At 33.4% G+C, this 144,179-nt stretch overlaps 1 protein-coding gene and 1 long non-coding RNA gene across 2 annotated transcripts; both read left to right on the forward strand.

Annotated features, from left to right (window-relative positions):
- Nucleotides 1–9,525: 9,525 nt before the first annotated feature.
- LOC145271250 (uncharacterized) lies at nucleotides 9,526–84,803 on the forward strand. The gene is made up of 2 exons (XR_013865777.1): nucleotides 9,526–9,639; nucleotides 79,398–84,803. It is a non-coding gene; the product is annotated as an uncharacterized LOC145271250 (long non-coding RNA).
- A 5,165-nt stretch (nucleotides 84,804–89,968) lies between these two features.
- LOC145270156 (uncharacterized) lies at nucleotides 89,969–90,487 on the forward strand. The gene has a single exon (XM_080125769.1). The coding sequence runs from the start codon at nucleotides 89,969–89,971 to the stop codon at nucleotides 90,485–90,487; it is 519 nt and encodes a 172-aa protein (XP_079981895.1).
- The last annotated feature ends 53,692 nt before the right edge of the window (nucleotides 90,488–144,179 follow it).

Consider the following 144,179-nt stretch of genomic DNA (forward strand, 5'->3'; position numbering starts at 1 on the left):
TAACTTTCTGTACATAGTAACAAATGAGAAAAAAGAAAGAGTTGCAAATCTGAAGAGTCATTGGCACAAGAAGTCTGATAATATATTCCATTAAGATTGATCCTTAATTCTATTGACGGGGGTAGCAGTGTCACTGCACGGGACTTCTCGATATAGGGCAGTGTATCGTGTACTTTTCTATGCACGACACTGCCACCCTCATTTTTTTAATAGTTTTCGCTGACAACATATATCAAGATCGAACTTGGGGCAAATACTTGGACAGCTCCAGCCATTATAAGATGGGGTGTCTTCTGCAACCACCACCATTACCAACAACAACAACCGTAGTTTAATTTTTTATGGGAGGGGGAATGCTTCCACTGAACAACGCCGGTTTACGGGTCCTGCTAGTTTTAAATAAAGGCTACACCACCCAACATATTTTTCAATATAATAATTTGAAAAAAAGTAAAACAAGAACGTCTTCTCAAACACTTAACTTACAATAAGTAATAAAGTTATATTTAAATTAGTATTTTCCGCAACATGGTCACCAGCAATTGAAACATTAAAAACCCAATCACATTTTCAAAACTTTTCGAGCCTTTCTGACACCATTTCTGCTCATCAGGGAAAACACTAATACTCACAAGATGTCCACAGTTTTTTTTTCCACAAAGATTCTAGTTAACAGTTTTCACATTAGTGGTAGAAATGTAATTGGTCTATAATTGCTGGCATCTTTTCCCTTTGCAGGATCTTTCCAAATTAGTGTCGTCGTTATAATAATAATAATAGTAGTAGTAATAATAACAATAATAATGCTGATAATAATGCCAATAATAAGAAGAAAAAGAAAATTATATCATAACATAATGATAATAATAAAAATGTTAATAATAAAAGTAATAATAAAAATAATTACAATAATAATAATGACAGTAATAATAATAATAATGATACACTGTAAATGGGATGACATCAAGCAATTACAGGCCAATAACATGCTTACCGACAATGTGGAAAATTTAAACAGCATAACTGAGTGAACAGATATACTCCTCTCTTAGCACTTGTTGACTACTGCCTGAAGAATAAAAACAGACCAAAAAGAAACAGAGGGACATGCGACTTATTATACATAGAACAAAAAATCTTGAAAGCTGCTAAAAGCAGGGAAAAGAACATAGCCATGGCATGGATCGATTATAAGAAATCCTATGACAGAATCCCACAAACATGGATAATTGAATGCCTAAAATGTACAAAATATTTGACAAAATTATTAATGTTATTAAGAAAGCAATGGAAATTGGAATTGATAGCTGCAGGACAACAACTGAATGAAATAAGAATACAAACAGCCATTTTCCAAGGAGACTCGCTATCAAAATTTCTGTTTGGCATATGATACCACTCGACTATGCACTTAGAAAATATAATGCCGGTTATACGGTTACAGTCACAGAAACAAAGAATAAACTACCTCATGTATATGGATGACCTGAAGCTGTTTGCAAAATAAAAACCAAAAAAGATCAATAAACACTGATAAACACAGCCAGAATATTTCGCCGGGATATTGGAATGAAATTTAGGAGGAAATATGTGTGCACTACTGGAGATGAAAAAGGGAAAACTAGAGACATCAGAGGTATTACCTCCCTTACTAAAAGGAGACAGGGGGTACTTGGAAGAAATGACACTTACACATATTTGGCAGTCCTGGAAACAACCACTATCGAATCTACAGGAATGAAAGAGAAAATTTGAAAAGAGTACTTGAGAAGAACAAGAAAAGGGTAAGAGGATTAATAGACGTAGAAGATTGTGTAGAAAGCACACATACATACACATACACACATACATACACATACACACACGCGTACATAAAAGACTTGGAAAATTACTTGAGTGATTACTGGAGATCTGAAGAGACTTGTTGTCATGTAGGTTCCAGGGAAAACCACCGTTCTTTCTCAGTGAGCAATCACTCGTGATACCTTCTAGTGAGTGAAATAATAAAAGGAAAATGTTCTCTCTAAATTTTAAATAAGGACTGTGTTGTATATAAGACTGTGAATGACACAGAAAAAGAACTAGAAAAATATATAATGCAAAATACTGAACAGATAATTTTGGCTGCCAGAGACACTGAAAAAAATCAACAAAACAGAAAACAGACAGACAAAGGATAAAACGAGAAAAGAAAAATGGGAAGAAAAACAACTACACGGAAGTTTCATAAGAATGAGAATAATGGAAAAATCTGGACATGGCTGCAAAAAGGACACATAAATCAAGAAACTGAATCCGTAATAACTGCAGCACAAGATATGTCGATAAGAACAAATCATATCAAAGCAAAGATCGACAAAACACAAGAAAACAGCAAATGCAGACTCTGTAGACAAGGAGACGGAATGATAAACCATATAGTAAGCGGGTGCAGCAAACTGACCCGAAAGAAATACAAGAAAAGACATGACCAAGTGAGGAAGGCAGCACACTGAGAATTATGCAAACAACTGCATCTCAAACATACAGAGAAATGGTACAATCATAAGCTGGCAACAGTACTTGAAAACGAGAATCACAAAATCCTATGGGACATGGACATACAAACGGATAAACCCATGCAAGCAAGAAGACTGGATGTCGTAATAATTAACAAAAAACAAAAGTCCTATCAAATCGTAGACTTTGCTGTACCAACTGACAACAGGGTGAATATCAAAGAAAAGGAGAAACGGTGAAAATGCACAGAGATAGCCAGAGAGCTGTAATGGATATGGATGGTGAAACAAAGCAAGATAATAACTATAATATTAGGAGCACTAGGAACAATTACTTTTTCGAAAAGTGAGTGATTACTTTTTCATGTAAATTTGACTTAAAATGAGCACCCACTCTCTTGCCACCTGAGAGATGGGGCAATTTCTTGAATGTTTATTAGCTAAAATGTTTCGATTTCTTTTTCTGTTTTCATCTTTTAATAAAGACACGTGGAAATTTAAAAATAAAGAAAAATCGGTATTATTTTACTTTAATGCTCGTCTCACATTCGTATAGAAAAAAGTTCTAGTTTTCGGTGTACTTTATAATAATATGGTAACCGTTTCCGTCGCAAATTTACCGTTTGTATGGTATTAACCCCTGTAAGAAATTTCTTCCCTACACACCCAATTTCCTCCCTCCAGAAAGCAAATGAAACTCCACAAACAAAAGCCATACCTTTAAAACTCAAATTTTGTTCAAGATGTATCAGTAAATGGAAGTTCTTTGGTTCACGGTAAGTCTCTTGCAAAAACAGTGGCTGAATTTGCTATCCATACGCAATGGAGCCTTTAGTTATGATTCCTCTGTGGGAATGTTAGTTCGTGGTTTCCTTAGAAGGATCTCCATTTTGTACATGGTGAACACGGCGTGAATGTTGTCGCTCAATATGGCATATTTTAGGACCTGGTGGTCTCTGGAAGAAATAGGAATAATTTCCTATAATAAATATATCATGCGGAACACTGTAGAATATTCTCATTGGGTAAAATAAGTTCAGCAATTTTGTTGTCTGTATTGTGAAAAATAAAAGGGGCGGGTAATGATTGCTCAAGAGAGTGAGAGCGGTGTGCACTTACGTTGCTTACTAACAAAAATAGATTGTCTTGCCTTCTCTGCCTTTTTAAAGCTTTTTTTCACGGGTCAGGAGACAATCACATGACCTTTTGTTTATTTAAAGGGAGATTCTTCCCAGTGGTCAGGTTTTTTTAAGATGCATTTGTGGCTGGTGCCGGAAGCTATTCTTTGATTACCTAGGCTTTGCTGGCTAGCAATTGTTAACTGACTGTCGCGGAAGGGGGCAATTCTTTCGCAACTTAAGGTAGGTGCACATTGCTTCCTTTCCTCGACTGAGCAGTCATTGGCTTTTAAGGGAAAATTAATTTTTTTCACATTTTGCGAAAGAATCCTTTACTTACATGGATAGAAGCAAGGCAGATTTACAGAAAAGAATTTCTCTTCTATGGACCAAAATCAGAACTATTCTGGAGATGGCTCACTTGGAAGATAAACTTTCTAGTAAATCATTTGCTGCACTGCAGAAATCTGTTACCGAATATTTGACTGAAGTTGACATATGTGTTAGCAAGATTCAGCTGTTATCTTAGGGGGAGTAGGACTGGGTTCAAATTGAGAAATAATCTCTGGCACGTACCCTGAGATTCAGAAGGGAACTTGAGCAGCTCGAATTAAAGTTTCTCCCTACTACGTCTGAGTCCATAAGTTCTGCTCCATGTTCCTCTGGAATTGAAAGAGGTGCGTCTTCTTTTATCGTGAAGCCGCCTCAGCTTCAGATTACTGGGCCTACCTTTGATGGGTTGGAGATGCAATCCAACCCCATGAGTTTCAGGAATTTCCTATCCAGATTTGAAAATTGTGTGGCCAGCATGTCTAATGATGCCGAAAGACTGAATTTCCTGAAATGTTCGTTGTCCGGTCAACCTTTGTTGCTCATCAATCATATAACTATTTGCAATAGAAATTATGAGGTGGCCCTTTCTGTCCTGAAGAGCGAATACCTCGATGAGGATGAAATTCCAAAACATTTTGGACTTCACCTATAAACGAGATAGAGGTCATACCACTCTGACAAACTTCATTACCAAAGCAGCCTCTCTTCTGGCGGAGCAGGAAGGTTAATTTGGCTGTTTTTTCTCTAAGGACCATTCTTGGGGGGATCGACCTATGGCGAAGATTCTCGTTTTCAAATTCCCCAGAGAGGTCCGAGGGAAGCTGATTCAAATTTCTGTAAAGAGAATCCCCACCTTGTCGCCCATTTTGCAGGATACTAGGGAAGCGATTAAACGTCTTCTCATCAAGAGAGACGAGCTCCCTGGCTCCACCCTTAATGTTGGGGGTCATTGGGGGATGTTTCAAGGCCAAGACCTGGTCCCTCTCGAAGGGATTCTTCACTTCAGGCTAACTCCACTTATCGCACTCCAGGTGGAAACTTCTCATGCATCCCCCTGTTTTGTGTGTTACCTTTGGCAAGGATAGCAACCAGGTTTCCGCCAGCTGTTTGTAGGACACTGGCAGTGGTCAGGCTTATCTGTCGGGTAAGGTGTTAGAACCCCTGGGTCTCTTAGCGTCCATTAGACTGGATTGCGAATTTAAATTGACTACCATACTCGGAAACTGTAATAGGCACTTTAGGGAAGTAAAATTGGAGGTGAGCGTTGGATCTCATTCTCCATATTCTCTTCCTGTACTAGTACAGAAGGATCTGGATATATCTGTGCACATTGAGGAGTTAAATACTCTTTTAGACGGGTTCCAATGTCAAAGTTGCCCCCTAACGGGTAGATTTGTGAGAGGCACAAACTTCCTTCCCATTCATGGAACAATTGGATTGGATTTTATTCAAAGCTTTGGAACTCTCCAACTGGTTCTTGTTTGTATGGGCAAACCTTTATTATTCCAACAGGACTGGTTCCCTTTGGTGAAGCAGTTCCTTGATTTGGACCATTCTCTGGATTCGCATCCAGAGAGCCTTACATTCAATTCTGTTCTAGCATCAACGGCTGAAGTCAACTCCTCTCACCTTTGTTTCGTGCTGGAGTTACAGAGCAAGTATGAGGATTTTAGTGATTTTTCCCCCGACAGTGACGTGCAAAGGGGGTTAGAGAAAATGTTTGGGGTGGAGTCACTGGGAATAACAGAACACGGATTAACAGATTATGATGAGCAGAAGATTGCGCTCTTCCAACAATCCATCCTGTTTAAAGATAACAAGGATTATGTCCAGTTGCCCTGGGAGGAAGATAAAATATTGCGTGTCCCATCCAACCATGCTGTCGCCTTGCGCATATTAGAGCATGTAGCATGAAACCTGGAGAGGAAACAGTTTTACCATGAATATCTGCAGCTTTTTCAGCAGCAAGAACGGGAGGGTATAATAGAGGAGATTTTTGTGCCTCCTCAGAGATTTAACGAATTTATTTGGATTCCGCATAGACCGGTTGTGAAATCGAACCCAACTACGACCATCAAAATTCGGCCAGTATTCAACTGTAGCCTCAAGGTTGGGAACTCTCCATCTTTGAATGAAGCTACTTACCAGGGAGTAAACTTAACAAGTGAACTGTTGGATTTGCTACTCACTTTCCGCTCCAATAATCATGTGTTGGCAGACATCAAGAAGGCCTTTTTGATGATCCGCCTGAAGCTGGAATCAGATAAGAACAGGTTCAGCTTTTTTTGAAGGACGGTGAACGACTACATTGTTTTAGGTACAACACAATCATTTTTAGGTTTGTTTCCAGTCCTTTTATTTTAAAGTATGTTCTCCGGTATCATGCTGCACAGTTTCCTATGGATAACTGCAGATTTATGATGGAAAATCGTTTTTATGTGGATAATCTCATCATGTCTAGTGATAGTCCAGAGGAGCTGTGTGCATTGTACACTCTCTCTCTCTCGGGAGCAGTTACATCAAGGAGGCTTCGAACTACAGTCATGCAATTCTGACCATGCAGGAATTCGAAGCAAGATGGAGGAGCATGGTACACTGAGTGTCCATGGCAGTGGTTGGGAAAAGGTACTTGGTTATCGGTACTGTCCTCTCTCCGACACCCTTCGATTGGCTGCGGTTAAGTGCAACCCTGATGCTTCTACTAAGGGAGAGGGAGAGTGGTGTGCACTTACCTTGCTTATTAACAAAAAGAGATTGTCTTGCCTCCTCTGCCTTTTTAAAGCTTTTTTTCACAGATCAGGTGACAGTTAATCACATGACCTTTTGGTTATTTAAAGGGAGATTCTTCCCAGTGATCAAGTTTTTTTTCAGATGCATTTGTGGCTGGTGCCAGAAGCTATTCTTTGATTACCTAGGCTTTGCTGGCTAGCAATTGTTAACTGACTGTCACGTCGCGGAAGGGGGCAATTCTTCCGCAATTTAAGGTAGGTGCCCATTGCTTCCTTTCCTTGACTGAGCAGTCGTTAGATTTTAAGGTAAAATTAATTTTTTTCACGGTATTTAGAGAAATGTCCTTCGTCCACCCACTGTATGGTGTCCAATGAAGGTAAAATCCTGGCACTCTATAACAGAGCACCTTAAATGGATGTCCATGTTATACATGATGAACATTGTTAGACTGAAATATAAACGCACATGCAAAATTAGAGCCAAACTGGCGCATTCAAATTGAACCAATGAAAGACCGTCTAGCAAATCATGTTAGGCGGGTAAACAAAATGGCGTTGTTATGGAATTTCTCACACCCCTTAACTCTGGGACTATTTTCTATTTCAATGCCCAGCCTTCGTTGAGGCCACGCTCGAGCATAAAAAAGGCTGTTAAATGTGCACTCACATACCAAACTGCCTTGTCATGGTGTAGTATTGGCGAAAAATAAAAATTAGACGAAAAACAAGTAGCTTTCCAAATATTAAACCATGTACTTCTATGATATAGGCACCGCCAAAAATGGCCGCAAAATCAAGTTGTTGTTGTTTTTTAAAACTAAATTACATTTATTAAAATCCATTATTTCTGAGTAACTTTTTTTTTTCCAGAAAGATAAAACCCTGAATTTTATCATATAGAAAACAGAATAATGTAAAACTTTTTCTACTATTTTTAATTCAATTTTAAATGTTAAATTTTCCCAAAAAGTTAACAATTGTTATTTTTTGTCTTGCACAAAAAACGTACTTAAATATTAAAAAAAAAGGGTTTTTGAAATAATTTATTTATTCATTTATTGTCTAACTAAGATTTAGGATGATTTTCTAAGAGAATATGCAAAAATATTATAATATAAGTACCTGAATTTCAAATAATTCCACTTATTCATATATGTAACCAGATATTTCGCGTCGCCGAAGAGTTCAGATCGACTCTGTTTACGTTTTCTTTCGATGAGACGAAAACTATGGAAGACTAAACAGGCCAAAAAAACTTATTTTTCAGTGACGAAAATTTCAATGTATTATTAAGCTGAGGCTGGCCAGTACCAGATGGGTGACCATTTGTATGAGTTTGGTTTTTAATGTGTATGTGTGTGGGGGCCAGGCTCCCCAAAATGGGGGGAGGGGGCAATTTAAAGCAGAATAAAAAAAAATTATTTCAGCGCTTTTGGTCCACCGTAGTCGAAAGGCGGCAAACGTTTTCAAACGAGATCGAAAAAAATGATGCTATTTTTAACACAAAGGGCACAATATTTATCGAATTTTTTTTTTTTGGATCGATTATTCAAAGCATGCTCTGTTTAATAATGGTCATGCATTATTCGGCTCGCTAAAAAAAAATTGTTAATTTATTTATCAAAAATTTTAAAATGGCTTTTTTCGTATAAATATAAAAAAAATTTTTTTTTTGTTTTGCTTAACTTAAATTAATTATTTTACTTAACATATTCACCGAATTTCACACTTCAAAACTCAAAAGCGGGATAATTAAACACAATCGAAGTTCTGATATTCAGACGTCAAAATAAGGTATGCAAACAATTTTTTTTTTTTTTTTTTTTTTTAATCTATAATTCTGTCCCTTACAACAACACAATATGTTTTGTTCAGTTTCAGATGATTATTTTAAGCATATTTGTTCCCACTTCAAAACAAGGGGGGGTTTTGTAAGCAAAAAAATATATATATATATAAATATCGTTTATGAAAAATAAGTACACTGTTATAAAGTTCATTCTTCTCCTAATAATCGCTGAAAATTTCGTATTGATCGGATAATTACCTGATTTTTGGTAGATTTTTAAAAAGACGGTCCGTCAAAAAGTACTGACCTGCCCCCCCAGTTTTGGCGGTGCATGTTATCACGGGTGACTATTTTGTACGCGCAACGCAAGCGCAAGCGCGTGAAATATAAAATAGTCCCAAAGTTGAGGGGGTAATACCATGCAAAAGAAATCCAAAAAATTTTAGCCAATGAACACACCGGAAATGCCCTCGCTATCAGATGGCCAGAAAGTGGGCGCTCATTATAAGTTAAATTTTCATGGAAAAGTAATCACCCACTTTTCACAAAAGTAATGTTTTCATATCATGAAAACATTTTTTTTGCAACGGAAACGGTTTGCCGATTCGACTGAAATCTACAAAAAATACTTTGTTATATACGAATGTGAGACGGGCCTTAAATTAAAATAATACCAAAACGAACAAATTAATTTCATTGTTTTGTTCATTTCATTTCTATACACATCTTATTCACATTAGATTTTCCAACACAATTGATTTTTTTTAATATAAATTATCATTTATTGATTTTTCAATTTGATTCTCGGATAAATCGTCTTCTCATCCAAACTCACAGTAAACCATTTCTTTTTATCCTCACTCATATTAAAATGGTTTTATTTTTGTTACATTAAAAATTAGGAGCTTTCTTTTTATCATTTTTTTAAAAATTATATACATTAATGAATTTTTAACAATAAAAAAATATTCTTTTTTATTTAATAAATTTGTTATTTACAAAAAAAAAAAAAAAGACTTGAAATTACAATAAATGAAATTATTTGAATTTTCTGCGAACTTGCTTTTCCGGTCGTCATCTGAAATATCAACTTCCATCCATCAAACTCGTCTCGTTTTAATTAACAAATCTTATAATTATTTCTTTGTTGAAGGCAGATTGCCAAACAGAAAGTAAGTATTACTTGAAGTTAATTGTTGTTTTAGGTCTTTTTTATAACAGGGCCGCGGACCGCGCCCCAACGATTATAAGATATGTATGGACAAAATGGACAAAGAAAATGATTTTTTAATGATGCTTATGATATATTTATTTAGTTTACGCCTGAATTTTTTAGGTGCTGATGGCTTATTTTTTAGGTGCTGATGGCTTATTTTTTAGGTGCTGATGGCTTATTTTTTAGGGGTCCCGGCATGATGGCTTATTTTGTAGTTTACATCTACATTTTTCAAAAATAGTTTATGTTAAAAAAAAAAAAAAAAAAAAAAAAAAAACAGACCGAAATAAAGAAAATGCATCTTTTGTTGGCACTTATGAACTTACCGTGCTGAAATTATTATTTAGAAAGCCATTCTTAACATAGGGATAAGAGGGTGTTTTGTAATTATTCTACACTTTCACCTTACAATTACATTTTAAAAAATGTAAAAATTGAATTTAGATTGAAAATTCCATTTTTTTTTAAATGGTGCGATAACATAATTGCTTAAGCATCATTTTTTTTTTTAACTAAAAATTCCATTTAAAAAATGCTAACAATAATTTATAAATACAAATATCGCTAATTTTACCCAAAGTACGGATCATGGGAAGTGTAATAATTACATTTAATTTGTTGTAATAAAACAGGAAATGTTTCTTTAATTAAAATATTCTTGAATGTACACAAGTAAATATTTGTTTGTTTTTCTCTAAAAATGTTTCATATTTTGCTTGGTATAAAATTATTGATGACGTTTATTTACCAATGTTTTCCGTAGATTTTGTTTGTAAAATGTTCAAATATTCATTTTTAGCAATTACATTACTCGATTTTTTTAATTACATTATTCGATTTATTTAAATTTTTATTATTCATTAAAAATAAGCTTATTAGTGATCAGATATAATTCAAATTTTAAATAAAATGATTATTTAATAATAAAAGTTTAACATTTTCTTTTTTGTCCTTCTGTCCACCCAAACTTCATTTTTTAAAATAATTTTTTAAACTGACCCGAGACTGGATCTCAATTTTTTAAATTTATTTTTATTTTCAAATTATTCATAATTAAAAAAAAATGCAGAAACTATCACCATTAAAATAACATGAAATAGTTTTTTGTGATTTTATTATATTTTTGGTGTAAATATTGAATAAACAATGGGGGATTCAATGATAATATCATTAGTTCCAGACATATTTTTCGGTTTATATTAATTTCACTAACACAGATTTAAGGTTTTTTATGTTTCTGAAATGTGTATATATTGAAAATTTTATTATTAGCACTATGATGCTTTATTTTTATAAAAAAGAAAAATGAATTCATTCGCTTTTTTTTGTATTTAAAACTAAAAAAAAAATTAATTAAGTCATTTTTGTTTGCATAATATAATACATTTTCATTAGGGTTATAACAATATTGGGTTCATTATATTCTATGATAATTAATAAATACTATGAATTTAATTAAAATCAGTTGATTTCCAGAATTTTGGTGTATTTTTAACTGAAGGGAGGGGTTTATAGATTTTAGGGTATTTGCCATTTATTCTGCACGTACCTAATTATAGAACTCTTTTTAATCAAGTATTTTTGTTTGTTTTAAATTTTTTTTTGTAAATGTTTTGAAAACGATTTTAATATTAAAAACATTGTAAATTTGTTGTTTAGTTATTAATGTTCACTAACAATAATTACCCATGAATACATAAAAAAGAAAAGTTTAGATACGTTAGTGATTCAGTTAAAATATTCCCGTTCACAACACGTGCTACTTAAAACATCACACACAAGAATAAATAAGTGTAAATATTTATAGAAAATATTTATTTATTCAAGTCCTTCCTACAATTAAAAATTAATACATAGATACGTGCAAATGAATGGCTTTATTCTAAAATGTAAAAGTTTTGAGTCCTTCCTACAATTAAATATTCGCTAAAATTCATCAAATAAATAAATTATAATAAATTTTCAATATTCTCTTTTTATTATTTACGTATTTTTAACTATATCTTATTCATATATTTATTATTTACGCATTTTTAACTATATCTTATTCATATATTTATTATTTACGTATTTTTAACTATATCTTATTCATATATTTATTATTTACGCATTTTTAACTATATCTTATTCATATATTTATTATTTACGTATTTTTAACTATATCTTATTCATATATTTATTATTTACGCATTTTTAACTATATCTTATTCATATATTTATTATTTACGCATTTTTAACTATATCTTATTCATATATTTATTATTTACGCATTTTTAACCATATCTTATTATTTAAAATGTAAAAGTTTTAAAAAGAAATAAATTTCTAAAAAACAAATTGTTTTTCTCACCATACTTTATAGTTACATCATTTCCAATTATTATTAGACCTATCTTTATATTCATGTTATTTTTATTCTTTTAAAAAGAAATTTAGTTTTTTTATTACACGGGGGCTTCCAAAAGTAATGCCTTCTATTTTTTCTTTTCAATTGATTTTATTATGCGGATTGAACTTATGCATTCATGAGATGGAAGTTTCATCTCTCTGTAGCAGATGTTGACAGTGTGAGATTCTAAGAAACAATTATTATGTAGATTGAACTTATGCATTCATGACATGAAAGTTTCATCTCTCTGTAGCAGATATTGACAGTGTGAAATTCTAAGAAACAATTATTATGTAGATTGAACTTATGCATTCATGACATGAAAGTTTCATCTCTCTGTAGCAGATATTGACAGTGTGAAATTCTAAGAAACAATTATTATGTAGATTGAACTCATGCATTCATGACATGAAAGTTTCATCTCTCTGTAGCAGATGTTGACAGTGTGAGATTCTAAGAAACAATTATTATGTAGATTGAACTTATGCATTCATGACATGAAAGTTTCATCTCTCTGTAGCAGATGTTGACAGTGTGAGATTCTAAGAAACAATTATGTGGATTGAACTTATGCATTCATGACATGAAAGTTTCATCTCTCTGTAGCAGATGTTGACAGTGTGAGATTCTAAGAAACAATTATGTAGATTGAACTTATGCATTAATGACATGAAAGTTTCATCTCTCTGTAGCAGATATTGACAGTGTGAGATTCTAAGAAACAATTATTATGTAGATTGAACTCATGCATTCATGACATGAAAGTTTCATCTCTCTGTAGCAGATATTGACAGTGTGAGATTCTAAGAAACAATTATTATGTAGATTGAACTTATGCATTCATGACATGAAAGTCTCATCTCTCTGTAGCAGATATTGACAGTGTGAGATTCTAAGAAAAAATTATTATGTAGATTGAACTTATGCATTCATGACATGAAAGTTGTATCTCTCTGTAGCAGATATTGACAGTGTTAGATTCTAAGAAACAATTATTATGTAGATTGAACTTATGCATTCATGACATGAAAGTTTCATCTCTCTGTAGCAGATATTGACAGTGTGAGATTCTAAGAAACAATTATGTGGATTGAACTTATGCATTCATGACATGAAAGTTGTATCTCTCTGTAGCAGATATTGACAGTGTGAGATTCTAAGAAACAATTATTATGTAGATTGAACTTATGCATTCATGACATGAAAGTTTCATCTCTCTGTAGCAGATGTTGACAGTGTGAGATTCTAAGAAACAATTATTATGTAGATTGAACTTATGCATTCATGACATGAAAGTTTCATCTCTCTGTAGCAGATATTGACAGTGTGAGATTCTAAGAAACAATTATTATGTAGATTGAACTCATGCATTCATGACATGAAAGTTTCATCTCTCTGTAGCAGGTATTGACAGTGTGAGATTCTAAGAAAAAATTATTATGTAGATTGAACTTATGCATTCATGACATGAAAGTTGTATCTCTCTGTAGCAGATATTGACAGTGTGAGATTCTAAGAAACAATTATTATGTAGATTGAACTCATGCATTCATGACATGAAAGTTTCATCTCTCTGTAGCAGATATTGACAGTGTGAGATTCTAAGAAACAATTATTATGTAGATTGAACTTATGCATTCATGACATGAAAGTCTCATCTCTCTGTAGCAGATATTGACAGTGTGAGATTCTAAGAAAAAATTATTATGTAGATTGAACTTATGCATTCATGACATGAAAGTTGTATCTCTCTGTAGCAGATATTGACAGTGTTAGATTCTAAGAAACAATTATTATGTAGATTGAACTTATGCATTCATGACATGAAAGTTTCATCTCTCTGTAGCAGATATTGACAGTGTGAGATTCTAAGAAACAATTATGTGGATTGAACTTATGCATTCATGACATGAAAGTTGTATCTCTCTGTAGCAGATATTGACAGTGTGAGATTCTAAGAAACAATTATTATGTAGATTGAACTTATGCATTCATGACATGAAAGTTTCATCTCTCTGTAGCAGATATTGACAGTGTGAGATTCTAAGAAACAATTATTATGTAGATTGAACTCATGCATTCATGACATGAAAGTTGTATCTCTCTGTAGCAGATATTGACAGTGTGAGATTCTAAGAAACAATTATTATGTGGATTGAACTTATGCATTCATGACATGAAAGTTTCATCTCTCTGTAGCAGATATTGACAGTGTAAGATTCTAAGAAACAATTATTATGTAGATTGAACTCATGCATTCATGACATGAAAGTTGTATCTCTCTGTAGCAGATGTTGACAGTGTGAGATTCTAAGAAACAATTATTATGTAGATTGAACTTATGCATTCATGACATGAAAGTTTCATCTCTCTGTAGCAGATATTGACAGTGTGAGATTCTAAGAAACAATTATTATGTAGATTGAACTCATGCATTCATGACATGAAAGTTTCATCTCTCTGTAGCAGATATTGACAGTGTGAGATTCTAAGAAACAATTATTATGTAGATTGAACTTATGCATTCATGACATGAAAGTTTCATCCCTCTGTAGCAGATATTGACAGTGTGAGATTCTAAGAAACAATTATTATGTAGATTGAACTTATGCATTCATGACATGAAAGTTGTATCTCTCTGTAGCAGATATTGACAGTGTGAGATTCTAAGAAACAATTATTATGTAGATTGAACTCATGCATTCATGACATGAAAGTTTCATCTCTCTGTAGCAGATATTGACAGTGTGAAATTCTAAAAAACAATTATTATGTAGATTGAACTTATGCATTCATGACATGAAAGTTGTATCTCTCTGTAGCAGATATTGACAGTGTGAGATTCTAAGAAACAATTATTATGTGGATTGAACTTATGCATTCATGACATGAAAGTTTCATCTCTCTGTAGCAGATATTGACAGTGTAAGATTCTAAGAAACAATTATTATGTAGATTGAACTTATGCATTCATGACATGAAAGTTGTATCTCTCTGTAGCAGATATTGACAGTGTGAGATTCTAAGAAACAATTATGCAGATTGAACTTATGCATTCATGACATGAAAGTTTCATCTCTCTGTAGCAGATATTGACAGTGTGAGATTCTAAGAAACAATTATTATGTAGATTGAACTCATGCATTCATGACATGAAAGTTGTATCTCTCTGTAGCAGATATTGACAGTGTGAAATTCTAAGAAACAATTATTATGTAGATTGAACTTATGCATTCATGACATGAAAGTTGTATCTCTCTGTAGCAGATATTGACAGTGTGAGATTCTAAGAAACAATTATTATGTAGATTGAACTTATGCATTCATGACATGAAAGTTGTATCTCTCTGTAGCAGATATTGACAGTGTGAGATTCTAAGAAACAATTATTATGTAGATTGAACTTATGCATTCATGACATGAAAGTTGTATCTCTCTGTAGCAGATATTGACAGTGTGAGATTCTAAGAAACAATTATTATGTAGATTGAACTTATGCATTCATGACATGAAAGTTGTATCTCTCTGTAGCAGATATTGACAGTGTGAGATTCTAAGAAACAATTATTATGTAGATTGAACTTATGCATTCATGACATGAAAGTTGTATCTCTCTGTAGCAGATATTGACAGTGTGAGATTCTAAGAAACAATTATTATGTAGATTGAACTTATGCATTCATGACATGAAAGTTGTATCTCTCTGTAGCAGATATTGACAGTGTGAGATTCTAAGAAACAATTATTATGTAGATTGAACTTATGCATTCATGACATGAAAGTTGTATCTCTCTGTAGCAGATATTGACAGTGTGAGATTCTAAGAAACAATTATTATGTAGATTGAACTTATGCATTCATGACATGAAAGTTGTATCTCTCTGTAGCAGATATTGACAGTGTGAGATTCTAAGAAACAATTATTATGTAGATTGAACTCATGCATTCATGACATGAAAGTTTCATCTCTCTGTAGCAGATATTGACAGTGTGAGATTCTAAGAAACAATTATTATGTAGATTGAACTTATGCATTCATGACATGAAAGTTGTATCTCTCTGTAGCAGATATTGACAGTGTGAAATTCTAAGAAACAATTATTATGTAGATTGAACTTATGCATTCATGACATGAAAGTTGTATCTCTCTGTAGCAGATATTGACAGTGTGAGATTCTAAGAAACAATTATTATGTAGATTGAACTTATGCATTCATGACATGAAAGTTGTATCTCTCTGTAGCAGATATTGACAGTGTGAGATTCTAAGAAACAATTATTATGTGGATTGAACTCATGCATTCATGACATGAAAGTTTCATCTCTCTGTAGCAGATATTGACAGTGTGAGATTCTAAGAAACAATTATTATGTAGATTGAACTTATGCATTCATGACATGAAAGTTTCATCTCTCTGTAGCAGATATTGACAGTGTGAGATTCTAAGAAACAATTATTATGTAGATTGAACTCATGCATTCATGACATGAAAGTTGTATCTCTCTGTAGCAGATATTGACAGTGTAAGATTCTAAGAAACAATTATTATGTAGATTGAACTTATGCATTCATGACATGAAAGTTGTATCTCTCTGTAGCAGATATTGACAGTGTAAGATTCTAAGAAACAATTATTATGTAGATTGAACTTATGCATTCATGACATGAAAGTTTCATCTCTCTGTAGCAGATATTGACAGTGTGAGATTCTAAGAAACAATTATTATGTAGATTGAACTCATGCATTCATGACATGAAAGTTGTATCTCTCTGTAGCAGATATTGACAGTGTAAGATTCTAAGAAACAATTATTATGTAGATTGAACTTATGCATTCATGACATGAAAGTTTCATCTCTCTGTAGTAGATATTGACAGTGTGAGATTCTAAGAAACAATTATTATGTAGATTGAACTTATGCATTCATGACATGAAAGTTGTATCTCTCTGTAGCAGATATTGACAGTGTGAGATTCTAAGAAACAATTATTATGTAGATTGAACTTATGCATTCATGACATGAAAGTTTCATCTCTCTGTAGTAGATATTGACAGTGTGAGATTCTAAGAAACAATTATTATGTAGATTGAACTCATGCATTCATGACATGAAAGTTTCATCTCTCTGTAGCAGATATTGACAGTGTGAGATTCTAAGAAACAATTATGTGGATTGAACATATGCATTCATGACATGAAAGTTTCATCTCTCTGTAGCAGATATTGACAGTGTGAGATTCGAAGAAACAATTATTATGTAGATTGAACTAATGCATTCATGACATGAAAGTTTCATCTCTCTGTAGCAGATATTGACAGTGTGAGATTCTAAGAAACAATTATGTGGATTGAACTTATGCATTCATGACATGAAAGTTGTATCTCTCTGTAGCAGATATTGACAGTGTGAGATTCTAAGAAACAATTATTATGTAGATTGAACTTATGCATTCATGACATGAAAGTTTCATCTCTCTGTAGCAGATATTGACAGTGTGAGATTCGAAGAAACAATTATTATGTAGATTTAACTTATGCATTCATGACATGAAAGTTTCATCTCTCTGTAGCAGATATTGAAAGTGTGAGATTCGAAGAAACAATTATTATGTAGATTGAACTAATGCATTCATGACATGAAAGTTTCATCTCTCTGTAGCAGATGTTGACAGTGTGAGATTCTAAGAAACAATTATTATGTAGATTGAACTTATGCATTCATGACATGAAAGTTTCATCTCTCTGTAGCAGATATTGACAGTGTGAGATTCGAAGAAACAATTATTATGTAGATTGAACTAATGCATTCATGACATGAAAGTTTCATCTCTCTGTAGCAGATATTGACAGTGTGAGATTCTAAGAAACAATTATTATGTAGATTGAACTAATGCATTCATGACATGAAAGTTTCATCTCTCTGTAGCAGATATTGACAGTGTGAGATTCTAAGAAACAATTATGTGGATTGAACTTATGCATTCATGACATGAAAGTTGTATCTCTCTGTAGCAGATATTGACAGTGTGAAATTCTAAGAAACAATTATTATGTAGATTGAACTTATGCATTCATGACATGAAAGTTTCATCTCTCTGTAGCAGATATTGACAGTGTGAGATTCTAAGAAACAATTATGTGGATTGAACTTATGCATTCATGACATGAAAGTTTCATCTCTCTGTAGCAGATATTGACAGTGTGAGATTCTAAGAAACAATTATGTGGATTGAACTTATGCATTCATGACATGAAAGTTGTATCTCTCTGTAGCAGATATTGAAAGTGTGAAATTCTAAGAAACAATTATTATGTAGATTGAACTTATGCATTCATGACATGAAAGTTGTATCTCTCTGTAGCAGATATTGACAGTGTGAGATTCTAAGAAACAATTATTATGTAGATTGAACTTATGCATTCATGACATGAAAGTTTCATCTCTCTGTAGCAGATATTGACAGTGTGAGATTCTAAGAAACAATTATTATGTAGATTGAACTTATGCATTCATGACATGAAAGTTGTATCTCTCTGTAGCAGATATTGACAGTGTGAGATTCTAAGAAACAATTATTATGTAGATTGAACTTATGCATTCATGACATGAAAGTTGTATCTCTCTGTAGCAGATATTGACAGTGTGAGATTCTAAGAAACAATTATTATGTAGATTGAACTTATGCATTCATGACATGAAAGTTGTATCTCTCTGTAGCAGATATTGACAGTGTGAGATTCTAAGAAACAATTATGCAGATTGAACTTATGCATTCATGACATGAAAGTTTCATCTCTCTGTAGCAGATATTGACAGTGTGAGATTCTAAGAAACAATTATTATGTAGATTGAACTCATGCATTCATGACATGAAAGTTGTATCTCTCTGTAGCAGATATTGACAGTGTGAAATTCTAAGAAACAATTATTATGTAGATTGAACTTATGCATTCATGACATGAAAGTTGTATCTCTCTGTAGCAGATATTGACAGTGTGAGATTCTAAGAAACAATTATTATGTAGATTGAACTTATGCATTCATGACATGAAAGTTGTATCTCTCTGTAGCAGATATTGACAGTGTGAGATTCTAAGAAACAATTATTATGTGGATTGAACTCATGCATTCATGACATGAAAGTTTCATCTCTCTGTAGCAGATATTGACAGTGTGAGATTCTAAGAAACAATTATTATGTAGATTGAACTTATGCATTCATGACATGAAAGTTGTATCTCTCTGTAGCAGATATTGACAGTGTGAGATTCTAAGAAACAATTATTATGTAGATTGAACTTATGCATTCATGACATGAAAGTTGTATCTCTCTGTAGCAGATATTGACAGTGTGAGATTCTAAGAAACAATTATTATGTAGATTGAACTTATGCATTCATGACATGAAAGTTGTATCTCTCTGTAGCAGATATTGACAGTGTGAGATTCTAAGAAACAATTATTATGTGGATTGAACTCATGCATTCATGACATGAAAGTTTCATCTCTCTGTAGCAGATATTGACAGTGTGAAATTCTAAGAAACAATTATTATGTAGATTGAACTTATGCATTCATGACATGAAAGTTTCATCTCTCTGTAGCAGATATTGACAGTGTGAGATTCTAAGAAACAATTATTATGTAGATTGAACTCATGCATTCATGACATGAAAGTTGTATCTCTCTGTAGCAGATATTGACAGTGTAAGATTCTAAGAAACAATTATTATGTAGATTGAACTTATGCATTCATGACATGAAAGTTGTATCTCTCTGTAGCAGATATTGACAGTGTAAGATTCTAAGAAACAATTATTATGTAGATTGAACTTATGCATTCATGACATGAAAGTTTCATCTCTCTGTAGCAGATATTGACAGTGTGAGATTCTAAGAAACAATTATTATGTAGATTGAACTCATGCATTCATGACATGAAAGTTGTATCTCTCTCTAGCAGATATTGACAGTGTGAGATTCTAAGAAACAATTATTATGTAGATTGAACTTATGCATTCATGACATGAAAGTTGTATCTCTCTGTAGCAGATATTGACAGTGTGAGATTCTAAGAAACAATTATTATGTAGATTGAACTTATGCATTCATGACATGAAAGTTTCATCTCTCTGTAGTAGATATTGACAGTGTGAGATTCTAAGAAACAATTATTATGTAGATTGAACTCATGCATTCATGACATGAAAGTTTCATCTCTCTGTAGCAGATATTGACAGTGTGAGATTCTAAGAAACAATTATGTGGATTGAACATATGCATTCATGACATGAAAGTTTCATCTCTCTGTAGCAGATATTGACAGTGTGAGATTCGAAGAAACAATTATTATGTAGATTGAACTAATGCATTCATGACATGAAAGTTTCATCTCTCTGTAGCAGATATTGACAGTGTGAGATTCTAAGAAACAATTATGTGGATTGAACTTATGCATTCATGACATGAAAGTTGTATCTCTCTGTAGCAGATATTGACAGTGTGAGATTCTAAGAAACAATTATTATGTAGATTGAACTTATGCATTCATGACATGAAAGTTTCATCTCTCTGTAGCAGATATTGACAGTGTGAGATTCGAAGAAACAATTATTATGTAGATTGAACTTATGCATTCATGACATGAAAGTTTCATCTCTCTGTAGCAGATATTGAAAGTGTGAGATTCGAAGAAACAATTATTATGTAGATTGAACTAATGCATTCATGACATGAAAGTTTCATCTCTCTGTAGCAGATGTTGACAGTGTGAGATTCTAAGAAACAATTATTATGTAGATTGAACTTATGCATTCATGACATGAAAGTTTCATCTCTCTGTAGCAGATATTGACAGTGTGAGATTCGAAGAAACAATTATTATGTAGATTGAACTAATGCATTCATGACATGAAAGTTTCATCTCTCTGTAGCAGATATTGACAGTGTGAGATTCTAAGAAACAATTATTATGTAGATTGAACTAATGCATTCATGACATGAAAGTTTCATCTCTCTGTAGCAGATATTGACAGTGTGAGATTCTAAGAAACAATTACGTGGATTGAACTTATGCATTCATGACATGAAAGTTGTATCTCTCTGTAGCAGATATTGACAGTGTGAAATTCTAAGAAACAATTATTATGTAGATTGAACTTATGCATTCATGACATGAAAGTTTCATCTCTCTGTAGCAGATATTGACAGTGTGAGATTCTAAGAAACAATTATGTGGATTGAACTTATGCATTCATGACATGAAAGTTTCATCTCTCTGTAGCAGATATTGACAGTGTGAGATTCTAAGAAACAATTATGTGGATTGAACTTATGCATTCATGACATGAAAGTTGTATCTCTCTGTAGCAGATATTGAAAGTGTGAAATTCTAAGAAACAATTATTATGTAGATTGAACTTATGCATTCATGACATGAAAGTTGTATCTCTCTGTAGCAGATATTGACAGTGTGAGATTCTAAGAAACAATTATTATGTAGATTGAACCTATGCATTCATGACATGAAAGTTTCATCTCTCTGTAGCAGATATTGACAGTGTAAGATTCTAAGAAACAATTATTATGTAGATTGAACTTATGCATTCATGACATGAAAGTTTCATCTCTCTGTAGCAGATATTGACAGTGTGAGATTCTAAGAAACAATTATTATGTAGATTGAACTTATGCATTCATGACATGAAAGTTTCATCTCTCTGTAGCAGATATTGACAGTGTGAGATTCTAAGAAACAATTATTATGTAGATTGAACTTATGCATTCATGACATGAAAGTTGTATCTCTCTGTAGCAGATATTGACAGTGTGAGATTCTAAGAAACAATTATTATGTAGATTGAACTTATGCATTCATGACATGAAAGTTGTATCTCTCTGTAGCAGATATTGACAGTGTGAGATTCTAAGAAACAATTATTATGTAGATTGAACTTATGCATTCATGACATGAAAGTTGTATCTCTCTGTAGCAGATATTGACAGTGTGAGATTCTAAGAAACAATTATGCAGATTGAACTTATGCATTCATGACATGAAAGTTTCATCTCTCTGTAGCAGATATTGACAGTGTGAGATTCTAAGAAACAATTATGTGGATTGAACTTATGCATTCATGACATGAAAGTTTCATCTCTCTGTAGCAGATATTGACAGTGTGAGATTCTAAGAAACAATTATGTGGATTGAACTTATGCATTCATGACATGAAAGTTGTATCTCTCTGTAGCAGATATTGAAAGTGTGAAATTCTAAGAAACAATTATTATGTAGATTGAACTTATGCATTCATGACATGAAAGTTGTATCTCTCTGTAGCAGATATTGACAGTGTGAGATTCTAAGAAACAATTATTATGTAGATTGAACCTATGCATTCATGACATGAAAGTTTCATCTCTCTGTAGCAGATATTGACAGTGTAAGATTCTAAGAAACAATTATTATGTAGATTGAACTTATGCATTCATGACATGAAAGTTTCATCTCTCTGTAGCAGATATTGACAGTGTGAGATTCTAAGAAACAATTATTATGTAGATTGAACTTATGCATTCATGACATGAAAGTTTCATCTCTCTGTAGCAGATATTGACAGTGTGAGATTCTAAGAAACAATTATTATGTAGATTGAACTTATGCATTCATGACATGAAAGTTGTATCTCTCTGTAGCAGATATTGACAGTGTGAGATTCTAAGAAACAATTATTATGTAGATTGAACTTATGCATTCATGACATGAAAGTTGTATCTCTCTGTAGCAGATATTGACAGTGTGAGATTCTAAGAAACAATTATTATGTAGATTGAACTTATGCATTCATGACATGAAAGTTGTATCTCTCTGTAGCAGATATTGACAGTGTGAGATTCTAAGAAACAATTATTATGTAGATTGAACTTATGCATTCATGACATGAAAGTTGTATCTCTCTGTAGCAGATATTGACAGTGTGAGATTCTAAGAAACAATTATTATGTAGATTGAACTTATGCATTCATGACATGAAAGTTGTATCTCTCTGTAGCAGATATTGACAGTGTGAGATTCTAAGAAACAATTATTATGTAGATTGAACTTATGCATTCATGACATGAAAGTTGTATCTCTCTGTAGCAGATATTGACAGTGTGAGATTCTAAGAAACAATTATTATGTAGATTGAACTTATGCATTCATGACATGAAAGTTGTATCTCTCTGTAGCAGATATTGACAGTGTGAAATTCTAAGAAACAATTATTATGTAGATTGAACTCATGCATTCATGACATGAAAGTTGTATCTCTCTGTAGCAGATATTGACAGTGTGAAATTCTAAGAAACAATTATTATGTAGATTGAACTTATGCATTCATGACATGAAAGTTGTATCTCTCTGTAGCAGATATTGACAGTGTGAGATTCTAAGAAACAATTATTATGTAGATTGAACTTATGCATTCATGACATGAAAGTTGTATCTCTCTGTAGCAGATATTGACAGTGTGAGATTCTAAGAAACAATTATTATGTAGATTGAACTTATGCATTCATGACATGAAAGTTGTATCTCTCTGTAGCAGATATTGACAGTGTGAGATTCTAAGAAACAATTATTATGTAGATTGAACTTATGCATTCATGACATGAAAGTTGTATCTCTCTGTAGCAGATATTGACAGTGTGAGATTCTAAGAAACAATTATTATGTAGATTGAACTTATGCATTCATGACATGAAAGTTGTATCTCTCTGTAGCAGATATTGACAGTGTGAGATTCTAAGAAACAATTATTATGTGGATTGAACTCATGCATTCATGACATGAAAGTTTCATCTCTCTGTAGCAGATATTGACAGTGTGAAATTCTAAGAAACAATTATTATGTAGATTGAACTTATGCATTCATGACATGAAAGTTTCATCTCTCTGTAGCAGATATTGACAGTGTGAGATTCTAAGAAACAATTATTATGTAGATTGAACTTATGCATTCATGACATGAAAGTTTCATCTCTCTGTAGCAGATATTGACAGTGTGAGATTCTAAGAAACAATTATTATGTAGATTGAACTCATGCATTCATGACATGAAAGTTTCATCTCTCTGTAGCAGATATTGACAGTGTGAGATTCTAAGAAACAATTATTATGTAGATTGAACTTATGCATTCATGACATGAAAGTTGTATCTCTCTGTAGCAGATATTGACAGTGTGAGATTCTAAGAAACAATTATTATGTGGATTGAACTCATGCATTCATGACATGAAAGTTTCATCTCTCTGTAGCAGATATTGACAGTGTGAAATTCTAAGAAACAATTATTATGTAGATTGAACTCATGCATTCATGACATGAAAGTTTCATCTCTCTGTAGCAGATATTGACAGTGTGAAATTCTAAGAAACAATTATTATGTAGATTGAACTTATGCATTCATGACATGAAAGTTTCATCTCTCTGTAGCAGATATTGACAGTGTGAGATTCTAAGAAACAATTATTATGTAGATTGAACTCATGCATTCATGACATGAAAGTTTCATCTCTCTGTAGCAGATATTGACAGTGTGAGATTCTAAGAAACAATTATTATGTAGATTGAACTTATGCATTCATGACATGAAAGTTGTATCTCTCTGTAGCAGATATTGACAGTGTAAGATTCTAAGAAACAATTATTATGTAGATTGAACTTATGCATTCATGACATGAAAGTTTCATCTCTCTGTAGCAGATATTGACAGTGTGAGATTCTAAGAAACAATTATTATGTAGATTGAACTCATGCATTCATGACATGAAAGTTTCATCTCTCTGTAGCAGATATTGACAGTGTGAGATTCTAAGAAACAATTATTATGTAGATTGAACTTATGCATTCATGACATGAAAGTTGTATCTCTCTGTAGCAGATATTGACAGTGTAAGATTCTAAGAAACAATTATTATGTAGATTGAACTTATGCATTCATGACATGAAAGTTTCATCTCTCTGTAGCAGATATTGACAGTGTGAGATTCTAAGAAACAATTATTATGTAGATTGAACTCATGCATTCATGACATGAAAGTTTCATCTCTCTGTAGCAGATATTGACAGTGTGAGATTCTAAGAAACAATTATTATGTAGATTGAACTTATGCATTCATGACATGAAAGTTGTATCTCTCTGTAGCAGATATTGACAGTGTAAGATTCTAAGAAACAATTATTATGTAGATTGAACTTATGCATTCATGACATGAAAGTTTCATCTCTCTGTAGCAGATATTGACAGTGTGAGATTCTAAGAAACAATTATTATGTAGATTGAACTCATGCATTCATGACATGAAAGTTTCATCTCTCTGTAGCAGATATTGACAGTGTGAGATTCTAAGAAACAATTATTATGTAGATTGAACTTATGCATTCATGACATGAAAGTTGTATCTCTCTGTAGCAGATATTGACAGTGTAAGATTCTAAGAAACAATTATTATGTAGATTGAACTTATGCATTCATGACATGAAAGTTTCATCTCTCTGTAGCAGATATTGACAGTGTGAGATTCTAAGAAACAATTATTATGTAGATTGAACTCATGCATTCATGACATGAAAGTTTCATCTCTCTGTAGCAGATATTGACAGTGTGAGATTCTAAGAAACAATTATTATGTAGATTGAACTTATGCATTCATGACATGAAAGTTGTATCTCTCTGTAGCAGATATTGACAGTGTAAGATTCTAAGAAACAATTATTATGTAGATTGAACTTATGCATTCATGACATGAAAGTTTCATCTCTCTGTAGCAGATATTGACAGTGTGAGATTCTAAGAAACAATTATTATGTAGATTGAACTCATGCATTCATGACATGAAAGTTTCATCTCTCTGTAGCAGATATTGACAGTGTGAGATTCTAAGAAACAATTATTATGTAGATTGAACTTATGCATTCATGACATGAAAGTTGTATCTCTCTGTAGCAGATATTGACAGTGTAAGATTCTAAGAAACAATTATTATGTAGATTGAACTTATGCATTCATGACATGAAAGTTGTATCTCTCTGTAGCAGATATTGACAGTGTAAGATTCTAAGAAACAATTATTATGTAGATTGAACTTATGCATTCATGACATGAAAGTTTCATCTCTCTGTAGCAGATATTGACAGTGTGAGATTCTAAGAAACAATTATTATGTAGATTGAACTCATGCATTCATGACATGAAAGTTGTATCTCTCTGTAGCAGATATTGACAGTGTAAGATTCTAAGAAACAATTATTATGTAGATTGAACTTATGCATTCATGACATGAAAGTTTCATCTCTCTGTAGCAGATATTGACAGTGTGAGATTCTAAGAAACAATTATTATGTAGATTGAACTTATGCATTCATGACATGAAAGTTGTATCTCTCTGTAGCAGATATTGACAGTGTGAGATTCTAAGAAACAATTATTATGTAGATTGAACTTATGCATTCATGACATGAAAGTTTCATCTCTCTGTAGTAGATATTGACAGTGTGAGATTCTAAGAAACAATTATTATGTAGATTGAACTCATGCATTCATGACATGAAAGTTTCATCTCTCTGTAGCAGATATTGACAGTGTGAGATTCTAAGAAACAATTATGTGGATTGAACATATGCATTCATGACATGAAAGTTTCATCTCTCTGTAGCAGATATTGACAGTGTGAGATTCGAAGAAACAATTATTATGTAGATTGAACTAATGCATTCATGACATGAAAGTTTCATCTCTCTGTAGCAGATATTGACAGTGTGAGATTCTAAGAAACAATTATGTGGATTGAACTTATGCATTCATGACATGAAAGTTGTATCTCTCTGTAGCAGATATTGACAGTGTGAGATTCTAAGAAACAATTATTATGTAGATTGAACTTATGCATTCATGACATGAAAGTTTCATCTCTCTGTAGCAGATATTGACAGTGTGAGATTCGAAGAAACAATTATTATGTAGATTGAACTTATGCATTCATGACATGAAAGTTTCATCTCTCTGTAGCAGATATTGAAAGTGTGAGATTCGAAGAAACAATTATTATGTAGATTGAACTAATGCATTCATGACATGAAAGTTTCATCTCTCTGTAGCAGATGTTGACAGTGTGAGATTCTAAGAAACAATTATTATGTAGATTGAACTTATGCATTCATGACATGAAAGTTTCATCTCTCTGTAGCAGATATTGACAGTGTGAGATTCGAAGAAACAATTATTATGTAGATTGAACTAATGCATTCATGACATGAAAGTTTCATCTCTCTGTAGCAGATATTGACAGTGTGAGATTCTAAGAAACAATTATTATGTAGATTGAACTAATGCATTCATGACATGAAAGTTTCATCTCTCTGTAGCAGATATTGACAGTGTGAGATTCTAAGAAACAATTATGTGGATTGAACTTATGCATTCATGACATGAAAGTTTCATCTCTCTGTAGCAGATATTGACAGTGTGAGATTCTAAGAAACAATTATGTGGATTGAACTTATGCATTCATGACATGAAAGTTGTATCTCTCTGTAGCAGATATTGACAGTGTGAAATTCTAAGAAACAATTATTATGTAGATTGAACTTATGCATTCATGACATGAAAGTTTCATCTCTCTGTAGCAGATATTGACAGTGTGAGATTCTAAGAAACAATTATGTGGATTGAACTTATGCATTCATGACATGAAAGTTTCATCTCTCTGTAGCAGATATTGACAGTGTGAGATTCTAAGAAACAATTATGTGGATTGAACTTATGCATTCATGACATGAAAGTTGTATCTCTCTGTAGCAGATATTGAAAGTGTTGTAGATTGAACTTATGCATTCATGACATGAAAGTTGTATCTCTCTGTAGCAGATATTGACAGTGTGAGATTCTAAGAAACAATTATTATGTGGATTGAACTTATGCATTCATGACATGAAAGTTTCATCTCTCTGTAGACTTTATTGACAGTGTAAGATTCTAAGAAACAATTATTATGTAGATTGAACTTATGCATTCATGACATGAAAGTTTCATCTCTCTGTAGCAGATATTGACAGTGTAAGATTCTAAGAAACAATTATTATGTAGATTGAACTTATGCATTCATGACATGAAAGTTTCATCTCTCTGTAGCAGATATTGACAGTGTGAGATTCTAAGAAACAATTATTATGTAGATTGAACTTATGCATTCATGACATGAAAGTTTCATCTCTCTGTAGCAGATATTGACAGTGTAAGATTCTAAGAAACAATTATTATGTAGATTGAACTTATGCATTCATGACATGAAAGTTTCATCTCTCTGTAGCAGATATTGACAGTGTGAGATTCTAAGAAACAATTATTATGTAGATTGAACTCATGCATTCATGACATGAAAGTTTCATCTCTCTGTAGCAGATATTGAAAGTGTGAGATTCGAAGAAACAATTATTATGTAGATTGAACTCATGCATTCATGACATGAAAGTTTCATCTCTCTGTAGCAGATATTGACAGTGTGAAATTCTAAGAAACAATTATTATGTAGATTGAACTTATGCATTCATGACATGAAAGTTTCATCTCTCTGTAGCAGATATTGACAGTGTGAGATTCTAAGAAACAATTATTATGTAGATTGAACTAATGCATTCATGACATGAAAGTTTCATCTCTCTGTAGCAGATATTGACAGTGTGAGATTCTAAGAAACAATTATGTGGATTGAACATATGCATTCATGACATGAAAGTTTCATCTCTCTGTAGCAGATATTGACAGTGTGAGATTCTAAGAAACAATTATTATGTAGATTGAACTAATGCATTCATGACATGAAAGTTTCATCTCTCTGTAGCAGATATTGACAGTGTGAGATTCTAAGAAACAATTATTATGTGGATTGAACTTATGCATTCATGACATGAAAGTTTCATCTCTCTGTAGCAGATATTGACAGTGTGAGATTCTAAGAAACAATTATTATGTGGATTGAACTTATGCATTCATGACATGAAAGTTTCATCTCTCTGTAGCAGATATTGACAGTGTGAAATTCTAAGAAACAATTATTATGTAGATTGAACTTATGCATTCATGACATGAAAGTTTCATCTCTCTGTAGCAGATATTGACAGTGTGAGATTCTAAGAAACAATTATTATGTAGATTGAACTTATGCATTCATGACATGAAAGTTTCATCTCTCTGTAGCAGATATTGAAAGTGTGAGATTCGAAGAAACAATTATTATGTAGATTGAACTAATGCATTCATGACATGAAAGTTTCATCTCTCTGTAGCAGATGTTGACAGTGTGAGATTCTAAGAAACAATTATTATGTAGATTGAACTTATGCATTCATGACATGAAAGTTTCATCTCTCTGTAGCAGATATTGACAGTGTGAGATTCGAAGAAACAATTATTATGTAGATTGAACTAATGCATTCATGACATGAAAGTTTCATCTCTCTGTAGCAGATATTGACAGTGTGAGATTCTAAGAAACAATTATTATGTAGATTGAACTAATGCATTCATGACATGAAAGTTTCATCTCTCTGTAGCAGATATTGACAGTGTGAGATTCTAAGAAACAATTATGTGGATTGAACTTATGCATTCATGACATGAAAGTTGTATCTCTCTGTAGCAGATATTGACAGTGTGAAATTCTAAGAAACAATTATTATGTAGATTGAACTTATGCATTCATGACATGAAAGTTTCATCTCTCTGTAGCAGATATTGACAGTGTGAGATTCTAAGAAACAATTATGTGGATTGAACTTATGCATTCATGACATGAAAGTTTCATCTCTCTGTAGCAGATATTGACAGTGTGAGATTCTAAGAAACAATTATGTGGATTGAACTTATGCATTCATGACATGAAAGTTGTATCTCTCTGTAGCAGATATTGAAAGTGTGAAATTCTAAGAAACAATTATTATGTAGATTGAACTTATGCATTCATGACATGAAAGTTTCATCTCTCTGTAGCAGATATTGACAGTGTGAGATTCGAAGAAACAATTATGTGGATTGAACTTATGCATTCATGACATGAAAGTTTCATCTCTCTGTAGCAGATATTGACAGTGTAAGATTCTAAGAAACAATTATGTGGATTGAACTTATGCATTCATGACATGAAAGTTTCATCTCTCTGTAGCAGATATTGACAGTGTGAGATTCTAAGAGACAATTATTATGTAGATTGAACTTATGCATTCATGACATGAAAGTTTCATCTCTCTGTAGCAGATATTGACAGTGTGAGATTCTAAGAAACAATTATTATGTAGATTGAACTTATGCATTCATGACATGAAAGTTTCATCTCTCTGTAGCAGATATTGATAGTGTGAGATTCTAAGAAACAATTATTATGTAGATTGAACTTATGCATTCATGATATGAAAGTTTCATCTCTCTGTAGCAGATATTGACAGTGTGAGATTCTAAGAAACAATTATTATGTAGATTGAACTCATGCATTCATGACATGAAAGTTTCATCTCTCTGTAGCAGATATTGACAGTGTGAGATTCTAAGAAACAATTATTATGTAGATTGAACTTATGCATTCATGATATGAAAGTTTCATCTCTCTGTAGCAGATATTGACAGTGTGAGATTCTAAGAAACAATTATTATGTAGATTGAACTTATGCATTCATGACATGAAAGTTTCATCTCTCTGTAGCAGATATTGACAGTGTGAGATTCTAAGAAACAATTATTATGTAGATTGAACTTATGCATTCATGACATGAAAGTTTCATCTCTCTGTAGCAGATGTTGACAGTGTGAGATTCTAAGAAACAATTATTATGTAGATTGAACTCATGCATTCATGACATGAAAGTTTCATCTCTCTGTAGCAGATATTGACAGTGTGAGATTCTAAGAAACAATTATTATGTAGATTGAACTTATGCATTCATGATATGAAAGTTTCATCTCTCTGTAGCAGATATTGACAGTGTGAGATTCTAAGAAACAATTATTATGTAGATTGAACTTATGCATTCATGACATGAAAGTTTCATCTCTCTGTAGCAGATATTGACAGTGTGAGATTCTAAGAAACAATTATTATGTAGATTGAACTCATGCATTCATGACATGAAAGTTTCATCTCTCTGTAGCAGATATTGACAGTGTGAGATTCTAAGAAACAATTATTATGTAGATTGAACTCATGCATTCATGACATGAAAGTTTCATCTCTCTGTAGCAGATGTTGACAGTGTGAGATTCTAAGAAACAATTATGCGGATTGAACTTATGCATTCATGACATGAAAGTTTCATCTCTCTGTAGCAGATATTGACAGTGTGAGATTCTAAGAAACAATTATGCAGATTGAATTTATGCATTCATGACATGAAAGTTTCATCTCTCTGTAGCAGATGTTGACAGTGTGAGATTCTAAGAAACAATTATGCGGATTGAACTTATGCATTCATGACATGAAAGTTTCATCTCTCTGTAGCAGATATTGACAGTGTGAGATTCTAAGAAACAATTATGCAGATTGAACTTATGCATTCATGACATGAAAGTTTCATCTCTCTGTAGCAGATATTGACAGTGTGAGATTCTAAGAAACAATTATGCGGATTGAACTTATGCATTCATGACATGAAGGTTTCATCTCTCTGTAGCAGATATTGACAGTGTGAGATTCTAAGAAACAATTATGCAGATTGAACTTATGCATTCATGAAATGAAAGTTTCATCTCTCTGTAGCAGATATTGACAGTGTGAGATTCTAAGAAACAATTATGCGGATTGAACTTATGCATTCATGACATGAAAGTTTCATCTCTCTGTAGCAGATATTGACAGTGTGAGAATCTAAGAAACAATTATGCAGATTGAACTTATGCATTCATGACATGAAAGTTTCATCTCTCTGTAGCAGATATTGACAGTGTGAGATTCTAAGAAACAATTATGCAGATTGAACTTATGCATTCATGACATGAAAGTTTCATCTCTCTGTAGCAGATATTGACAGTGTGAGATTCTAAGAAACAATTATGCAGATTGAACTTATGCATTCACGACATGAAAGTTTCATCTCTCTGTAGCAGATGTTGACAGTGTGAGATTCTAAGAAACAATTATGCGGATTGAACTTATGCATTCATGACATGAAAGTTTCATCTCTCTGTAGCAGATATTGACAGTGTGAGATTCTAAGAAACAATTATGCGGATTGAACTTATGCATTCATGACATGAAAGTTTCATCTCTCTGTAGCAGATATTGACAGTGTGAGATTCTAAGAAACAATTATTATGTAGATTGAACTCATGCATTCATGACATGAAAGTTTCATCTCTCTGTAGCAGATATTGACAGTGTGAGATTCTAAGAAACAATTATGCAGATTGAACTTATGCATTCATGACATGAAAGTTTCATCTCTCTGTAGCAGATGTTGACAGTGTGAGATTCTAAGAAACAATTATGCGGATTGAACCTATTCATTCATGACATGAAAGTTTCATCTCTCTGTAGCAGATATTGACAGTGTGAGATTCTAAGAAACAATTATGCAGATTGAACTTATGCATTCATGACATGAAAGTTTCATCTCTCTGTAGCAGATATTGTGGGTGTGAGATTCTAAGAAACAATTATTATGTAGATTGAACTCATGCATTCATGACATGAAAGTTTCATCTCTCTGTAGCAGATATTGACAGTGTGAGATTCTAAGAAAAAATTATGTGGATTGAACTTATGCATTCATGACATGAAAGTTTCATCTCTCTGTAGCAGATATTGACAGTGTGAGATTCTACAGTGTGAGATTCTAAGAAACAATTATTATGTAGATTGAACTCATGCATTCATGACATGAAAGTTTCATCTCTCTGTAGCAGATATTGACAGTGTGAGATTCTAAGAAACAATTATTATGTAGATTGAACTCATGCATTCATGACATGAAAGTTTCATCTCTCTGTAGCAGATGTTGACAGTGTGAGATTCTAAGAAACAATTATGCGGATTGAACTTATGCATTCATGACATGAAAGTTTCATCTCTCTGTAGCAGATATTGACAGTGTGAGATTCTAAGAAACAATTATGCAGATTGAATTTATGCATTCATGACATGAAAGTTTCATCTCTCTGTAGCAGATGTTGACAGTGTGAGATTCTAAGAAACAATTATGCGGATTGAACTTATGCATTCATGACATGAAAGTTTCATCTCTCTGTAGCAGATATTGACAGTGTGAGATTCTAAGAAACAATTATGCAGATTGAACTTATGCATTCATGACATGAAAGTTTCATCTCTCTGTAGCAGATATTGACAGTGTGAGATTCTAAGAAACAATTATGCGGATTGAACTTATGCATTCATGACATGAAGGTTTCATCTCTCTGTAGCAGATATTGACAGTGTGAGATTCTAAGAAACAATTATGCAGATTGAACTTATGCATTCATGAAATGAAAGTTTCATCTCTCTGTAGCAGATATTGACAGTGTGAGAATCTAAGAAACAATTATGCAGATTGAACTTATGCATTCATGACATGAAAGTTTCATCTCTCTGTAGCAGATATTGACAGTGTGAGATTCTAAGAAACAATTATGCAGATTGAACTTATGCATTCATGACATGAAAGTTTCATCTCTCTGTAGCAGATATTGACAGTGTGAGATTCTAAGAAACAATTATGCAGATTGAACTTATGCATTCACGACATGAAAGTTTCATCTCTCTGTAGCAGATGTTGACAGTGTGAGATTCTAAGAAACAATTATGCGGATTGAACTTATGCATTCATGACATGAAAGTTTCATCTCTCTGTAGCAGATATTGACAGTGTGAGATTCTAAGAAACAATTATGCGGATTGAACTTATGCATTCATGACATGAAAGTTTCATCTCTCTGTAGCAGATATTGACAGTGTGAGATTCTAAGAAACAATTATTATGTAGATTGAACTCATGCATTCATGACATGAAAGTTTCATCTCTCTGTAGCAGATATTGACAGTGTGAGATTCTAAGAAACAATTATGCAGATTGAACTTATGCATTCATGACATGAAAGTTTCATCTCTCTGTAGCAGATGTTGACAGTGTGAGATTCTAAGAAACAATTATGCGGATTGAACCTATTCATTCATGACATGAAAGTTTCATCTCTCTGTAGCAGATATTGACAGTGTGAGATTCTAAGAAACAATTATGCAGATTGAACTTATGCATTCATGACATGAAAGTTTCATCTCTCTGTAGCAGATATTGACAGTGTGAGATTCTAAGAAACAATTATTATGTAGATTGAACTCATGCATTCATGACATGAAAGTTTCATCTCTCTGTAGCAGATATTGACAGTGTGAGATTCTAAGAAAAAATTATGTGGATTGAACTTATGCATTCATGACATGAAAGTTTCATCTCTCTGTAGCAGATATTGACAGTGTGAGATTCTAAGAAACAATTATTATGTAGATTGAACTCATGCATTCATGACATGAAAGTTTCATCTCCCTGTAGCAGATATTGACAGTGTGAGATTCTAAGAAACAATTATTATGTAGATTGAACTCATGCATTCATGACATGAAAGTTTCATCTCTCTGTAGCAGATATTGACAGTGTGAGATTCTAAGAAACAATTATTATGTAGATTGAACTTATGCATTCATGACATGAAAGTTTCATCTCCCTGTAGCAGATATTGACAGTGTGAGATTCTAAGAAACAATTATTATGTAGATTGAACTCATGCATTCATGACATTAAAGTTTCATCTCTCTGTAGCAGATGTTGACAGTGTGAGATTCTAAGAAACAATTATTATGTAGATTGAACTTATGCATTCATGATATGAAAGTTTCATCTCTCTGTAGCAGATATTGACAGTGTGAGATTCTAAGAAACAATTATGTAGATTGAACTTATGCATTCATGACATGAAAGTTTCATCTCTCTGTAGCAGATATTGACAGTGTGAGATTCTAAGAAACAATTATGCAGATTGAACTTATGCATTCATGACATGAAAGTTTCATCTCTCTGTAGCAGATGTTGACAGTGTGAGATTCTAAGAAACAATTATGTAGATTGAACTTATGCATTCATGACATAAAAGTTTCATCTCTCTGTAGCAGATATTGACAGTGTGAGATTCTAAGAAACAATTATGCGGATTGAACTCATGCATTCATGACATGAAAGTTTCATCTCTCTGTAGCAGATATTGACAGTGTGAGATTCTAAGAAACAATTATGCAGATTGAACTTATGCATTCATGACATGAAAGTTTCATCTCTCTGTAGCAGATGTTGACAGTGTGAGATTCTAAGAAACAATTATGTAGATTGAACTTATGCATTCATGACATAAAAGTTTCATCTCTCTGTAGCAGATATTGACAGTGTGAGATTCTAAGAAACAATTATGCAGATTGAACTTATGCATTCATGACATGAAAGTTTCATCTCTCTGTAGCAGATATTGACAGTGTGAGATTCTAAGAAACAATTATTATGCAGATTGAACTTATGCATTCATGACATGAAAGTTTCATCTCTCTGTAGCAGATGTTGACAGTGTGAGATTCTAAGAAACAATTATGTAGATTGATATTATGCATTCATGACATAAAAGTTTCATCTCTCTGTAGCAGATATTGACAGTGTGAGATTCTAAGAAACAATTATGCGGATTGAACTCATGCATTCATGACATGAAAGTTTCATCTCTCTGTAGCAGATATTGACAGTGTGAGATTCTAAGAAACAATTATGCAGATTGAACTTATGCATTCATGACATGAAAGTTTCATCTCTCTGTAGCAGATATTGACAGTGTGAGATTCTAAGAAACAATTATGCAGATTGAACTTATGCATTCATGACATGAAAGTTTCATCTCTCTGTAGCAGATATTGACAGTGTGAGATTCTAAGAAACAATTATGCGGATTGAACTCATGCATTCATGACATGAAAGTTTCATCTCTCTGTAGCAGATATTGACAGTGTGAGATTCTAAGAAACAATTATGTAGATTGAACTTATGCATTCATGACATAAAAGTTTCATCTCTCTGTAGCAGATATTGACAGTGTGAGATTCTAAGAAACAATTATGCGGATTGAACTCATGCATTCATGACATGAAAGTTTCATCTCTCTGTAGCAGATATTGACAGTGTTAGATTCTAAGAAACAATTATGCAGATTGAACTTATGCATTCATGACATGAAAGTTTCATCTCTCTGTAGCAGATGTTGACAGTGTGAGATTCTAAGAAACAATTATTATGCAGATTGAACTTATGCATTCATGACATGAAAGTTTCATCTCTCTGTAGCAGATATTGACAGTGTGAGATTCTAAGAAACAATTATTATGCAGATTGAACTTATGCATTCATGACATGAAAGTTGTATCTCTCTGTAGCAGATATTGACAGTGTGAGATTCTAAGAAACAATTATGCAGATTGAACTTATGCATTCATGACATGAAAGTTTCATCTCTCTGTAGCAGATGTTGACAGTGTGAGATTCTAAGAAACAATTATGCAGATTGAACTTATGCATTCATGACATGAAAGTTTCATCTCTCTGTAGCAGATATTGACAGTGTGAGATTCTAAGAAACAATTATGCAGATTGAACTTATGCATTCATGACATGAAAGTTTCATCTCTCTGTAGCAGATGTTGACAGTGTGAGATTCTAAGAAACAATTATGTAGATTGAACTTATGCATTCATGACATAAAAGTTTCATCTCTCCGTAGCAGATATTGACAGTGTGAGATTCTAAGAAACAATTATGCGGATTGAACTCATGCATTCATGACATGAAAGTTTCATCTCTCTGTAGCAGATATTGACAGTGTGAGATTCTAAGAAACAATTATGCAGATTGAACTTATGCATTCATGACATGAAAGTTTCATCTCTCTGTAGCAGATATTGACAGTGTGAGATTCTAAGAAACAATTATGCAGATTGAACTGATGCATTCATGACATGAAAGTTTCATCTCTCTGTAGCAGATGTTGACAGTGTGAGATTCTAAGAAACAATTATGCAGATTGAACTTATGCATTCATGACATGAAAGTTTCATCTCTCTGTAGCAGATATTGACAGTGTGAGATTCTAAGAAACAATTATGCAGATTGAACTTATGCATTCATGACATGAAAGTTTCATCTCTCTGTAGCAGATGTTGACAGTGTGAGATTCTAAGAAACAATTATGTAGATTGAACTTATGCATTCATGACATAAAAGTTTCATCTCTCTGTAGCAGATATTGACAGTGTGAGATTCTAAGAAACAATTATGCGGATTGAACTCATGCATTCATGACATGAAAGTTTCATCTCTCTGTAGCAGATATTGACAGTGTGAGATTCTAAGAAACAATTATGCAGATTGAACTTATGCATTCATGACATGAAAGTTTCATCTCTCTGTAGCAGATATTGACAGTGTGAGATTCTAAGAAACAATTATGCAGATTGAACTTATGCATTCATGACATGAAAGTTTCATCTCTCTGTAGCAGATGTTGACAGTGTGAGATTCTAAGAAACAATTATGTAGATTGAACTTATGCATTCATGACATAAAAGTTTCATCTCTCTGTAGCAGATATTGACAGTGTGAGATTCTAAGAAACAATTATGCGGATTGAACTCATGCATTCATGACATGAAAGTTTCATCTCTCTGTAGCAGATATTGACAGTGTGAGATTCTAAGAAACAATTATGTAGATTGAACTTATGCATTCATGACATGAAAGTTTCATCTCTCTGTAGCAGATATTGACAGTGTGAGATTCTAAGAAACAATTATGTGGATTGAACTTATGCATTCATGACATAAAAGTTTCATCTCTCTGTAGCAGATATTGACAGTGTGAGATTCTAAGAAACAATTATGTAGATTGAACTTATGCATTCATGACATGAAAGTTTCATCTCTCTGTAGCAGATATTGACAGTGTGAGATTCTAAGAAACAATTATGCGGATTGAACTTATGCATTCATGACATGAAAGTTTCATCTCTCTGTAGCAGATATTGACAGTGTGAGATTCTAAGAAACAATTATGTAGATTGAACTCATGCATTCATGACATGAAAGTTTCATCTCTCTGTAGCAGATATTGACAGTGTGAGATTCTAAGAAACAATTATGCGGATTGAACTCATGCATTCATGACATGAAAGTTTCATCTCTCTGTAGCAGATATTGACAGTGTGAGATTCTAAGAAACAATTATGTAGATTGAACTTATGCATTCATGACATGAAAGTTTCATCTCTCTGTAGCAGATATTGACAGTGTGAGATTCTAAGAAACAATTATGCGGATTGAACTTATGCATTCATGACATGAAAGTTTCATCTCTCTGTAGCAGATATTGACAGTGTGAGATTCTTAGAAACAATTATGTAGATTGAACTCATGCATTCATGACATGAAAGTTTCATCTCTCTGTAGCAGATATTGACAGTGTGAGATTCTAAGAAACAATTATGCGGATTGAACTTATGCATTCATGACATGAAAGTTTCATCTCTCTGTAGCAGATGTTGACAGTGTGAGATTCTAAGAAACAATTATGTAGATTGAACTCATGCATTCATGACATGAAAGTTTCATCTCTCTGTAGCAGATATTGACAGTGTGAGATTCTAAGAAACAATTATGCAGATTGAACTTATGCATTCATGACATGAAAGTTTCATCTCTCTGTAGCAGATATTGACAGTGTGAGATTCTAAGAAACAATTATTATGTAGATTGAACTCATGCATTCATGACATGAAAGTTTCATCTCTCTGTAGCAGATATTGACAGTGTGAGATTCTAAGAAACAATTATTATGTAGATTGAACTTATGCATTCATGATATGAAAGTTTCATCTCTCTGTAGCAGATGTTGACAGTGTGAGATTCTAAGAAACAATTATTATGCAGATTGAACTTATGCATTCATGACATGAAAGTTTCATCTCTCTGTAGCAGATGTTGACAGTGTGAGATTCTAAGAAACAATTATTATGCAGATTGAACTTATGCATTCATGACATGAAAGTTGTATCTCTCTGTAGCAGATATTGACAGTGTGAGATTCTAAGAAACAATTATGCAGATTGAACTTATGCATTCATGACATGAAAGTTTCATCTCTCTGTAGCTGATGTTGACAGTGTGAGATTCTAAGAAACAATTATGCAGATTGAACTTATGCATTCATGACATGAAAGTTTCATCTCTCTGTAGCAGATATTGACAGTGTGAGATTCTAAGAAACAATTATGCAGATTGAACTTATGCATTCATGACATGAAAGTTTCATCTCTCTGTAGCAGATGTTGACAGTGTGAGATTCTAAGAAACAATTATGTAGATTGAACTTATGCATTCATGACATGAAAGTTTCATCTCTCTGTAGCAGATATTGACAGTGTGAGATTCTAAGAAACAATTATGCGGATTGAACTCATGCATTCATGACATGAAAGTTTCATCTCTCTGTAGCAGATATTGACAGTGTGAGATTCTAAGAAACAATTATTATGCGGATTGAACTTATGCATTCATGACATAAAAGTTTCATCTCTCTGTAGCAGATATTGACAGTGTGAGATTCTAAGAAACAATTATGCGGATTGAACTCATGCATTCATGACATGAAAGTTTCATCTCTCTGTAGCAGATATTGACAGTGTGAGATTCTAAGAAACAATTATGCAGATTGAACTTATGCATTCATGACATGAAAGTTTCATCTCTCTGTAGCAGATATTGACAGTGTGAGATTCTAAGAAACAATTATGCAGATTGAACTTATGCATTCATGACATGAAAGTTTCATCTCTCTGTAGCTGATGTTGACAGTGTGAGATTCTAAGAAACAATTATGTAGATTGAACTTATGCATTCATGACATAAAAGTTTCATCTCTCTGTAGCAGATATTGACAGTGTGAGATTCTAAGAAACAATTATGCGGATTGAACTCATGCATTCATGACATGAAAGTTTCATCTCTCTGTAGCAGATGTTGACAGTGTGAGATTCTAAGAAACAATTATGTAGATTGAACTCATGCATTCATGACATGAAAGTTTCATCTCTCTGTAGCAGATATTGACAGTGTGAGATTCTAAGAAACAATTATGCGGATTGAACTTATGCATTCATGACATGAAAGTTTCATCTCTCTGTAGCAGATATTGACAGTGTGAGATTCTAAGAAACAATTATGTAGATTGAACTTATGCATTCATGACATGAAAGTTTCATCTCTCTGTAGCAGATATTGACAGTGTGAGATTCTAAGAAACAATTATGTAGATTGAACTTATGCATTCATGACATGAAAGTTTCATCTCTCTGTAGCAGATATTGACAGTGTGAGATTCTAAGAAACAATTATGCGGATTGAACTTATGCATTCATGACATGAAAGTTTCATCTCTCTGTAGCAGATGTTGACAGTGTGAGATTCTAAGAAACAATTATGTAGATTGAACTCATGCATTCATGACATGAAAGTTTCATCTCTCTGTAGCAGATATTGACAGTGTGAGATTCTAAGAAACAATTATGCGGATTGAACTTATGCATTCATGACATGAAAGTTTCATCTCTCTGTAGCAGATATTGACAGTGTGAGATTCTAAGAAACAATTATGTAGATTGAACTTATGCATTCATGACATGAAAGTTTCATCTCTCTGTAGCAGATATTGACAGTGTGAGATTCTAAGAAACAATTATGTAGATTGAACTTATGCATTCATGACATGAAAGTTTCATCTCTCTGTAGCAGATATTGACAGTGTGAGATTCTAAGAAACAATTATGCGGATTGAACTTATGCATTCATGACATGAAAGTTTCATCTCTCTGTAGCAGATATTGACAGTGTGAGATTCTAAGAAACAATTATGTAGATTGAACTTATGCATTCATGACATGAAAGTTTCATCTCTCTGTAGCAGATATTGACAGTGTGAGATTCTAAGAAACAATTATGCGGATTGAACTTATGCATTCATGACATGAAAGTTTCATCTCTCTGTAGCAGATGTTGACAGTGTGAGATTCTAAGAAACAATTATGTAGATTGAACTCATGCATTCATGACATGAAAGTTTCATCTCTCTGTAGCAGATATTGACAGTGTGAGATTCTAAGAAACAATTATTATGCGGATTGAACTTATGCATTCATGACATGAAAGTTTCATCTCTCTGTAGCAGATATTGACAGTGTGAGATTCTAAGAAACAATTATGTAGATTGAACTTATGCATTCATGACATGAAAGTTTCATCTCTCTGTAGCAGATATTGACAGTGTGAGATTCTAAGAAACAATTATGCGGATTGAACTCATGCATTCATGACATGAAAGTTTCATCTCTCTGTAGCAGATATTGACAGTGTGAGATTCTAAGAAACAATTATGTAGATTGAACTTATGCATTCATGACATGAAAGTTTCATCTCTCTGTAGCAGATGTTGACAGTGTGAGATTCTAAGAAACAATTATGTAGATTGAACTCATGCATTCATGACATGAAAGTTTCATCTCTCTGTAGCAGATATTGACAGTGTGAGATTCTAAGAAACAATTATTATGCGGATTGAACTTATGCATTCATGACATGAAAGTTTCATCTCTCTGTAGCAGATATTGACAGTGTGAGATTCTAAGAAACAATTATTATGCGGATTGAACTTATGCATTCATGACATGAAAGTTTCATCTCTCTGTAGCAGATATTGACAGTGTGAGATTCTAAGAAACAATTATGCGGATTGAACTTATGCATTCATGACATGAAAGTTTCATCTCTCTGTAGCAGATGTTGACAGTGTGAGATTCTAAGAAACAATTATGTAGATTGAACTCATGCATTCATGACATGAAAGTTTCATCTCTCTGTAGCAGATATTGACAGTGTGAGATTCTAAGAAACAATTATGCGGATTGAACTTATGCATTCATGACATGAAAGTTTCATCTCTCTGTAGCAGATATTGACAGTGTGAGATTCTAAGAAACAATTATGTAGATTGAACTTATGCATTCATGACATGAAAGTTTCATCTCTCTGTAGCAGATATTGACAGTGTGAGATTCTAAGAAACAATTATGCGGATTGAACTTATGCATTCATGACATGAAAGTTTCATCTCTCTGTAGCAGATATTGACAGTGTGAGATTCTAAGAAACAATTATGTAGATTGAACTTATGCATTCATGACATGAAAGTTTCATCTCTCTGTAGCAGATATTGACAGTGTGAGATTCTAAGAAACAATTATGCGGATTGAACTTATGCATTCATGACATGAAAGTTTCATCTCTCTGTAGCAGATGTTGACAGTGTGAAATTCTAAGAAACAATTATGTAGATTGAACTCATGCATTCATGACATGAAAGTTTCATCTCTCTGTAGCAGATATTGACAGTGTGAGATTCTAAGAAACAATTATTATGTAGATTGAACTTATGCATTCATGACATGAAAGTTTCATCTCTCTGTAGCAGATATTGACAGTGTGAGATTCTAAGAAACAATTATTATGTAGATTGAACTTATGCATTCATGACATGAAAGTTTCATCTCTCTGTAGCAGATATTGACAGTGTGAGATTCTAAGAAACAATTATTATGTAGATTGAACTTATGCATTCATGACATGAAAGTTTCATCTCTCTGTAGCAGATATTGACAGTGTGAGATTCTAAGAAACAATTATGCGGATTGAACTTATGCATTCATGACATGAAAGTTTCATCTCTCTGTAGCAGATATTGACAGTGTGAGATTCTAAGAAACAATTATTATGTAGATTGAACTCATGCATTCATGACATGAAAGTTTCATCTCTCTGTAGCAGATATTGACAGTGTTAGATTCTAAGAAACAATTATTATGTAGATTGAACTCATGCATTCATGACATGAAAGTTTCATCTCTCTGTAGCAGATGTTGACAGTGTGAGATTCTAAGAAACAATTATGCGGATTGAACTTATGCATTCATGACATGAAAGTTTCATCTCTCTGTAGCAGATATTGACAGTGTGAGATTCTAAGAAACAATTATGCAGATTGAACTTATGCATTCATGACATGAAAGTTTCATCTCTCTGTAGCAGATATTGACAGTGTGAGATTCTAAGAAACAATTATGCAGATTGAACTTATGCATTCATGACATGAAAGTTTCATCTCTCTGTAGCAGATATTGACAGTGTGAGATTCTAAGAAACAATTATTATGTAGATTGAACTTATGCATTCATGACATGAAAGTTTCATCTCTCTGTAGCAGATATTGACAGTGTGAGATTCTAAGAAACAATTATTATGTAGATTGAACTTATGCATTCATGACATGAAAGTTTCATCTCTCTGTAGCAGATATTGACAGTGTGAGATTCTAAGAAACAATTATGCGGATTGAACTTATGCATTCATGACATGAAAGTTTCATCTCTCTGTAGCAGATATTGACAGTGTGAGATTCTAAGAAACAATTATGCAGATTGAACTTATGCATTCATGACATGAAAGTTTCATCTCTCTGTAGCAGATATTGACAGTGTGAGATTCTAAGAAACAATTATGCGGATTGAACTTATGCATTCATGACATGAAAGTTTCATCTCTCTGTTGCAGATATTGACAGTGTGAGATTCTAAGAAACAATTATGCAGATTGAACTTATGCATTCATGACATGAAAGTTTCATCTCTCTGTAGCAGATATTGACAGTGTGAAATTCTAAGAAACAATTATTATGTAGATTGAACTTATGCATTCATGACATGAAAGTTTCATCTCTCTGTAGCAGATATTGACAGTGTGAAATTCTAAGAAACAATTATTATGTAGATTGAACTTATGCATTCATGACATGAAAGTTTCATCTCTGTAGCAGATATTGACAGTGTGAAATTCTAAGAAACAATTATTATGTAGATTGAACTTATGCATTCATGACATGAAAGTTTCATCTCTCTGTAGCAGATATTGACAGTGTGAAATTCTAAGAAACAATTATTATGTAGATTGAACTCATGCATTCATGACATGAAAGTTTCATCTCTCTGTAGCAGATATTGACAGTGTGAAATTCTAAGAAACAATTATTATGTAGATTGAACTTATGCATTCATGACATGAAAGTTTCATCTCTCTGTAGCAGATATTGACAGTGTGAAATTCTAAGAAACAATTATTATGTAGATTGAACTTATGCATTCATGACATGAAAGTTTCATCTCTCTGTAGCAGATATTGACAGTGTGAAATTCTAAGAAACAATTATGTAGATTGAACTTATGCATTCATGACATGAAAGTTTTATCTCTCTGTAGCAGATATTGACAGTGTGAGATTCTAAGAAACAATTATGTAGATTGAACTTATGCATTCATGACATGAAAGTTTTATCTCTCTGTAGCAGATATTGACAGCGTGAGATTCTAAGAAACAATTATGTAGATTGAACTTATGCATTCATGACATGAAAGTTTTATCTCTCTGTAGCAGATATTGACAGTGTGAAATTCTAAGAAACAATTATTATGTAGATTGAACTTATGCATTCATGACATGAAAGTTTCATCTCTCTGTAGCAGATGTTGACAGTGTGAGATTCTAAGAAACAATTATGCGGATTGAACTTATGCATTCATGACATGAAAGTTTCATCTCTCTGTAGCAGATATTGACAGTGTGAGATTCTAAGAAACAATTATGCAGATTGAACTTATGCATTCATGACATGAAAGTTTCATCTCTCTGTAGCAGATATTGACAGTGTGAGATTCTAAGAAACAATTATGTGGATTGAACTTATGCATTCATGACATGAAAGTTTCATCTCTCTGTAGCAGATATTGACAGTGTGAGATTCTAAGAAACAATTATGCAGATTGAACTTATGCATTCATGACATGAAAGTTTCATCTCTCTGTAGCAGATATTGACAGTGTGAGATTCTAAGAAACAATTATGCAGATTGAACTTATGCATTCATGACATGAAAGTTTCATCTCTCTGTAGCAGATATTGACAGTGTGAGATTCTAAGAAACAATTATGCAGATTGAACTTATGCATTCATGACATGAAAGTTTCATCTCTCTGTAGCAGATATTGACAGTGTGAGATTCTAAGAAACAATTATGCGGATTGAACTCATGCATTCATGACATGAAAGTTTCATCTCTCTGTAGCAGATATTGACAGTGTGAGATTCTAAGAAACAATTATTATGTAGATTGAACTTATGCATTCATGACATGAAAGTTTCATCTCTCTGTAGCAGATATTGACAGTGTGAGATTCTAAGAAACAATTATGCGGATTGAACTTATGCATTCATGACATGAAAGTTTCATCTCTCTGTAGCAGATATTGACAGTGTGAGATTCTAAGAAACAATTATGCAGATTGAACTTATGCATTCATGACATGAAAGTTTCATCTCTCTGTAGCAGATATTGACAGTGTGAGATTCTAAGAAACAATTATGCGGATTGAACTTATGCATTCATGACATGAAAGTTTCATCTCTCTGTTGCAGATATTGACAGTGTGAGATTCTAAGAAACAATTATGCAGATTGAACTTATGCATTCATGACATAAAAGTTTCATCTCTCTGTAGCAGATATTGACAGTGTGAAATTCTAAGAAACAATTATTACGTAGATTGAACTTATGCATTCATGACATGAAAGTTTCATCTCTCTGTAGCAGATATTGACAGTGTGAGATTCTAAGAAACAATTATGTAGATGTAACTTATGCATTCATGACGTGAAAGTTTCATCTCTCTGTAGCAGATATTGACAGTGTGAGATTCTAAGAAACAATTATTATGTAGATTGAACTCATGCATTCATGACATGAAAGTTTCATCTCTCTGTAGCAGATATTGACAGTGTGAGATTCTAAGAAACAATTATTATGTAGATTGAACTCATTCATTCATGACATGAAAGTTTCATCTCTCTGTAGCAGATATTGACAGTGTGAGATTCTAAGAAACAAGTATTATGTAGATTGAACTCATGCATTCATGACATGAAAGTTTCATCTCTCTGTAGCAGATATTGACAGTGTGAAATTCTAAGAAACAATTATTATGTAGATTGAACTTATGCATTCATGACGTGAAAGTTTCATCTCTCTGTAGCAGATATTGACAGTGTGAGATTCTAAGAAACAATTATTATGTAGATTGAACTCATGCATTCATGACATGAAAGTCTCATCTCTCTGTAGCAGATATTGACAGTGTGAGATTCTAAGAAACAATTATTATGTAGATTGAACTTATGCATTCATGACATGAAAGTTTCATCTCTCTGTAGCAGATATTGACAGTGTGAGATTCTAAGAAACAATTATGTAGATTGAACTTATGCATTCATGACATGAAAGTCTCATCTCTCTGTAGCAGATATTGACAGTGTGAGATTCTAAGAAACAATTATTATGTAGATTGAACTTATGCATTCATGACATGAAAGTTTCATCTCTCTGTAGCAGATATTGACAGTGTGAGATTCTAAGAAACAACTATTATGTGGATTGAACTCATGCATTCATGACATGAAAGTTTCATCTCTCTGTAGCAGATATTGACAGTGTGAGATTCTAAGAAACAATTATTATGTAGATTGAACTTATGCATTCATGACATGAAAGTTTCATCTCTCTGTAGCAGATATTGACAGTTTGAGATTCTAAGAAACAATTATTATGTAGATTGAACTTATGCATTCATGACATGAAAGTTTCATCTCTCTGTAGCAGATATTGACAGTGTGAGATTCTAAGAAACAATTATTATGTAGATTGAACTTATGCATTCATGACATGAAAGTTTCATCTCTCTGTAGCAGATATTGACAGTGTGAGATTCTAAGAAACAATTATGTGGATTGAACTCATGCATTCATGACATGAAAGTTTCATCTCTCTGTAGCAGATATTGACAGTGTGAGATTCTAAGAAACAATTATTATGTAGATTGAACTTATGCATTCATGACATGAAAGTTTCATCTCTCTGTAGCAGATATTGACAGTGTGAGATTCTAAGAAACAATTATTATGTAGATTGAACTTATGCATTCATGACATGAAAGTTTCATCTCTCTGTAGCAGATATTGACAGTGTGAGATTCTAAGAAACAATTATTATGTAGATTGAACTTATGCATTCATGACATGAAAGTTTCATCTCTCTGTAGCAGATATTGACAGTGTGAGATTCTAAGAAACAATTATTATGTAGATTGAACTTATGCATTCATGACATGAAAGTTTCATCTCTCTGTAGCAGATATTGACAGTGTGAGATTCTAAGAAACAATTATGTTGATTGAACTTATGCATTCATGACATGAAAGTTTCATCTCTCTGTAGCAGATATTGACAGTGTGAGATTCTAAGAAACAATTATTATGTAGATTGAACTTATGCATTCATGATATGAAAGTTTCATCTCTCTGTAGCAGATATTGACAGTGTGAGATTCTAAGAAACAATTATTATGTGGATTGAACTTATGCATTCATGACATGAAAGTTTCATCTCTCTGTAACAGATATTGACAGTGTGAGATTCTAAGAAACAATTATTATGCGGATTGAACTTATGCATTCATGACATGAAAGTTTCATCTCTCTGTAGCAGATATTGACAGTGTGAGATTCTAAGAAACAATTATTATGTAGATTGAACTCATGCATTCATGACATGAAAGTTTCATCTCTCTGTAGCAGATATTGACAGTGTGAGATTCTAAGAAACAATTATTATGCGGATTGAACTCATGCATTCATGACATGAAAGTTTCATCTCTCTGTAGCAGATATTGACAGTGTGAGATTCTAAGAAACAATTATTATGTAGATTGAACTCATGCATTCATGACATGAAAGTTTCATCTCTCTGTAGCAGATATTGACAGTGTGAGATTCTAAGAAACAATTATTATGCGGATTGAACTCATGCATTCATGACATGAAAGTTTCATCTCTCTGTAGCAGATATTGACAGTGTGAGATTCTAAGAAACAATTATTATGTAGATTGAACTTATGCATTCATGACATGAAAGTTTCATCTCTCTGTAGCAGATATTGACAGTGTGAGATTCTAAGAAACAATTATGCAGATTGAACTTATGCATTCATGACATGAAAGTTGTATCTCTCTGTAGCAGATATTGATGGTGTGAGATTCTAAGAAACAATTATGCGGATTGAACTTATGCATTCATGACATGAAAGTTTCATCTCTCTGTAGCAGATGTTGACAGTGTTAGATTCTTAGAAACAATTATTATGCGGATTCAACTTATGCATTCATGACATGAAAGTTGTATCTCTCTGTAGCAGATATTGACAGTGTGAGATTCTAAGAAACAATTATTATGTAGATTGAACTTATGCATTCATGACATGAAAGTTTCATCTCTCTGTAGCAGATATTGACAGTGTGAGATTCTAAGAAACAATTATTATGTAGATTGAACTTATGCATTCATGACATGAAAGTTTCATCTCTCTGTAGCAGATATTGACAGTGTGAGATTCTAAGAAACAATTATTATGTAGATTGAACTCATGCATTCATGACATGAAAGTTTCATCTCTCTGTAGCAGATATTGACAGTGTGAGATTCTAAGAAACAATTATTATGTAGATTGAACTCATGCATTCATGACATGAAAGTTTCATCTCTCTGTAGCAGATATTGACAGTGTGAGATTCTAAGAAACAATTATTATGTAGATTGAACTCATGCATTCATGACATGAAAGTTTCATCTCTCTGTAGCAGATATTGACAGTGTGAGATTCTAAGAAACAATTATTATGTAGATTGAACTTATGCATTCATGACATGAAAGTTTCATCTCTCTGTAGCAGATATTGACAGTGTGAGATTCTAAGAAACAATTATTATGTAGATTGAACTTATGCATTCATGACATGAAAGTTTCATCTCTCTGTAGCAGATATTGACAGTGTGAGATTCTAAGAAACAATTATGTAGATTGAACTCATGCATTCATGACATGAAAGTTTCATCTCTCTGTAGCAGATATTGACAGTGTGAGATTCTAAGAAACAATTATTATGTAGATTGAACTCATGCATTCATGACATGAAAGTTTCATCTCTCTGTAGCAGATATTGACAGTGTGAGATTCTAAGAAACAATTATTATGTAGATTGAACTTATGCATTCATGACATGAAAGTTTCATCTCTCTGTAGCAGATATTGACAGTGTGAGATTCTAAGAAACAATTATTATGTAGATTGAACTTATGCATTCATGACATGAAAGTTTCATCTCTCTGTAGCAGATATTGACAGTGTGAGATTCTAAGAAACAATTATTATGTAGATTGAACTCATGCATTCATGACATGAAAGTTTCATCTCTCTGTAGCAGATATTGACAGTGTGAGATTCTAAGAAACAATTATTATGTAGATTGAACTCATGCATTCATGACATGAAAGTTTCATCTCTCTGTAGCAGATATTGACAGTGTGAGATTCTAAGAAACAATTATTATGTAGATTGAACTCATGCATTCATGACATGAAAGTTTCATCTCTCTGTAGCAGATATTTATGCTGTGAGATTCTTAGAAACAATCCCGTCATAGACGTGCTTAAAAAGTACAGATGCATCCTTGAATTCCTCCATTAAAAAAAAGTTGAATAATTGTACATTCACTGTCACATTTTGAATGCATACAAAGCTGATGTAGTTTATGTCAGCATTGTTAGGAGATTGGTTCATCAATTTAAGACTGGTGACAGAAAGGTAAATGACAAAGATCGACCCTGATGCTCATGCACAGCGACCACCCTAGAAAACACTATGCGTCTTGACCAACGCATCGATGATCATTGCAGTATAACTGTTAATTTAATGGATATAGAATTGAATCTTGGTGTGAGTGCACTGGAAACAAATTACTGGTCTGCAAACCTAAACTGCTTAAGGAGTAGATAGGCTCTATCTATCGCCCGGCTTCCATACTCCTTCTTTGTTGATTAGTTAGGTGCAGAGACGCTATCACAGTGATTTGACAAAACACTCAGGGTAGATCTTTTTTCTTGTCTAGGGCAATGAACGCCGTTTTCCCCACTCCCGACACATCCCACCCCTCAAAACTGGGCACTTAAGAGTACTTTAGTACAACATATGCCTGTGCAATTAGATTGGGTTGACCTTCTTCTGATGGGTTGAGGGTACCGGATTGACAGTTCCTGGCTGCTGTTTCTGACTGGTAGTACAAGAGTCCTAACTCTTTGGTAGCGCTTAGAGCTGCTGCTCCATCAACAGTTGTATAATATCGGGATGTTTGTAGTGCCATGTCGTGCATGGGAAGGGACCCTGCACTCAAACCTGATGGGCTTTCTTGAGGCCAAAGTCCTAGTTGAAGAAAGGTCAGATGATGATGATTGTGTTGCATGTCTGATACCCTGCATAACATCTTATTCAGCTTCCCCTTACCTAACTCAAGCTCTTTCAAAACATGATGACAGTACAATAAAAAAAAATATGCTTAAATCAGGCTTAGGGACAAACAAATCCAACTTGCCTCCTCCCTTGAGGTTTTCACGAACATCTGTGGGCTTAGAACTCATTTAGCTGATGTTGAAGCATTTCTCCTAACAAATACCTCGGATATCTTAACACTAAGTTAGACTAACCTACACTCCTCCATCCCCTCTAACTACTTTAACATGCCTAGCTATCTCCCACTCTGCTGTAAGGACTCTGACAGACATATGCACAGACTTGGAGACTACATTCATGACACCCTCCCCTTGACTAGAGAAACAAACCTTTATGTGCTTTAGACTAAACATACAACATTAGCTACTTTTATTTTCTCTACCGCTCTCCCTCGACCCAGGACTGCACCATAATAAACAAAGTCTTTGACAGCATAGACATAGCACTCTCCCTCGGCACTAGCGCACAAGTACATGTATTTGGTGACTTTAATGTCCACCACAAAAACTGGCTTGGATTCTCTACTTACACAGATGCAGCGGGCAGCACAACATATAGCCTCGCTATATCTCACTCCCTATCACAAATGGTTACATTTCCAACCCGTTTCCCTGACCAGCAAGAACAACACACATCACTTCTAGATCTGTTTCTGACCACAGTTCCCAATGATTGTATAACAAATGCTGACATCCCACTCGGGAACGTTGATCATGCAGTCATAATGGTCGAAATTGCCCTAAACTCTAGACACAAAACTGAAGAGCCAGTGCTCAAAACGAGATATTATAAAAAGGCTGACTGGGAAGCCATCAGAGATCTTATCAGAGATACCCATGGGGAAATATTTTTTCTCTTCCTGCTGAACAGTGCGCAAATGAGACCACTGAATGGTTCAAAACGATAATTGAAGCAAATGTTCCCATGCGGAAATTTTATAGCAAGCCCCCTCTCCCCAATGGTTTACTTCTACTTGCGCAACTGCAGATTTAACCGACATAAGTCCAGTTCAAACAAACAGAAGTATATAGAAGCTAGGAGTAACGCTAAGAAAGAAATAGCGACAGCTAAGAGAGAATTTACTGAAACCACTAAAAATGCATCGAAGCACAAAAATTCGGAATGTGTGACTTCTGGAAAATCTACAACAGTGTAGTAAATAATGGGCAGTCAACAATTCCCCCAATAACCGACAATCACGAGGTTGTTTGCTCAGCAACTGAGAAGGCTAATATGCTTGCCAGTCAGTTTGCCTCAAACTCGACACTGGACCCTCCAATCACCCCCTGCCTGACTTTCCTTTGAGGACAGATGCCATGCTACACGATCTAAAAATCACCCCTGCTCAAGGGCATGCTATTATAAAAAAGTTTTGACACTTCAAAAGCATGTGGACCCGATCATATCCCAGCTGTGCTATTAAAAAAGTTCTCAGCTGAAGTAGCTCCAATTCTCTCCAAACTCTACAACAAATGCCTCAATGAATTTTGCTTTCAAGGCTGTTGAAAAACTGCTTCTGTGGTACCAGTATTCAAGATTTCTGGTGAAAGAACTGACCCATCAAATTATCGCCCCATTAGCCATGTCCCACTTTTTGCTAAAATATTTGAGATCATAATTAACCATGCTCTAGTCCATCACCTTACGGATGCTAAACTTCTGACTGAAAAACAATATGGATTTAGACAAGCCCATTCCACAGCAGACATCCTCACTGTAATCTCTGAACGTATGTACCATTCACTGGACAAAGCGGGGGAGGGCAGAGCAGTAGCTCTAGATATATCTAAGGCTTTTGACAGGGTATGGCGTGAGGGTCTCCTCAGGAAAATTAGATTATACGGTATCACTGGTAGAATACTTAACATAATTAAATCCTTCTTAGATAAGAGAAAAATCTAGGTTTTCCTCAACGGTCGTACATCTAAACAATATGATACAAATGTGAGAGTGCCTCAGGGGTCTATCCTTGAACCTTTATTGTTCCTAATATTCATTAATGACCTCCCCGACAAAATTGCCTCTGAGATGGGTATATATGCTGATAACATCACTCTATAACAGACATGATAGGAAAACAAATGAACACATATCTAAAGAAATGGCAAAAACACTAGAGGATGACCTCCAATCTGTAGTGGGGAGGGGAAAAAAATGGATGGTCACATTCAATGCTGCCAAGACTAAACTGGTTTCCTTCAATAATTACAAGAAACCTCTGCCACTAATAGCAATGGCCAGTGACTCTTTATCTGAGAGTACATCTTTCAAACTGCTTGGGCTAACGTTCACAGGAAACATGAGTTGGAACAATTACATTGAAAGCATTGCCAGCGCCGCTGCAAAGAAGGTAGGCTCTCTCTACCATGCTAGAAAACTAATAACACCCGAAAGTATTCTATAACTCTATAAGGCCATCATTCGCTCATGTATGGAGGATTGCTGTCACATTTGGGCTGGTGCATCTGCTACTAGTCTCTCACTTCTAGACAATGTTCAAAAGAGAGTCACCAATTTGATAGGCCTTGAACTGGCATCTAAGCTTTAACCTCTGTCCCATTGACGAAATGCTGCATCCCTCTGCCTGTTCTACAAGTATTTTAATGTTGAATGCTGTGGCGAACTGCAGACACTGCCCCTATGATGCAGAAACCCTCGACAAACCCAACAGGCAGCTAAATCCCACCCGCACACAGTAGAGATCCCTAGATGTAAAATATATTTCTACTCCAGTAGTTTCTTCCCCAGAACCGATAGACTCTGGAATTCCATTCCAGGTCCCTGATTCCCCGACTGTACTGACATGCTGAAGTTCAAGTGTAACGTGAACCGACATCTTGCTGCCTAAATCCCAACATAGTACCCCAGTAGTTGTTGTCCCTGATAGTAGCCCCCTACACTAAAGTGGCAATATGCCTTGTTTGAGGTGAAAATGTAATAAAAAAATTTTTTTTAAATAAATGATGTTGTCATCTCAAGGAGACAGTAAAGTGTGTACTAGGTGGGTTCCACAAATGCTCATGTAGGACCAAAACCACCACTGACAGGAAGATTGTAAGGATTTGTTGAACAACATGAAGCCAAAGGCGATGCATTGTTGGACTGCATCATCATTTGTGACAGATTTAGTGTCACCATGACAAGCCAGAGTTAAAACATTATGAACGGAATTGCAATACTCATACTCCTCAGCAAAGAAGCAGTTCACGATGCATACATCAGCAGGCAAGATGATACACACAATTTTATGGGATTGCTGTGTAAGGCCAGAGAAAAGGGAAATTCTGTCTTCCAACAACAATGCCAAGCAAGACAAAAGTGTTGATCATGGAATGTGTGACTTGACTGTGCTGTATATATTTGTGACAAAGTTCGACTTGACTATGCTGTATATATTGTCCCAATCAGACACCATCAAACTTCCACTTATTGTGACGTTGGATGGACACATTATTTGCAAGGCATTTCCTCAACAATAATTGCAGCTGTGAAAAAAAATGGATTGGCTTTACAGACAATGATTTTTACAGCCGAGGCATCAAGGCTGTTATTCATGGTTGACAAGAGTGCATACAGAATGGTGCTGGCTATGCAGGAAAATAAAGTCACTAAAAGTCGCTCGTTTTAATAGAACCACCAGAGTCTTCCTTATTCCTGGTCAACAACCTTCCTAAAACTGCTGACTTGAACAAACTATTTGGTTTGCAAATATTGTTTAAAGAGTAAGTAGGCTATACCTGTGATTCAACTTCCAGACTCCTTTGTATATTAGACAGGTGCAAGGTACAATATCAAGGACTAACCAGAGACAACCAATGTTTGATCTTGTTTCCCGACTAGGACAATAAATGCTATCATCACATTCTTAGTTTTCTCTCTTTTACAGAAATTGAGAAAATTGGAAGGGTTTTCCTGCCACTTATATTTGCTTACCATTTTATTTGCCCAGACCATTTTTCTATGACAGGTTGAAGTGATAAGTTTGATAGTTTTCTGGCTGCTGTTTAACAGTGCAAAAGCCCTAACTCTTTGCGAGTTCTTAGAGCTATTGCTGCAGAGTTGTAGTTCCACACTCCTTTGCATATTAGCCAAGTGTAGAGGTGCAATGTCAAGGGCTTGTTTAGTCTTGTTTCCTAACTAAGACAATGAACGTTGTGAACACATTTTCAATTTTTTCTGTCACAGAAACTCCACCTCCTGTCCTATCGCCACGATGACGTATCTCTGTCTGTCTTACAAGTATTTTGATGGAATGTGCTCTAATGAACTGATTGCATGAACCCTCTTCACATATATTCCTCCTGACAAATTTACCAACAAAATCCCACTCGTTCACTGAAGAAGTTTGTAACCTACTACGTTAATAGTTTCTTTCCCATCTTGCTAGACTTTGGAATTTTTTCTTTGCTTCTTGCTTCCCTGATTATACTGACATGCAGAAGTTTAAATGTAATGTCAAGCAACATCTCACTCATCTTCTTACATAGTTCACTGTAAATGTGGTCGCAAATAGTAACCCCTTACTTTCAAAAACTAATAAGCCTTGTCTGCAGTGAACATGATTAAGACAAATAACGACCACAGAGTATAATTAACCATTCTTGTTAAAAATGTGTTATTTTATACATTTTTTTTCACTAAAGTTATATCTTTAACTACTAACAATGGATCACTTTATTTTTGTATTTTTATGATAGAAACACTGTAAATAATTACTTTTTTTTCAAATATTTCTTAAATATTAAAAAATGGTCATTACAATGTTAATAAAATCAATATCACCCGGTGAAAAATAATTCATGAATAAACCATATTATCATTGAATTACACATGGATTGTTCACTATTTTCACAAAAAATGATAATATTTAATAATTTCTACAAATGAACTAACGATTATTTTACAAAAATATGGATGAACAGTACTGCAATAAACAGAATTGGCACATCATTCACTACTCACTCTCAATCGAATTATTTTTTTGGAGAATAAAAGTAATTGACGAATTAAAAGTTTGTGACAAAATTTTACAGAAGTGTTATTTAAAATTATAAGGACAAATATTGGTTAATAGACGTCATCAATAATTTCCTAATAATACTGAATTTATAACTAATACCAAATTAAATATTAATCTCAAGAGAAAAACAAAATCTTGATTGTGCAAATTAAAACATATTCAAAATAAATAACTATTTTCTTTTTTATTACAAAATATGATAGTAAGTAAATTAATGATTTTTTATAATTAAAATTGATGTATAATTTTACAGTTTTATAAACTATTAAAAAACTTTTTCCTATATGAAGTTAATATAAGTAAACGAAATATTATAGCATCTACTATCTTCTGTAGAGTTTTGTATAAAGTTGTGTAATTGTGTAAATTTTTTTTATAAAGTTCTGCATAAGGTTGTGTAGAGTTCTGCTTAAAGTTGTGTAGACTTGTGCATAAAGTTGTGTAGAGTGCTGCTTAAAGTTGTGTAGAGTGCTGCTTAAAGTTGTGTAGAGTTCTGCTGGTTTGTTTTCTAATTTACTGAAGACCGTTTATTGATAATGTCTCAATTTTCGGGATGATTATGTAATCTTTTAAAAAAGTAGGGACACTATTTATTATTGTAAGACATTAATTTACTTATAATAACTTACTTATATAATCTTATAAATAATTCCAGAAAAATTAATTTATAAAGGGATTCTTACAATTAATTTATTTCTATTTATTTACCTCAATTTTTATTTTTTTTAATCATCCCGACCCAGATATTTTCATTCCCAGTCCATATCTTCTCCTTATAGCTTATTTAGCATAGAGTATTTTTTCCAAATCATTCATATTTGCATACAGTATTAATTACACTTTTTCATGGAATATTGTTCCCATATCATTCACATTTGCATAGAGTATTGTTTCCACCTCATTCACATTTGCATGGAATATTATTTCCACATCATTTATATATATTTATATAGCATATAGTATTGTTTTCACATTATTCACATTTGCATACTGAAGCAATTCTTGACAATTTTGCATAGAATATTATTTCCCTCTTCACATTTGCGTAGAATATGGTTTCCACATCATTCACATTTGCATAGAATATTGTTACCACATCATCTTCATTTGCATTGAATATTGTTTCCACATTGTGGTCAGAAGCTAAGAAAAACAGAAGTCTTACCGTGGGTGTGGAGCAAGTGAGTTCAGGCCGAGAAAAGGAAAAACAAAGATGGCGGCTAGCATTTTATTATGAGCATTCTCACAAAATCTTGTGTGTTTGTGAAGCTGGAAACTACAAAACAAGCTTCATTTTTCGGTGCTGGAGAGATTCCAGATCTGGCGGGAGTGGAGATTCTACTTTCTCGGATTTATTCCCTTTTGTGTGTTTGAGGTGACTCACCCCTCGAGAGGCACACTGACGTTTAAGGACCGTGCACCCCCTTTTTTTTTTTAAAGATAGTATTTTCAAGCTATTTCGGTGATGGCCAGCGCTGGCACATGATTAAGCCTTTTAATGGCGATGGTGATGTGGTGGCATGGCTTAAAAAAGTGGACCTTGTGTCAAGGATTCAAAAGTTGGACGATGTGGCCGCAGTAATACCACTGTTTCTAGAAGGGGACACGCTGGCCCTCTATTTGGAGCTCAGTGAGCAAAATCGGGGTGATGCAGACGCCATCAAGGATCGACTGATCGAAGCTTTTGCAGAGGGGCCTTGCGAGGCTTTTAATAAGTTGAAGGAGAAGAGGTGGACGGGTGAATCTGTTGATGTCTATGCGAATGAGATCAGGAGATTGGTTGAGTTGTCGGCATCGGGAGACACGCCACGAGTCACGTAGTCAAAATGACATTCACTACTGGGTTCCCGGAAGAGATATCAAAACGTTTGCAGCAGGTCCCGGGAGTGGAGACGCCGGATGTGAGTGAGCTGCTCAAAACTGCAAAGATCTTGGTGAGCACCCAGCCCACGGAGTCTGGAGGGACAACAGCAATGGTACAGCAAGATGTGGGCAGGAGTCTGTTGAAGCCGAGGGTGGCATGCTTTGAATGTGTGTGACCACACATGAGAAGAGACTGCAGAAAGTTATTGCAATGGACAGTGTGTTATAAATGCAATCGAAGAGGCCATTTAGTGGTGAAATTCATGAGTTCGGGAAACTGGCAAGGGGAAGCCGAAGCACCAGCGGCCGCCCCGATTCGGGAATGGTGGCACACTCACTGCAGATGCCCAAGCAGGAGATCGTGGTGGAAGGACGGGGAGTTATGGCCCTGATCGACACTGGCTGTACCACTACCATGGTGCACACGACCCTGGTTGGAAGATATAAAGGGAAGAGTGAAGTAGTGGCATTCGATGGGTCGCGAGTGAAGTGATATTGTTGAACACTGGATGAGGGTCCATGCAATTGTCACCGATCATCTGGTGGCTGGCGTCCAAGCCATCATTGGAATGGATGTGATATGCCGACTTGGAGGTTTTACCATCACATATGACAATGTGAGGTTAGGACTAGCTGAGTGACAGAGAAAGCTCCCGGAAGGACCGACAAGGCCGGGAAGGAAAGAAAACTATCGATCAAAGATGAAGACTTCCAAGCTGAATTTAACGGAGAGCAGTGAACTGTGGAGTGGGCATGGAAACAGCAAGCACCATTGCTGACAAACAGCGTGGCGTGCTACACTAGTTTACTCAGAGGAGGGGACTGATGATTGGGAGGGTATACTGCTGCCTTGGACGGATGAGGTCGGACATTTTGCTGTTGATGGCCATTCTGCAACCAACTAAAGTGAAAGTAAGACTGGTCTTGGATTTCCAAGAGATGCACCAACATGTTGAGTGCCATACTGGAGGCGACACCGTAGATGTGTATAGTGAGACTATTAGAAAATGGAGGCAGATGAATGGGCGTCTATGTTGGTAGATCTGCCTATTTGCAACTCCGCATCGCCAAGGAACTCTGGAAATACCAGTTAGTCAGGTACAAAGTCAAAACCTACTGCCTTACACGAGTGGGGTTTGGGTTTAATGCAGCACCCAAGATCATGTCAACCATCCTTAAGAAGATTCTGGAAACAATGGGAAAAGGAGATGGGGCAGTGAGTTCATACATAGACGACATTCTTGTTAACTGTCAAGGACGTGGTGGCTCATTTGAAGAAGTTTGGGTTCGTCGCTTAAGCACCAGAAAAATTAGACGGAGGGGCTGCTTTGGGGCTAAGGCTGAAACGAGGTGCGTCAGGCAGCCTAGAGTTTCCAAGGGGGAGCGAGATCCCGCAACTGAAGCAAGAGCTCAACAGATGGGAACTTTTTTCCATATGCGGGAAGTTGATCAGACATTACCCTGTTGCTGGCTTGCTTAGACCAGCATGCAGCTACATAAAGAGGCATCCTGAAGGAAGAGGATGGGATGATTAAGTGGGAGGAAGAACGGTCACCATGATGGAAGAGCTCCTGAAAGAAGCAGAATGGCAAGACCCAGTCTGGGAAACTTGGAACGTACCATGAACATTGGATTGAGTCGTGTGGTGTGATGCAAGCAGCATTGCAACAGGGTTCGTCTTGGAAGTTGGAGGAGTGGTTGTAGAATATGCAGCATGGTTACAGAAGAAGAATGATGTCAGCCACATCAATGTAGCAGAATTAGATGCGATAGTCAAAGGGGTCAATCTGGCCTTGAAATGAAGACTGCGTGACATCTGCATTAAACAGACTCTGCCACTGTGTTTGCTTGGCTAAAGTCCCTCATTTCAAGCGAAAAAAGGATAAGAAAGGGGCAGCAGAGATGTTAGTGAAGTGCAGGCTTGGGATACTAGCTGAGATGATGCAGCAGTTTTGTTTGAAGCTTTGCGTAGACATGGTGGCTTCTGAGAATAACCAAGCAGATGCTCTCACGAGAGTGAAGGAGAGCTGGCTTGTGCCAAAGAAAGATGTTGTTGCTGCATCAGATCTAGATGATGTTGGCATGCACCTCACCTGGGCAAGCTGTCTTCTGCTATAATATGTTGCCTAGATTGAGACAAGTGCCAGAGACAGTTCTGCAACTGTCAACGTTCGCATATTCCTGAAGACATCCCAGGGTCGAGCCGGCAAGCAGATAGGCAGAGGCAACAGGGACCATTAAACTCGGGGATGAGGTATGAGTGAAGCCACAGGGGGCGCGCTGCACCAGAGAGTTCAGGCCGAGAAAAGGAAAAACAAAGATGAGGGCCAACATTTTATTACATGCGTTCTCACAACATCTTGTGTGCGTTTGAAGCGGGAAACTACAAAACGAGCTTCATTTTTCGGTGCTGGAGAGAGATTCCAGATCTTGCAGGAGAGTAGGTGCAATGGCAGTGGACATTCTACTTTCTCGGATTTATTCCCTTTTGTGTGTTTGAGGTGACCCCCCTCGGGAGGCACACTGCAGCTTAAGGACCGTGCCCCCCCCATTTTATTTAAAGATAGTATTTTCACACATCATTCATTTTGCATACTGTTTCCACATTATTCATAACTGTGTAGAATTTGCATAGAATATTGTTTCCACATCATTCACATTTGCATAGAATATTGTTTCCATCATCATTCACATTTGCATAGAATATTGTTTCCACATCATTCACATTTGCACAGAATATTGTTTCCATCATCATTCACATTTGCATAGAATATTGTTTCCATCATCATTCACATTTGCATAGAATATTGTTTCCACATCATTCACATTTGCATAGAATATTGTTTCCACATCATTCACATTTGCATAGAATATTGTTTCCATCATCATTCACATTTGCATAGAATATTGTTTCCACATCATTCATATTTGCATAGAATATTGTTTCCAAATCATTCACATTTGCACAGAATATTGTTTCCACATCATTCATATTTGCATAGAATATTGTTTCCACATCATTCATATTTGCATAGAATATTGTTTCCACATCATTCATATTTGCATAGAATATTGTTTCAACATAATTCACATTTGCATAGAATATTGTTTCCACATCATTCACATTTGCATAGAATATTGTTTCCACATCATTCACATTTGCACAGAATATTGTTTCCACATCATTCACATTTGCATAGAATATTGTTTCCACATCATTCACATTTGCACAGAATATTGTTTCCACATCATTCACATTTGCACAGAATATTGTTTCCACATCATTTACATTTGCATAGAATATTGTTTCCACATCATTCATATTTGCATAGAATATTGTTTCCACATCATTTACATTTGCATAGAATATTGTTTCCACATCATTCACATTTGCATAGAATATTGTTTCCACATCATTCACATTTGCATAGAATATTGTTTCCACATCATTCACATTTGCATAGAATATTGTTTCCACATCATTCACATTTGCATAGAATATTGTTTCCACATCATTCATATTTGCATAGAATATTGTTTCCACATCATTTACATTTGCATAGAATATTGTTTCCACATCATTCACATTTGCATAGAATATTGTTTCCACATCATTTACATTTGCATAGAATATTGTTTCCACATCATTCACATTTGCATAGAATATTGTTTCCACATCATTCACATTTGCATAGAATATTGTTTCCACATCATTCATATTTGCATAGAATATTGTTTCCACATCATTTACATTTGCATAGAATATTGTTTCCACATCATTCACATTTGCACAGAATATTGTTTCCACATCATTCACATTTGCACAGAATATTGTTTCCACATCATTTACATTTGCATAGAATATTGTTTCCACATCATTCATATTTGCATAGAATATTGTTTCCACATCATTTACATTTGCATAGAATATTGTTTCCACATCATTCACATTTGCATAGAATATTGTTTCCACATCATTCACATTTTCATAGAATACTGTTACCACATCATTCACATTTGCACAGAATATTGTTTCCACATCATTCATATTTGCATAGAATATTGTTTCCACATCATTCATATTTGCATAGAATATTGTTTCCACATCATTCTTATTTGCATAGAATATTGTTTCAACATAATTCACATTTGCATAGAATATTGTTTCCACATCATTCACATTTGCATAGAATATTGTTTCCACATCATTCACATTTGCACAGAATATTGTTTCCACATCATTCATATTTGCATAGAATATTGTTTCCACATCATTCATATTTGCATAGAATATTGTTTCCACATCATTCACATTTGCATAGAATATTGTTTCAACATAATTCACATTTGCATAGAATATTGTTTCCACATCATTCACATTTGCACAGAATATTGTTTCCACATCATTCATATTTGCATAGAATATTGTTTCCACATCATTCATATTTGCATAGAATATTGTTTCCACATCATTCATATTTGCATAGAATATTGTTTCAACATAATCCACATTTGCATAGAATATTGTTTCCACATCATTCACATTTTCATAGAATATTGTTTCCACATCATTCACATTTGCATAGAATATTGTTTCCACATCATTCATATTTGCATAGAATATTGTTTCCACATCATTTACATTTGCATAGAATATTGTTTCCACATCATTCACATTTGCACAGAATATTGTTTCCACATCATTCACATTTGCACAGAATATTGTTTCCACATCATTTACATTTGCATAGAATATTGTTTCCACATCATTCATATTTGCATAGAATATTGTTTCCACATCATTTACATTTGCATAGAATATTGTTTCCACATCATTCACATTTGCATAGAATATTGTTTCCACATCATTCACATTTGCCTAGAATATTGTTTCCACATCATTCACATTTGCACAGAATATTGTTTCCACATCATTCATATTTGCATAGAATATTGTTTCCACATCATTCATATTTGCATAGAATATTGTTTCCACATCATTCTTATTTGCATAGAATATTGTTTCAACATAATTCACATTTGCATAGAATATTGTTTCCACATCATTCACATTTGCATAGAATATTGTTTCCACATCATTCACATTTGCACAGAATATTGTTTCCACATCATTCATATTTGCATAGAATATTGTTTCCACATCATTCATATTTGCATAGAATATTGTTTCCACATCATTCACATTTGCATAGAATATTGTTTCAACATAATTCACATTTGCATAGAATATTGTTTCCACATCATTCACATTTGCACAGAATATTGTTTCCACATCATTCATATTTGCATAGAATATTGTTTCCACATCATTCATATTTGCATAGAATATTGTTTCCACATCATTCATATTTGCATAGAATATTGTTTCAACATAATCCACATTTGCATAGAATATTGTTTCCACATCATTCACATTTTCATAGAATATTGTTTCCACATCATTCACATTTGCATAGAATATTGTTTCCACATCATTCACATTTGCACAGAATATTGTTTCCACATCATTCACATTTGCATAGAATATTGTTTCCACATCATTCACATTTGCACAGAATATTGTTTCCACATCATTCACATTTGCACAGAATATTGTTTCCACATCATTCATATTTGCATAGAATATTGTTTCCACATCATTCACATTTGCATAGAATATTGTTTCCACATCATTTACATTTGCATAGAATATTGTTTCCACATAATTTACATTTGCATAGAATATTGTTTCCACATAATTTATATTTTCATAGAATATTGTTTCCACATCATTCACATTTGCATAGAATATTGTTTCAACATCATTCACATTTGCATAGAATATTGTTTCCACATCATTCACATTTGCATAGAATATTGTTTCCACATCATTCACATTTGCATAGAATATTGTTTCCACATCATTCACATTTGCATAGAATATTGTTTCCACATCATTCACATTTGCATAGAATATTGTTTCCACATCATTCACATTTGCACAGAATATTGTTTCCACATCATTCACATTTGCATAGAATATTGTTTCCACATCATTCACATTTGCATAGAATATTGTTTCCACATCATTCACATTTGCACAGAATATTGTTTCCACATCATTCACATTTGCATAGAATATTGTTTCCACATCATTCACATTTGCATAGAATATTGTTTCCACATCATTCACATTTGCACAGAATATTGTTTCCACATAATTCACATTTGCATAGAATATTGTTTCCACATCATTCACATTTGCATAGAATATTGTTTCCACATCATTCACATTTGCACAGAATATTGTTTCCACATCATTCACATTTGCATAGAATATTGTTTCCACATCATTCACATTTGCATAGAATATTGTTTCCACATCATTCACATTTGCACAGAATATTGTTTCCACATCATTCACATTTGCATAGAATATTGTTTCCACATCATTCACATTTGCATAGAATATTGTTTCCACATCATTCACATTTGCACAGAATATTGTTTCCACATCATTCACATTTGCATAGAATATTGTTTCCACATCATTCACATTTGCATAGAATATTGTTTCCACATCATTCACATTTGCACAGAATATTGTTTCCACATCATTCACATTTGCATAGAATATTGTTTCCACATCATTCACATTTGCATAGAATATTGTTTCCACATCATTCACATTTGCACAGAATATTGTTTCCACATCATTCATATTTGCATAGAATATTGTTTCCACATTCTTCATATTTGCATAGAATATTGTTTCCACATCATTCATATTTGCATAGAATATTGTTTCAACATAATTCACATTTGCATAGAGTATTATTTCCACATCATTCACATTTGCATAGAATATTGTTTCCACATCATTCACATTTGCATAGAATATTGTTTCCACATGATTCACATTTGCATAGAATATTGTTTCCACATCATTCACATTTGCATAGAATATTGTTTCCACATCATTCACATTTGCATTGAATATTGTTTCCACATCATTCACATTTGCATAGAATATTATTTCCACATCATTCACATTTGCATAGAATATTGTTTCCACATCATTCACATTTGCATAGAATATTGTTTCCACATGATTCACATTTGCATAGAATATTGTTTCCACATTATTCATATTTGCATAGAATATTGTTTCCACATCATTTACATTTGCACAGAATATTGTTTCCACATCATTCATATTTGCATAGAATATTGTTTCCACATCATTCACATTTGCACAGAATATTGTTTCCACATCATTCACATTTGCACAGAATATTGTTTCCACATCATTCATATTTGCATAGAATATTGTTTCCACATCATTCACATTTGCATAGAATATTGTTTCCACATCATTCACATTTGCACAGAATATTGTTTCCACATCATTCACATTTGCACAGAATATTGTTTCCACATCATTCATATTTGCATAGAATATTGTTTCCACATCATTCACATTTGCATAGAATATTGTTTCCACATCATTCACATTTGCATTGAATATTGTTTCAACATCATTCACATTTGATAGAATATTGTTTCCACACCATTCACATTTGATAGAATATTGTTTCCACACCATTCACATTTGCATAGAATATTGTTTCCACATCATTCACATTTGCACAGAATATTGTTTCCACATCATTCATATTTGCATAGAATATTGTTTCCACATTCTTCATATTTGCATAGAATATTGTTTCCACATCATTCATATTTGCATAGAATATTGTTTCAACATAATTCACATTTGCATAGAATATTGTTTCCACATAATTTATATTTGCATAGAATATTGTTTCCACATCATTCACATTTGCATAGAATATTGTTTCAACATCATTCACATTTGCATAGAATATTGTTTCCACATCATTCATATTTGCATAGAATATTGTTTCCACATCATTCACATTTGCATAGAATATTGTTTCCACATCATTCACATTTGCATAGAATATTGTTTCCACATCATTCACATTTGCATAGAATATTGTTTCCACATCATTCACATTTGCACAGAATATTGTTTCCACATCATTCACATTTGCATTGAATATTGTTTCCACATCATTCACATTTGCATAGAATATTGTTTCCACATCATTCATATTTGCATAGAATATTGTTTCCACATCATTCATATTTGCATAGAATATTGTTTCCACATCATTCACATTTGATAGAATATTGTTTCCACACCATTCACATTTGATAGAATATTGTTTCCACACCATTCACATTTGCATAGAATATTGTTTCCACATCATTCACATTTGCACAGAATATTGTTTCCACATCATTCATATTTGCATAGAATATTGTTTCCACATTCTTCATATTTGCATAGAATATTGTTTCCACATCATTCATATTTGCATAGAATATTGTTTCAACATAATTCACATTTGCATAGAGTATTATTTCCACATCATTCACATTTGCATAGAATATTGTTTCCACATCATTCACATTTGCATAGAATATTGTTTCCACATCATTCACATTTGCATAGAATATTGTTTCCACATGATTCACATTTGCATAGAATATTGTTTCCACATCATTCATATTTGCATAGAATATTGTTTCCACATCATTCACATTTGCACAGAATATTGTTTCCACATCATTCATATTTGCATAGAATATTGTTTCCACATCATTCACATTTGCACAGAATACTGTTTCCACATCATTCATATTTGCATAGAATATTGTTTCCACATCATTCACATTTGCACAGAATATTGTTTCCACATCATTCACATTTGCACAGAATATTGTTTCCACATCATTCATATTTGCATAGAATATTGTTTCCACATCATTCACATTTGCACAGAATATTGTTTCCACATCATTCACATTTGCACAGAATATTGTTTCCACATCATTCATATTTCATAGAATATTGTTTCCACATCATTCACATTTGCATAGAATATTGTTTCTACATCATTCACATTTGCATAGAATATTGTTTCCACATCATTCACATTTGCATAGAATATTGTTTCCACATCATTCACATTTGCATAGAATATTGTTTCCACATCATTCACATTTGCACAGAATATTGTTTCAACATAATTCACATTTGCATAGAGTATTATTTCCACATCATTCACATTTGCATAGAATATTGTTTCTACATCATTCACATTTGCATAGAATATTGTTTCCACATCATTCACATTTGCATAGAATATTGTTTCCACATCATTCACATTTGCATAGAATATTGTTTCAACATAATTCACATTTGCATAGAGTATTATTTCCACATCATTCACATTTGCATAGAATATTGTTTCCACATCATTCACATTTGCATAGAATATTGTTTCCACATCATTCACATTTGCATAGAATATTGTTTCCACATCATTCACATTTGCACAGAATATTGTTTCCACATCATTCACATTTGCATAGAATATTGTTTCCACATCATTCACATTTGCACAGAATATTGTTTCCACATCATTCATATTTCATAGAATATTGTTTCCACATCATTCACATTTGCATAGAATATTGTTTCTACATCATTCACATTTGCATAGAATATTGTTTCCACATCATTCACATTTGCATAGAATATTGTTTCCACATCATTCACATTTGCATAGAATATTGTTTCCACATCATTCACATTTGCACAGAATATTGTTTCAACATAATTCACATTTGCATAGAGTATTATTTCCACATCATTCACATTTGCATAGAATATTGTTTCTACATCATTCACATTTGCATAGAATATTGTTTCCACATCATTCACATTTGCATAGAATATTGTTTCCACATCATTCACATTTGCATAGAATATTGTTTCAACATAATTCACATTTGCATAGAGTATTATTTCCACATCATTCACATTTGCATAGAATATTGTTTCCACATCATTCACATTTGCATAGAATATTGTTTCCACATCATTCACATTTGCATAGAATATTGTTTCCACATCATTCACATTTGCACAGAATATTGTTTCCACATCATTCACATTTGCATAGAATATTGTTTCCACATCATTCACATTTGCACAGAATATTGTTTCCACATCATTCACATTTGCACAGAATATTGTTTCCACATCATTCATATTTGCATAGAATATTGTTTCCACATCATTCACATTTGCATAGAATATTGTTTCCACATCATTCACATTTGCACAGAATATTGTTTCCACATCATTCACATTTGCATAGAATATTGTTTCCACATCATTCACATTTGCACAGAATATTGTTTCCACATCATTCACATTTGCACAGAATATTGTTTCAACATAATTCACATTTGCACAGAATATTGTTTCCACATCATTCACATTTGCATAGAATATTGTTTCCACATCATTCACATTTGCATAGAATATTGTTTCCACATAATTTATATTTGCATAGAATATTGTTTCCACATAATTTATATTTGCATAGAATATTGTTTCCACATAATTTATATTTGCATAGAATATTGTTTCCACATCATTCATATTTGCATAGAATATTGTTTCCACATCATTCACATTTGCACAGAATATTGTTTCCACATCATTCACATTTGCATAGAATATTGTTTCCACATCATTCACATTTGCATAGAATATTGTTTCCACATCATTCACATTTGCACAGAATATTGTTTCCACATCATTCATATTTGCATAGAATATTGTTTCCACATCCTTCATATTTGCATAGAATATTGTTTCCACATCATTCATATTTGCATAGAATATTGTTTCAACATAATTCACATTTGCATAGAGTATTATTTCCACATCATTCACATTTGCATAGAATATTGTTTCCACATCATTCACATTTGCATAGAATATTGTTTCCACATCATTCACATTTGCATAGAATATTGTTTCCACATCATTCACATTTGCATAGAATATTGTTTCCACATCATTCACATTTGCACAGAATATTGTTTCCACATCATTCACATTTGCATAGAATATTGTTTCCACATCCTTCATATTTGCATAGAATATTGTTTCCACATCATTCATATTTGCATAGAATATTGTTTCCACATCATTCACATTTGCACAGAATATTGTTTCCACATCATTCATATTTGCATAGAATATTGTTTCCACATCATTCACATTTGCAGAGAATATTGTTTCCACATCATTCACATTTGCATAGAATATTGTTTCCAAATCATTTACATTTGCATAGAATATTGTTTCCACATCATTCACAGTTGCACAGAATATTGTTTCCACATCATTCACATTTGCACAGAATATTGTTTCCACATCATTCATATTTGCATAGAATATTGTTTCCACATCATTCACATTTGCATAGAATATTGTTTCCACATCATTTACATTTGCATAGAATATTGTTTCCACATCATTCACATTTGCATAGAATATTGTTTCAACATCATTCACATTTGCATAGAATATTGTTTCCACATCATTCATATTTGCATAGAATATTGTTTCCACATCATTCACATTTGCATAGAATATTGTTTCCAAATCCTTTACATTTGCATAGAATATTGTTTCCACATAATTCACAGTTGCACAGAATATTGTTTCCACATCATTCATATTTGCATAGAATATTGTTTCCACATCATTCACATTTGCATAGAATATTGTTTCCACATCATTCACATTTGCATAGAATATTGTTTCCACATCATTCACATTTGCATAGAATATTGTTTCCACATCATTCACAGTTGCACAGAATATTGTTTCCACATCATTCATATTTGCATAGAATATTGTTTCCACATCATTCATATTTGCATAGAATATTGTTTCCACATCATTCACATTTGCATAGAATATTGTTTCCACATCATTCACATTTGCATAGAATATTGTTTCCACATCATTCATATTTGCATAGAATATTGTTTCCACATCATTCACATTTGCACAGAATATTGTTTCCACATCATTCACATTTGCATAGAATATTGTTTCCACATCATTCACATTTGCATAGAATATTGTTTCCACATCATTCATATTTGCATAGAATATTGTTTCCACATCCTTCATATTTGCATAGAATATTGTTTCCACATCATTCACATTTGCATAGAATATTGTTTCCACATCATTCATATTTGCATAGAATATTGTTTCCACATCCTTCATATTTGCATAGAATATTGTTTCCACATCATTCACATTTGCACAGAATATTGTTTCCACATCATTCACATTTGCATAGAATATTGTTTCCACATCATTCACATTTGCATAGAATATTGTTTCCACATCATTCACATTTGCATAGAATATTGTTTCCACATCATTCATATTTGCATAGAATATTGTTTCCACATCATTCATATTTGCATAGAATATTGTTTCCACATCCTTCATATTTGCATAGAATATTGTTTCCAAATCATTTACATTTGCATAGAATATTGTTTCCGCATCATTCACATTTGCATAGAATATTGTTTCCACATCATTCATATTTGCATAGAATATTGTTTCCACATCATTCACATTTGCATAGAATATTGTTTCCACATCATTCACATTTGCATAGAATATTGTTTCCACATCATTCACATTTGCATAGAATATTGTTTCCACATCATTCACATTTGCACAGAATATTGTTTCCACATCCTTCATATTTGCATAGAATATTGTTTCCACATCCTTCATATTTGCATAGAATATTGTTTCCAAATCATTTACATTTGCATAGAATATTGTTTCCGCATCATTCACATTTGCATAGAATATTGTTTCCACATCATTCACATTTGCACAGAATATTGTTTCCACATCATTCACATTTGCATAGAATATTGTTTCCACATCATTCACATTTGCATAGAATATTGTTTCCACATCATTCACATTTGCATAGAATATTGTTTCCACATCATTCACATTTGCATAGAATATTGTTTCCACATCATTCACATTTGCATAGAATATTGTTTCCACATCATTCACATTTGCATAGAATATTGTTTCCACATCATTCACAGTTGCACAGAATATTGTTTCCACATCATTCATATTTTCATAGAATATTGTTTCCACATCATTCACATTTGCATAGAATATTGTTTCCACATCATTCACATTTGCATAGAATATTGTTTCCACATCATTCACATTTGCATAGAATATTGTTTCCACATCATTCACAGTTGCACAGAATATTGTTTCCACATCATTCATATTTGCATAGTATATTGTTTCCACATCATTCATATTTGCATAGAATATTGTTTCCACATCATTCACATTTGCATAGAATATTGTTTCCACATCATTCACATTTGCATAGAATATTGTTTCCACATCATTCACATTTGCATAGAATATTGTTTCCACATCATTCACAGTTGCACAGAATATTGTTTCCACATCATTCATATTTGCATAGAATATTGTTTCCACATCATTCACAGTTGCACAGAATATTGTTTCCACATCATTCACATTTGCACAGAATATTGTTTCCACATCATTCACATTTGCATAGAATATTGTTTCAACATCATTCACATTTGCATAGAATATTGTTTCCAAATCATTCACATTTGCATAGAATATTGTTTCCACATCATTCATATTTGCATAGAATATTGTTTCCACATCCTTCATATTTGCACAGAATATTGTTTCCACATCATTCATATTTGCATAGAATATTGTTTCCACATCATTCACAGTTGCACAGAATATTGTTTCCACATCATTCACATTTGCACAGAATATTGTTTCCACATCATTCATATTTGCATAGAATATTGTTTCCACATCATTCACAGTTGCACAGAATATTGTTTCCACATCATTCACATTTGCACAGAATATTGTTTCCACATCATTCACATTTGCATAGAATATTGTTTCCACATCATTCACATTTGCATAGAATATTGTTTCCACATCATTCACAGTTGCACAGAATATTGTTTCCACATCATTCATATTTGCATAGAATATTGTTTCCACATCATTCGTATTTGCACAGAATATTGTTTCCACATCATTCATATTTGCATAGAATATTGTTTCCACATCATTCACATTTGCATAGAATATTGTTTCCACATCATTCACATTTGCATAGAATATTGTTTCCACATCATTCACAGTTGCACAGAATATTGTTTCCACATCATTCATATTTGCACAGAATATTGTTTCCACATCATTCATATTTGCATAGAATATTGTTTCCACATCATTCACATTTGCATAGAATATTGTTTCCACATCATTCACATTTGCATAGAATATTGTTTCCACATCATTCATATTTGCATAGAATATTGTTTCCACATCATTCATATTTGCATAGAATATTGTTTCCACATCATTCATATTTGCATAGAATATTGTTTGCACATCATTTATATTTGCATAGAATATTGTTTCCACATCATTTATATTTGCATAGAATATTGTTTCCACATCATTCACATTTGCATAGAATATTGTTTCCACATCATTCATATTTGCATAGAATATTGTTTCCACATCATTCACATTTGCATAGAATATTGTTTTCACATCATTCACATTTGCATAGAATATTGTTTCCACATCATTCACATTTGCATAGAATATTGTTTCCACATCATTTATATTTGCATAGAATATTGTTTCCACATCATTTATATTTGCATAGAATATTGTTTCCACATCATTCACATTTGCATAGAATATTGTTTCCACATCATTCATATTTGCATAGAATATTGTTTCCACATCATTCACATTTGCATAGAATATTGTTTCCACATCATTCACATTTGCATAGAATATTGTTTCCACATCATTCACATTTGCATAGAATATTGTTTCCACATCATTCACATTTGCATAGAATATTGTTTGCACATCATTCATATTTGCATAGAATATTGTTTCCACATCCTTCATATTTGCATAGAATATTGTTTCCACATCATTCATATTTGCATAGAATATTGTTTGCACATCATTTATATTTGCATAGAATATTGTTTCCACATCATTTATATTTGCATAGAATATTGTTTCCACATCATTCACATTTGCATAGAATATTGTTTCCACATCATTCATATTTGCATAGAATATTGTTTCCACATCATTCACATTTGCATAGAATATTGTTTTCACATCATTCACATTTGCATAGAATATTGTTTCCACATCATTCACATTTGCATAGAATATTGTTTCCACATCATTTATATTTGCATAGAATATTGTTTCCACATCATTTATATTTGCATAGAATATTGTTTCCACATCATTCACATTTGCATAGAATATTGTTTCCACATCATTCACATTTGCATAGAATATTGTTTCCACATCATTCACATTTGCATAGAATATTGTTTCCACATCATTTACATTTGCATAGAATATTGTTTCCACATCATTCACATTTGCATAGAATATTGTTTCCACATCATTCATATTTGCATAGAATATTGTTTCCACATCATTCACATTTGCATAGAATATTGTTTCCACATCATTCACATTTGCATAGAATATTGTTTCCACATCATTCACATTTGCATAGAATATTGTTTCCACATCATTCACATTTGCATAGAATATTGTTTGCACATCATTCATATTTGCATAGAATATTGTTTCCACATCATTTATATTTGCATTTACATTTGCATAGAATATTGTTTCCAAATCATTTACATTTGCATAGAATATTGTTTCCACATCATTCATATTTGCATAGAATATTGTTTCCAAATCATTTACATTTGCATAGAATATTGTTTCCACATCATTCACATTTGCATAGAATATTGTTTCCACATCATTCATATTTGCATAGAATATTGTTTCCAAATCATTTACATTTGCATAGAATATTGTTTCCACATCATTTACATTTGCATAGAATATTGTTTCCACATCATTCATATTTGCATAGAATATTGTTTCCACATCATTCACATTTGCATAGAAAATTGTTTCCACATAATTCACATTTGCATAGAATATTGTTTCCACATCATTCATATTTGCACAGAATATTGTTTCCACATCATTCATATTTGCATAGAATATTGTTTCCACATCATTCACATTTGTATAGAATATTCTTTCCACATCATTCACATTTGTATAGAATATTCTTTCCACATCATTCACATTTGCATAGAATATTGTTTCCACATCATTCACATTTGCACAGAATATTGTTTCCACATCATTCATATTTGCATAGAATATTGTTTCCACATCATTCACATTTGCACAGAATATTGTTTCCACATCCTTCATATTTGCATAGAATATTGTTTCCACATCATTCAGATTTGCATAGAATATTGTTTCCAAATCATTTACATTTGCATAGAATATTGTTTCCAAATCATTCACATTTGCATAGAATATTGTTTCCACATCATTCACATTTGCACAGAATATTGTTTCCACATCCTTCATATTTGCATAGAATATTGTTTCCACATCCTTCATATTTGCATAGAATATTGTTTCCACATCATTCATATTTGCATAGAATATTGTTTCAACATAATTCACATTTGCATTGAATATTGTTTCCACATCATTCATATTTGCATAGAATATTGTTTCAACATAATTCACATTTGCATTGAATATTGTTTCCACATCATTCAGATTTGCATAGAGTATTATTTCCACATCATTCACATTTGCATAGAATATTGTTTCCACATCATTCACATTTGCATAGATTATTGTTTCCACATCATTCACATTTGCATAGAGTATTGTTTCCACATCATTCACATTTGTATAGAATATTGTTTCCACATCATTCACATTTGCATAGAATATTGTTTCCACATCATTCACATTTGCATAGAATATTGTTTCCACATCATTCATATTTGCACAGAATATTGTTTCCACATCATTCATATTTGCATAGAATATTGTTTCCACATCATTCACATTTGCATAGAAAATTGTTTCCACATAATTCACATTTGCATAGAATATTGTTTCCACATCATTCATATTTGCACAGAATATTGTTTCCACATCATTCATATTTGCATAGAATATTGTTTCCACATCATTCACATTTGTATAGAATATTGTTTCCACATCATTCACATTTGCATAGAATATTGTTTCCACATCATTCACATTTGCACAGAATATTGTTTCCACATCATTCATATTTGCATAGAATATTGTTTCCACATCATTCATATTTGCATAGAATATTGTTTCCACATCATTCATATTTGCATAGAATATTGTTTCCACATCATTCACATTTGTATAGAATATTGTTTCCACATAATTCACATTTGCATAGAATATTGTTTCCACATCATTCACATTTGCACAGAATATTGTTTCCACATCCTTCATATTTGCATAGAATATTGTTTCCACATCCTTCATATTTGCATAGAATATTGTTTCCACATCATTCAGATTTGCATAGAATATTGTTTCCAAATCATTTACATTTGCATAGAATATTGTTTCCGCATCATTCACATTTGCATAGAATATTGTTTCCACATCATTCACATTTGCACAGAATATTGTTTCCACATCATTCACATTTGCATAGAATATTGTTTCCACATCATTCACATTTGCATAGAATATTGTTTCCACATCCTTCATATTTGCATAGAATATTGTTTCCACATCCTTCATATTTGCATAGAATATTGTTTCCACATCCTTCATATTTGCATAGAATATTGTTTCCACATCCTTCATATTTGCATAGAATATTGTTTCCACATCATTCATATTTGCATAGAATATTGTTTCAACATAATTCACATTTGCATTGAATATTGTTTCCACATCATTCATATTTGCATAGAATATTGTTTCAACATAATTCACATTTGCATTGAATATTGTTTCCACATCATTCAGATTTGCATAGAGTATTATTTCCACATCATTCACATTTGCATAGAATATTGTTTCCACATCATTCACATTTGCATAGATTATTGTTTCCACATCATTCACATTTGCATAGAGTATTGTTTCCACATCATTCACATTTGCATAGAATATTGTTTCCACATCATTCACATTTGCATAGCATATTGTTTCCACATCATTCACATTGGCATAGAGTATTGTTTCCACATCATTCATATTTGCATAGATTATTGTTTCCACATCATTCACATTTGCATAGAGTATTGTTTCCACATCATTCACATTTGTATAGAATATTGTTTCCACATCATTCACATTTGCATAGCATATTGTTTCCACATCATTCACATTGGCATAGAATATTGTTTCCACATCATTCACATTTGCATAGATTATTGTTTCCACATCATTCACATTTGCATAGAGTATTGTTTCCACATCATTCACATTTGCATAGCATATTGTTTCCACATCATTCACATTTGCATAGAGTATTGTTTCCACATCATTCACATTTGTATAGAATATTGTTTCCACATCATTCACATTTGCATAGAATATTGTTTCCACATCATTCACATTTGCATAGAATATTGTTTCCACATCCTTCATATTTGCATAGAATATTTTTTTCACATCATTCACATTTACATAGAATATTGTTTTTGTATCATTCAGGCTTGTATAAAGTATTATTTCCTACTTCTGAAGAAATTCTTGAGACAATAAAAAAATCTGACAAACAATAAGGTAGCAAGGGAAGAAGTTTTTTATTCGAAATCTTCGGATGTATTAGCCCCAACCCTTTCATAAAATTTCACCCTTGTCTGGAATACGGTAAAACTTTTCTTTTTACAAGAAAGGTCATGGATGCGGTTGCTGTAATTCGCGGCATCACCCTTATTGATATGACTGCAAAAACGTTGCTACTATTCTGTTAGACCAGTTTCATTGACAAAGAGACACACAGTCAAGGCCAAACTAACGCATATTTAAATAGGCTAAGAATAGACTGGTCATATTTTCACTCTCCAGAAACCAAAAAAAAAACTGAGCATGAACGACAAGTATAAAACTATCGGTTGCTTCATCTTCATTGTTGCATTTGACTGTTGACTGTGGAACCATTTGGAAGGTCATACATGTCGATGGTTTCAAACTGCTCAAAGCCTTATATCTCTCCACATGCACTAAAGTTTGCATGTATGAATTTGACTGTTGACAAGCTTCAATCTCTATCCCATCGTTGCAATGTTTCATCTTTGTTATGTTAAATGAACGTGCTCTGATGAACTCCTCGCACTTTTGACCATTTAGCATAGGTACTCTTGAATAACCTGACAATCTCACTTCGTCAATGTTGAGAAGTCCAAAAGCTTTCTACCGTAGTAGTTCTTTTTTGTCTTTGTACTGGTAGACTTTGTAATTTAGCATATGTACTCCTAAATGCTGGGAATAACTTTCAACACATGAATATAATTAGTTATTTTTTTATTCAAAATAAAATAGTCTTATTTTATTACAGAATATATTTTCGCATTTTAGTAAGAAAATTTAGTTATTAAATTTAAAACGTTGTCTCATGTTTTTTGTAAGAATTTATATAAAAACAATTATACCAAAATTTCTGTTCAGTTTTCGATATTGCAATTTTTACTGACGTTATTTCTTTTACTTACATTTTTAAACTTTCAGTAAATGTGGGTTTGTGATTAAGAATATTACTGTTACACAATTAAACTGTATTTTGAATATTCATATTGTTTCTTAAAAAACTATAATTTTATTTGTATATAAATGAAATTTATATTAAAAATATAACTTTATTTGATACAATGAAGTATAGTAAATTAAGAAATATTTGATAAAATGTTAAAGAGATGAATGCATTTCCTTTGTATTTACTGTAATATAAACTAGTGCGGGTAATTTTGGTGATTTTAATATGTTCTCCAATCTTATGTGTATTCAAATATTTACATATACATTTATACATACATTTATTTGTTGAACTATCAGCCTTAAAATAATATTTAATATTTTATGATGAAATATTTTTAAAGCAAATCTTTAAAAAAATTAATAGTCCCTGTACCACACGTTTTGAAGTGGTTCTATGTATTTTTAAAAAGTTTTAAACGTATGACTTTAACCTACTGTTTAGTGTTGAGACATTATGTTGAACAGAGTGTAGTACTATCCTGAGTGTAATTGCCAGTAACAAAGATGGTGGCGTAGAAGCAGTGTAGTTCAGATCCTGAGTGTAATTGCCAGTAACAAAGATGGTGGCGTAGAAGCAGTGTAGGTCAGATCCTGAGTGTAATTGCCAGTAACAAAGATGGTGGCGAACTGATTCTATCCAAAATTCGACAATTTTTATAGTAACTTTAGAAGCTTTTCATTGGTTGCTCACCATGACTTGTGGTTATAAAAACGATCGTCAAAATCATTGGTCTCATACCTTCCATCAGGAGTCTAACACATTTCAGAAACCCATTCCCGCTTCTGCCCCCACCTCCTCTCCCAAACTTTAAAAAATGCTAACGATTACATGTCTCGCTACGTCGCCAAGTATTGGAGTCTACATTCACATGAAATTTATATACGAAAGTGATCCTTCGCGCTACAATGTTCAAATTTAATTATTTGAAAAAAATCCTTTCTTGTATATTATTTTTAAAGACCGTTGAAGCAAAATCTAGGTTTTGATGTTTTTTAGGAGGTAAACCATGTTGTTTAGTCGTAAAAAAAATTAAATACTTTTTAATATGTAAATTGATCATGTATTTTTACATTAGAAAAACATTTGCTTTTCTTTTTTTGTCTGAAAATAATTCCAACTTGCAATTTATAATACAAATTAAAATAATCGTAAATAAATAATTGTGGACAGGAAAAATGTAGTTTTTTAAAAATCAAGTTCTAGTTTTAATCAAACACAACTTTGGTACAGAAAAAATATTTTTTTTAAATATGTAGGAGCACCTGGACAATTGGCACCACATTTACATTGTTTTCCTTTTCATCTCCTCTCAACTATTTCTGCTGATTATTAAAGACTAAGCTACCACATTATAAAAAGTTTAATAAAAAATCAATATTTAGATATTTGGAGGCGGGTCAGTTTCAGATAATTACTTTTTAAATAGTACTAATACACCCATTGCCCCTTACAGGGTAAGATGAGAAATGTTCAAAATAAAAACTGATTTTGAGATTATATTGTCATTTGAGGAAATATTTTTAAGTGAAAAATAAAACTCCGAAAGCTTCCATAGAACCATATTTATATTCATATTAAAATCAGTTTTTTTTTAACTCAACAGAATTAAATTACATTTATTTGTAAGGAAAACACATTAAATAAGTCAAAACAAAACATATTGTTGACCTTGTGTGTGTTTTGAATAACAGCAGTGGTTTTTATATCTGACGTAAGATGAAATCAGTAAGCTGACAATTTTGTTGAAAGTAAAAGTCAGAACCAGATGGACAGTTTAAATGCCCATGCAAAAATGCTGATCTGAGTTTTATGATTATATAGATTATTAATACAAAATGTATTCATTTATTTAATTAATAGACAAATATCGAAAAAATATTCTCATTCAACTTTTAAATTAAACGATATTGGATTAAGAGTCTTTTTAATAAAATTGATTATGATAATTCCAATGTTTGCTTTTAACATACTATAGTGAACATTATTTCTAATTTACCTTTTATGAATAATTGTGTCTGTACCTTAACGCCATAAAAATAATTCTGTTTGCAAAACGTATAAAATTAATATATCTTTCTGAAATTTATCTTTTGTTTTTAATTTTGCAGAATATCAAGTAAACAACACAAGAAAACAAATGACAATGGATTAAAGTTAAAAACTGGAAATGAGAGAAATTTGAACATTTTCTGATAATATATTGCAAAAACAATTTCATGTTTACTAGTGAAGTATTCCTACTATTCATAATCTTATTCTATCACAACCTAGATTGAATACTTTTTAAATACCATATGATTAATGTAGTTATGGGTGCAAATGACTCACATAATTATAAGTTAATACGATTAGTCTTTACACGTGTGCATATGTCTAATACAGTTATGTACCATTTCATGAATACAAAATATGAAATGAAATACTACTTATTGTTTAGACTAAGATTTTAGCTTTATTATGGGTTACATAAACTGAAATATAACTCTCATACTAATGCGGTTATTCTTTTACATGGAAATCAGATACGTTCCAGCATATACAAAAGCACACTGAAGTAAAATATAGAGAAGCAACGTATGCTGAAATATGCAAACACATACTAGAGAGTAGTAGTATGTGGGTCTTATTTTACACTGAAAGACACTCTGCTGTAACAGATGCGAACACATACTGAAGAGGAGCCATATTCTACTTTCACAAATAAATAAGACATGGTAAAACATATGCGAATACATACTAAAGAGAAGCCATATTCTTGTGAAGTATGTGGCTCCTCTTTTGCAAGAAAATCAGACATGGTTACACATATGCTAATACATACTGGAGCGAAACCATGCTCTTGTGAAATATGTGGCTCTTCTTTTACACGGAAGGAAAATATGCTGCGACATATGCGAACACATACTGGAGAGAAGCCATATTCTTGCGAAGTATGTGGCTCTTCTTTTGCAAATAAATCAGACATGGTAATACATATGCGGACACATACTGGAGAGAAGCCATATTCTTGTGTAGTGTGTGGCTCTTGTTTTACACAGAAAAACACTATGTTACAACATATGCGAACACATACTGGAGAGAAACCATATTCTTGTGAAGTATGTGGCTCTTCTTTTGCAAATAAATCAGACATAGTAAGGCATATGCGAACACATACTGGAGAGAAGCCATATTCCTGTGAAGTATGTGGCTCTTCTTTTACAAGAAAAGCAAACATGGTGACACATATGCGATCACATACTGGAGAGAAATCATATTCTTGTGAAGTATGTGGCACCTGTTTTTCAAGTAAACGAGATATTATACGACATATGAGAACACATACTGGAGAGAAACCATATTCATGTGAAGTATGTGGATTTTCATTTACACAAAAATGCGACATATGCAAACACATACTAAAGAGAAGCTACCTTATTGTAAAGTATATGGCTCTTCTTTTCCAAATAAATTAGAGATGGGTAAACATATGCGAATACATACTGGAGAGAAACCATATTCTTGTGAAGTATGTGGCACCTGTTTTACAAGTAAACAATATATGATACGACATATGAGAACACATACTGGAGAGAAGCCATATTCCTGTGAAGTATGTGGCTCTTCTTTTACAAGAAAAGACAACATGGTGACACATATGCAATCACATACTGGAGAGAAACCACATTCTTGTGAAGTATGTGGCACCTGTTTTTCAAGTAAACGAGATATTATACGACATATGAGAACACATACTGGAGAGAAACCATATTCGTGTGAAGTATGTGGATTTTCATTTACACAAAAATCTAGTTTGTTGCTGCATGTGCGAACACATACTGGAGAGCGACCACATTCTTGTGAGATATGTGGCTCTTCATTTACCAGGAAACAACATATGGTGGAACATTTACGAATGCATACTGGCGAAAAACCTTACTCTTGTGAAGTATGTGGCACTTCTTTTGCAGTTAAACAATATATGTTTCGACATATGAAAAAGCACACTGGAGAATGATGGGGATTTTGAACCAATGCAATCAAGAAGATGGCAGTTATGCAGGTTCTGCCATACAGAATTAGAAAGTGTGACTCATCTGATATCAAGTTGCAACGTTCTTTTAGAGGAAGGCTAATATACAGCGAGACATGATAGGGTATGTAAGTACCTCCATTTGACCATCTGTAAAAAATAAAATATCAAGAACAATTGGAAATGACTTATATACCCTACATTACGACCATGTAATCCATACAGCCACCTACCTTTAAAATGCTGCCGTTAAACCAGACATAGTTATATGGAATAAGTCAGAAAGAGTGGGGCAATCTTGGTTCAACTGAGTGTCCCTTATGATGGCGATCTGAACAGAGCTAAAAGAGAGAAACAGACCAAATACTAAGGTTTCATGTATGATATGAAAAGAAACTAGAATCTTAAGGATATATAAATCATGCCAGTTATTATAGGTGGCACAAGGCTTATGAACAAGAGCCGTTATTCCTACCTTACTAATATTCCTGGTAAACTAAGTTTAAAACAGTTCCAGACAATTCCACTTAAGTAACCAGCGAGGATAGTAAAAAAGAGCTCTCGGTTGGTTTTAATAAAAAACAGGGCAATGTTGGCATCTGGAAGGGCTACCGCACACCCAGCATTACAATTTTCAAAGGAAGAAAATTAAAAAAAGAGAAACCATATTCTTATGAAGTATGTGACTTTTCCTTTACTCAAGTGGAAAATGTGGTGAAACATGTGCAAAAACTGAATAGAAACCATATTCTTCTATGTGGATCTTCTTTTGAAAAGAAATTACACATGGTTAAACATATGTGAAAACATACTGAGAAGAAACCATATTCTTCTATGTGGATCTTCTTTTGAAAAGAAATTACACATGGTTAAACATATGTGAAAACATACTGAGAAGAAACCATATTCTTCTATGTGGATCTTCTTTTGAAAAGAAATTACACATGGTTAAACATATGTGAAAACATACTGAGAAGAAACCATATTCTTCTATGTGGATCTTCTTTTGAAAAGAAATTACACATGGTTAAACATATGTGAAAACATACTGAGAAGAAACCATATTCTTCTATGTGGATCTTCTTTTGAAAAGAAATTACACATGGTTAAACATATGTGAAAACATACTGAGAAGAAACCATATTGTTCTATGTGGATCTTCTTTCGAAAAGAAATTACACATGGTTAAACATATGTGAAAACATACTGAAGAGAAACCATATTGTTAAGTATGTGACTCTTGTTTTAAAGGTTGCAATATATTGATAGGGATGGTTCCCTGGACTGGCTCAAAAGAGGATCCCTCCATTACGACCAAGAGAGGTTGATATTGGCTGCACAAGACCAGGGCCTCATGGCAAACGCCTTCAAAAAGATGTGTGGTCTAAGCAACAATAATAAATGCAGGTTCTGTAGTACTGAGGTTGAGAGTGTGGGGCCACCTGATTTCTGGTTGCAAAGTCCTACTTGGTGACGGTTATTATACAGATCGCCATAATGGAGTTTGCAAATATCTTCACTAGAAGATATGTAAGAAACTCAACATTCAGTGTAGTAAAAACTCCTGGGAACATATACCCGAACGAACAGTTGGGAATGACAACTACACTATTCACTATGACTACATAATCCCTACTGCTACATATCTTGAAAACGCAGCTGTTAAACCAGATATAGTGATTTGGGACAGAGCAAACAAAAAAGCGACCGTAATAGAGGTCAGTGTACCCAAAGATACAGGGCTTAACAGAGTTGAGAGGGAAAAGATAACAAAGTATCAACGACTTATGTATGATATGAAACGAAATTGGAAATTAAAAGACGTTTCAATTATACCAGTCATCATAGGAGCAACTGGGCTTATGAAAAAGAACTTTAAAAAGTACATAGCAAGCATACCCGGTGAACCAAGTGCAAGTGAAATACAAACGATTGCACTGAAAGGGACGGCTAGAATCCTGAAAAGATCTCTTGGTTGGACTCACTAAAATAGGGGTAAATGTCAGACATCTGGTCGGATGTCCCATCCCCTAGAAGAAAAAGTTTAAGAAAAATGAAAAAAAAAAAAGAGAAACCATATTAAGTGTGTGACTTGTTTTAAAGGTTGCAATATAGGCGAACACATACCAGAGAGAATCTCTATTTTTGTGAAGTATGAGGCTCTTTTGCAATAAAATCATACATGGTGATGCATTCGAACACATACCACAGAGAAACTAAATACTATATGCAGCGACATATGCGAACACATTGAAGAGACATTATATTTCTTTGAATTTGTATTGCATGCAAACACATACTGTGAACAAAATAATATTGTAACGTATATCTCAATTATTTTTCATTATGTATAACAAGCTATATAAAAACTCTATGTGGACTATTTACCTCTTCATTTTCAAATGTAATATTCTTGTGTTAATGAACAATTATATTCTGATACAGTACTTGATTAATTTAAATTTTGCAGACAATGTTGCAACATGTGAATACATAGAGAGAAACGAATTGGTATCACATGAAAATCAACTTATTTTTGTGGTGTGTATTTAAAAAATCTTAAACTAATTAATTTGATTTATTTAATTCCATTGGCATATAATATCTTGTAGCTTATATGAAACGTGCCGCATAGAAAGTAAAATGTCTTGAAGTATGCTGATATTGCAATAAAAAACCTTATCTTCTACATGTTGATTTGGATGCATACAAACATACTGAATTGCAATTCCAGTAATCATGAAAAATAACTTAAAAAATTACCTGGCGTTTATAAATTCTGAACTCGTACAGGAGAGTAATTTTTTTCTTAAAGGAACAATTGTAATTCTAAAATAATTCCTTAAGGTTGAATATTTGTAAATTCTCCTTAAAAAATTGCTGATGCAGATGGAAAAACATATTTAAGAGAAAAAGATTAGAGTTGATTTAACAGACCAGTAAAAATTTGACGATATTAATAAAAGTTAGGACTTTATTTAAGTAGTATACTTAATATATACTATTACTGCAAGCTTGCCTGTATTGAAAATGCTTGCTTCTTGCTGGCAAATCAAACCATCTAGTATAGTTAGCCTTATGTTCAAGTACATTCCAAATATAATACAGTGCAAAGACACAGTTACTCATGAAAACGAACCTCCTAAAGTAAAACCTTGAATAATTATCTAAACTCGAATGTAAATTCATAATTGTAAAATATAAAAATGGAAAATATTTTATAAACTTTTTTATAACAGGAAATTAATATAACGTTTAAAACCCTTTCTGATATGTCACCAGATAAATATTTACTGGTAGAAAAAAATTCTAAAATTATATAAATTTTTCTTCTTGATTCATAATTCAGGTCCTTTGCTTGAGTGACAGATGAGCATCAAGAATCCAATTGAGACCCAGAACATTGGGAATGTAGTGGAACATTTTATTAACGTTATTACAACAAGAGTGTTACAGGTTTGTGATATGATCGACCAGAATACAGTTGAAGACCAGCTCACCCCCCCCCAAAAAAAAAAACGTAGTAGCAGAAGACATCAAAAAAATGATTTCCTCAGTTTTATGCTGTATTTGCTAAATTAAAATACAATTTTAAAACGTACAAAAATATTAAATATATTAAGTAACAAAGATTAAAATACACTGTTTAAAAGTACAAAAATATGCAAAATAATACCTTAACAAAGAAAAAAGAAACAAAAACAAATTATTTCATAAATTAAAATACTTTTATGCAAAATATTAATTTTACAAAGAAAATAAACAAAAAACAATTTATTAGATAAATTTTAATACATTTTTAAAATGTACAAAAATCTTCAAAATATTAAGTTAGCAAAGAAAAAAGAAACAAATTATTTGATAAATAAAAATACATTTTTAAAATGTACAAAAATATGCTAAATATTTACTTAGCAAATAAAAAACAAACAATTATTTGATAAAGTAGAATACACTTTTAAAAAGTAGCAGCTATGCAAAATATTAATTTAACACAGAAAAAAAATCGATTTATTTGATAAATGATTTGATGAATTGAAATACATGTTTAATTTAGAAAAGAAACAAGAAACAATTTTAAAACATACAAAATATGCAAAATAATGTCTTAGGAAAAAAAAAGAAACCGAAAGCAATTTATTTCACGATTGAAAATAGATTTTTATGAACGTTATTGGGGAAGATATAATTTCAAATAGATTTTTATGAACGTTATTGGGGAGGCTATAATTTTACATAGATTTTTCTGAACGTTATTGGGGAAGATATAATTTTAAATAGATTTTTATGAACGTTATTGGGGAAGATATAATTTTAAATAGATTTTTATGAATGTTATTGGGGAAGATATAATTTTAAATAGATTTTTCTGAACGTTATTGGGGAAGATATAATTTTAAATAGATTTTTATGAACGTTATTGGGAAGATATAATTTTAAATAGATTTTTATGAACGTTATTGGGGAAGATATAATTTTAAATAAATTTTTATGAACGTTATTGGGGAAGATATAATTTTAAATAGATTTTTATGAACTTTATTGGAAAGATATAATTTTAAATAGATTTTTATGAACGTTATTGGGAAGATATAATTTTAAATAGATTTTTATGAACTTTATTGGGGAAGATATAATTTTAAATAGATTTTTTCTGAACGTTATTGGGGAAGATATAATTTTAAATAGATTTTTATGAACGTTATTGGGGAAGATAAAATTTTAAATAGATTTTTCTAAATGTTATTGGGAAAGATATAATTTTAAATAGCTTTTTATGAACGTTATTGGGAAGATATTATTTTAAATAGATTTTTATGAACGTTATTGGGAAAGATATAATTTTAAATAGAGGCTCCTTTCCAACACTTATTGACATGATAATTAGAAAAAATAATTATTTCGATCCGAAAACCATATAATGTCAAACGTTACGTGAGAACAAATAATAGCCGTGAATTGACATCTAAATATTTACAATTTTGAAAATACCTTAAAGATAATGTTAAAAAAAACAGAAAATATTGAAAGAAACCAACTCGAAATATCTCACGCTGTCTGTTTAAAAGTTAATTTAATCATTACAATATCATTTTGTTAAATTATTAATTGAATCAACTTAATTTACAGCCTTTTTTTATCCACCTGGCAATAGCTCAGATGCGTTGGATGTTTTTGTTGCGATTCTAGCTGATAACATTCAAGTTAGCTAAAAAGAATCTTTAAAAATCATTACTATATAATTATATTGGGTACAATGTAATAATCAATAGGGAATCTGCACTTTAATAATATTGGAAAAGAATTACTGCTTTTAATGTGAGTGGAGATCAAAAAACCTGATTTTTTACTGCGTGTTTGGATGGAGAAGAGGATTTCTTCATAAATCAAATGGAACAACAAGAACATCCATACAATTGACGTTAAATAAAATTGAAGTGAAACAATATTAGAAAACAAAATATTTTTTTATTAAATACAATTTTTTTATTAAATGATTTCATGCTTGTGCAGTTTTCATACAGCGCTATTTTTAAATAGTTTTTTTTAGGTTAAAGTCAGGTTTCACGATATATTTTTAATATTATTAAATTGTTAGGTAGAACACAGAATAGTTACAAAACACCCTGCTCTTCCCATGTTAAGAATGGCTTTCATAAAAATAACGTTGTTATTTCAGCACGGTAACAAAAATGGGCCCTCTTGCAGTTTAAGGACACTAAAATATGAAGAAGAAAATGAGACATAAGTCGTGTTACTCCGGTAATAAGAATGTCACTTGATTGGATAGTGAAATTGGCGTCATTTTATAACTAAATTTACAATATTAGAAAAAAATAATTTTGGGGGGTAAATTTTTACATTAGGACCAACTCTACAATTTTCTTTAAAATGGCGACTTCTTAAGGTTTTCGAATATGTTGAATAAGAGAATCTAATTTAAATTTTGCAGAGACAAGTTGTTTTCAAGATACAAAGACGTGATTTTTACTGTAATTCACTGGCCGCTATGTTTGTATGCACGCGCAATAAACGAACTTCTCAGCGGCCAACATTGCCACCTAGCGGAAACAAATCCACATTTTATTTTCACAAGCGAGAAATTAGTAATGTGTATGCATGTAAAACAAACCAATTACGACTTTTTTCACTTCCTTGAGTAATTTTATCTAAGAACGGCTTTTGGAATAAACACTCCACACCTCCTCATGTTAAGAACGGCTTTCGGAATAGACACACCCAATTTCCCCATGGTAAGAATGGCTTTCAGAATAAACTCCCCATTTTGTAGGCAGGGGAATGAAAAAATATTTGCCCCAATTTTACTGTGATATTCGTTGTTAGCATATCCACCCACAAATACTATTTTAAAAAAATTGGGAGGTTGTAGCAGTGTCGGTCGCAGAGAAGTAGATTTGTTTATCGCATGTGCATACAAACATGACAACCAGTGAATTACAGTGCATAATACATATCTTTATATCTCGAAAACTACTTGTCCGTGCAAAATTTAAATGGGATTTTCTTATTCAACATAGTTGAAAATCTCAAAAGTCGTCATTTTAAAGAAATTTGCAGAGTTGGACTAAATGTAAAAATGTACCAATATTTTGACATGCAGAGTAATTTCGTCTTAAAATTTATCTTATTTTAAGCCAATTTCAGTGGAGAAAATTACATTTTAAATGTGTCCAAAGTCTATGAACCAAAGTTAAGATTGCTGTCTGTTATGAAACCTCGAACTTTATGAAAAACTTAGACCTTGCTAACCAAAAATCAAAGCGTTGTCAGTGGAACGAAACCAGAAATTTATTCCAGGAAGATTCCAGGAACCAGTATTTCACAGAATCGAAATCAATGGCGCGTATATTTTTTTTTCTAATTTTTACCATTATTTATTTATTTTATTTATTTGTTTTATAAATATATATATTCTTTTAAAAAATATTAAAAATTAAAATGACAGATGTTTTTCTATATAAATTATTTTTATTAGCACATTGTTTTACATAAAAAAAAAGTCTTTTGAAAACAATCACGATAAATTTTTAGCAATGTTAGCATTAGGATCCATCCATTAAAAGATTAATCGCAGTCACCAATTCCACAGTTAATGAAAATAACTTTTAGGACAAATCTTTCTAATATTTTACACAACAAAACAATGAAAAGGCGTGAAACAGACAAAAAATATTAACGAATTATCAAGTCTAAACAAAAACGACAATGTGCGTATACGTTTCCACGTAAGATGTAACCAGAAAGGAAAGACAGTAAAAAACAAAACTAACATACAACTCAAAATAGACTCAGGCAGTCAAGTCAACATTCTCCCTATAAGAGACTACAATAGGTTGTATAATCGACCAAAAATAAAATCTATCAAAACATCGCTCTCTGCCTATAACAACACGGTAATACCAGTCCAGGGCAAATGTGTTGCTCAACTAACTAGACAGAATCGCAAATATCATATTACATTTATAGTGGCGAATATAAATTCTTCTCCCATACTCGGGTTAAAGGCCTGCACTAGTCTCAACCTTATAAAAAATATATATGAAGTAAATACTAGCACAGTAGACTTCCTTTCAGATTTTAAGGACTGTTTTCGAGAACTTGGCACACTTCATGGCGCTCACCATATCACAATGGATCCAGAAGTTAAGCCAGTCATAAACCCTGCACGCAAAATTCCTTTTTTATTAAAGAAAAAAATTAAAAACAGAGCTGAAAAGCATGATCGACTTGGGAGTCATCGCACCACTCACCAGTAACCGAACCAACAGATTGGGTATCGTCACTGGTAGTAGTGGAAAAGCCCAACGGTTCCCTTCGAGTATGCCTTGATCCAAGGAATCTGAACAAGGCTATAAAAAGAAAGCACTATAGGCTCCCAACAGCATCATACATCATTCACGAAATGGCAGGTGCTAAATTCTTCACCAAGCTCGATGCATCAAAGGTTTTTGGCAGATCAAAGTTGATGAAGAAAGCTCAAAACTCCTTACCTTCAACTCACCCTGTGGTCGCTACAGATTTAAACGTCTCCCATATGGAATACATAGTGCCAGTGAAATATGCCGCACAAAAATAGCAGGCATCATCGAAAACATCAGGGATGCAGAAATTCACAGGACGACATCATCATTTGGTCGGACACTGAAGAACGTCTGCAAAACAGAACGATTGAAGTCCTGAACGCCATAAGGAAATCCGGCATGAAATTAAATCAATCCAAATGCCAGTTTAACATTACTGAATTGGCATTTCTAGGCCACACCATATTCAGCCGTGGAGTTGAACCGGGTGTAAACAAATGCAGAGCCGTCAGAAACATGCCAGATCCAACGAATAAAACCGAACTTCAGCACTTCCTAGGGATGATAAACTACCTAGGAAAATTCATCCCCAACTTATCAAATGAAACTGCACCTCTTCGCCTCAAAAAGAAACCCTTCAACGACTAAAAGATTTGGTCACGCAGAGTCCAACATTAAAATACTTTGACCCAGCACTTCCAATCAGGCTCTCTTCAGACACATCAACTCTGAGACTTGGAACCATGTTGGAACAAAATCACAATAATAATTGGGCTCCAGCGGCATTTGCGAGCCGATCTCTCACATCTGCGGAAAAAAAAATTATTGCCCCCTTGAACTGGAAATGCTCTCCATAATATTTGCATGTGAACATTTTCACGAATTCTTATATGGACAACGCTTTGTAATTAATAACGATCATAAGCCTCTCAAAACTATTGTCACAAAGCAAATTGCTAAAACTCCACCCAGAGTACAACACGTCTTATTATGCTTACAGAAGTATGACTTTGAAATTGAATATACTAAAGGAAAATTAATGTATGCTGTGGACACACTCAGCCGTGCAGCACAGAAATGCAATTCACCAGACAAAATCCCGGACAAAGAAATGAATCTATTTGTCAACTCCATAATGTCCTCAATGCCTATTAGTGAGAGACGTCGACAACAGATGTCAACTGAGACAGCTAAAGATGAAACATTGCAACAGCTACAACAGCAAATCATGGAAGGATGGCCAGATCATCGAACCAACCTAAACAGTTGCCTCCACCCATATTTCAACTTCATGTATGAACTCACTTCCCAGGAAGGACTTCTATTAAAGGGCCAACAAATTATTGTCCCGACTAATATGTGAGCAGAAATGCGCAAGATTTTGCATCAGGCACACTTGGGAATCGAAAAAACTAAATCCAATGGCAGACAGGCTCTATTCTGGCCAAATATGAACAAGGAAATAGAAGACATGATAAAAATAACTGTGATTCATGTCAAAAGTACAGCAACCGACAAAGTTCAGAGCCAGAGATACCACATGATATTCCTGACCAACCCTGGGATAAGGTTGGCACAGACTGCATGGGAAAGATTACGTCATGGTAGTGGATTACCACTCAACATTTTTCGAATTTAGCCATCTCACTGACACAAGGGCCTCAACAGTAATAACTCGAACAAAACACATCTTTCCCATGCATGGAATAACTAAACTGGTAATCTCCGACAATGGTCCTCAATTCACATCGCATGAATACAAAAAAAATTGCCACTAAATGGGACTTTTCTCGTGTAACAAGCAGCCCAGAATACCCACAATCCAACGTTTTAGTGGAGAGAACGATTCAAACAGTGAAGAAAACATTGCACAAATGTTTCCAAACTGTGGATGATCCATATCTGGCTCTACTAACCTTGCTCACAACACCGGGTAAAAACAACTCTTCTTCACCAGCGGCAAAACTAATGAACCGCCAAATCAGAACACTCCTACCAGTCATGAGAAACCATGGTCATGAACCATGCATATTGCCCTCTAATGAGAGACAAAACGCGAAACCGGACAACAGCGAAATCTCACCCCACTAAAGATAGGGGATCGTGTCCGAGTGCACGATGGTAGAACTTGGTCCAGGAAAGGCAAGGTCATAAAACATTGCCACCAACCAAGGTCTTATGTGGTATTAATGGAAAATGGCATAACACTACGCGGAAACTGCAGATATCTACTGCTAATACCTCGGTCAAAGATACCAGCAACATACCTTATCCTGACACAATATTCAACTCACCCGAGCAGGATCATCGACCTAGAACAGAAACAGCAAACCCAGCAACCAGCAGGTCGTCGATCAACCCAGATGGATGCAGGACTACACAAGTTAGAACCCGGTTTTCATCATCAAACAACTGGGAAAGGGGGGATGTTATATATATATATATATATATATATATATATATATATATATAATAAATTCCACAGCCAAACAACGTCGCAGCTCACAAGAAAACTGATGAGCCCAAATGAGGGCGAAACTCGAGTCTTGGACTTCCGGTTCGTTGACTGTCATTGGTTCTTGTGAGCTGCGACGTTGTTTGGCTGTGGAATTTATTATACAATCTCTCACATTCTGAAAATCATATATATATATATATATATATATATATATATATATATATATATATATATATATAACAAGGACATTTACTGCATGATTGTTTGAAGGACTTCCGTTTACTGCGGAGTGAAGAGGCACTTGCTGTAATGGCGACCTGACGAAATAAACATGCTTACTTTCTCAGATTTCTATCTCTTCGTGTAATCTCTTTCTCCAGTCATCCTGGTTTCTACTTACGTGCCTCTATCAAATAAGCACCCCTTCTTATGGCAAGACGCTTCGTTTTATCTTCATCTAGCTTGTAACTTTAATATTAAGACACATTTACAACCACATGTTCGAACAACATAACAGTCACAACTACACAAGATGATTATGAAAATATAATTAATAAAGGAAATAATCAAATACAAAATGCATAGAAACACACAAAACAGTACAAAGGGAGGAAGAACAATCAGACTTCCAGCCAGATATAGGCAACGAGCAAATACATTTAATAAATGAAAAAAAAAGTTTTTTGTTTGTTTTTTAAACCAAAGATGTTGGATATACATGAGTTTTTACTCATACTATTCCTCGTATCGCAACCTCCCACCACGTAAGAGACAATAGACGTTGGTTGACTACTATATTTCAGTTCAATAAATATTTCGTAATGTTCACACGTGTCCGTTGTTCATCATACCAATCCACTACTAATCTAATATCAAAAAATATAACCATAAAAAAATTCGGTAATCTCCAAAAATACCGTTAGGGCTTATAACATGGCCGCCAGAAGAGTCACGTGATCCGGTTGATCCAAAACATGAATCGCCGTATTACGAAACCGGAAAACGCAAATTTAAAGCAAACTTTGACAAACAAGCATAATAATTAAGTACAAAAACAGTTTTTCAATATCATAATAATAAATAATTTATTTAGAACGGTCATTTAATTTTTTGTTGAGAAACAATCACAGTTTGTTTGTTTTTTAAAACAGTGTTTATAAAAATATTTTATTTAGAGTTTTTCATAAAAATGGTATTTAAAACAAGGTGTTCATTTTTTTTAAGATGTAATGTTATAAAAATATGATGTAAAAAAATCAGTTTATATTTAAACGAACGTGCGTAGACATTTTGTAAACATTGTTTTTAAAAAATAAAAAATAATACTTCTATTATGTTTTAAACGACTGTAATAGTTTATTTTGGAAGTATATTTCATAAAGAAAATTGACAACCCACTTTAAAAACAGAAATTACGAGTTTTATATATTTTATTCGCAGTTTTTTGTTGGGGGTGTCAAAAATTCCGCCTAAAATTCTGATACACCTAGTCGACCACTTGTTTGTTCTGAATAAAATACTTTTTATAAACACTGTTTTAACTAAAAACAACCTAAGATTGTTTCTCAAAGTTTGCCTATTTTTATAACAACATTATATCAACAAAAAATTAAATACAAACAAATTGTGATTGTTTGTCAAAGTTTGCCTTCAAGGCTGCGTTTTCCATTTGCACGATTCATGTTTTGGATCAACCGGATCACGTGACTCTTCTGGCGGCCATGTTGTAAGCCCTAACGGTATTTTTGGAGATTACCAAAAATTCTTGAACTACCGATATTATCAGTTTGCAGAAAAAAGTTCAATGTAATATTATATATCCCTTGAACGGATGAACATGTAACCATCAGTGTGAGAATTTTTCATAATCTGGAAAATTTAAAAAAATATACCCAAAAAAAAATTGAGATCCCGGTTAAACTAATTAAAAAACAAAATAATGATAATGATAATTAAAAATGGTATTTTTTCCTGAATTTGAAAAAGTATGGGTGGACAATGTATAGTTATGAGGGAAGGGCCTCACTCATAAGGGAAAGACAACAAGACACGGTAGTTAATCTCTGTAAGCGAGGTATATGTGTACCTTTATTGGGTCCGCCATGACAGTCCTTTTCTCCCTCATTCCTGGTGAGCTCGGGCCAAGGGTACATAACTCGGTATTATGTTTACAGACAAAACGGCGAAAAAATATCTCTACCATCCCTTCAGAGGAGAAAATATTAGCAAATAATTATAATGGTTTACACCTTATTTGCTAAAGTCAGTGAGACATGGAAAAGCACAATTAAACGTTTTTTTAAGTATTTAAATATCATAGAGTAAGGGAAATTAATGAAAAGGATATAGAAATTCACATCCAAATTGCATGGTAAAATCCGAAGTAAATGTCTTTGATAGTAGTGAGGTAATGTGATCCAATCTGTATTTTGAGTAATCCACATCACAAGGTAATAGTCCGAAGTAGGTATTTTCCTGGAAATTTTCTTTGTTTGTATGAGTTCAGTAAATAAATTATTATATAGGTCCGGTGGATCTGTTTAATAACAAACATATAATTTTATAATCTAATATTTGTATATAGTTATAAAACATGAGCTTCAAAATGAAGTATATCAGTATATTGTATATCAAGCAATCTTTTAGATGTGATAGTCCTTAGAGAATATTACTGCCATTAATATTTTGTAAGACTGTACGAGCCTTTTTCAAGTCTCACACAAAACACACATTCATATTTCAAGCTGTCATATACATACGCGCACACAAACATACGCGCCCACGTCCACACATGTACACATATTCACGTTCACGTACATACACTCACATTCACGTATATATACACACACGCTTACGTATACACATGTACTCACACACGCGAACACGAACACACACATGGACGACATCACTTTCGCTTTCTAAGGAAATACACATGCGCAAAAGACACTCCAGAAGCGAGTATAAAACATGGAGACAAGCTGTTTCTAATCCTCTTTTTAGGACCAACTCTCAACTAGAGAGGTTGGGCGAACAAGCCGCCGCCGTTTCGGTGCGCGTGCACGCGCACCTCACGCCCACTTCCTACTATGTATGGGGCACGAGCTAATGACTGTATGTATACATTCTCCCTCTTTCTCTCTCCATCTACTACTGGTCACTAAGAACACCCTCGCGTAGCTGACTACTAACTGATGACAACTCTAATATCCTCTTCCTTGCCTACATGCTGGATTCTCATTTCCACTACAACACTCACTTCAATTCCCACGCGCGAACAAACAATAGTGACCCAAACTTGAGATGAAAACACATTTCCTTTTCTTGCTACAACACCAGTCCTGCAACGGACATTGGTTACATACGCATGAACATGTTATAACTAAAATGTTAATTTCTTTCAACAGCAAATAAACGACGTTTATCTTATCCATTACTTGAGTCTTTGTTTCCTTCAATTCCATTCGTTTCATTATTCTTTTGTAACGGGATTGGGGTATTTATATATCCTAGTCCCCTACAAATTTGGTGACCCCTTTATTTAAATGAAATGGATGAGGTTGAACGAGGCACTCATACACACACAGACTCTTTCTCTACAAAGATAAACTTTCCCTCTTCACCACTTAACGAGAGATGCACGCCAAGGTATAAACTTTCTTTCTCACCAGCTAACAGAGAGAGACGCACGCAAAACTAACCACGTGTGGTACCCTTTTCTTTTACTTGTTTCTTTCACCAAAGAAATTCCTGTTCGTTTAATTCAATTTAACACGTTGTTCGTTTCTTCCTCGAGACAATTCATTTTCCCTCGGAACGCGAGAGGAGCACACATTTCCTCCTATGCCACAAGTCCACAACAAACTGGCGCCTGACTGACGTGGAACGAGCAGGCATGGCGACCCTACCGTTTTGAGATTAATTATTTTGAGCGAGACGCGCATTTTATTTGATAAAGAAAAAAACGAACTTCTCATCAAAGAAAACCAAGCGAACCACTACCCACAGGAATAACTACTACCAACCACAATGACGAACCCTCGTCAGACTCGGCAAAAAAAAAAAAAAAACGAACACGGAGCTGTCGACTTTCATATCGAATTTAAAAACAAATTCGAGCTTGACAAACATTTTCACGGTTTCCTGACAATTACCCTGCAACAAACGCGAGGAGCAAAATCACATAGGCCTTGCAATTCCCTCCCACACAAGCAGACGCAGCAACAAAGAAACAGGACATTCCGATCAACACATAGGAAGAAGTTGAATCAACAATACGAGTTGAGATGCATCACGCACACTGATAAACTCAAAACTTGGAAGTTTCGTTGACAGCCGGCAACCACGAACGAATACACAACAAACGCCCATACAGACAATGTACACACACTACCGCAGACGCACTTGCGAAGACAACAGTAACCAGACCCCGTTCAACAAGAACGAACGCGCGACTAGCGCCCATCCAAACAATGCACACATTACCGCAGAATCACATGCAAAGATACCGTCAACTGGGCACACACACGACACCGTCAACACGAAACAATAATTTTCCTTCCAAACGGAACAATTCACTTCTCTGTCCAAGCAACTCTTTGCACATGTCAACACACAACAGAAACCAAACCAACAAATGTCAGCCTAAAAAAAAGAGTAAACGCATTTTCCACGCATAAGTAAATACTTTTTTTTTAACGAACTCACTCCGTTTTTGACATTCCGTTCCTTTTTGACGTTTTTTTTCAAACAACCACACCAACAGCAAAAAAAAAAAAAAACAGGAAAAAAAAATCAACTGCCGAAAACATTACTCACAAAAAAAATATATATATATATACATAAATATATATACATTGCATGTTTCCTTTTTCCTAGGAAGGGGAGTATTTGTACGAGCCTTTTTCAAGTCTCACACAAAACACACATTCATATTTCAAGCTGTCATATACATACGCGCACACAAACATACGCACCTACGTCCACACATGTACACATATTCACGTTCGCATACATACACTCACATTCACGTATATATACACACACGCTTACGTATACACATGTACTCACACACGCGAACACGAACACACACATGGACGACGTCACTTCCGCTTTCTAAGGAAATACACATGCGCAAAAGACACTCCAGAAGCGAGTATAAAACATGGAGACAAGCTGTTTCTAATCCTCTTTTTAGGACCAACTCTCAACTAGAGAGGTTGGGCGAACAAGCCGCCGTCGTTTCGGCGCGCGTGCACGCGCACCTCACGCCCACTTCCTACTATGTATGGGGCACGAGCTAATGACTGTATGTATACATTCTTCCTCTTTCTCTCTCCATCTACTACTGGCCACTAAGAACACCTTCGCATAGCTGACTACTAACTGATGACAACTCTAATATCCTCTTCCTTGCCTACACGCTGGATTCTCATTTCCACTACAACACTCACTTCAATTCCCACGCGCGAACAAACAATAGTGACCCAAACTTGAGATGAAAACACATTTCCTTTTCTTGCTACAACACCAGTCCTGCAACGGACATTGGTTACGTACGCGTGGACATGTTATAACTAAAATGTTAATTTCTTTCAACAGCAAATAAACGACGTTTATCTTATCCATTACTTGAGTCTTTGTTTCCTTCAATTCCATTCGTTTCATTATTCTTTTGTAACGGGATTGGGGTATTTATATATCCTAGTCCCCTACAAGACCTATAATCATGTGTTTCCATACCAGTTGATTGTTAGATGATTTTATTCTGAAGTATATCAGTCCTCGCACGAAAGAGCAGGACACAAAATGTTTTAAATGATAATAATAGAATGACAATAATAACAAAGACTTTCGCTGGCGAGGACTACTATTGACTGTAACCAGTTATACAGTTCTTTTGAAATTTTAATCTCTATTTTTCTCGTTATGTACTGAATATTTTTTAATGAAACCTATGTGAAATATGTTTCTTATTAAATTTTAAAGATTTTCTATTCTGAAAGAAGTTTAAAAAAATTTAATCTAAAAAAGTTATTTTAAAATTTTTGTTTAAAAAAGTTCAGATTTCCTCAGTATTCAGACCTGTACTTCAAAGAGAAGGTTGCAAAAAATGCGTTGTGGTGTGAGGAGAAATACAAACTTAAACAGAGAGAATATTCAGACCTGTAATAATACAAAGAGAGGGTTGCAAAAATGAGTTGCACTTTAAAAACATTATCTTTCATCTAGCAATTAATGATATAAAATTTTCAATGATTTTTTTCTGTGAAGAAGGTAGGCTCTCTCTACAGTGCTAAACGCCCGAAAATATCCTGTATCTCTATTCGCCCATGTATGGAGTATTGTTGTCATATGTTGGCTGGTGCATCTGCTACTAGTCTCTCACTCCTGGACAAAGTCCAAAAGAGAATCGCCAACCTGAGAGGTCCTGAACTATCCCTCTCCCTGTTCTACAAGTATGTTAATGGTGAATGCTCTGATGAACTGCAAGCACTGGTGCCCCCACGACGTAAATACCCTCGACAAACTCGTTAAGCAACTAAATTCCACCCCTACACAGTAGAGATCGTTAGATGTAAGAGAGCCTTCTACTCCAGTAGTTTCTTCCCCAGAACCGCTAGACTTTGGAATTCCCTTCCAGGTTCCTGCTTCCCCAACTGTACTGACATGCAGAAGTTCAAATATAACGTGAACCGACATCTTGCCGCCCAACTCCCTATATAGTACCTCAGTAACTTGTGTCCCTAATAGTAGCCCCTACACCAAAGTGGCAATATGCCTTGTTTGGGTTGAAAATGTAATTAAAAAATAAAAAAGAAATATCTAGTTTTAGAAACCCTTTTAAACTAAATTATTATAGTAGTAATTCTTCTAATGCACTCACCTCCAAAAGACAGAAAGTCTGTTCTGTTTGTTGTCAATACACATGGGCTGGGAGAGGAAGAAGAGGTAGGCGTGGTTGGTTTTTATTGGAAAGAGGGCGAGATTAACCGCGAAGATTCCTAAGATTTGAGAGGAATAATACACCGAACTCAGATTGATAGGCGATAGTGCTTTTGCTCAAGCAGAGAAAACGGTGAGAGGAGAGGACAGTCCCTCCCTGGAGAAAGTTTCGGCTCAAAGTGAGAAAGAAAGTGAGGCTGAAGAGGACTCAGCAGTTTTCAATTATCAACTGATTTTCTATATTTTTTTCTTTAAACAGATATATTTCTGTATTAGTAACTTTGTATTAAAATTATTTATTTTAATTGAAATCGTTTTCATGAAAAAATATTTATTGTCGCTTTCGTTTTTTAATGTTTTAACGTTCGTTTATAAAATTCTTTATCCTTCGATTTTATTTTGTTTATTTAATAATTATTTTAATTCACGAAATTCATATTTTTTCTTTCTTTCTTTATTATTTTTATTTCTATTATTATTAATATTTTTTGCAGTATTTGATTGTCCACGGCTTCAAACGTTCGTAATTTTGCATACATAATTTTTGTTTGTTTTTATTAAATTTATAGTGAATAAATTCAGTGTCATTATAACTTGAATCGCGTTATTTTATTTTTAAATGCAATCTTTTAAGTAAATTATAAACGAATTTTATTTTTTAATCCATGAATCAATAAAAAAATTTTTTTTAATCCATGAATCAATAAAATGTTTTTTTAATCCATGAATCAATAAAATGTTTTTTTAATCCATGAATCAATAAAATGTTTTTTTAATCCATGAATCAATAAAATGTTTTTTTAATCCATGAATCAATAAAATGTTTTTTTTAATCCATGAATCAATAAAATGTTTTTAATCCATGAATCAATAAAATTTTTTAATCCATGAATCAATAAAATGTTTTTTTAATCCATGAATCAATAAAATGTTTTTTTAATCCATGAATCAATAAAATGTTTTTTTTAATCCATGAATCAATAAAATGTTTTTAATCCATGAATCAATAAAATTTTTTAATCCATGAATCAACAAAATGTTTTTTAATCTATGAATCAATAAAATGGTTTTATCCATGAATCAATAAAACGGTTTTTAATTCATGAATCAATAAAACGGTTTTTAATCCATGAATCAATAAAACGGTTTTTAATCCATGAATCAATAAAATGTTTTTTAATCCATGAATCAATAAAATGTTTTTTAATCCATGAATCAATAAAATGTTTTTAATCCATGAATCAATAAAATGTTTTTTTAATCCATGAAACAATAAAAGGTTTTTTAATCCATGAATCAATAAAATGGTTTTTAATCCATGAATCAATAAAATGTTTTTTTTAATCCATGAAACAATAAAATGTTTTTTAATCCATGAATCAATAAAATGGTTTTTAATCCATGAATCAATAAAATGTTTTTTTTAATCCATGAATCAATAAAATGTTTTTTAATCCATGAATCAATAAAATGTTTTTAATCCATGAATCAATAAAATGTTTTTTTTAATCCATGAATCAATAAAATGTTTTTTAATCCATGAATCAATAAAATGTTTTTAATCCATGAATCAATAAAATGTTTTTTTAATCCATGAAACAATAAAAGGTTTTTTAATCCATGAATCAATAAAATGGTTTTTAATCCATGAATCAATAAAATGTTTTTTTTAATCCATGAAACAATAAAATGTTTTTTAATCCATGAATCAATAAAATGGTTTTTAATCCATGAATCAATAAAATGTTTTTTTCAGAATGAAAAACAACAACTTTTTTTTGAAAATTTATTCTCATTTTTATGTTTTAATTAAATTCGTTTTTGTTCTCCATTTTCAATGCAAATTTTTAAGCTTCTTAATATTTTTCTAAAAGCTCTCATTCATTATCGACAGTCTGATTGTTCAATAGACCCGTGACTACCGAGAAAGTAGGCCAATGCCTATCACAGCATAATGTCACTTCCTAATGAAGTTATAGGTATAGACAGCTTCTGGTATTCAACCACGTAGTCATGTTGTGGACCAGGATATAAAATATCCTAACTCGCTACAAGAAAAAATAATGAAACGAATTGAATGAAGGAAACAAAGAACTCAAATGCTGGAATAAACTAAACATGTCATTTATTTTCTGTTGAGAAATGAAAGTACACGTGTTCATTCAGCCGTTGACGACTACGCACGTGGAAGGAAAGGGGAATGCAATAGAGAAACGTGAAGTGGCAAGCCGGCCTGTAGAAAGAGAGGGTTAAGCTCAGTAGAGAGTAGCGCACATGTCTGTTTTGATGAACCAAAGGTGAAGAGGAGATAGAGTGACATTAGAGCACGCGGTCGGTTCGTCGACTAAGCAGCTCGAACGCTGGTCCGGACGAAAAAAGGGAAGTTAACAGGTTTTGTTGACTTTTCTACTGGGGTCAGCGTTCTGACTGCGCATGTCTGGTTGTAACTTAAAAGGAAGTGACGTCACAGCTCGGGTGTGTGTGCGTGTGTGTACGTTAGTGTGTGTGTGTGTGTGTAAGCGCATGAATGTGAGTGTGTATATGTGTGGGAAAACATTTTCGAACAACCCCCCCCCCTCTTGGAGAGAAAAAATATATATATACAAGAGAAACTTATTTCGATTTTGTTTTTTATGCATATATATATATTTTTTTTTAATAAGTTATATATTGTTTGAAATGTTTTGGCCAATGAACTTTTCAACCAGTTTTTGTTGTTGTTTGTGGTGTGTTGTTTTTTGTAATTTCATTGTCCGTTTCTGAGTGTGTAAGTTCTTGTATTGGAGTAGGAGAAACGTGTAATTGTTCGTCTATGAATGCAGGTTTAAGTCTGTATATTGCTATAGTGTCTTTTTTTTTTCTCTTTTTAATATCGTAAAATACTTTTTACTCCTGTCGAGAACTAAATAAGGTCCGGAATAGTTTGGACATAGTGTTTTTTTTACTGCGTCGTTCCAGATAAAAAGCGTATTTACATGTGTAAATATCGCTTGGAATGAAAATGTTCGTGTCTGGCTTTTTGGTTGGAGTAAATTTTAATTGTGACATTTTGTGTTTTAAGTCCGTCACAAAAGTTGTCCTTGGGGAAATGTCTGTATTGTTTTCGCAGAATTGTCCTGGTAAAATCAGTGTTGATCCAAAAACTGATTCTGCAGGTGTGTTCTGCAAATCTTCCTTCACAGTGTTGCGAATTGCTAAGAGAATGAGTAGCAAATTGTCTGAGTAGTACGATTTGTTTTCGTTCATAGCCAAAGATGCTTTTAATTGTCTATGCAATCGTTCCACCATACCGTTTGCGTAAGGATGATAGGCAGTAGTCTTAATATGCTTTGTCCACAAAAAATGGTTGAATTCGGTGAAAAGAGTTGATTGGAACTGTGAGCCCCTGTCCGTTGTGATTACGGAGGGCACTCCGAAAATTGCTATCCAATCTTGTAAAATCGCTCTGGCTATTGTTGTGGCTGATATGTCTTTCACTGGTATTGCTGTCGGCCATCTGCTGAATCTATCGACTATAGTAAGGATGTTGGTATGTCCTTTTGAAGTGGACAAGGGTCCAACCAAGTCGATATGAACATGGGTAAACCTAGCGTCTGGTACACTGAAAGTTCCTGAAGGTTATTTTTTGTGCCTGCGAACTTTGTTTTTTTTTTTTTTTTGGCAAGGAATGCAAATTTTGGTTCTACTGTGGATGTCTGTATTCATATTTGGCCAAACAAAACGTTCCGCTATTAATTTCACGGTGGTACGTTTTCCTGGGTGGGACAAATTGTGGAAGTGCTGGAAAACTTGTCGTCTGAGGCTGGGAAAAATATAAGGGCGAGGGTGTTTTTGTGAAACATCCCAATAGAAATTTGTTGTTCCGAATGGTATCGGCATTTCTTTCAGCTTCACTGAAGTTATGTCCATCATAGCCGGGAGCGTGATATCGGTTAATTGCTCTTGTGCTATTAATTCCATACTTAGTGGAGTGGAATTTACAGAAGCAATTCTTGCGCGAGATAAAGCGTCAGCTACATCGTTTTCCTGTCCTTTTACGTACCGTATATCGTAAAATATTGGGCTATAAATTCCAGATGTTGAATTTCTCGTGGACCATATTTGTCGACATGTGTGTGTAGAGCAAATATTAGAGGTTTATGATCCGTATAAATGGAAATTTTTCTGCCCTCGAGGAGATGTTTAAAGTGCTTAATTGCAAGGTAAATTGCAAGTAACTCTCTCGAGAAAGTGCTATATGTAGTCTGCGCTTTTTTTAACTTGGCAGAGAAAAATGAAATAGGGGTCATTTTGTTGTCAGAAATTTGGTGAATGACAGCTTCTACTGCTATTTCCGATGCATCCGTCATAAGCGTAAGTTCCGTAGTATCGCTATCTTGGATATATGTAAGTTTGGTGAAGTTTGCCAAAGCAGTTTTCGATTGTTCGAAGGCCTGTAGTGCAGGTCCTTCAAAAACTAACTGTTGGTTTTTGGTTCGGTTTTTAACAAGTCCGTTAAAGGTGCAAGTAACGTGGAACAGTTAGGCAAAAAAACGTCAGTAATAATTAATTATGCCTGCAAAACGGCGTACTTGTCTGACATATGTCGGTAGAGGGAAATTCAAAATAGCACTTACTTTTTCAGGCAAAGGGGAGATTCCATCCTTGTGAATTAAATGACCGAGAAATTGAACTTCCTGATGGCCAAAAACACATTAATCGGTGTTTAGTTTAAGACTGAAATGTGACAGTCTTTCAAAAGTTTGTTCCAGGTGTAGCCGGTGTTCTTCGAGGTTTCTGCTGGCGATTAAAACATCGCCCACATAAGCGAATATGAACGGCAGACCTCTGAAAACTTCGTCAATCAAACGCTAGAAAGTTTGACAGGCGTTTCTCAGCACGAAAGGCATCGTTAGGAACTCGTAAAGGCCAAATGGTGTGGTCAGTGCAGGTTTTATGAATGTCTTCTTCTGCGACTGGAATTTGAAAATATGCCTTAACGAGGTCCAGTTTGGAGAAAATTGTGGCGCCTTGGAATCCATTGGCGAAGTCATGGATATGGGGAATAGGATATCTATCTGGAACAGTTTTTGCGTTTAAGATTCTAAAATCTCGGCACGGTAACCATGTGGTGTTGTCAGCTTTCTGTAGCATGTGGAGTGGTGATGACCAAGCACTTTGCGATGGCCGTATTATTCCCACGTGGAGTAGGTTTTGAAACTCGGATTTTGCCAATTTGTATTTATCCGGTTTCAAGCGTCTGGGGGTCCTGTTGTCTTAATATAGTGCTTAGCGCTGTGTTTGATGGGGTCCATGTTTTTAAACGGCTGGGAAAGTTGAGGAATTTTTTGGAGTAACCGGCGGACATGTAAATCTTCGGGTAGGGCAGTGCTGATTCCGGTGGTTAAAAATTTCGAGGTAGTCCCTCTCACTGAAATCTTCGTTTCGTTGTCTGTCAATGTGTGATGAGTCATATCGACAGACAGGTTGAAATGGGCTAAAAAATCCGCTCCCCACATTGGATTGATCACGCTGGCTATGGTGAAATTCCATAAAAAATTCCTCCGCATTTCAAGGTTCAAATTTACGGGGGTTTTTTTTGCCAAAAGTGGGTATTTTTATACCGTTGGCGGCTTGTAAGTTGAAAAATTGGGTCCCTATTGGATGGCCATGCGGTGTCGGTATGACGCTGATTTCCGCTCCAGTGTCTATTAAAAAGTTATATCCGTGAATTTTGTCTTGGATATAAAATAGACAACCTTTTTTGTGTGCTCCAGCTACAGTCGTCGTCGTTACTGGCTGGAAGGTTCGTTTCCCTGTGCCGGTTTTTTGAATGCGCAGGGTTTAGTGCATTTTTTCACATTGACGCCGAATCTTCTGTGATAGAAACACACATCTTGTCTATGTCGTGACGTGGATCGGTTCCTGCTTGAACTTCTTCGCCTGTAATTTCGCCGCGTGTCGTCGTGGTTTCTGTGAGAATGTTGACGTGTTTGAAGTGCGTCGGCTAGCTGCTTTGAAAGCTTCTCAATGGCAGACTTTAATTCTGCCAATTCCTCGGCTCGGTTTTGGTCAGGTTGCCATTGGTGGGCGTATACTTGTCGACTCCGGAAACTTTCGTGAATTCTGTCGGCTGTGTCGGCGAGCTTTTCTGTTGCCGTCTCTTCCGACATTGGAGTGAAGATTTGTTTGGTAGTTGGGGGTAATTTACCCAACCATAGACTCTTCATAATGCTGTCCAACATTTTGTTGTTTCCCAGCAAGGTTTTCATGTGGCGAAGTAGTTGAGAAGGCGTAAGGTCTCCTAACTCCACTTGTGTGAACAAGTTATGAAGCATGGCTTCGTTAAAAACACCGGTTTGTTGCAGGATTGCTTGCTTCAACGTGTCATACGGTCTTTCCTCCAGTACATTTTCGAAGAAATCCGTGACTTCCTCTACCACCTCCAACGGCAGTTTTTCCACTAGATAACAGTAACGTGCTCATTGTGACGTTACCCTTTAGCGTCAAACATGGCTTGTAGTTGGATGAACTATATTTTTGTATTTGTCGGGTTGAAGGGTGGAATATTTAATGCCATGGTTTCGTTGTAGGAGTCTGTCTGTTGAAGTTCCATCTTGTTTTGTGTTGAAATTTTTATATTTCAATTTCTCGTGCGCAGTTTGAAAATGTTCCTCCTCGTGGTCGACAAGTTTTTTTGGGGGAAAAAATATTTTTCGTGCGTGTTGTGAATTTTTGTGGGAGAGTTTAGTTTATCACGTGTTTCGTTCAAAATCATTCATTTCATTTTTAAAATAAAGGGGTCACCATTTCATGTTGCGCGTGACAAGAATAGGAAATGGAGTAGGGGAACAAAAAATGAAATGCTGGAATAAAATAAACATGTCATTTATTTTCTGTTGAGAAATGAAAGTCTTGGGTGTACACGTGTTCATTCAGACGTTGACGACTACACGCGTGGAAGGAAAGGGGAATGCAATAGAGAAACGCGAAGTGGCAAGCCGGCCTGTAGAAAGAGAGGGTAAAGCTCAGTAGAGCGTCGCGCACATGTCTGTTTTGATGGACCAAATGCGAAGGGGAGATAGAGTGACGTTAGAGTATGCGGTCGGTTCGTCGACTAAGAAGCTCGAACGCTGGTCCGGATGAAAAAAGGGAAATTGACAGGTTTTGTTGACTTTTATACTGGAGTTAGTTTTCTGGGTGCGCATGTCTGGTTTTCACTTAAAAGGAAGTGACGTCACAACTCGGTGTTTGTGCATGTTAGCATGTGTGTGTGTGTAAGCGCATGAATATGAGTGTGTATATGTGTGGGAAAACATGTTCGAACAGTCATGCTAACAGGCATAAAAAAAATATGGCTACCAATATGTGTTACTGATTGTCCATGTATGTTCTAAAGAAAAGGAACAATTCTCCATTCGGAAAATAATTATTATAATTGCACATTTGGGATAATTTTAATCAAAATATCGTAAGTGAATTCGTGTTTGAACTTTTATTTTTATTGGAGAAAGTCTAATATTTTATTTTATTTTATTTTTTTATTACTGCAAAACAAACAATTTTGTGGGTTTGTATTACGGTACACATAGATTCGAAAAAGTTGTCAAAAAAACAAATATATAAACAATAAATGTTATCAAAAGCAAGATAAGTTACTTTTCTGCCAAACTGGATATATTTTTCATGTTTTTATTCAATGTAACATGTTTATTCAGCTCGAAAAACATACATTGTTTACCGATGTATTGGAAAATTCAAAATGGCGTCCCACTCTCTCTTTAACACGGTAAGTTCGGGAAAAGGTGTTATAAATAATAAATTAAACAAAATACTATTAAAAAATCACCGAATATATGTCAACCTATGTCACGGTAATATATATTGAGTGAGTTTCTAACAGTATTCTGTCTAGTTTTATATTTATAACACCTTTTCCCAAACTTACCCTGTTAAAGAGAGAGTCGGGCGCCATTTTGAATTTTCCGATACATCGGTAAACACAGTATGTTTTTTTTAGCTGAATAAACATGTTACATTAAATAAAAACACTGAAAACATATCCAGTTAGGTAGAAAAGTAACTTATCTTGCCTTTGATAACATTTATTTGTTATACATTTGTTTTTTGACAACTTTTTCGAATCTATGTGTACAGTAATACAAACCCCAATTTTTATATATTTTCCAGTCCATTCTTTTAATAATAAATAAAACTTTTTACTGAGTATTTTCAAATATTTTAAAGTAAGCATTTTTTTTTTAACGATTTTATAACGGGGCGGCATTCATTTCTTTGAAATATATTTAAAACTTCAATTTTTTTGTTTTTTATAATATTTTAACTGAAAATAATTTACATGACGAGTTTGTATTACTGTACACATAGATTCGAAAAAGTTGCCAAAAAATCAATATATAACAAATAATTGTTATCAAAGGCAAGATAAGTTACAAGCATGCTGACATTTTTCTTTTTAAAATATATTGATAAACATTGTATGATTTTCGAAGCGATTACACGTTTTAAAGTGAGTAAAACCAAAAAAAAAAACTTCCCAGATAGGTAGAAGAATAACTTATCTTGCCTTTGATAACATTTTTTTGTTATATATTTGTTTTTTGACAACTTTTTCGAATCTATGTGTACAGTAATACAAACCTAAAATTTAATTAAACTTGAAAATAATATTTAAAATATACGTGACTGGCGCCACACCACACCAACTAGTTGTGAAGGGTCAGGGAGGATAGAAAGACCGAGGTGAGAGAGTACTGACCAAATCTCCACTGGAAGTGTGCAGTTCAAATCTAGTACCTTGGGGAGGCATTTTGTCACCCACACCCCAGGAAACACCAATGGTGGTCAAAAGGTGGAGAACACTGGAAATCTGGGGAGACTTGTTGTCACTTGGTCTCCAGCAACACCACAGGTTACTGCCAGTGAGCAATCACTGATGATGGCTTGTGAAACAACTAATACGCTACACATTTTGATGAAAAACATGGGGGAAAATGGACATAGAAGAACAGAAAACCAAAACTTTAAATATAATTTCTGTATTTAAAGTAACAGTTATTTAAATATTTCAACATATAATCTTGCGGAGAAAATCCAGCTTCCCAATAAGGGGCACTCTGGATAGGAACAAAAATGATCTCAGTCATGAAAGATTTCTCCTCCACCGACCGAAGACAGAAAAGGTAAAGTGTAGCATCAAAACAGATACTACTGCACTGATCTTGTTCCGAAGGCCAAAAAATATTTGTTTAATGTTTCTTTAATTGTTTTTTCCCTAAATTCATAATTCAGTTTTATCAGTATTAAATTGTATATTGTTTTAAAATGACTTAATTTTACATAGATAATGTTTATATTTTATTTTGAATAAAGTTCAGTTTCAGTATTAATCGAACTGTGTTCCTTTTTCTTTTTAAAAATATTTTTATTGCTCTTTTTCAAATGGCCCTCATATAGTACTGACAGTCTGACAAATCTTACCTACATTGCCTGCATACATTTTTCAGTTAACAGGCCTTCTTCTTACTCTCGGTGTCCGTGACAGACCCCAGGTGTGACGTCATTTCTCTGTGATTGAAATATTTATGAAGGCCATTTTTTTTTAATCCTTACCCATGGTAAAACAAAAAGAATTAATACATTTAAAAAAAAAATAAATAAAATTGCATTTTTTTAATTCAACACAATACATAATAACAAAAAAAAATAAAAACGAAACTTTAAATTAAAATAAATAATTTTTTTTTCCAAATTTTCTGCGAACTTGCTTTTCCGGTCACCATCTTAAAAGGCGACTTCCACGCGTGAAATTCATCTCGTTTTTCTTATAATCGTTTCTTTGTCGAAAGCAGATTGCAATACAAAAAAGTAAGTATTAGTTAAATTTAATTGCTTTTTGTAGTTCTTTTTTATTACTGGGGCGCGTTCAAACCATTATGTTTTCCTTTTGTTTTAATATAAAAATAAGGGGTTTGTATTACTGTACACATAGATTCGAAAAAGTTGTCAGAAAAACAAATATGTAACAAATAAATGTTATCAAAGGCAAGATAAGTTACTTTTCTACCAAACTAGGCACCGCCAAAATTGGGGGGGCAGGTCAGTACTTTTTGACGGACCGTCTTTTTAAAAATCTACCAAAAATCAGGTAATTACCCGATCAATACGAAATTTTCAGCGATTATTAAGAGAAGAATGAACTTTATAACGGTGTACTTATTTTTCATAAACGATATTTATATATATATATTTTTTTGCTTACAAAACCCCCCTTGTTTTGAAGTGGGAACAAATATGCTTAAAATAATCATCTGAAACTGAACAAAACATATTGTGTTGTTGTAAGGGACAGAATTATAGATTTAAAAAAAAAAAAAAAAATTGTTTGCATACCTTATTTTGACGTCTGAATATCAGAACTTCGATTGTGTTTAATTATCCCGCTTTTGAGTTTTGAAGTGTGAAATTCGGTGAATATGTTAAGTAAAATAATTAATTTAAGTTAAGCAAAAAAAAAAAAAAATTTTTTTTAATATTTATACGAAAAAAGCCATTTTAAAATTTTTGATAAATAAATTAACAATTTTTTTTTAGCGAGCCGAATAATGCATGACCATTATTAAACAGGGCATGCTTTGAATAATCGATACAAAAAAAAAAAATTCGATAAATGTTGTGCCCTTTGTGTTAAAAATAGCATCATTTTTTTCGATCCCGTTTGAAAACGTTTGCCGCCTTTCGACTACGGTGGACCAAACGCGCTGAAATAATTTTTTTTTATTCTGCTTTAAAATGCCCCCCCCCATTTTGGGGAGTCTGGCCCCCACGCACATACACATTAAAAACCAAACTCATACAAATGGTCACCCATCTGGTACTGGCCAGCCTCAGCTTAATAATACATTGAAATTTTCGTCACTGAAAAATAAGTTTTTTTGGCCTGTTTGGTCTTCCATAGTTTTTTTCTTAACGTAAACAGAGTCGATCTCGACTCTGCATGGACGCGAAATATCTGGTTACCTATATGAATAAGTGGAATTATTTGAAATTCAGATACTTATATTATAATATTTTTGCATATTCTCTTAGAAAATCATCCTAAATCTTAGTTAGACGATAAATAAATTAATTAATTATTTCAAAAACCTTTTTTTTTTAATATTTAAGTACGTTTTTTGTGCAAGACAAAAAATGTCAATTGTTAACTTTTGGGGAAAATTTAACATTTAAAATTTAATTAAAAATAGTAGAAAAAGTTTTACATTATTCTGTTTTCTATATGATAAAATTCAGGGTTTTATCTTTCTAGAAAAAAAAAAGTTACTCAGAAATAATGGATTTTAATAAATGTAATTTAGTTTTAAAAAACAACAACAACTTGATTTTGCGGCCATTTTTGGCGGTGCCTATACCAAACTGGATATATTTTTCGTGTTTTTATTCAATGTAACATGTTTATTCAGCTCGAAAACTATACAGTGTTTACCGATGTATTGGAAAATTCAAGATGGCGTCTTATTCTCTCTTTAACACGGTAAGTGTGGGAAAAGATGTTATAAATAAAAAACCGGATAAAATACTGTTAAAAACTCGCTCAATATATGTTACCGTGACATAGGTTGACATATATTCGGCGGGTTTTTAATATTATTTTGTATAGTTTTTTATTTATAACACCTTTTTCCATACTTACGGTGTTAAAGAGGGTGTGAAACGCCATCTTGAATTTTCAAATACATCGGTAAACACTGTATGTTTTTCGAGCTGAATAAATATGTTACATTGAATAAAAACACAAAAAATATATCCAGTTTGGCAGAAAAGTAACTTATATTGCCTTTTATAACATTTATTTGTTATATATTTGTTTTTTGACAACTTTTTCGAATCTATGTGTACAGTAATACAAACCCAAAATAAGTCAACATTCAATATTTGCATGTAAACGGAGAATAGCAAGATTATAGAATTCTTTCCAATCGTTTAATATTTTTGATGATTTTAAAGCTTTTTTTTTTTTAGGTGGTTTGAAAGATATTTTTTTTAATATTGAAAACGTCGTAAATTCGTTGTTTAGTTATTAATGTAGGTATGACCATAATAAAGACGGAATTTTCGACCCCGATGAATAATAACAGTAAAAACTTATAAAATAAAATTGGTGCATTGTAATTTTTGCAATATTCTCAAGAAGAAAGTTTCTAAAATAATGTTTTTTACTCTCCATAAAACTGGAGATTTTTTTTTAATCCTCAAAAGCTGAAAACGTCAAAATTGGAATTGCATTTTATTTCTGCATATTTTGACGTAAACAATGAAATCAACGCGATTTTAAAAATTCTCTCAAAAAATGAAGTAAAATTTCGTTAATTTTTTAATAGACTATTTATGAATTGAAAGGAAAAAAGAAAATCTCATATTTTGCCCCCTCCTTCCAACGCGATATTATCAGATTTTTTCTTCTTTTTTTTTGCTTGGGGTGGGGGAGAATTCACATCGAAGTTTTTTTTAACATCTTAAAATAAACTGAAATGATGAAAATATATTTTATTTTGGGTCTTTTATAGGATTTTTATCGATCTTTGGGAAAAAAATATTTCGAAAATATATGATTTTTTTAAAATTTTACAATTAAAATTTTTTTTTAAATACTAACAGTTCAACCGTACCCCATGTGACGCCATGTTAATTTCTCATTTTTTAATGTTTGGTTATTTTGTGACGTTCAAATTAAATTTCGTCTGTTTTAATCAGTTTTTATTAAATAAAGAATGTTTATTTTTAACCCTGATCCTTCTTCTTGTATATAGAGTAAAAATTATGATGAATTAATTTCAATTTCCTAGTTTTTACTTGTATTTCTTTTATGGGTGTCGAAAATTAGTATCATACCTATTATTAATGTATGCTAATCTAAACACTAAGGGCCATCAATACATAAAAAAGAAAAGAAAATGCTCCAGAGATGGTAGGCGTTACATAACGCATCACACAGAACAATAAATAAATTTTAGTGTTTATAAGAAAATATTTCAGTTTTTAATAAAGAATGCTGTAGAAAAAGAGGTAACGATACTGACAATGACAGCAAAAATGACCAGAATTGCATTGATGATCATCATGGTGAGTGGACAACATTGGTTTGGTAGGAGAAACTTTGAAATAATGCCAATGTTTCCATGTTCCTTTTATTGTTGTTCTTCTAGCATGTACACGGCCATCTTGCTAAGGATTATAAGCAGATGAATTGCTGATCTCTAAAATTTTGACACATTTGAACCCTGCTGTCTCCCTATTCTCAAATTATTTCTTTTCTTACAAACTTATCAACTTAAGGGTGCTTTCATACCAGTTATGTTGGTTTGGGACGTCTTTCTCTGGCAGATAGAAGGGGGGGTGACCATTTGTCTTGCTGCTGTTACTGTGCAACACTGCAAAAGACCTTAGTAGCACTTAGATCGGTTAACATCAGGATGGTTGTAGTGCCATGTTGTGCATGGAGAGGATTGTTCAATTTTCTTCAGTGGATTTTCTCCAAGTTACAACCATTGTGACAAGACTATGCTAATAGTCTACTTGAGTGCCCATAGAAGGTATAAAAATGACCCACTTCGTCCAACCGATCTGCCTCCAAACTGAAACTTATAATGTTATTCTTATAAATGAAATGACATCTCAAACAAAAATCCCATTCAAACAAGTATTTTTAACCATATTTTATTAATCTGTTTAAGAAAATTGATTTCCAAAACCAAATTGGTTTGCTTTCCATGCTTTATAGTTACACCAAGCAAAACCAATTTGCATCCTCCTTTGCAGCCCACATTCAAAATTATCCATCGGGTTAGAAGTAATCTAGATCATGTAGACACTCTTTTCCCCCCAGATCTTATAGCATTATGTGAAACCGACCTATACTTATCAATTTCCTTTGTTTTATCATGGCAGAATATCTCCTTCTCTGCTCTTAGAACTCAGACAGATATACGTACAGACTTTGAGTCTAAACCCTGTGTATCGCTTTATTTCAGGTCAATATTTTTTAAATTTGAAATCGCTATGAAACACAAAGAAGCGCAATTTATTACACGAGAAGAGCATAACAAGATGCCTTATTTCCTCGAGTTTTGTTGAATTTGAACAAACAATTTTAATGTTTGCTAATTTTTCTATTTTCTAGTAATTTTAAGTGTGTATAAACGTATATTTTTGGTAATAAAACAATATTTTAACTTCGTATTTCTATTTATATGAAATAAAAAAACATATCCAGTAACAATATTAACCAAAAACAAGAACGAATTTCAGATTATTTTGTTTAACGAAATATTTATTTATCAACAAAATTCCCATGCTCCAAAATTACTTTGAATAGCCTTGTGTCAACTGATGATGTCAATCGGCAGATTTGAGATGATGTGATGCTGTAGGAAACTTCCAAAATCTTCCTCAAAATTTCATTCTTCGAAAAAAATTGAACACCTCTTTCATAAATTTTATCTTTATTATTGATCAGAGCTGCTCAATTGGGTTTATATCTGGAGAACAAGGTGGCCATGTCATAATATTTTCTCCACTAGTGCCTAATGACTTACGGTAGAATATTGTAGCCTTGGCTGAGTCGGATGACGCATTGTCATGCATAAAAATCAATTTGCAGTGACATGCCAATTGAAGGTCATCAACCATGGTGACAAATGCTCATTTTAAAATAAAATCTGAGATGAACTTGTCAATTGGACACCTTCTGGCACTCAAAATGGCTCACTTAGTTTATCGCAGATTATTCCAGTTCAAAACATGATACCTCCACCTCCCTGTTGCGAGAATCAAGGAGAGGTAGGAAATACAACAGGAGTCCAGACTCTGGCCCACCTATCTGGTCCATTAAGGGTTGCTCAGGCCGCATTGATTAAAAGAACATTTTCATAGCTGGTTTTCATGTATTTCTGAGCTTAAGCCAAACATTTTTTCTTATGAGTTTGATTTAAAATAGGTTTTGATATGGACTTAATGCTTCTTGCAATTTCGTTTTTAGACATTGCAGTGTGTCTTTCTGAACAAGGAATGTATTCCAGCCTTTTCAAATACAGCAGCACTGTTGCTGCCCAACTGCTTGACAACCAATTTTTTCTAACATCACGAGAAGAAACTGACTTTCTTGTGTTTTTGTCCTTCCTTGGTTTGATGTTTGAATTTTCAACGAATGAAGACAATTGTGTTTTTAGGGCCAATGGCATAGTTTTTGTGAGTTCAGTTATTTACTCTATATTAAACTTTTAAGCACAGAATAAAACAACAAAAATTAATTGTACAAAAAATGTGCTAAATAAAGTTAATGAATTTGTTTAAAGGGCACATATTATTTCATAACCATTTAAGAAGAAAATAAATTAAATTTTTTTACATATTAAAATATTCTGAAATGATGAAATTAAATATATTTAATTTTGTGTCATTTATAGGATTTTTATCGATTTTTTAAAAAATAATTTGAAAAATATATTAAATTTATTTAAGTTTTACAAATTTTGAAAAAAAATTTTTTTTACATTTTACAGTTTTTCTCAGTTAATGGGATCCATTTAAACCCGGAAGGTAATTGTCTTAGAGGATCATCTGCTTAAAACATGATTCTTTTCTGGATATCTTATCTACATATGTCTTTTAGTATGGCCAATTGCATGGTATTTGTGAGTTTAGTTATTTACTCCATATTAAACTTTTAAGCACAGAATAAAACAACAAAAATTAATCGTACAAAAAAAATGTGCTAAATAAATTCAATGAATTTGTTTAAAAGGCTTATATTATTTTGTAATAAATTAAAAAAAGTTTTGGAAGAGAAAATACACAGCTAACCATCTGCCAACACAGAATCAGCATGTTCCTTTTTTGCAGTGTTTTTATCCTTATTTTTTTTCTTTATTAGAAAATAAATTTTTATTTTTCTTTAGATAATCATAATACAGGACATTAACTTAGGTTTAATACAATGGTTTATTTACAAATTGTATACAAGATGATATTCTGTATTACTCGATGTCTTCGAACTGTAATTGTTGGAGGAGTATTTCTACATTGTCTGTATATTATTGTATGGAAAGGTGCTAGGTCATTCCATTATAACACAGACAAGGGAAAACCAATGCATATTTCGAATAGGCAGAGAATATACTGACCAGATTTTCACTCTCCAAAAAACTGTGAGTATTGCTGGAGCAATAAGTAAAAACTATTCTCTGCTTAATTTTCATTGTTGAATTTGACTCTATTGACTGTGAAACCATTTGGAAGGTCATATATACGGATGGTATGCCTTCAAACTGCTCAACCTAATCAAAGCCGACTATCTCTCAACGTGCATTAAAGTTTGCATGTATGGTCAGGAGTCATGCTTTTTTGACATAAATTCTGACGATCGACAAAGATACATTCTCTTACCTATGTTCTTCACTTATACACAATCGACTGGATGAAGTTGAACACTATGGCCAACTTTTATGGTGTAACAGCTGGCCCAACTAACCTGGAGTGAATGCAACAATACTTGTCTCGTCATTGCAATGTTTCATTTCTGGGCCTATTTTATAAGTATGTTAAAAGAATATGATCTGATGAACTTATAGCATTTGTAACCATTTAGTATATTTATTCCTTATAACCCGACAAGCAGAAAATATCACTTCTACAAAAAGATTTCTAATCTAATAGCTCTTTTTTCATCGTACTGTTAGACTTTGTAATTCCTCAATGGTTCTAGCGTCTATAACTACTCGAATGCAGAAGTTTAAATGTAACTCAGACATACACCTTCAAATCCCGTCTTTATATTATTTTTAAAGGTCGTTGAAGTGTATTTACCACAAAAAAGTTGATGTCGTTTTTGGAGATAAACTACTATGTGTAAATCGTAAAAAACAAATATTTTTTATAAATATGTAAATTGTTCAAGTATTTTTTTCACATTAAAAAAAATTTGTCTTGTTTTTTTTTGTTTGAAAATAATTCCAACTTACAATGAAAAATACAAACAAAATAATCGTAAATAAATAATTTTGGACATGAAAAATGTCTTGTCATCTTTTTAAAACTATTTCTGTGGATTATTTACCAAAAAAACATCTATTTAGATATTTGGAAGTAGGCTCAGTTTCACATACAACGTTCAAGTAAATCAATCGCACATTTTCAGAACCGTTTCACAGCCTAAATTTGACATTGGCTCTCCCCCCCCACCGCAATTATTATAATTTTGTTTCCTTTTTTGCAACTTTTCACTTGTAAAAAAGTTCGGTTTGCCCCCACTTCATTATTTTATATTAATTTAATTAAAAATTTGTTAAGGATGTTTTTTTATTTAATGACCTGTGCTACTTTTTAAATAGTACTAGTCTACCTGTTGGCCCTTTTTGCATTTAATAACTTCATTATTTTATATTTATTTACAACTTTTTAAAAAATGTTTTTGTATTTAATGTCCTGCGTTACTTTTTAAATAGTACTAGTCTATCTGTTGGCCCTTTTTGCATTTAATAACTTTATTATTTTATATTTATTTACAACTTTTTAAAAAATGTTTTTGTATTTAATGACTTGTGCTACTTTTTAAATTATACTAATCTACCTGTTACCTATTTTAGAGTAAGATGAAAAATAGTAAAAATCAAAACTGATCTTGAGATTATATTGTCTTTTATTTTCTGGAAAAACATTTCTAAGTGAAAAATAAAACTCAGGAGGCCTCCATTGCACTACTGTAAGCATGAATTAAAATTAAATTATAGGCAAATATTTTTAAGTAATTTTCAATCCACAGGGGCGCTATTAAAAGCAATAAATGTAGTTATAAATATGGTTATAGTAATATATTATATATAAAATAAACACGTTAAAATAAATTAAAACAAAATATATTGTTGGCCTTGTGTATGCTTTAATTAGCAGCAGTGGTTTTGATATTGGACTTAAGACAGGACGGCCATGAAATTGGTAATCGGACAAATTTTTTGCAACCAGAAGTCAGAACCAGATGGACAGTTTAAACGCCCAAGCAAACATGCTGATCTAAGTTTTTAATTATGTAGATTATCTATACAAAATATATTAATTTATTTAATTAATAGATAAGTATTGTAAAAATATCCTTATTCAATTTTGAAATTTAACAAGATTGAATTCAGGTATTTTTAATAAAATTGAACATGAAAATTCCAATGTTTGCTTTTAGCACACTATACTAAAACTGCTAATTGATGTTTCATGAATAACTGTCATACAAAATAATTCGGTTTGAAAAAACATGTACACCATTATTATATTTTCTTGAAATTGATCTTTTGTTTTTAATTTTGCAGAATATCAAGTACAAGCAACCAAATGAAAATGGATTAAAGTTAAAAGCCGGAAATGAAAGAAATGTGAACTAAACATTTTTGCAAATCGCCTTTTCTGATAATCTATATAATCTGTTTACTAAAAATATATTTTTTCTATTCAAAAGCTTATTCAATCACAACCTAACTTCATATGATTAATGTAGTTCTAGCTACAAATGACTTAAATACTTATAACTTACTATAGTCTTTACACGTGTGCATATGACTGGCATAATTATAAGTTCATATGATTAGTCTTTACACGTGTGCATATGACTTGCATAATTATAATTTCATGTGATTAGTGTTTACACGTGTGCAAATGTAAGTTATGAGATATATCGACGTTTGAAATAAACTATGAATCCGATATGGATGTGAAACCTTACTCTTGTAGTATATGCAGTTATTCTTTAAAAGTAAATCACATATGATGCAGCATATGCAAATGAACACTAAAATAAAAGCATATTCTTGTGAAATGTGTTTCTCTTTTACACAGAAACATGTTAAGACATACGCAAACACATACTGGAGAGAAACCATATTCATCTGAAGTATATGGCTCTTTTGCAAATAAATGACACAGTGCGAAATATATGACAATACATACTGAACAGAAACCATATTGTTGTGATGTGGTTCTTGTTTTATATGAAAACACATACTAAAGTAAAGCCATATTCATGTAAAATATGTGGCTGTTTTCCAAGTAAATCAGACATAGAGACATAGCAGGGAGAAACCATATTTTTGCGAAATATGTGGCTCTTCCTTTACACAAAAGTCACATACGTTGCAACATATGAGAACACAGCCCTAGGTTGTGGGCCCCTTGATTTCTGTGAACTTCGACTAAAGTAAAATAAAAAAAGAAAAACCATATTCTTGTGAAGTATGTGACTCTTTTGAAAAGAAATCTGACATGGTAAGACATATGCGAATACATACTGGAGAGAAACCATATTCTTGTGAAGTATGTGGCTCTTCTTTTGCAAAGAAATCCGACATGGTAAGACATATGCGAATACATACTGGAGAGAAACCATATTCTTGTGAAGTATGTGGCTCTTGTTTTACACTGAAACACAACATGTTGCAACATATGCGAATACATACTGGAGAGAAACCATATTCTTGTGAAATATGTGGCTCTTCCTTTACACGTAAGGTACATATGTTGCGACATATGCACACACATACTGGAGAGAAGCCATATACTTGTCAAGTATGTGGCTCATCTTTTGCAAGAAAATCACACATGGTGACTCATATGCGAACACATACTGGAGAGAAACCATATTCTTGTGAAATATGTGGCACTACTTTTACACAGAAGGCACATATGTTGCAACATATGCAAAAACATACTGGAGTGAAGCCATATCCTTGTAGAATTTGTTGCTCTTCTTTTGCAAGTAAATCAGACATGGAGACACATATACATACACATAAAATAGCGAACCGATATTCTTGTAGCATATGTAGCTCATCCTTTACACGGAAACTACATATGTTGCAACATATGCGAACACATACTGGAGAAAAACCATATTCTTGTGAAGTATGTGGCTATTGTTTTACACGGAGAGACTACATGTTGCAACATATGCGAACACATACTGGAGAGAAACCATATTCTTGTGAAGTATGTGGCTCTTCTTTTATTCAGAGGGCACATATGTTGCGACATATGCGAACACATACTGGAGAGAAGCCATATCCTTGTAGAATATGTTACTCTTCTTTTGCAAGTAAATCAGACATGCAGATACATATACGTACACATACTGGGGAGAAACCATATTCTTGTGAAATATGTGGCTCTTCTTTTACACAGAATGCAGTTATGCTGAAACATGTGCGAACACATACTGGAGAAAAACCATATTCTTGTAAAATATGTGACTCTTCTTTTACACAAAAGGCAAATATGAGACTCTACATTGTAAGGAAAGTAATGCCAACATTCCAAAAACAACGGGAACCAGAGGCAAAAGACAAAATACCACGCTGGAAACAAAAGATCCAAAACCAGCTAAACCTGTGCTGAAGGGAATTGTCCCAGATTAAACAATTCCTAGCCGCCCTTGCTGTACAGGGACGACTGAAGAACATCATCGGCAAACTCAGCAGGAAATATGGTACAAAAGCAGGACAGCTACAAAACGTAGCTAGAGAATTAGAAGGAAAAATCCCAGCACTTTCCAAACGCATTAAGAAAAGAGAAAGCAACAATAGGGCAAAGCATGAAAACAAAACATTTAAGCAGAATGCTCGGTTATTTTACCGTAACCTAATAAGGGACACTATAACGGTGAATAATCCGCCCAAAATGCAAGAGCTGGAGGATTATTGGAGGCCTCTCTTTGAGAACGAGATCACCCATAACAAAGAGGCTCAATGGATCCATACCATTGAGAGGAGCCTAGAAAATAAGCCAGAGATGCCGGAGCCAAAAATAACAGCTGGCACTATAAAAACGAAGCTAAATGGCGTCTCAAATTATAAAAAGCCTGGCATAGACAATCTCCCCAATTTCTGGCTGAAACAACTAACATCATTACATGGGCATTATAGCAGTTGTTTCAACAGAATATTGAGCGGTGAAGAAACCACACCAGAATGGCTATTAAGAGGAGATACAACCCTCATAGCAAAGACAAAAGAAACGCAACGCCCTAATAAATACAGGCCCATTTGCTGTCTCACTACCACCTACAAACTCTTCACTGGCCTTGTTGCGGACAGTATATACCAACACCTCTCCTGCGCCACATATCTTGAAAAAGAACAAGCAGGCTGTAGGAGGGACTGTCTAGGTACCAAAGACCAGCTCTTAACAAATAAAACTATCTTGGAAGACTGTAGGAAGAGACAGCAAAATTTAAGTATGGCTTGGATTGATTATCAGAAGGCTTATGACAGTGTACCACACACTTGGCTTCTACGCTGTCTAGAGCTATATAAGATACACCCGATAATCAAACAGGCCATAGCTACACAAATGAAAATGTGGCAAACAAACATGACATTAAGCCACACAAAAGGAAATATAAGGGTCACGACGTAAACATCAGGCGAGGAATCTTCCAAGGAGATAGTTTATCCCCTTTACTCTTCTGCTTGGCAATAGATCCGTTAAGCAAACTTTTAAACAAAAACAAATGTGCTTACAATCTAAGCCAGGACCGCCGACAAGACCCAAACAAACGAATTAACCACCTGCTCTTCATGGATGACCTCAAGCTGTATGCCAGTTCTGATGCCGACTTAAATGAACTCTTGCAAGTCGTACATAACTTCTCCAGAGATATTGGCATGAAATTTGGACTGGACAAATGTGCCAAGTGCTCCATCAAATCTGGGAAGAAGATCGAAACTGAAAATATACAGCTTGATGAAGATACCACCATCAAGGACCTAGAAGGGCAGGAAGGATACAAATACCTTGGCATAGAAGAGAATGATACCATCCAGCATGCCAAGATGAGAAACAAAATTGGAAGTGAGTACATACGCCGAGTCAAGAAGATATGCAAAACAGAACTCACAGCCAGAAACAAAATAACTGCCATTAACCAACTAGCCATGCCAGTGGTAACATACAGTTTTGGTATTGTCGACTGGCCACAAAAAGACATAAATAGACTAGACACTAAGACACGTAAAATGCTGACAATGTATAAAGTAATATACAGAAACCAGTGTCTGTCTAGAATGTATCTGCCCAGATGGAAAGGAGGTATAGGGCTCTCGGAGATTGACCATCAACATCGTGCAACTATTGTGAGCACCGGACAATATCTGATGAGCTCTAAAAACCCAACTCTAAAGATGGTACACCAACATCAGGAATCAAGAGCCAGTAGAACAACATCCATCACAAAACTGGCCAAACATTTTGGGGAAGACTGTCTTACAAGTGAGACAGAAACAGAAAAGATACCTGCGACTGAAATAGCCAGAAAAAGTCGCCAGAAATACACTAAAGCTTTCCATGACAAGAAAGTTGAAGAATGGGCCAACCAATAACGGGCCAAGTATTTTCTGGACGAATATAACCAAGACTATATTGATAAGGAAGGGTCTATAAGCTGGCTAAAGGATGGATCGCTCCACTATGACCAGGAGAAGTATATAATAGCTGCCCAAGATCAAGGCTTGATGACCAATGCGTTTAAAAAAATAAGTGGTCTCAGCAAAGACAACAAATGCAGGTTCTGCCACACAGAAGTAGAGAGTGTGAGCCACCTGATTTCTAGCTGTAAGGTTCTGCTAGGGGACGGCTACTATACAATGCGACACAATGAAGTATGCAAATATCTCCACTGGACGATCTGCAATAAGTTAAATATCGAATGCAGTAAGAAGTCATGGGAACATATACCCGAAAGAACAGTCGGAAACAAGTCATATACCATCCACTATGACTATGCAATCCCTACAGCCACATACCTAGAAAACGGAGCTATAAAACCCGACATTGTAATATGGGACAAGAAGGAGAAGGAAGCAACCTTGGTGGAAGTTAGTGTCCCAAATGATGCTGGGTTAAACAGAGCTGAGAGGGAAAAGATTACTAAATACCAGGGTCTTATGTATGACATGAAAAGAAACTGGAACCTTAAGAAGATCTCTATCATTCCAGTAATTATAGGAGCAACCGGACTTATGAAAAAGAATTTTACAAACTATGTTACAAATATACCAGGTAAACCAAGTGCAAAGGAGATTCAAACAATTGCACTTAAAGGGATTGTTAGAATCTTAAAAAGATCTCTCGGTTGGAGTGTCTAAAATAGCAGGTGTATGTTTGGCATCTGGTAGGATGCCCCATCCCTGGCTTAAACAAAATGATAAGAAAAATGAAAAAATAGAGAGTAACAATATTCTTGTAATGTATGAGGATGTTTTACACAGAAATACAATGTGTGGCAACATATGCAAACACATGGTAAACCAAGTGCAAAGGAGATTCAAACAATTGCACTTTAAGGGACGGTTAGAATCTTAAAAACATCTCTCGGTTGGAGTGTCTAAAATAGCAGGTGTATGTTTGGCATCTAGTAGGATGCCCCATCCCTGGCTTAAACAAAATGATAAGAAAAATGAAAAAATAGAGAGAAGAGCTATATTCTTGTGGAGTATGTGGGTCGTCTTTTACACAGAAGGCAAATATGTTGCAACATATACAAACACATACTAGAGAGGAGCCATATTCATGTGAAGTATGTTGCTTTTGTTTAACATAGAAAAGCAATATGTCAATTTTCGGCTGAAGCAATTGACTACACTCCACCATCACTACAGTGATTGCTTCAGCAGAATGTTAAGAGATGAATATGTAACACCACCCTGGCTTACAGAGGGGGACACCAGCCTTATACGCAAGACAACGGAGACACAACGGCCATATAAATACAGGTCAATATGATGTCTTACAACTACCTACAAGCTTTTCACTGGTCTGATAGCCGACGGTATAGATGACCACGTATCTTCTGGGACATACCTTAAAAAAGAGCAGACATGGTTCAGAAGGAAATGCCTTGGTACCAAAGACCAGCTATTAGTCAACAAGACCATCCTAGAAGACTAAGAATTCGAGTGCCTACAAGCAAGACAATAAATCATCTGACAACGATCTGCACCAGTGACATCGGAATGAAGTTTGGACTGGATAAATGTGCCAAATGTACACTTAGAGCCAGCAGAACAACATCAGTCACCCAGCTGGGCAAGAGTGTAGCCCTGCTGGGTTGCATCTGGGCAAGCATTTTGGTCAGGGATGTCTCTCAGATGAGGACAAAACACCAAGAAGTGTTCCACAGAAATAGCCGGTAGAAATATACCAGGACCTTTCAACAGATGAACCTTAAAGAATGGGACCAACATCAGCATACTAAGAATTTTGGGGGAAACTCTCTCAGGAATACATAGATAAAGAATATTCCTTGGACTGGCTCAAAAGGGGAGCCCTCCACCACGATCAAGAAAGGGTAATAATGGCTGCTTAAGGCCGGGGATTGATGACCAATGCATTCAAGATGACAGGGCTCAGTAATGAAAATAAATGTAGGTTCTGCCATACAGAATTAGAAAGTGTTGGTCATCTGATATCAAGTTGCAAAGTTCTTCTAGGGGACGGCTACTATACAGTGAGACATGATGGAGTATGCAAGTACCTCCACTGGACCATCTGTAAAAAATTGAACATCCAGTGTAGCAGCAAGTCCTGGGAACATCAACCTGAAAGAACAGTTGGAAATGACTTATATGCAATACATTACGACCATGTAACCCCTACAGCTACCTACCTTCAAAATGCTACTGTGAAACCTGACATAGTTATATGGAATAAGTCAGAGAGAGTTGCAACCTTGATTGAAGTTAGTGTTGCTAATGATGGCGGTCTTAACAGAGCTGAAAGAGAGAAACAGACCAAATACCAGGGTCCCATGTATGATATGAAAAGAAACTGGAATTTTAGGGAAATATCAATCATAGCAGTTATCATAGGTGCTACAGGGCTTATGAAGAAGGACCTGAAGTCCTACCTAACTAATATAATATAACCCTCTCTCTCTCTCTCTCATCCGAGGGCCATGCCGCATTTGTCGCTATCCTTGTTCAGTGGAGCATACTTGTGATGTACTTCTGGCCGTGTTCGTCGCTCACAGCTCACAGGACCACAGATGCAACCCAGCAGGGCTACACTCTTATTTGTCTAGTGGTGGACCCCTCAAGGGTGACCAGACTCTCACTGGTCACTGGAAAATATCTTCTGCTTCTCAGGGCATGCGAAATGTGCATGACCCTAAGTTCGTGTGGCAACATTGTCCATTTCGGCCTTCACTTTGGCTTCGTGCTGGATACAGTCTGTCTCCTTCATCTGGCGTCAGGGAATATCTGAAACAAACTTCATTCAGGCCGGTAAGCGAGAAACAAGCAAAAACACTGGGGCATTTTTATATAACAAAACAAAATAATTATTCACAAATCGTTTTACACTTTTTTAGTCGAGTTCTTTGATTCAAGCTTCATGATGCAGGTTTCATACTTAAGTTCCACTAATCAATTTCCCAGCCTTTCAACTTAGCTCTTATGAGGGTTTAGCCCCCCCCCCCTGGCGGGGTGAGAGCAATGTGTACGTCTCGATACCAGTCAGTAAAAAGCACTCTGGATTCTGGCCCCTAACTCCAAAAAGTCAATCGTTTTTATCAAGTAAGAAATTCCTCCCTCTGCCTTTTTGGAGTTATTCTTCTCTTTTCCATTATCTTATTCTTTTCTTTCTCTCGTGTAATCATTATTTTATTATTTTCATTTTCTATTTCTTTTATCTCTTCTTCGTCTTTCATGACCACATCTCTCCCTAGGTTCAATTTATTTATTTATCTGTCCAACCAACCCATCACTGGCTGGTGATCTGGCAGTTAAACACAACAGGTGGGCCTAACGACAACACCTTCCAGACACCAAAACAGACCTTTTGAACCCAAGTTATTGTACCTTTCAACAAAACATTGTTTCTTTAATAATTTGAATTGTTGTTCTAACCTAAACCAGAAAACGACCCTGTATTGCTTTTTCTGCCAACTCGAGAATCTCATTATCATATTTATTTATTTATTTCCCATCAAAATATTCACTATTTCTTCTCTCATTGAAATATTTACTCTTTTCTGTGGACAAGAATCTCATAAACATCTGTTTTTCCTCTCCCATCTTCTCTTCCTCTATTTGAAAAGCAAGATCATCTGGTGTCGCCAGGGATCTCATACCAATATTCCTGGTGAACCAAATGCAAAAGAGATCCAGATAATTACACTTTAGGGAACAGTGAGGATACTAAAAAGATCTCTCGGTTGGTTTCAATAAAAAAGCGGGGCAATGTTGGCAGCTTGTTTGACTGTCCCATACCCAGCATTACAAACTTCAAAGGAAGAAAAATAAAAAAGAGAAGCCATATTCTAGTGTAATATGTTGCTGTTCATTTGTAAAAATATCAGACATATGCGGATACCCACTACGATCAGGAAAGGGTCATAATGGCTGCCCAAGACCAGGGATTGATGGCTAATGCATTCAAGAAGATGGCAGGGATCAGTAATGACAATAAATGCAGCTTCTGCCATACAGAATTGGAAAGTGTTGGTCATCTTATATCAAGTTGGAAAGTTCTTCTAGGGGACGGCTACTATACAGCGAGACATGATGGAGTATGCAAGTACATCCACTGGACCATCTGTAAAAAATTGAACATCCAGTGTAGCAGCAAGTCCTGGGAACATCAGCCTGAAAGAGCAGTTGGAAATGACTTATATACCATACATTACGACCATGTAATCCATACAGCCACCTACCTTGAAAATGCTACTGTGAAACCTGACATAGTTATATGGAATAAGTCAGAGAGAGTTGCAACCTTGATTGAAGTGAGTGTTCCTAATGATGGCGGTCTTAACAGAGCTGAAAGAGAGAAACAGACCAAATACCTGGGTCCCATGTATGATATGAAAAGAAACTGGAATCTTAGGGAAATATCAATCATAGCAGTTATCATAGGTGCCACAGGACTTATAAAGAAGAACCTGAAGTCCTACCTAACTAATATTCCTGGTGAACCAAGTGCAAAAGAGATTCAGACAATTGCACTTAAGGGAACAGCGAGGATACTAAAAAGAGCTCTCGATTAGTTTCAATAAAAAAGGGGGGCAATGTTGGCAGCTGGTTTGGCTGCCCGATACCCAGCATTAAAATCTTCAAAGGAAGAAAAAAAAGAGAGAAACCATATTCTTGTGTAATATGTGGCTCTTGTTTTCCACAAAGAGACCACATGTTACAACTTGAGAACACATACTGGAGAGAAGCCATACGCTTGTGTAGTATGTTGCTCTTTTTTCGCAAATAAATAAGACATGGTAAGTTATGCAATACATACTGGAGAGAAACCATATTCTTGTAAAGTATGTTATATACCACACATTACGACCATGTAATCCCTACAGCCACCTACCTTGAAAATGCTGATGTGAAACCTGACATAGTTATATGGAATTAGTCAAAAAGAGTGGAAACGTTGGTTTAAGTGAGTAGCTCTAATGTATGATATGAAAAGAAACTGAAATCTGAGAGAGATATCAATAGAAGAAGAACCTGAAGTCCTACGTAACTAATATTCCAGGTGAACCAAGTGCAAAAGAGATCCAGAAAATTGCACTTAAGAAAATGGCGAGGATACTAAAAAGAGCTCTCGGTTGGATTCAATAAAAAGCAGGGCAAACTTGGCAGCTATTTTAGCTGCCCCATATCCAGAATTACAATCTTCAAAGGACGAAAATTAAAAAAAAAAAAAGAGAAACCATATCCTTGTGAAGTATGTGACTTTTCCTTTACTCGGAAGGCAAAAGTGGTGAAACATGAAGAGAAGACACATTCTTCTATGTGGATCTTCTTTTGAAAAGAAATTACACGTGGTTAAGTATATGACACTTGTTTAAATGGGTGCAAAATAGGCGAACACATACCAGAGAGAAGCTCTATTTTTGTGAAGCATGAGACTCTTTTGCAATAAAATCATACATGGCGACACATTCGAACACATACCACAGAGAAACCAAATACTATATGTATCGACATCTGCAAACACATACCGGAGAGAAATCATTTTTCTTTGAATTTGTATTATATGCAAATACATAAAATAATATTGTAACGTATATCTCAATTATTTTGATTATGTATAACGAGCTACATAAAAACTCTATGAACTATGTACCTTTTCATTTTTGTGGCGTATATTTTACTATAAATCTTATACTAATTAATTAGATTTATTTAATTCCACTTGGGTCTAATATCTTGTAGTTCATATGAAATGTGTTGCATAGAAAGTAAAATGTCTTGAAGTATGCTGCTATTGCAATAAAAAAAACTTATCTTCGTCATGTTGATTTTATTAACGGTATTACAACAAGAGTATTACTGATTTGTGATATGATCGACCGGAATACAGTCGAAGATCAGCTCACCCAAAAGAACATAGTAGCAGAAGACAGCAAAAGGAGTTCGAGGAAGAATATCTATTTTTGGTTCCTTTTTTTATTTGTCAGTTTCAGGCTCTATATACTAAATTAACATACAATTTTAAAACGTACAAAAATATAAAATATATCAATTTAGCAAAGAAAAAAATTATTTGATAAATTAAAATACATTGTTTAAAAGTACAAAAATATGAAACTTTATACCTTAACAAAAAAAAACGAAACAAAAACATAAATTATTTCATAAATTAAAATACTTTGAAAAGGACAAAATATGAAAAATATTAATTTAGAAAATAAAATAAACAAAAAAAACAATTTATTAGATAAATAAAAATACTTCTAAAACGTGCAAAAATATGCAAAATATTATTTTAGCAAAGAAAAAAGAAACAACTTATTTAATAAATTAAAATACATTTTAAAACGTACAAAAATATGCAAAATATTTACTTATCAAAGAAAAAAACTATTTGGTAAATTATTTGATAGAAAAAACTTCTAAAATTATATAAATTTTATTAACGTTATTACATATTTGTGATATGATCGACAGGAATACAGTCGAAGACCAGCTCACTAAAAACAACATAGTAGCAGAAGACAGCAAAAGGAGAGAAGTTTGATGAAGAATGTTCTATTTTGGTTCCTTTTTCAAACGTACAAAAATATGAAATATATTAACTTAGCAAAGAAAAAATAATTTGATAAATTAAAATACACTTTAAAAAGACAAAAATATGCAAAATAGTACCTTAACAAAGAAAAACGAACAAAAATATTAAAATATTTCATAAATAAAATACTTGTACAAGTACAATAATATGCAAAATATTAATTTAGTAAAGAAAAAAGAAAATTTATTAGATAAATTAAAATACATTTTTAAAATTAACAAAAATATTTACTTAGCAAATAAAAAGCAAAGAACTATTTGATAAATTATTTGATAAATTAAAATACATTTTTAAAATGTACAAACATATGCAAAATAGTTACTTAGCAAATAAAAAGCAAAAAACTATTTGATAAATTATTTGATAAATTAAAATACATTTTTAAAAAGTATCAAATATGAAAAATATTAATTTAGCAAAAAGAAGAAAAAACAATTTATTTGATAAATTAAAATACACTTTTTAATTTAGCAAAGAAAGAAGAAAAAGAAACAATTTTAAAATGTACAAACATATGCAAAATAGTTACTTAGCAAATAAAAAGCAAAGAACTATTTGATAAATTATTTGATAAATTAAAATACATTTTTAAAAAGTATCAAGTATGAAAAATATTAATTTAGCAAAGAAAAAAAACAACAATTTATTGATAAATTATTTGATAAATAAAAATAAACTCTTAAATTAAATTAAAAAAAAAGAAAATTTTAAAACGTACAAAATATGTAAAATGATATCTTAGGAAAAAAGAAATCGAAAGCAATTTATTTGATAAATAATAACATTCCAAAGTAAAAAGAAACAAAAACCAATTTATTTAATAAATTAAAATACTTTTTGACAGAACAAAACATGCAAAATATTAATTTAGCAAAGAAAAACCAAAAGAATATCTCATTTGATAAATTATAATACATTTTTGAAACATGCACAAACATTCAAAATAATTATTTAGCAAAGAAAAAAGAAACATCAAACAGTTTGATAATTAAAATACATTTTCATACAGCATGAAATATGAAAAAGATCAATTTAGCAAGGAAAAACAAAATATAATTCATTTGATAAATTAAAATACAAGATGTACAAAAATATGCAAAATATTTTCCTTATCAGTATGAAACAAACACAAAAACAAATGAAGTTAAAATACAATTATGTAGGCAGATTTGCCGTTTAGTTGTACAAATATCCTCGGGTGTTTGTAACTATTCTGTGTCATAGTCTTACAATTTAATAATAATAATAATAAAGATTATCTAAAAGTACTTCTCTAAAGCTCCTCGGCCTAACGTCCACAGGGAACATTAGTTGGAACAGATACATTGAGAGCATTGCTATGGCTGCTGTAAAGAAGGCGGGCTCTCTCTCTCTCTATTGTGCTAGAAAACTACTTATGCCGGAAAGTATCCTATACCTCTATAAAGCCACCATTCGCTTATGTATAGAGTACTGTTGTCACATTTGAGCTGGTGCATTTACTAGTCTCTCACTCCTAGACAGCGTTCAAAAGAAAATCGCCAACCAGATAGATCCTGAACTGTCATCAAATCTTCAGCTGCTGTCCCATCGACGAGATGTTGTTTCCTTCTGCCTGTTCTACATGTATTTTTATGGTGAATGCTCTGACGAACTACACACACTTGTACCACCTTGAAGTAAATACCCCTTATAAACCCAGCATCCCAGCAATTACAAAATCCGACACCTACACAGCAAAGATCCCTAGGTGTAAGAAAGCATTTTACTCCAATAGTTTCTTCCCCAGAACTGCAATATTTGCGGGATTCTGCTTTCCCAACTGTACTGATATGCAGAATTTCAAGTGTAATGTGAACAGACATATTGCTGCCCATCCCCCTTCATAATATCCCTGAAACTTATGCCCCTGATAGTAGTCCCCTGCTTCAAAGTGGCGCTGTGCTGTGCCTTGTTTTGAGGTGAAAATTGAATTAAAAAGAACTTGAATTTAGCCCGAAAAACAAAGTGCATAAGCACCAAGTTTTTTGTTTAATTTCACGGTAGATTTTGTTATCAGATGCATACGATGACAGATGACATCGTGCTCTGCCATCATATGTATCTGAGAACAATATCGTAAAATTTGGTGTTTACGCATTTTTTATACCACGCTATTTGTAAATAGTTTTTTTTTTCGAGTTAAATTTAAGTTTCACGATTTATTTACAGATAAAACCACTCACTCCAAAAATATAAGAAAAAAAGATTTCATGTGTCTGTTATAAAGAATTGCTCAGAAGAAAGAATATCATTTTGTTAAATTATTAATGGAATCAATTATTACATAAAAATAAATTGATTTCAAACAAAAACATTCTTAATGTCATAATCTTATGAAACTGTTTAATCCTTCGAAATCGTCATTTACCTGCATTTATTATTGTTTCCAAATATTTCAAAACAGTTTTACCTGACTTCTATAGACACATACCTCTTACTAAAGGCAAGATAAGTTGTTCTTCTAAGTAGAAGAGTGTTTAATGTTTTTACATCTTTTAAAGCGTTTATCTAGTTCGAAAAACAAGTAATGTCGGATGACATATCTTTAAAGTCTTGATAATCGCTACAAAATTTTTGAAAGAAAGACACACAATAAATGTTTATTTCTTATATATTTTTGCTTTATTTACCAATTTCTCGTTCTCCTGTCTATTGTAAAACAAATCCCTAAGAATATATGGACTGAAAATAGATTTTATGATCGTTATTGGTGGATATGTCATTTTAAAGAAAGGCTATATCACCGCAACATGTTTTTCGATATAATAATTAGAAAAAAGTAAAACAAGAACGTGTTCTCAGAACATTTTACTTACAAAAAGTAATAAAATTATATTTAAATCTATTTTTCACGTAACATGGTCACCAGCAATTGAAACACTAAAATAACAATCACAATAAAAAGACTTTATAAAGTAAATTTGAATTTTATTTTATTTTATTTTATGACGAGACATACAATTCCGGATTTGGTTATAATTATTAGTCGATCTAATTATTACATAATACGAAACAGATTTCACTTCTAAAACATTCTTAATATCATAATGTTATGAAATGGTTTAACACTTAGAAATCGTCATTTAACTTCTTTTTTTTAATAATTAGTAATGTAATAATCGTATTCTAAGAATGAACACTTAGAAAAATCAATTTATTTGCTTTTCAACAAAGGTACCAGATATTCATCATGGTGGTTGGACAGATTTGCTTCCTAATATTCAAGACTTCCTGTATTCAGTCGCTTATTCTTGTTATCCATTCGTATTATTATTTTTCATTTAGTTTTTATATTGTTAGATGAAAGTTGTAGAAGCCGAAACTCGCTACAATCACAGGTAGGAGCTAATTCTCGCGGCTCAAGATTTGAAATCTATCTTCTCCTTTGTTTGTCCAATCACAAGTCGGTTGACAATCACGTGACCGAGTACATAAAAGGCGATATAACAAAGCTTTCTTCCCCTTTCTCACTCGCTCTAGCTGGTCAAATGTGAGTACAAGCTTTTCCCTGTCTTCATTATTAACTAAAAAGTATTTCTCTCTTTTACTACCGCTACTAACGAAGATGGCAAATAAAGTTGCTTTATCAAATGTTAAAATGCGACTGCCTTTCGTTGTCTTCATTATTAACTAAAAAGCGGACCAAGTAAAGAATAACTATCCTGTAGCAGACGACACCGTCTGGCGGTTACAAGCGCACATTTCAACTAACACCGGTGATTCGACCTTGACATTGGCACAAGCACATGACGCCGATTATTTGTAAACACGTCAAATAGCAAACATGCTCGAATATTCGCCAGAGATTTTCTTTTATATATATATATATATATATATATATATATATATATATATATATATATATATATATATATATATATATATTTACAAAACTTTTGAAGATTTAAAAGAAAATATATATATTTACAAAACATTTTTTTAAGTAAGTAACAAAACGAACGTATTTAAATAAAAGATATTTAAATAAATGCGTGTATTTCTGTTTCGGATTTTTGCGACCAAAATTTAGAAAAGTTCGATTGTTTATACTTGTGATTTTATTATGCATAAAAATTGCCTCGGCCTAGAAGGATTTCTGCTTCACTGACCACATACATCGCACTTTAAATAAATATTGAATTATATTAAAAACGTACACAGAAAAAAATGGCTAAAACAAAAAAATAAATAATAAGGTGTTAAAGAATGAACCTTTTTTTAATAAGTTTTATTCAATCAGTCTTTATTTGAACTTAATGGACTGTTTTTTGGGGGTGTTTTATTCATTAACAGTTTTATTCTTTATTTGAACTTAGTGGGCTGGGTTTTTGGGGTTTCTTTTTATTTATTAACTGTATTATTCTTTTTATCAAACAAAAATGCAACTTTTTTAATGAAATATATATTATGGACTGTTTTTCAAGCATCGAAATTTTAAAATTACAGTTTTATTAAGAAAAAAAAAGGAAAAAGAAAAGTGTTTTTTCTATTTGGGATATTTTTTTCGCCATTTATCACTTTGAAATTTTATTCAACAATGAAATGATAAAAATACAAAACTTTTCTTTAAATATATTTTTAAAAAATTATTATAAAATATCTATAAAGTCTATTTTTATGTCTAAAAGTTTGTTGAAAATTCAAGTAAAGTTTATAATTTAATTGGAAAAAAAACACCTCCGTTTTGTTTTTTTAAATAAAACTAACTTTAATTTTAAAATTTCTATGTTTGAAAAACAGTACATAATTTATATGCCATTATAAAAGTTCTATTTTTGTTTGATAAAAAGAATAAAACAGTTATTAAAAAGTTCTGTAAATATATTAAAAACGCACCCAGAAAGACACCAATTTATTGAAATATCTTTTATTTAAAAAAAAAAGTCTTGCTCGCGAATATTCGTCAAAATTTAATATTTAAAAATATTATTTTCAAAATATAATAATTGTCGCTGAAGTTAATGTTTTAAAGACTAATTAAATAAATACTGAATTGTCTTAAAAACGCACACAGCCCCCGCCCCGCAAAAACAAAAAAAAAACGAAAAAAAAAACACAGTATATAAAAATCAATCTTGGTCGCAAAAATCTGAAACAGAAAGACACCCATTTATTTAAATATCTTTTATTTAAATACGTTCGTTTTGTTACTTACTTAAAAAAATGTTTTGTAAATATATATTTTTTTCTTTTAAATCTTCAAAAGTTTTGTAAATATATTAAAAAAATAAAGAAAATTGCTGGCGAATATTCGAGCATATTTGCTATTTGACGTGTTTACAAACAACAGACGCCATGTGCTTGTGCCAATGTCAAGGTCAAATCACCGGTGTTAGTTGAAATGTGCGCCGGACACCGCCAGACGGCGTCGTCTGCTACAGGATATCTGTTCTTTACTTGGTCCTAAAAAGCTCAGAATAATTAACAAAGATCCTCATCTCCACACGTTAACAATGGCTTTCTTCATATTTTCTGCCAGTTAGTGTCAACGCTGAAATAATACCGTTCTTATTAAGAAAGCCGGTTTTAACATGGATAATGGCGCTTTCAATAAATAATTTGATAAATATAGCTATAAAGTTGACATTTTTCTTGCTCTGACATTGGTATTAAAAGCCTACTTTCTTTATTAAAAATAATTAAAACGAACTTTTTTAATATACTCAGTGATGGATATGCGAGCAACTTTATGATGTTTAACTAATTTGCATATTTCTTTGAAAAATGAGTATTCATTAATTATTCGTTTTTATGATTTGGTTTCTTGTTATAGCACAGTGGCATATTTATAGCTATCTATCTTTCTAGTTATATATATATATATATATATATATATATATATATATATATATATATATATATATATATACTTGTTTATTGTTATATAAACATGCTCACATCCCGCAGCTACAAATAGCCACTTGTTTCAATCAAACAACAGATATCATCAGGCAGCGACTTGACTATTCAAAAGTTCAATGAATAATGGATTTTTATTTTAGGTAGGAACTCTTTAGAAGTTGGAGTTAAAAAACTTAAAACACAGGACTTTAATTAAATAAAAAAGTAAAAAGGGAGAGGCAATTTAAATAAAGTTAAAAGATTACAATATTTTGTAATAATATGTTTCATTACTGAATTGTATAATTGTTCATAAATTGGTTGACACGCAGATCTTTTTCTTTTTCTTTTTCTTTTTCTATATACTGTCAAATTCTTACTTTCTCTCTTCCTCTATTTAAATAGATCTCATTATTCTTTCCTTTTCCTTCTAGTTCTTATTCTCTTTATTATAACCATTTATATCTTTTTTCTTTTCTTCTCCATATCATATATATATATATATATGTATATATATATATATATATATATATATATATATATATATATATATATATGTGTGTGTATATATATATATATTTTTTTTTTCTCTTCTTTTTCTCTCTATTTTGTTTTCTCTCTATTTTCTTTCTCTATTTCTGTCTCTATTCCTTTTTTTTCTCTTCTCAATCACTCTCTCCCCATTGTAATCTTTTAACTTTATTTAAATTGCCTCTCCCTTTTTACTTTTTTATTTAATTAAAGTCCTGTGTTTTAAGTTTTTTAACTCCAACTTCTAAAGAGTTCCTACCTAAAATAAAAATCCATTATTCATTGAACTTTTGAATAGTCAAGTCGCTGCCTGATGATATCTGTTGTTTGATTGAAACAAGTGGCTATTTGTAGCAGCGGGATGTGAGCATGTTTATATAACAATAAACAAGTATTATCAGCTCTTTTTATTGAGCACTATCTAACAACCTCGTTGAATTCATTAGTCCATTACTTTTGAATATAAAAAAAAACGAGTATATATATATATATATATATATATATATATATATATATATATGGTCTGATTTCTTGTTGTAATAAAGTGACACAGACACACACATGCACACACACACGCGCACACACACACTCATATATATATATATATATATATATATATATATATATATATATATATATATATATATATATATATGACCCTGGTACGGTTTAAGCAAAACTGTCTATACAAAACTCATTTATGAATATTTAATCTGCAGACTTGATATATAAGGTATTTTGACATGGGGAACACCTTCGATTTGGTTTTTAACCTGAAAAATATTTGTTAAAGGATTAAAATAGAGAAAAAATCAGTTAAGTTTAGCAGGAATAAATTAATTTCTGAGTATGCGTACATATGCATTATTAACTTGGAGGCATTTAATTTTGAGCCTTTTTATCCACCTGGCGATAGCTCAGATGATAACTCTAAGTATGGCTTGAGCGCTGAATGTTTTTGTTTCGATTCTAGCTGAGACCATCAAAGTCATTTAAAAAAAATTTAATCGTTACTATATAAATTGGGTACAATATAATAATCAATAGTGAATCTGCACTATAATAATATTGGAAAAGACTTACCGCTTTTTAAATGAGTGGAGATAGAAAACATGATTTACTGTATTTTGGATGGAGAAGATGATTTATTGATAAATCAAATGGAACAACAAGAACATCCATATAATTGACGTTAAATAAAATTGAAGTGAAACAATATTAGAAAACAAAATATTTTTTATTAAATACAGAATTGCTTTATTAAATTATTTGATGCGTGTGCATTTTTGATACAGCACTATTTTTAAATATTTTTTTATTGGTTGAATTAAATAGAGGCTCCTTTCCAACACTTTTATTGACATGATAATTAGAAAAAATAATTATTTCGATCCGAAAACCATATAATGTCAAACGTTACGTGAGAACAAATAATAGCCGTGAATTGACATCTACATATTTACAGTTTTGAAAATACCTTAAAGATAATGTTAAAAAACAGAAAATATTGAAAGAAACCAACTCGAAATATCTCACGCTGTCTGTTTAAAAGTTAATTTAATTATTACAATATCATTTAATTAAATTTATAATGGAATCAACTTACAGCCTTTTTTATCCACCTGGCAATAGCTCCAAAATATGGTTGGATATGCGCTAAATGTTTTTGTTTAGTTTGCTGAGAACATTAAAGTCATTAAAAAGAATCTTTAAAAATCATTACTATATAATTATATTGGGTACAATAGTGAATCTGCACTATAATAATATTGGAAAAGAATTACTGCTTTTAATGTGAGTGGGGATCAAAAACCTGATTTTTTTACTGCGTGTTTGGATGGAGAAGAGGATTTATTGATAAATCAAATGGAACAACAAGAACATCCATACAATTGACGTTAAATAAAATTGAAGTGAAACAATATTAGAAAACAATATATTTTTATTAAATACAATTTTTTTATTAAATGATTTGATGCTTGTGCATTTTCGATACAGCACTATTTTTAAATATTTTTTTAAGGTTGAATTAAGGTTTCACAATGTCTTTTTATAATTATTGTTAGTTGGATGCGCAGAATAGTTACAACACACCCTGCGCTACCACTGTTAAGAATGGCGTTCAAAATAATAACGTTGTTATTTCAGTACGGTAACAAAAATGGGCCCTCTTGCAGTTTAAGAGAACGAAAATGTAAAGAAGAAAATGATACATAAGTCGTATTACACCGGTAGTAGGAATGCAACTTTATTAGATAATTAAATTGGCGTCATTTTATGAATAAAATGAAATATTGAAATTGACAATATTAGATAATAATATATATTTTTTATCGAATAACTTTTTATTAAATATAGGAAATTTAAAAAGAAATATATTTTTAGCAGTTTAGATTTTCTTATTGAATCACGTCCGCGTGATTTTATAAATGAAATGACAAACAAAAAAAAGTCTTAAGATAATGAATTAATACAATTAATGTACTTAACTTTTGCTAAAAAAAAGTAATAATTATATAAAAAGGTGACACTTGTAGGAACGAGACTTGTTTATCGTATCAAAATACTTTGGCGGCAAAATTCAAATCCGTATGGAAGGACAAATAAAACATAATTTATTTCTTCATTTAACATTATTTCGGTATACCGAGCGACATTTTAAGGTTTATTATATTCCTTGATCATGATTTGATAAATACTGAAAATTTCATTAAAATTGGTTAATTTCCTGATTTTTGGCGAATTTTTAAGTAAAGGGAGAGGTCAAAATATTAGTACTCATGCAGAGAGTGATCCTGATGTAACTCGGTGCACGCCCGGCTTTCCCCGGAACATAGCGTCAACAGTCGGAGTAAGCCGAGCGTCACCAAGGAGATTAAGCCGTTTGGCATAACATAAAGCTGAGCCAACGATGAGTGCGATGGTTTTCAATGCGATGTGCGTTCGCGCAAGTAAAAAATTCAAAGCAGCAGACGACAATCATGAAAAGGAAGAAAAGAAAACAAGTCAGTTTAGAAAAAGACAAAAAACACACCATTTGCGTACTTTTCTGTAAGGAAGAAAAAATGAATTTTACAGAATTATCTGAGGAGTTAAAAACAGCAGCAGAAGTCCTGGAATTTTGTCAGGATAGAAGATTGCTTGCCCGAACGAAAACTTGTCTTTCTTGTGGACATAAACTGCGCTCTTATTATTGCAAGAAGCAAAGTAAGCGATGGCTATACCTGGAGGTGCCAGGCTGGTAAATGCCGAACATTCGCCTCTATCCGAACAGAAACTTTTTCTAGGCTGGCAATCGTCATAATACTAAAACTGATCTATTTTAGGCCGTTCAAGAGAGCAACGCAAAAAGACCTCCAACGCGAATATGGAATTCGCTTGATGCACACCATCACCGACTGAAATAATTTCTTCAGAAACATTTGCGGGGAATATTTTCTAAGGAATTCCCGGCAGATAGGAGGCCCAGGCCATATGGTGGAGATAGATGAAGCTTTGTTTAACCATAGAAAGCATAACGTCGGCAGGTTACTTCACACCGGTTTGGGTCTTCGGTGGATACGACCCCGCTGAAAAGGAGGGTTTCTTGGTGAGTGTACCAAACCGGAATGTTGAAACCCTTCTTCCATTAATCAAACAATATATCCTGCCGTGGACCAGGGTCGTATCAGATTGTTGGAAGGCATACAACAAAGTGGGGGGAGAGGGGTATCGCCATTTGACGGTGAACCACGGCCATCACTTTGTAGATCCCAAAATGAAGGCTATGACAAATAATATGGAGCGAATGTGGGAGGAAGCAAAATAACAAAGTAGAAAGCGGGACCAACCGGGAGCTTTTCTAACACATATCTCCTAGAGTTTATGTGGAGGCAAACATTTGGTAATGCTCCGTTTGTTTCCATATTAGCTCACATCGCCAAAAGCTACCCAGTTGATGATGAGCTTCCTTACACGAGCGCTATCACCTCTGCGTCCACTTTGGCGTCATGTGATGCCCTCCAACAGTCTGAGGAAACAATGTCTGTTTAAAAAAGGATTATTCCACCCGGTTCTCTTTTTCCAGTTTCCAGGTTTTTCCTTCAACCGCCCCCTCCCAAAATGAAAAAAACAAAAAAGAAACAAATTATTCCACCCGGTTTTCTTTATTTTTCCAGTTTTCAGGTTTTTCCTTACCCCCCCCCCTTCCACTCCCCCAAAAAAATAAAAACCAAAAACAGGCAAAAAATAAAATTGTTTCGTACAAAAAAAAAAAAAAAATTAAACAATCCCACCGTTTTTTTTTATTTTCCTAGTTTCAAGGTGTTTTCTTTAAAAAAAAAAAAACTCCACAAATTATAAAAAAATCTGTTTTATTGAAAAAAATATACATAAACAAAACCTTTACGAACACAAGGTTGCCTCTGTCGAGTGATTCGCTAATCCTATGAGATATAATTGTAAGCACATCCGCTGTAGATCTAGCAGAACGGAAACCATATTGTGTGTCACTAATGAGGTTATTTTTGCTGAGAAGGTTGATTACTTCTCTATTTAACACAGATTCCAGCAACCTACTCATGACGCACAGGAGACTTATTGGTCTGTACTGAGAGGGGGATGAACGATCACCTGAATTCTTAAATACAGGACATACTGATGAGATTTTCCAGGGTGTTGGGAAACAATTCTCCTTAAGACAACGTTTAAACAGTTTTGTAAGTATGGGCGCTAGTTCTGGTTGAAGTTTTTTTATTACTATTATTGGAATACCATCAGGGCCGGTTGCTTTACTGGAATCAAGGTTTTTGATTAGCTTGGTAACATCACGTACAGATATATGCATATCACATCGCGTGTTTCCTGATACAGGAGGAAATATTGGGGGTTGGCGGCCTTGGTTGCAAAGGGTAGAATTAGCTGCAAAGTTCTTGGTAAAGAGTTTGGCTTTGTCTGATGCTGACGAGATTACCTCAGGTCCATTGATGATAGTTGGGATAGAGCACATGCTTCTGTTCAGGATTTTGTTTGCTGTTTGCCAAAACTGGTGGGAACCAAGCAGCTGCTCAGCTACTCTCTTGCATTCATTATTACTTTCTTACAATGATTGCTGGCAGTCCTGAAAGTGCCTTTAGTTTCCGTACATCTATTTTGTTGGAAACAGTGGAAAAAGTTATTTCTGTGCGCAATAGCAGCAGCATATTCGGAGAAAACTATGGCTGGCTGTTAGGTTTTTGCTGGAACTTTTTTGAGGGTATGAACTGTATATACCTACACTTAACCATCCTTTTTAAACGTGGAACACAGAATCAGATCCGATATAAATGTACGGAAACTATCCCAGTCAGCCATAGTGTATCGATATACTGTACGATGGAGAGGTACGTCTGGGGACTTATTACATTTCATTTTTATCTTAATTGATACAACAGAGTGGTCGGAAGATCCAAGAGGCGACAGAACAGAAACTGAACATAGTTCAGGGCAAGTTGTGAGAAAAAGGTCTAGGAGACTGGCATACTGGCTATCATTGTCGGGCACATGGGTGGGTTCCTGAACAATCTGAGTGAGATCATAAACAATGGAGAAATCATGTCAGAACCTCCCCTCATCATCGGTCTTGTTTGAGTAAGTCAACCATTCCACATTGTGAACATTGAAGTCTCCACATACGTGAATGTTAGCTGAAGGATAAGCTGATAGAACTTGGTCAATTTTCTAAGATATTGTTATGGCGAGATGAGCAATCTACCGCCGGAACTTTTTATCGAAAGAACGTTATCACCGGTCACCGGTTGTGAGAGCCTTCCCTGGGATGGAACACTTAAAAAAACGTAACATGCTGTCTCTGTAAATATTCTCAATAAACTTGTCTATTTCTTTATCACCTTCAGAACCTCTTTATCCATTTATTTTCCTTGTGGAATACCTTTCTTGAATATCCTTTTATTACGGCCACCCACCGCAGGATATATCAACTGGCGACGAAGATGAGATACGAACTGTAAATTCATCTAAAAAAAATATTAAAAAAACACGTGGTACCCGAGAACATTCTGAAAATTGTTGTTCACAAAGTTCACTTTTAATTGAAGAAAAAGCTTCTTAGAAAGCGAAAGACTGGTGGCTGCCACAAATTTACGCAAGTATAAATTTTTTTTTTATATTATTGACGAGTTAAACTCCGTTTTTCTCTTTTAAAACTCCCAAAGAGTTGACGTTATATAACGTTTGTGTGTATGTAAATTGTGACTTTCTTCATGATTAACGGACGTGTTTTTTGTATTTGGTTAATACGATTAAAAAACAACAAATGAACAATACTGAGGAATCTGTGTTTATTTAATAAAGAAAATTTTTAAAAAGAAGTTCACGTGTGTCTGCTGAAGTAGATGAAAAAAGAGTCTCTTGAAATTTTGTCAAGTGTTATTTTAACGGTGATTTTTTTCGGAACTTTCCTATGTGTTGACAATTTTCTGTGAAAATAAGCATCTTGTTTTTTAACAATATTTTTTCTCTGTGGTATACGTTAACTTGCTATTGATACATTTAAAAAGAAAATGACATCGGAACAAACAGCGACGTTGACGAAAACGTTAACTGAGAGTTTAATCGCTCAAAAAAAAGCCCAAATGGATTTTCACAAACAAATGCTAATTCAACAAGAACGTTTCGAAACTCTTGTAATATAACAAACGACGGATAATCGCTTATTTTGTGAAACGATTTTGTCAGAAAAATCTAAGGAGGGTGCATCCAGATTTTTTTCGGCTGAGGGTATAGCGAACTCGCTTTCAGAGTTTAAATATGACCCCCCCCAAAAAAGGTGACACTTTTCCAGCCTATTATCGTAGGTTTGAAACGATATTTACAAAACGATGCGAGAAGTGGTCGTATGAGGAAAAAATAACACTATTTCTCCAAAAAAATGGGCACAGAAGAAAATACTAAATTCACGAATTTGATATTGCCTAAAAAACCGGAAGAGATCTCTTTTTCTGAAACGGTGAAAATTGTGTGTGTTATATTCGGTGAAAGAGATAGTCTTTTTCATACACGGTATAGGTGTTTAAATATGTCAAAAGACGAAACTAATGACATTGTCACATATGCGGGCAAAGTCAACGCCCAGTGTGAACTGTTTAAATTAAAGGATTTATCAGTGGACATGTTTAAGTACTACATATTTGTCCAGGGACTGACAGCACCGAAGGACAAGGATTTAAGGTCAAGGATATTATCAATCATGGAGCAAGACCCGGAAATGAACTGGCAAAAAGTGACAGAAGAATGTCAAAAATTGATAAATGTAAAACGCGACACTACGAGGATAGAGGGAAAAGTCACATCCCAAGTCCAGGTAGTAAAACAGAAGACATTTCCAAAAGACAAAGGGAAAAGTTTTGAATGTTGGAGTTGTGCGGGTCCGCACTTAAGAAAAAACTGTCCTTATAAAGACCAACATTGTACCAAATGTGGCCTAGTGGGACACCGGGCATCCCACTGCCGAACTAAGCAAGACAAAAGACGGAAATGGAAGCCAAAAGTAAATGTGGTCTTGTCCAAAGAAGAAATAAAACAAGGAGGGAAACGGAAATTCATTCACACACAAATAAATGGTCACTCAGTTAAGCTACTTTTAGACACAGGTAGCGATATATCAATTATCGACGAAGTGACCTGGAAGAGAATTGGTGGTCCAACACTGAGAAAAACACAAAAAATTGCAAAAGGTGTTTCCGGAGAGCGATTAAAATTCATGGGAGAATTTAATTGCAGTGTTTCTCTTGGATCGAAAACTTTTTCCTCAAACCTTTCAGTTGTTCCAGGAATAAATTCTTGCCTTTTTGGAATTGATTGGATTGTTTTGTTTGATTTATGGAAGCTACCCATAAATTCATTTTGCAATAATGTAAGAGCGTTGGAAAAGAAAAATTCCAAACAAAATGACCATTTTCTGGCAGTGTTAAAAAGTGAATTCCCCAAAGTTTTTTCAGAGGGATTAGGAGTGTGCACCAAAACTGAAGTAAATTTTGAATTAAAACAGAATATGAAACCTGTTTTTAGACCAAAAAAATCTGCCTTTTTCTTCAAAAGAAGATATTGAAATTGAACTAAGAAGACTACAGAAGAATGGTGTAGTCGAAAAAGTTGACTATTCTGAGTGGGCGAGCCCGCTGTGTATGTTAAAAAGAAAAATAAGAAGATTCGGGTATGTGCCGATTTTTCTACAGGTCTTAATGACTGTCTGATGGATCATAGTTATCCACTTCCATCTCCTGAAAACATTTTTACAAAGCTGAATGGAGGTAGAATTTTCTTAAAAATCGACTTATCGGAAGCTTACCTTCAGGTAAAATCAGTGAAGAATGTTCTAGTATTTGTGTATCAATACCCATCTAGGACTTTTCCGACTAAAAAAACTTCTTTTTGGATTAAAAGTGACCCCAGCACTATTTCAGCAAATAATGGATACGATGCTTGCTGATTTAGATGTTGCAATCGCATATTTGGATGATATCCTTGTCAAAAGTAAAAATGTACAGGAACATAAGGAACACATCAGAGCAGTTTTCCAAAGAATTGAGGAATTTGGTTTCAAGTTAAGTGCCGAAAAATGTGAATTCTTTTTAAAACAGATAAAATATATTGGTCAAATTATCGACAGCCAATGCAGAAGACCGGATCCTCAGAGAACAGAAGCAATCGAGAGTATGCCAGCACCCAATAATGTTGCCCAGTTACAATCATTTTTGGGTTTGGCTCAATATTACGCTATTTATATTCCAAACATGCATAAGTTGAGAGCACCATTGAATGATTTGTTAAAAAAGGGACAAAAGTGTATTTGGTCAAAAGAATGCCAAAATGCGTTTGAAGATATTAAGAAATGCCTGCTATCAGATTTAGCTCAAGCACATTTTGATCCACAGAAAGAATTGATTGTTGCATCAGATGCAAGTGACTACGGAGTAGGAGCAGTTCTTCTCCATAAACTTGAAGATGGATCAACAAAGCCAATAGCCCATGCATCCAGATCACTTTTGCCGGCTGAAAGAAACTATTCTCGAATTGAAAAAGAAAGCTTAGCGATTATTTATGCCATTAAAAAATTCCATAGATTTATTCATGGAAGGATGTTTACTTTGCAAACCGACCACAAACCCTTATTGACTATTTTTGGCTCTAAAAAAGGCATACCTACGCACACTGCGAACGGACTCCAGCGATGGAGCATAATTCTACTAGATTATAACTTTAAAATGGAGTACATTTCATCCAAAAATATCGGACATGCAGATGGACTGTCCAGGCTCATCCAAAAATATGCTGAACCTTTAGAAGACACAGTAATAGCTGCATTGACAGAGGAAAAAGAACTCTCCGGATTACTGTGCAACACAATCAGAGAGTTACCAGTGACTCTAGACGAAATAAATAAGGCAGCAGAAAAGGATGATTATATTGTGAAAATGAAAAAGTTGGTGCAACTAAATGGAAAATCAAAGAAAGACCCTAAAATGTTACCATTTTCCATTTGTGCTCAAACCTTGATGTACGCAGACAGAATCGTCATACCAACTACGCTTCAGAGAAGAATTTTAAAAGAATTTCATAGTGGTCATCCAGGCATGTCGAGAATGAAAGCTTTAATGCGTGGATATACGTATTGGCCTAGGATAGACCAGGACATTGAAAAACTCGTAAGAGAGTGTCAAGGGTGTCAGCTAGCAGCAAAGGCACCACCTGTGCAGATACAACCGTGGCCAAAGACTGATACACCGTGGACTCGGTTACATATCGATTATGCAGATCCTTTAAATGGACATTATTTCGTAGTGGTCGTCGACAGTTTCACAAAATGGCCAGAAGTGTTTAAATACAAACACCCTACTTCGATGAGTACAATAGATGCACTAAGAGTTCTCTTCAGTCGTTTTGGAGTGCCTAAAACTATTGTCAGCGACAACGGCACCTAATTTACCAGCAAATAATTTGAAGAATTCTGCAAGGCTCTAGCCATTGAACATTTAACAACGGCAATCTACCACCTAAATTAGGTCAAATGGCCTAGCAGAGAGGTTCGTCGATACATTCAAAAGAGCCTTGAAGAAAAACCAAGGCATGGACACTGACGAGAAGAGTCTTGAACAATTTTTATCGGTGTACAGGATAACTC

Source organism: Euprymna scolopes, chromosome 46 (assembly GCF_053919585.1).
Source record: "Euprymna scolopes isolate OS-2025 chromosome 46, ASM5391958v1, whole genome shotgun sequence".
NCBI lineage: Eukaryota > Metazoa > Mollusca > Cephalopoda > Sepiida > Sepiolidae > Euprymna > Euprymna scolopes.

What these genes read in the sequence shown, in the direction of transcription:
- LOC145270156 (XM_080125769.1), top strand. Translation starts at nt 89,969, where the DNA reads ATGCTCTCCATAATATTTGCATGTGAACATTTTCACGAATTCTTATAT.